This window comes from Micropterus salmoides, unplaced genomic scaffold, assembly GCF_014851395.1.
Source record: "Micropterus salmoides isolate LMB-PRFRI ecotype aquatic unplaced genomic scaffold, ASM1485139v1 Ms_hic_scaffold_15, whole genome shotgun sequence".
Classification (NCBI taxonomy): Eukaryota; Metazoa; Chordata; class Actinopteri; order Centrarchiformes; family Centrarchidae; genus Micropterus; species Micropterus salmoides.
In genome coordinates, this window is record NW_024040596.1 from 31,326,331 (window position 1) to 31,470,509 (window position 144,179).

Sequence of the window (144,179 nt, forward strand, 5' to 3'; positions counted from 1 at the left end):
TAAATAGACAGATATTTTTCTCGGGCGTTAGTGGACACCAAAAATGTTTAAATGCAGTGAAAATTAGACTTCCATTAATCACATTGCCAGACACTCTGTGTCTGAAAGCTATAAACCATGGATGTATAAAGAGAACTGGATACAGTGTTGGAGGTGGGCCCCTTTATTCCTAGGAATATTGCTCAGTAGCGTATGAAGCCAAAAAAGTTTGATTTCCAGGTATAAAATTATTATTGTTAGTTATCAGTGGCTATTTTACAACTTTTAGGACTTAATGTTAAATAAAAGCAATTGGAAAGTTGAAAAAAAAATTATCCACAGATTCAGAGATGTGGCTGATCACAATGTCTCTCATAAAAAGTAGATTTCAACCTTAAAAGCAGGTATCTCCAACAGTTCAAATCTCACACGGTCTTCGTTGCCAGGAAAAAGGTTGTATGAAGGTTGATTCCTTTACTTTTTCACATGCTCTGTACTGTATGTCTGTGCCCTGTTGGTATGAAGCTGTGTGCTTCAGAGAGCACCATCTCTCCTCATCTGTGTGCTTTGTCTAATCATCCATATCTGCCTCACTAACCTCTTGTTCTCCTCTCTGGTGAGCCTCCTTACCCTGGGGCTGTTTTTCTCCCATCCTCTCTCTAAGAGAATAAGGAATTCCAGTGGCAAAAGCAATCAGTGGGCCCCACTTCTAACCAGTCCCCAGCTGAATTTGCTGTCAAAAAATGATTTGTTCTCTTTCTTTTAGCACTCTGCATCTTTCCTTATACCCATATCCCATTGCCTTGTAGTCGTCACCCTGCTTCCCACCTCTCACTAGCTCTTTTCAACTCCATAGCTCTCTCTTTCTCTCCTGATTTTTCCTCTCCTCCTTGTACTTGCACCACCTTTTCTCTCTCTTCTTTCCTGTTTTGTGTTGCTCTCAGACCCACTTCTTCAGGGCTGGCCTGCCACGGTTAATTTTGGACAACATGCCATCTAACTTTAGAAACTGCTCTGTATGCGTTTTGTGTGTATGGAGTATCCTTTCTCACCTGGGTTTTCAGACTGGAGTTATTTTTTTTACTTCTTCTTTTGCTCTAGTGTGCATAGTGAGGAATCATGGATAAAAAGCCCAACTATGGAAAGTAACACATTATCTTTTCATTATGAGCACCAAGAAGGATCCACAGATGAATGCAGAGGAAAGACATCAAAACAAAACGTTGCTCCTCTGTTATTGAAGCAGTTATTATAGATCAATCTAAAGTAACCTGACAAGACAAGAGAAAGGAGTGTGCAAAAAATAATGTGGTTAATTTGACATCTCTTCAGTTATGGTGTTATATCGATGTTAAAGCAAAGGTGGGTTTTTTCCGACTTAACACTGAGCTATGAAATTTGAAACAAGACATGAACTGGTATTTACAACAGACTTTGAGGAATCATTTTTCAACCTTTCTTTCATTTATTCTCCACTAAAGTGGTTTGAATAAAAAGGTTAAAAGGGGGGGTTTGTTTTGCAACCTGTCTTATTGTCCCACCTCTGTTCAAGATGCCTATATATAGGCATATACATGTTTGAGCACCTTCCAATAAAAGCTGAAATAAACAAAAATACGAGCAAGAAAATAAGATTCTTAATTTTAGTGACAGTAACAGCAAAATCTTAGAAAGAAATCGAAAAGTAGAAAAACATGTAGTATAGATACATTGGTGGTATTTTAAACAAAAAGGAAATGGATGAGTGACACTGCACCTGTGATGCTGTAGTTGATCAGATAGTGATACAAAAGAGAGCATTGAAAACCAGCCACAGAATTGTTCCAAGGACTTGTCATCATAATGTAAATAATACAATTTAAACCTCTGTTTATAATTACTTATACCACGGCAGCTGCTGCACATGGTTTGACAGTCATTATACACCTTTATAAGCTACAGTATATACATATTGGAAAATGTGCTTAATTGCTTTCTTGCAGAGACTAAAAGGACAAGATCAATACCACTCTCAGACCTGTCTGTTAAATGTGAAGCTAAAATGGAAGTGTAAAATTGACAAGTTGTGATTTTACTGGGGGTTATATGCTGGGCTAGATCTTGGCAGCAGACTCCATGATGTGACTGCGCCTTGCCAAGAAATCCAGCACATTTCCCCCTGTAAAACCACAACTTGTTTGAACTCTTAATCAGTGAGCTTTAAAGGAACTGGTAAGGCACATTTTTTTATATCTTTGAACAGAGCCTGGGTTGATGTTTCCCTGTTTCCTGTTGTTTCCAGCTAAGCTAATGGTCTCCTGGCTGTAGCTTCATATTTATTGTACAGACATAAGTGTGGTATCTATTTCCTCATCTAACTCTCCCCCAGCCAACAAATAAACCCATTTCCCGAGTGACAGTGTGAAAGGCAACGCTTGTTGTGATGAACCTACAGAGAATTATCACCTGAATGTGCAGCTCCCCTTAGCATTACAGAACTTTACTGAGTTTCAGCTTATTGCTTAGCTGTCTGGACTGCACCTTTAATGTTTTGGTTTACTCCTATTTTCGGCTGCAGCAGGCAGCTGTTTTAACCAAAGAAAACCAAAATAAACCCACTGAACACTACCAGTGGCCTGTACTACAAGCGGTGTAACTGGCTTATCCGGGTAACTTCAGGAGTAACTTTGTGATGCCGGGTGTAACTTCCCGGTTAACCCGTACTAGGAAAGGTGGATAGGTGTTACCCACATCTGTACTCAGGATATTAATACACACCACTTCATAAAATATGTTTAGATTTCATCCTGATTTGTTCCACTGTGGTTGCAATGAAGTTCTGAACACAACAGCATTACGTTCAGAGAGCGAGCCCTGCAGCCTCAGATTTTAGAGAGGAATCTTAATTAATTAACGGGATAGTTAGTAGATGGAGCCCATCTGTGGTCTATAACTGACTTCTCCTAAGTGTTTTCACATATTTAGATAGATTATTTTAGGCCCCTACATGTCCAAAAATAGGAGCCAGGGTTTTTTATTTTCTCGTGTTAATAACCGAGAAAATAAAAAACCTCCTAGAACAAGAAGAAAAATCGGAATTCCCTGAAATTAATGTCATAGAAATCGAAAATCTCTCTGTTTTCTTCTGTATAGGCCCAATCCAAGTCTCTAATGATAGTGATTGTGGGCTAAACTCAGGAGTAATTCCTTACTACTAAATCCGATTGCAAAATTTAATATAACTTGTGCATGCATAATACACGGCAGACGTGTGTGTGTGTGTGTGTGTGTGTGATGTTGCAGCCTTGCAAAGTTTCTCTCATAAATGTGTGACTATATCAGAGAATATTAAAGTTTTTTACTTGTAGATTAATCTTGGAAAGTAAATTCTGTCACGGATTAATTAATAATTAATCATTACACTTAAAAGTAGAGCCCATAAAATAGCCTACATAATAGAGATTTGAACTACAACAAGAACACTGTGAAGATAATTTGGCTACAAATTTACTCAATGCGATGCCAACAAGCCTCCCTGGCTTTGTCGGCCGCCACGATATTAGATTTAGCCGTTAACGTGTCTTTACATTCATAATTTCCTGACAGTACCAACATGCATTCCTCTGGAATACGGAGCATGCGCCGTTGCGAAAAAACTCTGCCTGCATGGCTGAACACACCCCTTTTATGCGAACGCACACCAACTCCAAAAGGTTCACACGGGGTTAACAGGGACTCAACTAACCAGCATCTTATCCACCTTCGTAGTACCGTTTAACTCCAGTGTAGGCGGTCAGAGTTTGTCAAACCTGAGTTAACTCTGAGTAGGTTGAACTCCCTTCCTATGACAGGGCACTGCTGAGCACCAACAGCAGACAGACGCAGTTTGCAACCAGCTTGTGAACATATAGGATCATTTTCCAGCAGGAGTTGGTAGAGACAACAAAACGGAGAGAGAATATTGGAGCTCCATAACTCCTGGACATGTAAATAAGCAGCAGCTTGTTTTCAAGTTTGCCTTATCAACTTATAAGACTATGATAAGTCAATGCTGTGTTTACAACTTATTTCTGCTGCCCCAAAGTAGCCCAAAAAATCAGTTATTGCAGTTTGCAATATTTGCAGATAAAGAGGTTAACTGCAACTAATACCTGTTTTCATACAGACAGTAATGATTTGACACTAATGTTGGTCCTCCACAGAGCATGAAAAATAGTTATGCTTGATGCTTATTATATATGGTTTGGTCTGTTCATTTTAAAAGTTATTTTTGCCTATTGTGTAAAAATATGTGCAGTGTTAAGCACTATTCAAATCCAGGCTGTTTATATTAATTCCTGGTGCTCAGAATCCTCTTTTTGTGTGTGCACCACTCATACATATGGCTGCTAGAGTTGCAGTGAGTACACTGTTGATTGCCTTCAGAGCAGTACTCTACAGCAGTCTGAGAACATGCCAAATGTGATTTAACTTCTAGCATACTAGCCCTACTTTCATGTGGCCTCCAGGGACCACAGACCATGTTATATCAAAGAAGACACAACACAGGGATTTAAACAGAAAAAAAGGAGATAGTTTATTTGAAATGTACAAAAGCTATATACACACACTCACACAAACCCACACACACTGAGCATAGAAAAAGTGAATGGTAGCATACACACAAACATTTTAAAGGCTACTTAGAAATTCAGCAAACATGATAAAACTGAGAAATTTGCAGGGCTAGTTCAGCAATCCTATTCAAAACAGGATTTCATTATCAAAGTCTGTGTCCCTTCCTGGACTCTCCGCAGTTCATCCAGAACCCAGGGGAAGCATGGGGTGCAGCAAAGGGGGGTGGTATGAATGTGGTAATTAGGATTGGATCTCTGCTGAGAACACACAGAGGTACTTGTATATTCTTTTAGAGAATGCTCCTCATCAAATACAGGGGTTCATGTGCCCTGATAGACTAACACAGAGGCATATCCTTGTCCTTTTCAATCATTTACCCTTGTGAGATGGGACCATGGAGAGTTAATGCCTCTGATCCTGAGGGCAGAGAAGGAAACCTTATTTTACAATGCCATCCCCAATAGTTCAGATCATGATCAAAAAGCACTTAATATCTATGGATCATAATGTTGTACCACCACATGTTTAAACTAGGGCTGTCAAATTCTTAATTTTATAAATGGCAATTAGTTACAAACTTCTGGTTGAACAATATTATTTGCACATTTAATTACATGAAATTTAAGAAAAAAACATACAGTTTCAGTACATTTAGTGTAAGCAAAATTTTCTCAGAATCAAAATTAACCTTTATTCTGATATCTAGGTGTCACTGAAACCCAGCAATACAATGACAGGTTGCTACAATAGCATTTCTCTCCTTATTCCTTATGCTTCAAGATAGCTGAATTAAGTGCATATATTATATAAACTGCAATAGCAGTGAATAGGCATGTATCAATTTCTACATGCATGGTTTGTTGTTGGGCTCGGACTATGTTCATTAATATCAGTGCTTTAAGCACATGCATGTTTGGTGGTGAAGCGAAAAGGTAAAGAGAATGTAGTTGTTATAATTTGCCTGAAAAAAATACATACATTACTATGTCTGTCCTTCTGAGTCTTGTTTTTTTACAGTGTGTGTTCCAGGTTAGCAACACTAGTCTTTTCACTTATTTTGCCTATTGTATATACCACATAAAAAAGTGCAGCAATATGTAGCTTAGTCTTGTGAGAATATTTTTCGAAATCCACATGGTTAGCACAGAGAAACCCCCCCCCCCTAAAAACTTAACCAATCATTAAAAAATATTCACCCATTGTTCTTTCTGAATGAAACCTTTGACAGCCCTAGTTAAACATCATAAGTGTATAGCATAACTTAAAGCAAGTACCATACAGTATAATATATACACATTAAGGTCTTCATGAGAAAATATTATCTGTTATCTACATACCATGTCCATTTCCTGGAAACAGCGTTTCCAGACGCTCAACCTTGATGTCCTCAGCAAGCTACTATGTGAACTGTTTTTAGTGCACCACTTTGTAAAGGGCTAATATACCAGCAAATACTGAATGGCAATTGTTTGAAGATACATTTATATACCCTGGGCTATCATATATTTGTAAGTAAAATGTATGGCTTTTTAACAAATAATGTCAGAAAATTGTTCTTAACCCTAGCTATACTTACTATTACATTTTAATGTAACATATATTCTGAAGCAAATATTACAAGATACGCATATTACTATGGACAATGAGGGAGGAAGTTATGAAATAGCCAGTTTTGCATTGTTAAATCAGTGCTTTCTTGTGTAGTTCATATTTTCCTGATGTAGAAATGGTTAAAACTGTATGGATGATGAGGTGTTTGATTGCTCTCAGCTTATCATGTTGAGGAACTTGCTTTCTTCAGCCAAGGCTGTGAGCATAGAGTTCATGTCACCGATGGCCATGTTGCCAATCCCTGCCGGTACAGATGCAAGGGTGACAGAGTTGCGGGGGGTGGTGAGACGTGAGGAATTCTGTGAGAGGCTCTGCAGAAGGCCAGGACTCAGAGTGCCTGACATTAGACTGGAGTGGTCCCCATCATCTAGCATGGTGTCAAAGTCGATCTGGGCATGCTCTGTGCCACCAGATCCACCAGTGGAAGAATCCACCGTACTGCTGGAGACCTGGTTGACTCCTGGTGATGCCATGTTGGCTGCAGCAGTGGTGTTGCTGGCAGAAGCCTGGCTGGCACAGGGGGACATGGGAGAATCAAAGCTGACAGAAGTTGGTTCAAACATATGAATCTGACCTGTGTAGAAAACAGCAGAGTTTGGATTTTCAGTGTTACTGATGTGGGCTGCTGACCCACTGGGCCTCTTTGGGCTTGCCTCTGAGGTGTCAGTACCACGACTGGGGCTCAAATCAGATGACTTGAGTATTCGGCTCAGTTGAATCATGCTAGACCCTGTGTGTTGTCTGGCAACAGACTTGGGTTCAGTGGGAGGCCTGGGTTGTAACATTCCTCTGCCTTCATTATGGATATTGTGCTGGTGCTGAGACAGAACACTGTAATTTTGCTGCTGATCCACTTGATTCACATGAGAATACCCATCAGCTTGTGTCCTTGCTCCGTAACTTTGCAGTTCTGGATCTGCCATACTGTTCCGGGTAGGTCTCATGCTAGTGCTCCCAGATACGGAATTTAAGACTGCCTCTTGGCCGAATCCTTGCTGAGGACTCAAGTTCACATTGTTGCATTGCCTTTGTTGCTGATGCTGCTGGTGGGAGATGTTCATCAGCCTCTGGCTGTTGTGGTTCACATACCCCTGCATAGACATATTCTGACTCATAGGCACTACCTGCTGATTGCTGCCCAGGCCCTGTCCTTGTCCTGGGAAAGAACCAAAATTGTGCCTCTGTTGAACAACAGCTAGGTTCCCCCTGAGAGGATGCTGCTGTTGTTTGGAGAGCTTGGTTGTGGTGTCCACAGTCCCTGAGCTCACCTCATTCCATTGCACCGGCATGTTATTCTTGTTCATGTTGTCCGAAGGTGCGGAGAAGGGCTGCTGGGAGCCACCAGGAGCCATGTGGCAGGATTGCATGTCCTGACCAGACTGAGTATTGGTGGCATCCACCATGGCCATCCTCCTCTGTGAATAAAATGATGCTGGTGGGGCCATGCCTGTCTGGTAGCCCTGAGTCTGATTGTTTGAATGGTAATCCACTCGCCCCAAGTTGTGACCTGAGGGGCCCGAATTCTGGGTCCTGAGGTACTGCACCACATCATCTGGAAGCACCATATCATCCTCCCCACTCTGTCCCCCCCCAGTCATCATCCCATCTACTGCCATGTTCTCCATGACTACATTCTCAGAAATGCTCGGTGGTCGGGGGGCGAATGGGTAACGTTGCAGGCTGCCATCAGAACGAGTGTAGCCCTGCATAGCCAGTGCCTGGTGGCGTTCAGCTGATTGGCCATTCATGGGGTTCATGCTGTTCGTGCTGTTATAGCGCTGGACCCTAGGAAAGGAGAGAGGGTCCAATGCGGGACGACGCACTGGGTCACTGGCACGGCGTGGAAGGTTGGTGGGTACCTCATGGGGCATCATGCTCTGTGTGCCATATCCAATATCACTGCATCGCCGAGGCACAGTTCCAGAGGGTGGCTGATGGAATGGGTGTGACGAGCCTTCCTGGGAGTCACTGTAGAATGCCATGCGGGTCCTCAGGCTCATTCGGTCCATATTGGGGAGAGGAGTAGGTGGAGCTCCACCAATGGCAGCAGCGTACTTTGCCTTGAGCCGATAATGCTGAGCTGGTGTCAAACTAAGGAGGCTTGAGACACCTCCTCCTCCGCTGACACCACCACCACCTCCACAATGGCTGGCCTCGCTGGAGCGGCGAGACAGATCAGTGGATATTGGGTCATAGGAGTCAGCTGAACTGATATTGTTATGGCGGTTAGCACCAAAGTGGGACGCCTCACTGGAGCGGCGGCTGGAATAGCAAGGTGAAATACCGGAGGAGCGCCGACTCAAGGTGTAAGCTGAGCTGATGGTGCTGGTGGTGCTGTCACGTCGCTCATTCAGCTGGTTCAGCAATGTCACTTCACATGAAGATAGGTCACCCATGCGCTGGCCAGGATACGAACCGCTTAAGTTAGTCATCATGTTGGAGCTCTCCAGCAGGGAACCTGGCAGATACAAGGGACATTATTACATTTACATTTTTTTTATTTACACACTGTACTGTACATAGTTTTGTACAATGATTTGGCTATTGGACTCACTCTACTAAGACATAATGCCATTCAGCCATCTCTCATAAGATGGATCCCTCTTACACCCTCGTCACACAGTTAAGACATCAAACAGATCCTCAACCTTCAACACTTACCGACTGCAGGAATGGGAGGCAGCTTCATGCTGTTGCGTTGGCCCTGCAGTGGCTGTGGTGCAGAGTTGACCCAGGGGCAGGAGTCCCTCATTGTCTTCAGCCTTTCCTTCTTGATATTCTCCAGCTTGATGGTGACCGCACCACCATGACCCACAGCTTTCCTCAACTGAAGCCCCATCCCAGCCTGCTGTCCCCCAGCGGGAACAGTGGAGTCAACCATGGGGCACTCATCCTGTGCACTTAGGTCCCCGAAGCTGCCCCCGCTGTGCATGGCCATCTCCACCCCACTGTCGTTGTTGTTGGCGCTGCTTAGAGGTGACGGCTCACTGCTACATGACGAGTGGCCGCCAGGACTGGAGTGATACGTCTGGAGGAGAACAGCAGGGAGGAACTTGATGTAAGTCTAATTAATCAAACTATAGAAGCTTTATCATAAATGATAGTAGTACATTGTTCAATGTTCCACTAGTGAATAAATATTCTGCCAGATAACAATTAGCTATTTACATGGTAAAAAACCCCTGAAAATAATAAAATAAAATAATAAAACATGTAGTCACATGCCAAGTTCAGAGAACTCCTTTATATATTCTTCAATATTAAATAATTTCCACAGTTAAAAAATTCTGATTGTAATGGTTTTGTAATAACTAATGTAGGCCTATAGTTCCATAATCTCATTAATTATACATGAGTTTGATTTATTTACAACAAGAAAACAAGTGGATAATAGATGAGTTCTGTGAGCAACAAACCAGCACAGCAGCGACAGTAATTCAAACTGGCCTAAAATGGACTAAAGTCTCGATCGCAGCTAGATGCTGGCACAATTTGTTCAGCATACATGCTAAAACAGTCCAACCCTTTGAATATTAATGAGACAATGACTTTTATCATCTGCCGACAGCAGGGGCTACTGCCAGTGATCTTGTGGACAGAAAAACTGTTGTAGATTTGTCTCCAAACATGCATATTGTATCCCATATACAAAAGAGCATGTTTTAAATTTGTGAAAATGGATGATCATGCAAAAAGGACATAATACATCATGCAAGAATGCCACAATGTAGAATGAAACATGAGGCCACACTCGCGCATCTCCCATGCTGAGTTGGAACAAGACACAGAGACAGTTTGAGCGCTCACCTCAGTGAAGTCTGTCCATTAAGAAGGTGAACTTGAGAGAAGCAAGTTCAAGCAACAACCAGAGAGGTGAGTTAGGAAGGATGCAGGCAGTACTGGCAGTAAATATTTAACCTCACAGCAATGTTAGTAAAGTGAAAAACAGTAAGGAAATAAGTGTGCTGTTCTCTTTGTTGTTTTCACCCAAAGGCATGCAATGTCATCCTTTTATTAACAGGTAAAACTGATCAAATGGAGCGCAGAAAGTCCTTCAAGATGCAGTCAATCAAAACTCCATAATTTCAATTTATTTTTATGAACCATAAAAAAGGTTTGTATAGGATAACTTTTTTTAATTTATGTCATCAGGACCCACCATAGAGTTCTCGGTCTTGATAGATTTGACTTGTAGGCAGTCTTCCACTCCTCTAGAGGTGTTGTTGACCTCAATCCTGCCGTCCACGCCTCTTGCACCAAGCTTGGAATTTGTCTCATTCTCTCCGTTGCCTTTGGGTGGCTGCAGTCTGGGAGGTGCGTCGCTTCGTTGTTTCTTAGTGACGTGGGCTTCGGGTCCGTGGACTGTCTTAACATGTTTCCGGAGAGAGCTGGGGTCTGTGTAGCGCTTTGTACAGCCTGTGATCTTACACACATATGGTTTCTGCAAAGAGGAAAGAAGTCCATTTGAAATGAAATTGCTTTTTTGGTCAATTGTAAGATACATATCTGCTCTGTAAATCACGTGTTCTGTGTTCTCCTTTGAGAAAAAATAATACCTTGGTGGTTCAGAGCATGAACATACCTCATTAGAGTGTGTGCGGTTCTGGTGCTTGGCCCGGTCTGAGGCATTGGAGAAGGCCTTGTTGCAGCCTTCATGTTCACACACATACGGCTTCTCCCCTGTGTGGGACCTGAGGTGGGTCTTGAGGTTCTCCAAGCGAGAGTAAGCTTTTGAGCAGCCCTCAAACTGCAGAGAGACAGATAGACAGTGAGACACACTGTCTGAGTGCTGTGTTATTTTGTCTGCAGCTGGGTAGAGAAAAGAGCCAGGCAACAACAACATAAAAAAGCTCTGTGTTTCAGTTTTTATATGTAATCTACTCTTGGACTCGTGCCCACCTACTGTGGCGTGCCACACAAAAGCAAAGCAGTGCTACACTAAGTAAAAATGGCTATTACGCGAAATATCCAATCTAAGTGTGAGGTGTGGCAGAGTGCTTTGTCTAGTGTGCTTTGTTGAGACAAGGAGAAGTCTGTGTTTAGCCTTTGTATTCACTTGTACTGTACAAGCTATAATTTGGTATTCCTTCTGAGCAGTCACTATGAATATTATTGGCTCTGAAATTAAAAGAGAATCAAATTAGACTACCTCAAAAATTGGATATAAAAGTCAAAAGATTCTCCCTTTAAAGACGAGACTAAAGGAGAGTTAGAGTTTTATGAGAAGATGCACGTGGGATTTGTGCAGAGAATATACAGCGTGGTCTTAATAAGTACCCATGGCCCCCTGCTTGTCTGCAGACTTTAATTATGCGCCTACGCTGTCAATCAGCTTTCTTCACTCTCTCCTTCACAAGTCATCTGTTTTAATGCATTCATAAGAGCCTGTGAGCAAGCTTTGAAGCCAAGCAAACAGGCCCTCAATTTGATCTTTACACAGCAAATGAAGGCTTCAATAAAACCCTCATGATTTATCAACGTGGACAATATCACTGCTGCTAAGCACAAAGAAAATCACTGAACATTTTTTTTTGATCATCCTCAGGCAAAGGGTTGGGAGTTGTAGTGTAACCGTACGGCTGCTAATGTGAGCAACAGCCAAGTTCTAGTTCCAGGAGTTAACCCGGTTAACCCTTAAATGCATGGGTGTTTTTTTCAAACATTCCTACATAACTCAGGTCTTTAGCAACCCAGCACTTATGCAACACAAATTAAGCCATATATTCAAATAATATTGCTTGTAAATAGCCACGCAAATTCTGAAAGTTTTACAATCATTTATACAGATATCAGAACGAAATGCCCCAAAATATTTCTGCATAATGTGTTATATTTCATGTATTACACATAGGCTTCTGTAACTTCTCAAAGACTGGCACCTACCAAACCTAAATTAGTCAGCACAGTAATCACAAATCACAGTAACTTGCTTGTAGAGACTACAGCATGTCTCTGCCAACTGCCACTCCACAGACTTTACACATGAAGATCAATTTACCATTCTACTGCCAGAGTGCTACTCAGTCCATAAAAGCAGTTGTCGGCTCAGTAATATCTACTTTGTATCTGGAGGAGCTTTGTCAAGTCTGAGAAAATAACCCTAATGATGTAATTGTGATGTCATCAGGGTTACTCAGCTTAGGCTCTGAGATTTTCAACAAAAATCGTTACAAACTGGGGAGTGGGGTTTGAAAGACGTGGACATTTAGGTAGGGAAGCTCTGAAAAAAAGATGACATTGGTTGCATTATGGGAAATGTAGGATCAAGTGTTTTTGCCAAAAAGTCTGGTTATTTTGGCCTCTGCTTTTTGATTTGACACTAATTGCTGGAGTATGCCTGTGTACACTAGCCAGTCAGTCAGACAGACAGTAAGTGAGCGAGTCCGATGATCTCATGCTTAGTCAGTAAGTTAACCAGCTAGTTACAAACAGTCCCCTACAGTGTTTTACAGTGATACAAGGTTCTTACTGTGCATTTATGCGGCTTCTCCCCTGTGTGACGCCTCATGTGGACCACCAGCATGTACTGAGCCTTGAAGGGTTTCTGCTCCCGTGAACACTCCTCCCAGCGACACACAAACTCCTTTTTCTCACCGTGGATGTGGTCGTTGTTGATGTGCTGAGGAGACAATTTAATTCAAGTCAATCATCAAAATGTATCAGAACATGCGTCTGTGATACAGACGACGGGCTAATGTTCAAATGGTGACTAGACACCAAATGTATGTGTGCTTGTGTGCGCGCATGTGTGTGTGTATTACTAAAAACGAGTCAGCAAATTCTTGTCTTTTTCCCACCAGAAGATTCTCCCTCTTTCATGGGTCCGTGCGTACTTGCACACACATGCACACACACACACACACACACACACACACGCATTGTGAGTGACGGTGCCATCCATTATGGCTGACAGTTACTATGCATCTGTCAACAGGAGACAAAAACTATAAAAGCGCTGTGTCTGTTTTTTCAGGCTGTGTGTATGGGTGTCTCTCTATCTGTGTGTTAGTTTCTCAAGGAAGAGGAACTTCCTCAGATCCCAGTAAAAGTCATCAGGAAGAGGATTTTGTGTCGGACTTGCATTTATCTTCCATCCTTACTTTTGAAGGATCAAGAAGTCAGTGTGGTACATGCAAAGTTTCCTGTGTGATGCTTAAGCTTAAATCTTTGTTAGCTAGTCTAGTAGTTTCAGATAAATTATACTGCAAACCTGAATGTGATATCTCAGACAATTCTCATTTAAATCATCCGTCTACACTGCAAAACTATACATCTCGTGTTATTCCAGCATATATTCCATGTTTAATGATTTTTTGATTTTTTAATTTGCACTGCTGGATAAGGAGGCAGTCAGTTACTCCTACTACTATGGTGTGTCAAAGTTTTCTTTAATTATACCCTCAGACACAAAAGGTTTATATCAAACTCTAATGACTTACATTGCAGACAAACACACACATACTGTACACACACACACACACACACACACACAATGTTTCAGAACAGTTACACTTAAAACCTCTCATCCCGTGCACCACACGCAAATATCCACACACCCAGAGGAACCACTTCATTTCCTGAGGACATCCAGGCCCACTATGCTCCACTTATGTGGCCACTTCTCCACCAGCGAAAAAGCTCAGTGGTTGACGATTCTGCTGAGATCTATTTTGGGTCAAGGAGGAGGAATGGAAACAAGCAGAGGGGTCTATTTTCAGTTTGCACACTGCTGTGAATCCATAATTTGGGGGCTCTTGTAACAGGGCAGAAGCTAGAAAAACCCACAGGTGTGTGTGTTTTTTGCTGATATTGTGAGAACCTTGTGTGAAACCCTGACTGTGCTTAGGGAGATGCTGTCAGGAGTTTTGGAAGAAAAAATGATTATTGCACCCCTGGATTTCTGGTTGTTTTTTCTAAAGTTGACAGAAAGCAGAGACATTTAAAAACCCCATGGTCCTGTGAGGATTAAAGAATGTGTTGGCCTCACATTGTCCAACCACATCTAAGAACAAACCACAGACCCTCTGCTAGTCCACTCACTAATCCTGGCAAGCTCTCACAGAGTTTGTGGCTAGGGAGCTGGAGTTGGGGCAAAGGTTCTTAAAGGTAACTCTGGTCCTGACTTGACCGTTCACCACCACCTCCCATCAGTCTCTGGGTCTGTGGAACCGACATATGCCCCTTCTAGCACTGCTATGTGATGACTGACAGCCAGTTGGAAAGTGGAAAGCAAGAAGAGAAGTTGGCCTGGAAAAGGGGGGTGCATGAGGTTCCAGAGCTTCTGGCATGACGATGGATTTATGGCCGGCCCTCTGGGCTTCAGAGGTTGGGGGGTGTTGCTGGGAGTGAGAGGTTAGGGGTTAGGGGTCACGGGGCTGTAGGGTGGGGGGGGGGCACAGCTGCAAGGCTTGGGCTTGAATACGATGAGAACCCGCAGGCTCATTAACGTGTACGCGTGTCAACCCAACAGGAAAGGATCAGTTACTGGACAGCTTTCTGACTGGACTCACTCAGCGTGGATTTAATGAGCAGCAGAAGAGTTGCTTGAACTTTTCACTTTCTAAACAACAAAATGCAGTGGTTCTGATGGCACTGTTTGGAATTTACTGTCAATACAGCAAATTAAACTAATAATGTTAATGACAGCATCCAGCATAGCGAGATGAAACATGTCTGCTGAAAGACTTGACATTGGACAGTTTGTGTTTTCACTGTGGTTTGTCATTCAGTAAGTCTCAATAATAGTCATAAGGACACCAAGCCTATGACTCACATGAACAAGCTGGTCCTGGGTGTCATACTCTTTGGTACAGCTCTCCCAGTGGCAGTTGGTCTCATATATGGCCTCGGGTTCCTGTTTGCACTCGTCCTTATCCAGATCCTCACTCAAGTCCAAGATCCCTCCACCATGGTCCTGGAGAAGGGGGACAGTACTTTGTCAGAAGGGGACTAACAAACAGTAAAGATGTGTTTCTATTAAAGTGTATAAATCACCAAAATAAAAACATGCAAACACAGACTATCTGTGGTCAATATGTTAAAGAAGCATTCTGAACTGTTTTGCATCTCTCTTATCTTATCTGTTCCTTAATCCTAATGAGTTGTTGCTTGATCTCAATGCACGACGACAACGCTTGTCACTGATTAAAGCTGCAGTTTTATTCATTCCCTATAATCAATTGGAGCCAAATTAGCAACTGCAGTTAAAGAGGGGACTGTTTTCCTACTGCAAGCAGCTGAAGCTGTGATGGAAATAGGTTACAAAACTATATCTATGTGGTTGATTAGGACATATTTAAGGTTACTGCAGATCCAAAAAGTTTTTTCCAGAAAAGGAATAATTGTTTGGTATGGGAGGTGCAACCTTAAACTATTTTTTTTTTTTTAAACTTTTATTTATTCAGGGGAACTTCAGGAAGCCTCTCTTTTGCAGGACGGCCCTGATCACATACCCACAGTACAACCACAGTCTGATCTGCTGACCACTGAGCTGCTCTGCTGGAGTGGTTGGGGTTAAGTGCCTTGCTCAAGGGCACCTCAGTGGTGGTAGTGGTAAGTGCTGCTTGTTCACTTTTCCAGAGCCAGATTTATCTGGCTGGTTCGGGGCTTGAAGTTAGCATCTCGATATATAATGTTGCATTTCCTTTCTGTTTTTGCCAGATTTCAGATTCTCTACTTATGTCCACTATTTTTTGATTCTCTTACCTGAGAGGACGGTGAGATGGGCAGTGGACCCTCTGCTTCCGTCTTAACCTTTGACCTCTTGGTGGTCAGTGGGTTGACTGTGCTACTCACTGCTGGGTCTCCACTGGCATTCTGAAGGACAGAAACACATGTAGCTGAAATGATTTTCTGAATGACTTTTTGAAGCAGAAAAGCAGGCAGAATAATATCCTCCTTTTGTAATTCATGCATATAAATGCATTTATCCAAACACCCATTCGTTAACCCGACAACCCACTCATTCATAAACTATCGGTGAATCATTCCATTAATCCTAACACATACCAACCTACCCCTCCATCCATTAGCCCTCCAACTCGTTCTATGAATCTAACCATCCATTTAATTTATTAAACCACCAGATTCCACTCAGTTACCACTACTGCTCACAGTCACCACAGGGAGAGGCGGAGGGGAATCAGATAACAGAGTCACAGAGATACTGCACAATTGGTTTTGGCTCGATAGTCTGTTGCAAAGAGACGTGTGGAGTCCTAGTTGTGCCAGGCACCGGGGCCCATAAGTCAGGCTAGGACCCGCTGCCAAGACTAAACAGTTTAGACTGCTTTAGAATCACCAAAGCCACAAGGAAATATGAAATAAGAGAAGTTATTACTCTCGGTAGAGAGGGGGAAGGCGGCAGGGCTGGGGTTCTGGAGGTAGGGCTTTGATCTGACAACAGATTCTGAAGACGACAGGAAGACAAAGAGAAGGTTGTTACAGCTCTAATGGAGACGAAAAGAAAGGAAAGATTTAAAATGTAAAGCAGCTGATAAATTATTGTGTATGTGTGTGTATATTGAGGTTCATTGGAGGGGGTCCAATAATGAAGGGGGGTCTCCTAATCCCACCCAGACTCTACAGTGCAGTTCAGCATTTCTGGAGGCCTGGATGATTCATTTAGTTGGCTGAAATCCAATAGGGAAATATGGTTCTGATCACTGTTGAAATGAAGCTGAATGTGTATAAATGTGAAAAGCAAAAAGGTACAAAATATACTCTGGGATACTTGGATAGTCTTGGCGTGTGTCAGAAGACACCGTGCTGAAACAGAGCTGGAGGCAGATGACAGGAGAGGCGAGTGATTCAGAGTGGGAAGTTTACATTACGAGTGGCTGTGGTGTAAACAGTGGGCTGATAAAGAGAGACAGAGGAGACAGTAGGAAGTAAGACAGATGCACCTGGGAGGGAGACTCCTGCATATTTCCGACCTGAGACAATTTACAAAAAATACTTAATTCATGAGAACTTGTAAATTTATGCTACATTTAAAGTCCAATAAATGTGCCGACACAATTATTCGACTAGTTGAATGACTTAATTGCCTGTCAACAATTTTGATTTTCAATTGATTATTTATTTTTATTGTGTATGAAGCAAAACATGCCTAACTTGCTGGTTCCATTTTAAATGTGAGTATTTGTCAGTTATACATTAATTTTAATATATTGTTCAGGACTATTTGTTGGACAAAGTACACATTTAAACACCTTTTGGCTCTGTGAGCTTGTGCTGGGCAATTGTTTGACTACATGCTTTACCAATGAACTGAAAAACTGAATACATTAGTATTCAAGTAATGTAAATCATCATTAGTTTTAGCTCTACTCTGAATGGTTGCTCAACGTACATGACTTTTTTGGGGGAATGACACTTAATATAATGCTAACTTTAAGATCTTGTTATATTATCATTATAACACTGGGGAAATTTCCTCTTTACACATTACATGGCTGCTTCCTGCATCAGGATCAAGTTTTGCATATTTTTGTATGAAAAATCATCCATTTGGTAGGAGAAATTGTTAGAGAAAACCTCAATGTACCCCACACATTACATATCCATATAAATGGTTTTATTGTAAGAAAGACTGAGAGAATGTGTGTATATTAATCTGTGTACATTTTATTAGTAGTGTACACTTGAAATTGTAACATTCAAGGGTAAAAAGGCTCCCTTCCCTTCCTACCTGGATTGCCTCAGAGCTGGAACCGTTGTGGGAGGTGGACATAGGTGAAGCGGTGAGGGGGTGTTGGCGAGTAGAGAAAGAGGACGCCGATGGTTGAATGAGAGGCGGAGTGTGGCCGAAGGCGTTGATCGTCCTATGCTGGGACAACAGCTGCTGGTACGCCACTGGGTTGATGGGATGAGGGAAGCTGAACGAGGGGCTGAGTGAGAGGAAAAAGGAAAGAAGTTAACTCATGCAAAATATGAATGGTCTAGTGGCTAATACTCAAAGAAGAAACCCACACTTAGACCAAGTGTTAGCATGCCAGGCTACTAGCCATGCTAGTCGGACACTAGTAGCAATTTATTATCACCTAGCAGTGTAAGCTACTATCATGGTATTTCTTGTGCTATTATTGGCTTTCTACAATAGTTTCCGCATTGTCAGCAAATCCCAAGAAAAGACCCAAACCAAGATTGCGTCAGTCTGTCTCTCAGCACTTTCCGACTCCTACCTCAGCCCCAAGTCCATTTGTTTAAACTTAAGAGGTAAGTCTGAACAATTTCCTAAAACAGCAGTGCACTGTAGTTTTTAAGAAACGTTACTCAAACAGGAGTAAATAGTGCATCTGAAGCAGCAGGACCGTGTTTGTGAGGGTAACAAAAAAAATGAAAAAGGTCACTGATGTGTTTGCAGCTGTACAGAGAAGTAAGAAAACATTTGCATAGCACGTGTCATCTATTCTAGTCTTATTACTGGCTTACTACTGAGAACCAGGCTGCTCAGATAGCATTTCTGCTGGCTAGGCGCTGGTCAGCTTTATACAAATATTTCTGAAGATTGACTTGCATTTGTTGCTGAAAACAAACTAAATTCACGGTTTTTAATAGCTGTGACTGGGAAATAAAGTCAATATTCACAAACCAGTGCAAATGTGACCATTCCCTAAAGTGTTTTGGCCTCATTGGATACGGTTGGATACAACTTTTTCAAATACTACTAATTATGGTTAGTGGTAAATTTGCTTCAGAAGATTACAGTAAAAGACAGTTACTGAAACTAGATATCTAGGAATTTTGCTTAATTGAGTACTTTTACACAATCGCTCAGACTGTTCCTTTTTTATTTACTGTTTCACCAAAAAGAGTGGTCCCAGATATAATCTCAACTATGTATGCATGTATCAAGTGTGTATATGCATGTAAATGCGTGTATGCATGTTTGTAATTGCTAGATATGTATGCATGTGCACTGTCTGACTACCTGATCCCTCCGACTGAAAGGTGCCCATAGGAGCTGCTGGCGGCTGAGCTGGAACGGGAGTTGTTGATGTAGGCCACCAGGGAGTTGGGTGAGGTGCGGATCATGGTCTGCAGGTCAATGCTGGCATCTGACAGTGGGGAGATAGACAGCGCCCGCTTCCTGCTCAGTCGGGGTGTCAGCCGTGGGCTCGAGAAACGTGATACTGGATACAGACACACAAAGACACAATAGAGACAATGTCAGCCAAATCAGCATTAATAGCGGAATGAACGATTTCAAAAGAGATCAACTACTTACTTACAAATGTACTGTATGATGTCTTGTGTTTATTATTGTCAACATTTAAGATACTGCTGTCATGGCTCACAGTTATCCAGAATGGAGAACTAATGTGTGAATGCATCATACTCGCTGCCTGGCCTCAATAAAAACCAGCATTTACGCTGGAGCATGTTGTTGATGTAGCATTCAGTCCTGAGCATTCTAGTGGAGGTCACAGCCATGCTAAGCCACACTATCTCCGGCATCTCTCTCTCACACACACACACACACACACACACACACACACACAGCTCCCCTATTTAACATTCGCATCCTCTTATGCATAATGAATCGCCCCAATCATTCTCAGTAATTACCGTGATAGAGATCTCTTTCAGACCGTTGTACTTGGGCAAGTAAATGGAGGCAATTTAAACAAATTGATCTCAGAATACCATTAAAAACGAACAAGGCTGACTCAAAGAAGGTAGGGTTCATGGCCGCCCGCTAGACCAGTTTGCTACACTGTTTTCTAATTCTCGTTGAAAAGAGCACAAGAACATGACGGGGGTGATACTTTCCCATGAACTTGAAGAGAAGGCTATTTATTTTTCCATACATACTAATAGTCAATCATTCATGTGTGTATTTCTTAATTTCTGAGGCATGTAGCCCCCACTCCCAATCCCACAGAGACAGAGCACTTGCTTGGGACCAACAGGTGCTGCTTCGAAGTGTGAGGGGACAGAGAGCTGCACGGGCATGTGAGTCTTTGTGCACACGTGTAATTAATGAAATCTTACAGCATACATCATCGGAGGCGCGGGAGGCAGGAAACTCATAATAGGCCCATCACAACTCACCTAAGCACACATTTGCTGCATGTCAACTCCACTGCTTTCAATATGAAGCCAATCCTTGACTCTTTGCTGGTGGAACTCACAAGCCCTCAAGACAAATGAGTCCAGGCACCGCCATAATCACCGAGCCAGACCTACAGCCATAAACCAGGATCTTACTTTCAAAACTATTATGTTTGGAGGTGGCGAGTCGTAAAGCGGAGGCATATGCACTTAGTTAAAAGGCCCCCGGGAACTTCAGACTGCAGACGACAGGGGCCTAAAAAAAAAAAAGACTGGTGGAGATGATAGAGATGTGTATGAAAGAGTTGGCAAAAACAACAAACGCTCCTTGGGAATGTGCCTCTTTAAGACTAATAAATAAATGTGTCATCTTTGGTTAACTACATAGAGGAGTAGGGACAGAGTAAAGGAGCAGAAAAAACACATTGTGTGGAGAGAGGCAGGCGATCCTCCACTTGGGAACATGAATGAGGAGTTTTGATAAGCTATGCATTGCGCCATACAGGTCGTGCAGCTGCGAGGATTTGCTGTTTTTGCAGCGAGGCGAGCTCGCTGCCTTGCCAACAGATTTAATGGGAGATAAGTGTATTAATATTCCCCTCTATAAAGCAGAAAACAGGCCTCACAGCCTGGTGGCCGGGTAGCCTGGCGCCTGCCTCACCCTTCTGGGCACTGTGCCTAGAACACCGCCCTCCATCTTCAAACCACCCCCTCAATCTATACATCAACCTCAGCTCAGAAGAATTCTTCACGCCTCCGGCAACAAAGCTAAATGTATGTAATGTTTAGTCTTCTAAAACTGAGGTGCGGACAAGCTAGCTTTGTTTAGCTCGGTGTTGTTCCAATGGATGTCATTGGTCTAACCTAATTTTGCCTGGAACAAATTTCACACAAACTTGCACACACACCTCTCACCACTTGGTAAAGGGGTGTTTTATAGGTAGTGGTTATAATTGAAAGGGTGAGCAGGTTCCGGCAGGGAGTGAGAAAACAGATGTTGCACAGACCATGGCGGTGCGGTAGTATGTGGTAAAATGGTGTGTGTGTGTGTGTGTGTGTGTGCGTGTGTGTGCCATTTCTATGTGGGACTGTATCCTGGGCTGGTTGTAATTGTGGGATCTGGATTTATATAGCGAGTCATAATTACAGGCGCTCCAGTGCACATTGATACAGTAAAGAAAAAAATATATATTGAAAAGGATGGGAGGGAAGAGTGTGTACGTGTTTGAGTGTGTGTGTGATTATTTTAAGCATTTGCCTCCTGTTTGAACTGAAATGGCTTTGTGGAAAATGAAAACACTTTAATTGGAGGGTTGTGCTAATCCCCAGAAGCAGCTAGCTCTCAGTGTCATCCTAGCCCCAAGCACATGGAAGGTCACCGTAAGGCTCTGCAAAGAAGTGGTACGTAGCATTTTCTCCAATAATATCCCAAAACTGGGACTGTGACCATCATCTTTATCTAAAAGAAAAAAGCACTTGCAACTTCAGATTGGTTTTCACCGCCTATTCTTGAGTGAGGGCAGTTGGCCTCTTGTTGAGTTCATGGAGACAGTGGAGCTAAAAGAGACAGTTGAATTCTTCCAGCAACTGAATGATGAGCAGTCTGAGCTGGATTGCAGCTGAGTTGGATACAGAAACAGCGCCAACAGCTTAGCTTAGTGCCAATATATCCTCAAACACGTATTGAGAAATGCAAACCTCAAAACATCCTTGAACGTGTGAACATGCAGTCTCTGCTAACAGAAATATGTGCTTGAGTTTACATAAAAAAATTATAGCATCTGCTCTGACTGAATTCAGATCATAGAGTCAAGCCAAGAGTATGATCTTACTGTGTTTTATGGGTTTTTGGTATTTTATTCTGTGGGTTGGAGAGGTTTACTGTACAGTAAGTTTCTCCTCCTTTGACCATCTTGTAAATGGGTTAAGCTTGAATATTTTAGTTTTGCATTTATGCAAGTATGCTGAGTATACACAACTGGCCTGGGGGTTTTACCTAAAAAGAGCCAGAGATGTGTTATCAGTGTCCATGTTGTAGAACAAGGCTGCAGCCACTTATGTCACAATCTTTCATGTAATCAGTAGTGCACATAAGAGTTTTGTTCTCAGACTTTAACCTTTAAGGTCATACCTCCTTAATATGACACAGAGGACAAACATAGGGAAGCAAAGCCCTTTACTTTTCTGTCATTCCATAACTCATGATCTTCTTGGAAGGGTGTGGAATGGAGTTAAAAACTAGTATCCTGCTACAAACATGAAGTAGACACACCAAAGCGCATTATTAAACTAAAAAGACAAAATTGCTGATGACAGTCTAAAGCTAGGCTTGTCCACTTTGACCTTGTCTAGGGTGAAGCAGGCCTTTGCAAAGTCCCTCTCCATGATGAACGGGAGCTGCTCTTCAGCTCGCCCCCCCCATTATTCCCCAGCTTGAGTTCGTGCCAGCAGGGCCCCAGGCCTCCACATTTTCAGCCTGCCTAGCCACCCCCCTGGCCAGCCGGAGTGGGAAAATGTTTATTTTCCCTACTAAATCTCACTAATACCAACACTGTGAATTTTATTAGTGAGGGGGCTCGTGCTGAATTCTCTATGAGCCCCCAGTGTCCAGCCCAAAGCCGCCGTTGTTTTTGCCAGTGTGTTTATGCACACACTTCCACCCATGTGCTCATGAACCAACATATAGTTAAGTGTTTGTGTATGCAGTCTAAAGGGACTGGTCCCTCCCTCACTCCCTCACTCCTCACCACCACATCAGTACACAAACCTATCTCCCTCACTCCCTCCACTGCATCAACACTGAAATCTTTTTCCTCGGGATGGCAGACGTTTACTTTGGCTGCTGCTTTTGTCGTGGGAGCTTCAGCAGTTTCCCGCAAACCGCTCTGATATTTCTCTGCCCACCCAGCCCTTACATACCTGCTCACTCATATACAAACATTTTCAATGCCTCCCAATATGAAATACCATAATGTGACTTTATACTTACAGCAATGGTGGTGTACCAGTGCTAGTGCTAACCATGCTTAAATGTCTTTTCACTAATGTTTGAATTGGTGTGTCTCTGTCTTACTTCCATCAGGGTTCAGAGACCAGCTTACTGTAGAACATGAGCCAAGTTTTGAACCAGAGAACCAAAGTTTTCCTTTGGTTCTCTGGTGAACTGAGCCTGGCCTGGTTTATCCTCTGCAGAACTGAAGTGACCCTAAACCACTGGGCAGTTTTAAAAAAGTAAATAGACAATAATAGATTTAATGACTTGTTGAAATCGATATTTGTTTAACAGTGTGTCTTTGGAGCAAAATGTATTTTTGTTGTTTTAGCCCTGTCTGCTCCTCTCAGTCTCCATGTCACTAGTCAGATAAGGACAGTGATTAATGTGTGAAAAACACACCTTAGACACCAGCACTGACTTACAGAAGCAGCTAAGCGTTTCAGTGGGGCCTTTACTGCTGCCTGTAACACCATGTTTGTCTAGAAGTCCTGTCCATCACACTGTCATGTGGCAATTCAGTGGGAGGAAAGCCCAAAAAATTATGGATCTTTACACAGTAAAACCGGAGCAATCCAACACCCATTGTTGCTGGGTAGGTGTTTTAACTGGGGACATGGGAAGAAGTCCCCCTAAAGTCTGTGACTTCAAACAACTTCATGGCATCATTTTGAAATGTTGTCTTCCTCATATTCAGTAGAGAAATTCCTGTGGTTTACTGATTTACTGCCCAACAGTAAATCCTAAATCTCATACGTGGAACGGTAAGACGTGCAGGCGTGTCCAAAAACCTTCACCTATGCTCGTTTACACAACTTTTCCATCAGCACACTTCTTCACAGCAGCACCCAGTGTTTCATGGTCCAACCATAAGCCTTGCAATTCACATATCCTGAGGGAAAATGAGGGTGGGGTGTGGTGTGTGTGTGTGTGTGTGTGTGTGTGTGGTGGGGGGGGGCATTCTATGGGTTCACTGAGGGCTCCCAGTTTTTGCGGCGGGTCTGCTGAATATTAGTGCATACATTGATTTTTAATATGGGTTTTATCTGCACTGCCTTCCAAAACCAACGGCAAGGGATGAAGCACATATTTGCCACCTCTGCCACTAGTTCTCCTTCCACGTTCTGGCAATAAATGAAGCCTTTGATTCAGGCCGAGGCTGCCCGCGATGACCATTAGCTGGCTGCTTGGTCAATATGGACCCTGTGTCTGGAGGCCGCAATGGAAGAGCCTCTAGACTGGCAGAGTGGCCCGAGCCTGACCACATCACTGCTAGCATGGTAGAACACTAAATAAAAGCTGCTGGGTTGGTGGCAGCAAGTGTGGACACTGCGTTGAAGCAGGCGGTGGGGGTGATGGAGGTGGGGTTTGTGGCTATTTGAGCAAACAGCCTCGCCAAACAAGTGTGGGCAAGGCAGCACAGCGGCGGTCACTGAGGTGGTTGGAGGTAGGTTACAGAAAAAAGCTGGGGAGAAGGAGGGAGGAGAAAGAGGGGGTCTACAGTGTCTGCAAGGCCCCTAACCCTGCCAGAGCCTTCCTTTCAGCACTGCTGTGTTTAACTAAGTGATTGAGGCAATTTAAAAGATTAATTGCCAAGCCATCCCATATCTGATTCTGTTTTTTTTTCTCTGTTGTGTTTTCCTACTTGTGCGTGGGGATGCCTGCATTAGTGTCATGCAGTGACTTCGGAGAGCATGACACTGTGGTGGTGATAGCAGCGGGGCAGGGGTTTTTTTCTGGGTGGGTGGTTGGACGGGATGAAAGAAAGAGCGAGGACTCCTGGAGCACAGCGATCGTCGTGCCAAGGGGAGTGTTTGATTATCGGACATCGAAAAGGCTGACTTTCACGGACGTTTTCCACTCTGTGCGCTTTCTATTCCCCATTCATAAAGGGCTGAAGGTTTCTTGGATGCATTTTGCTGCTGAAATCAAACGTCTGTTCTGGTGCCTGACCGTCATCTTGATCGAGGGCCGAGGTTCTCACTAGCATGAAAGAACAGGCTGGTCTCTGTGAGTTTGTATGCAAACACGTGTACAAGTTTGTGAGCATTTGCTTGCCTATTTGCCTGGCTGTTAAATATTTTGTGTGCCGCTGTGTGGGTGTGTGTGTGTCAGTGTTAAGCTGCCTCATCCCTGCCTTTAAGCGGACAGCTCATGTTGCCCATGAGGTTAATCCCTGCCTTAACTGCCTGGAACACTGAGAGCAGACACAAAGGTCTCACAGCTCTCTCCATGCTGACCTTTTATGGTTGCTCTGGATTTGTTTTGTAGGATGTTACTCATAATAACAGTAAAAACACACCTGAAACACAGTCAGAATGAGAGACTCCAAGGTAACATGTCTTTACGAGCTCCTGGCCTTGGGGTTTTAGTGTATATGCACCCTCAACCCTCAACTGGCCGCGGCCCCAATGCTGCGTATAAGTCTAAAAAGCTCCACTAGCTTTGATGTGGGGAACTCTTCCATGAAAAGAGGAAGTGTAAGAGGGTGGCATCAACATACCTGGTACTGAGAACAAAGGCAAGATGGCTGTTAACTCATTTACCAGAGATGAAAAACATGCATGTGCTTTAGTGTTACTGCAATGGGAGTCCGAGAGTATTTTTGACATGAAAATATTACTCTAATATATCCTGCTGTTAATACAGTAAGCTTCAATTACAGGCATGGATCTGGTTCCAGGTTTATAAATAGGCTCCAAGACTAACAAATCTTCTCCCTCTTTTTTATTTGCAAAGACTGATATGCAAATCATTCAGTTTTTCACTTTTAGCGGGCCATCACTTCTGCCACTGGCAGATCATATCAGCTATAACTAATTAAAGTTAATGCCACAAGTAATAAAAGTAAAGAAATAAAACTTGGCTTATATGCAAGCCAGTGCCTGTTATCCAAAGATCATTTATTAGAAAAAGAAGCACCACTCACAAACACCAATGTACACTTGTGAGTGGGTTGGGGTTTTTACAATCCAACAGTGTTAAGTCTTGTAGTGAAATGATTATGCTAACTGTAAACCTAAGTGGATTTCTAGGTTTTACAGAGAATGGTCTGATTGGCTAGCAGATGGGCTACAGCAGCAGAAGACCACACCGGGTGCCTCTCCTGTCAGCTAAGAACAGGAAACTGATGCTACAATTCACACAGGCTCACCAAAATTAGGCAATAGTTTACTGCAGTCCAACGGCCTCCACAGTCACCAGATCTTAATCCAACAGAGCACCTTTGGTGGTGATGTGGTGGAACGGGAGACTTGCATCATGGATGTGCAGCTGACAAATCTGCAGCAACTGCGTGATGCTATCATGTCAATATGGACCAAGGTCTCTGAGGAATGTTTCCCACTCCTTGTTGAAGTTATGCACAAATAATTAAGGCAACTCTGAAGGAAAAAGGGGGTCCAACCCGTTACTAGCAAGGTGTACCTAAGAAAGTGGCCAGTGAGTGTATAGCGGAATTCTCATATAACAAATAGCAACCTTTACCAGCACATGTGCAGTTACACCAAAGGGTAAATTCATTAGTTGGTACATTTAAACATCAAGTTGTATTTGTGTCAAAAGGCAACACAGCAAGATGTTTTATCCTCACCATCCACGGGGCTGATGTAATCTGGTAGATGAGCTGCAGCCGCTGCTGCTGCGGCCGCCGCTGCACTGCTCTGCATCAGCAGGTCAGTGTAGGGGCTTCGCTGGCTGGCACTGGTCATCAGGTGGTAGTATTCTGTCGGGTTTGCCCCTGGTGGTGGAGGGGGGAGACTGAACAGGGCACGATCCTTCAGGTGTTCGTGGGTCACTGCAGCAGAAATGGGAGGAACAAAAAATCCTTTTTGTGCTTGAACAATATCACTATAATACAACAATATACAACACTAATATAATACAACACTGCAGAATTAAGCAACCAGGAGGTAAGTTCTGTCAAGACTGCTGCAATTCCTGCTGGTGCTTCAGCACAGAGGTCATAACCTGTGCAGTGATGCTAAACATGAATTGACAAGTCAGAGGAGCTGAACAAAATCCATTTTTGATTTTGTATTTCTCTAATAAGGTAATATTTTCATGACATCAACATCATTTGGCATATCCCTTGACACAATGAAAAAAACAAGAACAGAAAGGTGGCAAGAAGCACTCAACAGAGGAGACGAGTGCCCTGCTTTACAGGTTTGAAGATCTGTGTGTATGTGCATGCCCCGGGGCATGAGGGTTTTGATAAAAGATGTGTGATGTCTTTGAGGCCTGCTTTGTTATGGGAAAATATCTCAAGGGAATAAAGGAAGCAGAGGGAGAGATGGATAGGGGGGATACCACATTCCTGCACTTCTGTGGTGTTGTGTATGCATTAAGTTTGACAGGCTGAAATCATACACAGAGTGCAGGTGCACACACACACACACACTCACACTCACGCTCATAATGCTGAGGAAGCCTTAACTACTGCATGTGCAAAGGTAATATTGATGTGAAATGTGCACCTGCACCAAGTAAAGCCACATTTAAAAGTGTCAGGAACTATAAGAGTGACAGATGGATTGGTTTTCCTCTTTCCTACATTTCCTGCTCTCTGTCTTCCTCCCTCCCCCAGTGGGTAGAGTGTGCAGAGGGACAGGGGTGTGGGCCGGTGGTGGATTAATATGCATGCTGGTAGAAACACGGGGGAAGTGGGGGGATGGGATCACTGGGTAGGGGCCAAGTGGGATATTGGGGGAGCAAGACCACAGCCTCTTCCACCATCTATGCACGCAGACACATAAGCACACACATAAACCATAAAATCTGGATCCATCAGAACCTATTAGGCCATGGCTGTAGTAACAGTACACAGGCAGTGTGTTTGTGCTCCAGCAGCAGCGACCCGGGCATATTCCTTTGGTTTCTCCATGGCTGCCAGATCATGTTACCGCCTCAGCAGAGTAGCATTTTGTGTTTGAGTGTGTGACCTCACTGTTGAACACAGAGGGATGAAAGACTCCACTGGTTCCGGTAAAACCTGACAAAAACTAGTTGTGTAGATTGTAATTAAACAATACTAACTCTGTCTGATTTCACTCATTCGTCCCAATAAACACTCCACAAAAGTTTACTCTATTAGAAGAAGTAAATTGAGATTTTGGACACTAATGAATGCGACAGGTATGATGTAGAGGGTGGCACAGGAGTGGATTTTTACTTTATTGTTTATTTAGGTCTCATACCAATCGCAGAAGAATGACCCCCTGTCCCATCCTGTTCCCCATAAAAAAAAATAAAACAGTGTTTATTATGTTATTATTAGAAATGCATATTTCTATATAAAAAGTAGATGTATGATTCCCTTCCCGCCCACTCCCATTGACTTAAATTCCTTTGCCGTGTCAGTCCCATGATGACAAGTGAAATAGACTCCCATAATGCAGGAATCCCACAGAAATCCAATGACACAGAGGATTCCCGAAACAATATCAGCCAGTACAGTTTCGTAATGTAATTTTCTACAAAATGTGATGCATTGAATTGTGTGAATTTTGTTTGCAGAAAGTATTGTAGCCTACACGGTATGGACACTACTTACTTCTTTTGATTGTGTTTTTTTTAAGGGCACTATATAGGACATACATTTCTCAAAATGGCAGAGGGTAAATGTAGTGCACCATGTCGTAAATAGGGGGTGATTTCTGAGACAGCTTAAGAGTCTACAGCTGTGCTTATAGGTGCAGTGATGTTTTGAGCCATATGCCCATGTCAATGACAATGATAACATGTTGAACTTTAGCAGGTTAATGTTCATCATGTTCACCGCCTTAGCACAACACTAGCACAGCTAAAAAGTAGGTGTTACTGCTGTATAGCAAATAGTCAGATATTCAGTGTACTACAAAGGCATTACAACATGCTCCTTCCCTTTACAACAATATCATGACATTCTAGTTTGGACTCCAGAGATGCTGTAGGTAAAGGTGTGCTACATGTGCACAGCTACATGCCAGATGTCGCAATTCTGATTAAATTAAATTAATTTAATGAGTATGGCATCATGGTAATTTATATAGTATATCTTAATCAGTTCACAAATAAATCTCCATGTCTGGTATGAAGGTATCTCTATCAGAGGTTTACACATGCTCCACTGAGCTCTGTGTTTCCACAGACTTCATTTATGTGGAATGGAGCTGCACAGTGCACTCCATTTGGTGCCATACTTCCCTGCCACTTTATCAGTGACAGCATCTCTTCCGCATTGCTTCTCTTGAAAGGCGGGGAGGCATTTCTTGCCAGCAGCGTGTGCTTGGTGATTTATTGGTGCCGGTGCAGGCCTGTGGCTCCTCACTTCTTCAACCTGTTGTTTGAACAGTGGCAGCGAGGACAGACTGTCATCATGTGAACTCAGTAGTTCAGGGGCACTGCGTGTTTCTGTCTGTGCTGATTTCAATGGTTCCTCCAGCCCAAACATACGTACAAACGAGCAGGAAAGTTGCCCGTACCGCAAAGCATACACCTGATACATCCACAAATCACCTACATGCACACACATGCAAAAACACCTTAACAAGCATGATGAAAGGTGTACTTCAGTACCTTATGTAGAGGAATGTATACGGTGCAAGACTAATTATCACCATTGGGTAAATAATCAACTGTGTAAACTCAAGTGTGTATGCAAAGAGCTGCAGCCAAGTAGACGGAGTTGGTTTATAGCGAACATGCTGTATAATTTCTAAACCCCGCTCAACCCAAAACTTACCTCTGTAATATTAACTGGTCAAAGTAGCTGAATAGCCACCTTTGAAACATTTCTTACATCGTGTTATTCTTTAGATTGTGTACATTGCATGCATCATAATAAGACTAAGACTGAGGGCTTCCGTCTTGCATATGTAAAATGTGTGTGAGTGTTTATGGATGACCATGTGTGCCTGGGCATTTAACGTTACTGACACACTGAGCATCTATACGAGCACAAGTAAAAGACAGAATGTGATAAGTATCTACATGTATTTCACACACTTCGTTCCAGTGCGTACCATAGTTATGTACTGTTAATATACTTGCCTAAGTGTTTGTATATACTTGTATGTGTTCAACCTACAGCGAAAATGTGCTTGTAGACTAGTGTTGTTAACAAAACCAAAACCAACTGCCCTCTACTTTGACAGGCTGAATTAGATATTCAGCCAAATCCCAGTGTTATCACCAGAGGCGAATATACTATACTGCATGTGCTAAAGCTGTGTACTGAATTGGTACTGGAGTGAGAAAAATTTGTTAAGATTGTCACACATGGAGTCAGTGATGGGTGCGCAACACTTTTAGTTTTCGGAGCAGGCAGATTGCTTGGCCACTGGAAGTGCTACATTATCGAGAACCATCATCCGATCGACTTCACAGTGCACTCCGTTGGGTCCTCAGCTATAGATTCGTTGATGGGAGGTACGTTTTTTGAGATATGCGAAGGACAGATTAGTTCCTTTATTGTTAGGTTATGATCCTACAGTGCCACCTGTTGGCCAAATGGCACTGAATTTGTCCTGGGTTTTCAGACATCATATCTGCATGTCCATTAATAGCGTAATGCCTTCAGGACATATGACATTTTTTGTAATACAAGCCCTGCCCACAGCATTTTATCACACTATGAGAGCCAGCTACAGCATAACTGTATGGAATATCAAATTTGGTGAAAATTGCTCAAGATGTGCAGGAGGACTAACAGAAAAAAATAATTTGGACAAAATTCTAAAACAATCTAGACGAAAATCAGCTTGGCTTAGGAGCAAAACTTTTTCCTGGATTCTGTGGATTCCAGACTAATCTCCATATGAGACTTACAGTTCAAAATTCACAGGCCAAATGTAACGTTTGTAGCTGTAGCATGACCACCTGGCCAAATTGTACCAAAGCCAACACTGCACTCCCTTAGGTCCTCAGCAATATACCCGCCAAGTGTGAAGTCGACTAATAGTCGAGAAAATCAGATACAGGCACACATGCAGAAAAAAGAAGGACAGAGATTCCTTCCTTTAATGAATGCATAAAATAATAAATGCTCCACTTCACAACATGTTTTTTATGTGTATTTTGGGGCTCCTTAATATAAGTTCAAATGACCACTGTGGGATGGGGTCTACTGGGCTGTCTTTGTTTTGCTTCTCCTCTGCGTGAATAGTCTCCTACATCTTGTTTGTTTTTTCTGTTGGTACTAACAGCACCAATTTGTAGATAAATAGATGTTATAGTTCATGGTGGTGCTACAATGCCAGTATGTGGGGTAAATCTTACCTTCTGCAGGGCTCAGTCCTCGGGCCGCTGAGATCATGGAGAGGGTGGGGCTGCCGTGTACCGAGCGTAGGTAGTGCTCCATGTGGGGGCTGACGTAAGGATGTGGAGGGCTGAACGGTGACTCACCCGTCCCAGGCGCCGTGTGGGGTGATAGACGGATCAGGGAAATATCTGAGATGACTGGACTGCCCGTCAGTCCTGGAGGTCTGTGATGGAGGAGTAAAAATGAGAAAAATGTAAATAAATGACACAAAGAGGAAGGCAGAGCAACAGGGGACAGTGAAAGAAGGAAAAAGAAAGGGTGTGGGGAGGATGAGGTTCAGAGATAAATAGAAAGACTAAAAAAAGATAGTGGGAGATGGAGGGAGTGGAGACAGCGTGTATAATTTGATTACTTGTACTGTGCTCAGTAATCATTGTGAGTGATCTTCGTTGGTATGTTCATAGACAAGCCTTAACTTCTGTTATTCCACAAAAGTGTCAGTCTCAATCCATTTACGCCCTTTCCCCTCCCCAGTCCCACAGCTAATACATAATAATCCCCTTTTGTTCACCTTCTTCTATTACTGTAAGCCTAGAGCTACAGACAAGTCAAGACCAAGGGCTTTCGACTGCAAGGCTACCAGGAAACGTATTTTTGGTCTTTTTGGGTGGGCAAAGCTACAGGGTCTCTCACATCATGTATTGCATGGTGCAATCGGATGCTCAAAACCTTCAGTAGCTGCCTACAGCCACCATGTCCGACAGCCTGCCGGTCACATCCAGCTATACAGTAAATACGTCATCTCTGGCAGGTAATGCTTGCAGAAACACAGACAAGCGGGCGTTGTAATTCCTGATAGCCCTGAGGAGCTGAACTCTAGATAAAAATGTCTGCTGGCCGCTGGCAGTGGCACAATCCTTTGAAGGGGCCCTACTACTTATGTTAACCCAGTGTGCTTCAGTTTTCCTCAGTGTGTGGTGAGAACACCTGGTAGAAATTCAGCCCACACAAAGACACTCAAGCAAGATGAATGATGACTAATAGAGAAAAGCTCAATGACAAAGTGTGGTTATATTGCTGTTTTAACAGTAACTAATAAATTGTCAATCAACACTGTAGGGGGCAGGGATTCAAATTTAAGTTGACTTTTAGTTGAAACTGTGGTCTGGTTTGACAGAGAGGTATGTTACAGTACTGTACTGGCTTAAAAGTAAATTTCGTCCAAGACAAAAAAAAAACATACCTGGAAGACAACACAAGTAAGGAATGGTTCAGAAACTTTATATATATATAGATAAGCTGGCTGGGTTTAATATTTATGGAAATATTAGCTAACTGGCTACAAATTACATTTCAAAATAACATAAAACAATGGATTTCAATTAAGTTAAATGCACATTAGAAGACTAGGACCCCATAACCCATTGTCTTGATGAAAGTAGATTTCTCTATGTGGCAATGAGACATAAAACAAGTATTTCATTCTCATGGAAGTAACTATAAATCATCATTCAATCTCTCTAAAGAAGACAAGAAAAAGAACATGTGGGCTGAGGGTAATGACCCTAAAGGGAACCTATGAAGGAAAAAGGGTCCTCCCTTTAGCAGAAATGACCAGACTAATGACTCACTGTAATACTGTCAGTGGATTAGAGGAGGGCCTTACACAATGAGCCTGGTTAACAAAAATGTTTTGGAGCCTCCTTTCAAAATGGAATTTAGGTCTGAGGTCACTTCACGGTCAGTTCAACTTTTTATTTTCAAAATATTCGATTCTTTGTCTATTTTTCAGCCTTACTTTACATTTTAAATTGCAAACATTAAGTGACTTTATGCTAGCCCTGTTGGAATCTCCCAAAGAGCACACATTACTTGCTTCACTTCAATCTGTCTCAGAATCTGGGGCGATTCTTTTGTTAGAAAATATGACCACAGTGACACTTTTATACAACAATACAATGTCATAAAAATAATAGAATAGCTGTCTTTATGAGAGCCTCAGAACAAATGCTGTTGAAGCTGACACTTTAGCAGCTCGATGGCTGCTGTGAACACACGAGTGTTTATATGTGTGGTTTTGATTCTTGGCAGTATCAACTGCATGCTGGGTACACAGCGTGTGTGTATGTGTAAGAAAAGGGGGTAGGGAATGGTTCATGTAGAAGGATGCCCGGCTCACACGAACTGGTAACATGATTCATCAATGTTCTTCAATTAAATGTGGAGATTAGTCTATGACCTACTGAGGGACTACGTTGCATCCAAAGTTTTGTATCTGGACTGAGTGCAAAACCATCTAATGCTGATAATAGATTCCTTAAGGTCAGTAAATAGTAAAGATTATCATCATTCCGAAGAAGCTTAAAGATTTAAATGAAGATAAAGTTTCGGTGTACATCTCAAACAGGGCTGTCAAATCATGCAACTCAGATGAAATGAGTTTGACTGGTCCAGGTTTTAGTTAAAGGCTGTGGCTATGAAAGGTGGGCCTGGGACCTAGCAAGCATGCTTGGCAGAACCCCCAATCCTCCCTTCAGTTACCCTGATCAGTCTCTCATTCACTGTCTCTGTGCCGACGCCAACCTGCACCCGGCCCAGCCCTGCCCAGCTCAGGCCGAGCCAACCAACCCAGAGCCTCAGCCCTCGCTCCATTTCCAGTAAGCGCTTGCAGACTACTGGCCTTGTCCGAGGGCCAAATTTCTGCTGTCAGGCCCACTCTTACCCTACAAACAACCATAAAGAGCCCTCTGTTCTGAGCGGGAGGGGAGAAGGGAGAAGAAACAGACGCTCCATACACAAAAACACGCTTCCCTCGGTCCGCCTCGAAGCAGCATACAGAGAGGTTGGCAGTGCCTTTTCAGATTAGTGCAGGACTACCTGGGTAAGCTGGCACTGGTGCTGGCTCTCTCTCTTATCAGAGTGGGTGACTCAAATTAATCGCAGACTTGGATTTCTAGAATTTAGCTAAAGCATAAAGGTATAATGCAATATACTGATATGTTTCTTGAATGGACAGAATATTAGAAACACCTGTCTAATGTAATACAGGAACCTTTGTAGCATGTTTCATCTTTACCTCCATCATGGACTGATGATGATTTAATAATGGATCACAATGAGTACCAGATATCTTTTAAGTTTCATGAAAATAGAGAATGGTTCTAATAAAAATAAAAATGCTGCATTTTTAAGGGATAAGACTTGCATTATTGTATAATTTTCTCATTTTCATTTTCTCTCTTAAAGATCCAGACCACATGTGTTTGTCCATTACTCCACATCATATGTGCTCCAAGTCCTTTGGTCCCTACTGAAAGTATAATTCTTTAACAACTGGTCGCATATATTTCAAAATTAACAGTGTGTGTTTGATAATGAAGGAACATGTAACCCAGTGCAACAGTGTTGCTCATTGATGTGTTAGTTTTTTGGACAGCAATTCAAACTCTGTGGCACAGAGGAATCAGGCCTTGGCTACATAGGCAACACCTGTTAGAATAGTCTCATGGTATTTGTTGAAAATAAGAAAAACATTGAACATCACCAGCCTCATCCTTTGAGGCAAATGAAAAAAACAGCTTCCAAATTGGGTGGTGATGGGGCAGTGGATAAGACACATGGCCCTGGTGTGGTGTTTAATTCCCACTGTAACACATCCACAAATTTGTCCCTGAGCAAAACACTTAACCCATAGCTGCTCCAGAGGCGTGTGGCCTCTGACATAATTAGTAAGTTGCTTTGGATAAAAGTGTCAGCTAAATAATTAATTATTATTATAAATTAGTGTCATTATTTTTGTTCATAAGACAATATGAGCTGCCTTACATTGCATTATAAACATCCTCAGCGTGCTTTATAGATGTTCGTTGAGGGTAAAAAAATCAATTTAATTTCTATTATAATCAATATCCCCCTTCCCCGTGCTCCACCAACCATTTTACTTTAAACTTATATCCATCAACAATAGTTAGTTGTTTCTTGGCAGATAGCAAACCACATCACTCTAGCTGCAGTAAATCACTCAAACGAGTATATATGGGGCCTTGATAATAAGGTCAAATTTACTGCTGTTGCCTGTCAGGAGGCTGAAAATAATACTCTTGTCTGGCAGGTACCATTATTGAAGCCTTGTCGATCCACCCTTTTTCTGACAAGATGTTACACGAAGTCTGCGTGTTTTCCAGAGGCTTCAGTCGCAGAGACTGAACAGGAAGCTCTTGGAGGGCCTCAGAGCCCTGGGAGAGCCCCGTCTCTTAATCAGTGGCTGCCATTTAAAGAAACTTCCATCATACTGGAACACTATGGGTGGTTGCCTGGCTGGAAACAATCTAAGAAATGGTAACAGTCCTTGCATGCAGTTGAAAGTCAGAATTATTCATTACTTCCAAATACAAGTGCCAGGACTTTGTCCATGTACGGATGATACTTATGGAGAAATATGGATAGATAGAGGGATAGGAAGCCAATGTGAGTCAGAAGATGACATGGTTTCAAAGAGGTAATTGCTATTTGTCTCTGTGTTCTGTACTGTGTGATTACATGCTCTCCGTTGTTCCATTGTTAAAACTCTGTTGTGAGAAAAAGTGATTTGGACATGGTACAGCTTGTTGAGCATATGAGTAACCCTATGAGTAAGTGCATACCAGCGCAAGTACATTAGATTATTGGTGGAGCAGACTGGAGCAGGATTAGTAGTGAGTTAAAGAAAAAGGTTTCTTGTTAGGTTCTAGCCAACGCTGTACCGATCTAAAATCAAACAGAACCAAATGGTAAGAATAATAATAGTTTTAGAGGAAGGTGACCTTGCTAAGTGTCAGAGCATTTCTATAAGCTAGTTTCAGCTTACAGTGTTGCTCTGGTGATTTCGCAGTTTCAGCGTTTAAACAGTGTGTTTAACAGAGTGTTTGTCGGATCATCACGCAGCATCTGACTTTCCTTGCCCTCACATTGCATATGTAAACTCAACCAATCTAGTTTAACTGTGGTGTGAATTCAAAAAGTTTGAATAGGTCTTTCTGCAAGTATCAATGTCCTCTGCCAGAAGATGCTGCCCATGTAACCTGTTTTCAAGGTGAGGTGTTAAAGCCACACTCCAACTTGAAGTCCCCTTTCTGTCTGTCTGCCTGCCTCCCTGCCCTCCTGGCTGACCAACAAGTTAGAATTTGCCTCTCTGGCATTTTCCCTACTGGCTCAGGGTGGGATGAATTATGATGTGACACCCTCCCTTCTGTACTTCTGGGCAGGCAAGGCGATCAAGATAAATCACCACACTGCCCCACATGGGACATGCTAAGATCCTGCTTTAGTTGTTTTTGGGGCCCTGATCAGGATGTAGTGGATTTGGACACAACATGATACTGTACTCCCTGAGAAGCTAGGGCTGTGTACAAAGGAGGGGCCCAGCAGAACTCTGTCAGATGATGGGATAATATACTTAAATGAGATGGGATTATACAGAGGGTAATTATCCATTATTCATCTCCGTTGCTGTCACATACCATTTAGTCTTTTTTGAGTGCAAGACAATTACGGTGAGACCGTGCTATAAACTGTGAAAATTTCAGGCTATTGATTTGCAACTCCGCAGTCTTTTGATTGATAGGTCCCTTGTCTTTTCAGCAGAACATTCCTGGCTGTAACTCAGGGGAGCATCCAAATTCAAACATTAGATGTGACAATGAGCTGGGGCTGGAGCCAGCAGGCACCAACATAAGATAACAACACGTCTGTCAAAACCACTGACAACCAATCGTCAGACTCAACCCCCCTCCGCACCACCACTTACTCCCACCCTCCCCTCTCCATGTTAACAAAAACAAAACAACGAAGGGAAAAAACAACATCAACCCAAATGGCTGATCAGTAAACTGTATTTAATCAACACATTCCGTGCTGTGGGGCTGCGGGCCTTGAACATGCTGATTGCCTGGTGAGTGGGACCACATCTGTTTGTGTACAGCGGCGGTGTAGGCCACAGCTCTGCCACACAAAAACCTTGGGCATATTTCAACTTTTCAGTGCTGTAATTTGGCCTATGACTGCTTCCCAAAAAGCATAAATACGTGCCGTGGAATGAGCGGGGGATCTGTTTTTCTCATCCGTTGCGTTGTCGTTGAGGTTCTGGGAGCGGAAGGCTGGATTTCGGAAGCTAATTACCCGGTCAAACATGCTGGCATGGTGGCTGGCTTTCCTGGCTTGTGGGTTTGCACAGAAAATGCTCGACTCCACAATATGTAGCAAACAGCACATAAGAGCTGTATCTCCACTGTCATCCCACGACAGGCTCTTCCTAATGTGTTCCAGAGACAGTTCTGTTATGCCATGTTTCTTCTCTCTGGAATGCTAAGTTCGTGAAAGGCAGGGAGACCGCAACGGAAGGGTGACTAATTTTAACATTTAGAAATGTGCTTTGTGTCCTGGCACTGCTATCTTGGGTAAGGTGTGTAAATTTTATCCAGACACCCGCGTGTGTCACAGTTTCTGAGTAGAGGCAATTCAAAAAACCTTCAAATATATCTTTCAGTTTGAGTATTTGGAAATGCTATAAGCACTTTTGGTTTAGGGGTGGTGATGCACAGTGGATAAGACACATGCCTTTGAGAGAGATCCAGGTTCAACTCCCCACTGTGACAAATCCACCAATGTGTCCCTGAGCAAGACACTTAACCCCTAGTTGCTACAGAGGCGTGCGACCTCTGACATACAGCAACTGCGAGTTGCTTTTGATAAAAAGTGTCAGCTAAATGAATAAATACAAATGTAATAAATGTAAATGTCAAATGCATAACTTCATTGTAAGCATGCATCATGAGCCTGGAAATGCTACAAATCATTGGCTAACAGTTGCTAATATATGCAAAGAAATAAACCACTGATGCCAAACAAATAAAACTGTTTCTATTGTAGCTTTACTAAACAGCATATATCGATAAGAAACATAAAAGATATTCAGAAAATTACTCAAAGCTATGCACTCTTTCTCCTGTATGACTGGTATTTGCACTGGCCTACTGAGTCACAGAATACCCCAGTCTATTCCTTTGCATTGTCAGCCAGGGAGCAAGGCGGTTCACAAAGCAGTGAGTACCGCGGGCTCTGCTTTTTGACAGCTGTGACAGAGTCACCTGCAGCCCTAATTATATTACACACAAACAGCAATGAAGGGTGCTCCATATGGAGTTAGTACAATCTTTCAGGCAGGAAGTACAATCCTGACACACAGCAACCCTCCACTGACGAAGTGCTGCCACCAAGCGCCCTGCGCAGACACCCTGCTCCATTTCGCCAGGACGACACGCGGTAATTAGGTGAATTTGGCGCATGCTGGAGAAAAGACAACTATATCAAGGTCTTGATGAATTAGTGGGAGCACTCTGTCAGAGTCACATCACATTAATCAAAACAAACCGGGCTCGCAGCCACACTTTTTCCCCCTCCTTTCCCTCGCTTTGCAGGTGATGAATAGCTCTGTCTACACTGTGTATCACCTGATCTTGCTGAATTTAAATGTAACAGCACAGTTCTCACAAAACCTCTATTGATCTTACTCCTGGGTTCCCTTCCTGGATTCGAATATATTAGATAAGGCCTGGCAATGTTAGGAAGGCCACACTTTTATGGTAATGCCACATTAATAAAGTCAGAAAATAAACTAGTGTTTCTTTGTAGGTCGGGTTAGAATATGAGTTTCATCACTAAGCACACTGCTGGAATGCCAACCTATTTATCCTAACTAAAATACTGTGAGTTTATGTTTTTAAAATGGAATGTTTTTTAGATATTAAATAAATAGATGTGTGAAATACATTTGACACATTTCTGCTTTAATAGCCAATAATAACATTTCATAAGGATTCTATCAGACTTAGTGCTGCCAATTTTACTTAAATGTATCTATGTACCTCTCCTAATTGTCTCTCTAAGTTTGTCTTAGTTTGTTTCTACTCTGCATTGAAGCTGTTTGATTTTGTAGTATTCAAACCAAGGATTCTATTCCATCAAATATTCTCTTGTGCATCAATTTGTGCACATTTCCCCAAAAGTCAGCTGACATATTTGATATCTTTGGAGACTTTGTTTTCTAGAAAAAAAAAAACAGTTTTGTTGCACAGCAGGATTCGGTAATGACTGGCCCAGCGGCCCGATGGGCCACTGTTTGTTAGGGAAGAAGAACTGTGAATGCCACTATGATTTTTTATGATACTTACCCATGCATGCCGTGGAGTGGGTGTGGCTCATAATGGTATCGCCCCTCGTGGTGTCGCATGTCAATTGGGATAGGGGTGTGAAACGTGGGGAAGAGGTGGTGGGCACCTGTGAGTGCAAAGAAGAGAGAAAAGGTCCTAAATAAAAAACAACACAATGCAGTGAAACAAAAAAAATGAATGGTGACACATTTCAGCTGGCCAAATAAGAAGAATACTAAAATAACAAGACAAACAATTATTAAGAATGAATTACTGTTCCTGCAACACAGCATGAGACGCAACTGTACCATTTTACAGTTCCAGTAATCCACCAGTAATTGAAACCTTCTACACTGTCTGTGGCTTTTGCCCCAGGAACTGTTCATTAATGGCTCTCTCTATCCAATGAGACCAAAGCAGGGTTTACGCAACAATGGATGTGTTTTTATGTGTCAGACGAAGAATGCACGTATCCACCATTTCCTGCCATAAATGGTCTGATGGCTTGAGGGAAGTCTCATTAGGACAACACAGCCGATCTTCATTAATTACTGCCATTACAACCGCTGAGTAGGAGACATTATTGTCTTGATTGAAGGAGAAGAGCTCTCATTATGGACAAAAACCTACTAATTCTCTCCAGTTTGATTTGGTAAAATCTTGCATGTTTGATGCAGCAAAATAAACCGAAAACAGACACCAAGAATGACTTTGCAAGAATCCTGAGAGCACATTCAGTTGTGTTTGTGTATGTGTGGTTTGTATGTGTGCGCACTGTGGAGGGACACAAAAAGAGAGCACAGAGCTACGCAGCTCCCTTGGGTTAATCCCTGGTTGCTATAAGGATTCTTTGGCTGTACGGTCCAGTAAACCTGGGATGACCTCAGAGCAAAGACCACCAAGGTTAAAGGTCACAGCTCAGTGAGAGCAGATCATTATCTCTGTCACTCAGTCCCAGTGGTCCTCTCCGATTAAAGGGGCAATTGGTGTCTATTCATACCAATGTGCTGCCAATATGCCATAAGCAAACATACTGAGGACTCCCAGTTTTTTAAGACCAGGCAGCTACTGCACGTGCAGGCCTTTTCACTCAAGATGAACGAGTTTGAAGGTTTGTTCCATTTTGTTTTCTCACTTTGTTTAGTTCAAAGTTCAAACAGACATCCATAAAACATAACATTAGGCCATTAAAATACAACTTATTCTCAACAGTCCTTTTCTCACACATAATAATACATAATAGATACTGCAATCCAAACATTTTTAACATATCGGATAATTTGTATAGCACAATGGTTCTAACCTTTCTTAACTCTGAAAGGTTTGTCAAGGTGATTAACTGCTCAAGAACATGGGTTTAAAGAGATATGAGATTCTTATTCACCTGAGTTAATACAAAGCATTATTGCTCTAAAGACACGAGTTCTCCTGATATTCTTCTGCCAGCTCGGATGACATCTCAACAAAGAACATGACTACCACGAATACTGAAAAAAGTAAATAACTGAAATTAAGAAGTAAAGCAATGAAAGTCTCGAGGATTTTAAAATGCTGGCCAGTTCGTTTTGAAATGCTTCAAAGACAGGAGATCTTAAAAATCTACATATGAGTAAATATTTTGCTACCAGAATCAAACTGTTTAGGGGATGTTTAAGCTTTGTTTCATGTTGTTCTAAATACTTGACTTCTTTCTTTCAGGGATTGTACACAGATTAACAGAGATAAAGTATGAGTTTACAATTTATTACAATTCTTTTTTGGCATTAAGGAGCTGCATAACAGAGCATGCAGTCAAGTTTAGTCTATGGCGTTCTTCTGGTAACGCTGACATCTTGCTTCTACACAGAATGTGTTGTTTGAAATACTGCAACAGATAGTGTGTTGAACGCTTCTGTGAGAGACCTGTGCCACTGTGTCACCGGCAAACAAAAAAAATTGCTGGCTCTCTGGCATTTTTTTCTACTTTTTGCCTGTGTGTGTGTGTGTGAAAGAAACAATAATTGATTTTATAGCATTATTTGATATTATCCTTAGTAGCAATAGTATATGTTGTTCCTTTAAAATAAAACATATTGTCTTCAATGGGGGAAAAAATTAATTTTTAACCAGGCATTTAATAATAATACATTTTAGAGCTGTGATATAAACCGTGAAACCATGAAACCGTGACATTTTTGGTTATTATACCGCCAAAATCCCCTAGTGGCCCATGCCTAGTTTCAATAGATAGAATTTGCCAAAATCTAAAAAGTGTTTGTTATTGTAATCACAGCAATGATAAAATCCTATGGATTCATGGATTCAAAGTTTGCATTTTTTAAACGCCTTCCCGTTTGAGATGTACCCTAGGGGTCCTAACGCTCTAGCCAGAGCTGTGAAAACAAGGTGTAACAGGACTCTGTGCCTGTAGGCTATGACAGAACGCAGAGTGTTGTTTTTAGGTGATGCCAATTACAAAGACAGACATTACTGCTACTTAACCCTGATTGAGCCTTTTGTTATTCTGAATGAAGTAATCATCATGACGTTGTGCCATCTTGTTCTTACTTACCCATTACCCATGACTGGGAGGGGAGAGTTTCCCTGAGGGCAGCTCTGAGCTGTGAAACATTTGACTGGTGTGGAATTTGTTTGAGAACAAGTATTACCCAGCAATGATGGTTTTCCCTTTGAAAACTCAGTCTACATGGGTAACTGATGCAATGTCAAAATAACATTGGCTGAAATCGGTCATGCTACAGATACAGTTGATACATTAAAGAAAATAAATAAGACTGTCTAGAAAAGTGAAATGACACACTAGCCATAAAAATACCTAATTTTTAAAGCTTTTCTTCAAAACATGCTTGTCATTACAAAATATATGGCAAATTTTCATGGCAGTTAAATGAACGAACACCCGGAGATTATTTACAAATCTCTGGATGCTGGACAGCTTAATTAAGTCTCAAAATCAAAATGTTCCACTCAAGCGGGAAGCTTCCGGTCTGAGACGTGAATCCAATGCGGAAGTCCTATAAACCTGCATTCTATTGAACGGCCAGCAGGAGGCGACTCTTCCGGTTGCAAAAATAAGTCCAGTTCCATTAGAAATAATGGTAAAATGACCCTACTTCTCAGCTGATTTATTACCTCAGTAAACCCTTTCCTGATGAGTTTATGGTCACAATCGCTAGTTTCAAGTCTTCTTCAATACAACATGATGTTCATTTAGTAAATTTAAGGGCTGCTCACTTTCTCTGGTGAATACATTTAATTTTAAGCCTGTTGTTTGCTAGACAAAGTTGTCTGCCCTGTTAACATGAATTACAGATTCACCTAGCTAAGCAAGCTAGCTAGCTCCACACACGGCCATTTGCTCCACCGTCTCGTCCAAATATGGTCACGTCTGGTGCCGCTGGTTGCAGAAACTCAACATGGCGGCGCCCTATCAGCCAAACTCGAGGCTTTAAAACGGCAGTCCACAAACCAACGGGTGACGTCATGATGACTACGTCCACTTCTTATATACAGTCTGCACACAGCAAAAAGTAAAAGTTGTCTGTGAAGCCAAAGTGAGTTGTAAAAATCTGTCTGTTGCCCCCCGCTCCTTGTCTTTTCTGGTCTTTGAGCTCAGAAGGCCAAGGGCTCTGTGTTTCTATCAAGATCCATGCCGCTGGATCTCAGCCAGTGACCCTCCCTTGCTTTTGTGTGTGAGACAGACGGCCAATTCCAAGTCAACTTGTGTGTTACAAAGCCAAAAGAGGCACCCAGTAAATGAGTGAGAGGGAGTGAGAGCTGGGAAAAGGAGTTTGAGCTTTGTTTCACAAGTGGAGCCAGAAGTTTGGGCTTTGTGTGAGAGGTGCCCCCTGCTTGTGCTGCCTGGCACATCTTTGGTGGAGAGGGTGGGGAAGGCACGGGACAAGGAGACTAGAATATGACAAAGACACCAAGGTTGTGCTTGAAGTCAGGCTAGCACAGTGGCTTCTTTTAGATGTGTTGAATCAATTAATTTCTTTTTCACATAAGTGCTCATTCATTTGCATAGCACTCGTGTTGGGATGTATTTTGCTAGATTTGATAAAGCTTCAGTTCAGCGCTGGGGTAGCTCATGATCACGTGTGCCTTTCCTGAGAGACATTTACAATGGCAGATGTAAAAGTCATTCTATTCTATGAAAAAGTTACAGATTACGAATCTAATATATGTTATAGTAAAGTTCAGTCCATGGTAACACAAAAAAAAAACAGTACACAGTACCAAGCAGACACATCGGGCTGCTGGATTTGGGGCCAAGAGGGGCTGAACAGGTCCTTCCATCACCCAGACAGCTGCATTGTTTCCTGGGCTGCAGGGACAACTACCAACAGGTATGGCTGGGACCACTCACACGCCTCACTTTCTTGATTTACTGCCCGTCCGTCCCTTTGGGTGCGTTGGCATGCAGGGTTACTCCACCCTCAGCTCCATTCTGTACATTCAAAACAGTGCGGAGGATTTAGGTTGGCATTAGTCCAACTTATCTCGACTTTTATCATAACACGAAGTGACACTGAGACGGTCACGTTGGTAACTTTCCAGAGTTGTATAATTCTTCAAAATCATGCCTCTATTCTCATCAGACACAACACGCCCTTTGCAAATTTTCTGAACAACTGCTTAGACAAGCTTGATATGATAACCATGAAGCCTCACTTCCGAGTCTGTCATAGTTTTGTGTATAAATTAAATGTCACCTACTAAACAGGCAGTATACTAAAGTTGGGATGACTAGAGTCAGAATTTATTTTCTAGAAAAGATCATTAACTCAGATAATCATGTAAACTATTACTGAAGGTCTACTGAAAGGTGCTAATTTTGTAAATCATGAGAAGGGCTCAAAATGCAGTTGTGCACTGTGCACAGTTCACTGGGGGCTGCTGTGTGGATGTAATCTTATATCATAAATCAGTCATGAGCCCACAGAATCCGTCAACTGGTGGTCATTAGCTCTCATAACGTGTTTGTTTTAAGACTGAACATATCTTTGCCCCGTAGCCCCCATAATGAGGCTCCAGACGTGCCAAACATCCTGCCAAGCAGCAGGGTTAGGGCCCCACATCTTCTCCTCCTTTTTAGTTTGCATCCTAAAGCTCCAGTTTGATCTCTCACTAAAGACAATGCCAGGTGTTCGATGTTAACAAAGGCCCCTCCGAGTCTCATGACTCAGAGAAAGAAGAAGGAAATGCACTCTCTCATTATGTCCAAATGAAGTCCCAGATCAGGACCATGCTGAAGAGGAGAGTGGAGTGGGCTCATGTCTTTGAGGAAGTACTCAACGATAATAATAATGCCCTGAGAGGCCAGGCCAGGAATAAATTCGGGAAAGAAGTCTTTGTCGTGCTTTGAGAGAAAGGGCCAGTGAGAGAGAGACAGAGACAGAGACAGAGAGAAAGAGAGAGAGAGAGAGAGGAATGAAGAGCAGAGCAGAGCAGAGGAGCAGGCGAGGTGGGGGTGCTCGATTCAGACAGGAAATTCCAGCAGAAAAAGTTGGCCTGGGTCCTAACTACACAGCGCCGTGCCAACGACTATACACAAATGCTCATGTGCATGCATACACACACTCACACACAATTGTACACACAGACAGTGATTTGTTCTGCAGTTCACTCTCAGTAAGCAACCATCAAGAGTGAGTGAGACAAACTCAAACGTGCTACTTTGAGGTTGAACAGACATGTCTTTCTCAAACACGCACAAAACACACTACAGCAAGTGTTATGCCCAAAGTTAATAAAAAGTGTGTGTTTAGCCTAATCCGGGAATCCTGCACTACACACACAACATGAAACCTACAGGTTTAGTTTGCAAGACGTTGCTTCCTCTAGGCCAGTACATGGGCGAGTGATGGCGACAGAGGGATTAGAGGCTTACAGGAGAGCACGGAACCAGTGCCATCTATGAAAGGAAGTCTTAACAGAGTGGCTCTTTACTTTTAACAGCCCTCGGGGAGGGTAAAATGATACCTTCTTTATTGATAGGGGGATTTTGGACAGAAGGTAAGTGGATTAAGCCAATGGTCTCTCTAATGACACAAGATGGTTTGAGCGGAAATTCATTGGTCCCTGTGAACTTACAAAGTCTGTATATGTTATGATGTATACATCAAACGCTCACTCCCTGGGAAGACTAGCACAGTTGTTTTCCAGAGGTTTTGACTCAGCACTGTAAAGAAGGCATGGTGCTTGAAGCTTGTAACTTTTTTACAGCACATTATGGAATCAGATGTTTATATTTCAAATATAACAATGTCCATTAGTCTATTAGTTGTGGCAGGGTACTGAACCTCAGCACTTTTATTTCTTTACACGCAGTATTTAAAACTCTCAAATACCTAAAACAGACATTGAATGCATGCTCAGATTAGCAGTTGCGACTATTTTGTTTAGGCTGCCTGGGGTTAGATTACATGTAACATATGAGGAGATTATCAAGGAAAGGTTTCCAATAACAGCATGTTGGTATTCCTCATAGTAAGGTACCAAAACTCAGGTACTGTAACAGCACTAGTATTAAAGCAGTACTTATCAGTTTTTTGGCCACTTGGTGGCAGCCCGACAATAAGCTGAACCGCAAACACACATCTTATGGCTTTAATGTGTTAGTAAACAGTTGCCTACATATATTTACAACAGACACAGATCAACATACCGTTAAGCTGTAAGCTGTAAGGTCTGTTTCGGTCTCCATCAACTTCTGAGAAATATAACCCTCTTTAAGTTGCTATTCACTCCACTATCTTCGCCAACTTTGTCTGTCTGCTGTTTGGGGCTGCACAGGTAGTGTACAGTGGGCTTATCTGAGTTTTTTTCTGTAAACAGCTGCTAGAAACAAGGTTGATGAGAACGGAGAAACTGAACCAAAACAGTAGTCATGGGCCATTAAACCAAAACATCAACTTCAGTTTGGTCATAATTCTCCGTCAGAAAACACCTTCCACATTACTTCCACAGTCATTTGATTTGTTGTTTATATTAAAAAATGTATTACTGCATCTTGAAAAAAATGTCTATAATACTTACCCCAGGCCTTTTTGTGGTGAGCTGTGCATTTAGTGTTTTCTAATGTGCATAAGAGCAAGTAGGTTACTATGAGAGCGCTGTGCCTGTGTTTATATCTCATCCCCCAGATGTGTTGTATCATCTCGCAGGGGCTGCTGTGTAGCTGCCCGGGCCTCTGCTGCCCCTGGTTCCTGTCCCGGCATGTTTACAGATCCAGATCCACTCAGACCCAGCTGGACTCTCTCCTCTGCGATTAGTCTCTGTCCAATCTGCACGCCTGCCTCAGTCAATCACTTCTTAGCCTCAGCATCAACCCTGCTAACCCACCTCCAGTATGATCCATCACCTGGGCTACAAGGTGCTGCACCACCTCTTCTAATTGTTCTAAAGACTGAGTGCTACCAACACCTTATCTCACCAGGGTTGCCATTAGCGGTGGTACTAACGTTCATTCAGTGTAAAATAGGTACCAAGGGAAGTAGCAAGGCAAGCAGACGCTTGCATCTCCAAATTCACTTTCCTTTAAAAGTATTTCTGAAATTGATCTATTTTCCAAAAGCTCCCCAGCAAAATGTTATGATCTCACTGAGACCAACAGTCTCCTAAAATCACAAAAATCAGTCAAAAGATTTTTATCTTGGAAATGATGGTATAATCACTGGTGTCCAGCAGCAGCAGCACCCTGGGGATCACTGCCTAACAACCACCATGCATCACCCGGCCCGAGTGGCATTTAGCGGGGCTGGGTGTCTCCTGTATGTGTGAGTGTGTGATGTTAGCGTACAGGTAGCTTCTAGCAGGCAGTGGGCCTCTCTGTGAAGACTGATGAGGTGTCAGGATAATCAGCTTTCTGTGCAGACTTCTGATTTATCACCTGGCCCCTTTAGAGCACAGGTGTAGGCCTGATCAAGTAATTAATGCACTGGGTTTGTTATTGTTGCGGCAAAGGGAAGAATAAACTGGTGGCCAGTTCAGGAGGATGCAAGGAAAAATGAGATGAAACCTTGAGAGTTATGCTTGGAATATTGAGTTATCGTGTTTTCTGAAATTCCCACTTATCAAAACAACACATTACAAAAATTTCAGTTTATGTGTGACTACATCAATCTGTTCCACGGCATTTGTGTGTTGAGTGTTCAAGGCAATTCACTTCAAACGGCGGGAACTCAGAGCTTTCCTCTGTCTTCCGTGAGCCCTTTAACCTCTCAGACACAGCTGATGGAGAAGCTGCCAGTTCACACAAAGAGCATCCTCAGCGCTCTATGACGGCATCTTCAGCGCAAGCTCAGCACTCCCCCTCCCCGACTTGTAAACAGGGCTTTATTCTTTAAAGGAAAGAAGGGAAAGGCAGAGGAAATACCCAAAACAACACACAATGTGTGGGAGAAGGAGGCAGGGCACATAAATCTAAAGCTGTCTTAGCTGGGGGTCACCCTGAGGTGAGGCGCCCCCGGGGGAGACTGCTCTCCAGGCCCAAAGCAGGAGGTTTGGAGTATCTCCTGGACGGACCTGGCCTGGTCTCCATCAAACTGCCACGCTGAGTCTGTTAGATGTGTCTGTGGTCTTACAGAATGATACGCAACATGTTTCCCTTTGAACAGCGAAGACACCAATGATATTTAAGACACAGGCCGACTTAGGCTTAAAAAGGCCAGAGGTAAATTCTCCTTGAGGGACCATTAAAATAATTCATGTCCCTAAAAATGTTTATACCCATTGGCATGTAGCTTTTATTAAATAAACGACAGATATCCATCAGTTTCTAGTGACATTAATAGCACCAAAGTTTACACCAGTTCTAAAAACATGAGGCCCATTTCAGACACGGCAAACGTCCCTCTACTTTCCCTTCAAGTCTGCTGACAGGTGAGAATAAACTGTCAAAAACATTTGGTCTGCCATATCGTTGCATTAAGACATGACGCTATGAGCAAGTATTGTATTTCACTTACTATACCATCAAAAATAAGGCTTCACCACATTTGTTTATTTCCATCAGTGGTTGAATCAAAGGTCGACTCTCACTAAATAACTGTAAACATCCTCTGAGTGTTTTTGAACTTCAGTTGAGGGTTGATACTTTCAAAGCTGGAAATAGATTTTGAAGAAATCAAGACCAACTCAGCTGACTGTTGGTGGCGTTCATAACACAGGGCAGAGCATTTTAAGTGCAGCACACTGCGCTTTCGGGTCATCTATCCTGATAAGATAAAATGTTAAGACTGAGCTGTGTATACACACACAAGACACATGTGCGCGCGCACACACACACACACACACAGACACACACACCCACACACACCCACACACACAGAAGAGGGCTCTTCTTGTCTGGCTTCTTTCTTCAGGGCAGGATTCAGCATGGAAACCATCTCACTCTGGGAATTTGTTTTAAAGCACTAACAAGAAACAGCTGTGAAGAAGGTCAGAGGGCCTCCAACCAACTGGTCCCCCAGTCTGATAATTCTACCCTGCTCTTTCTCTTTTTGTGAAGTGACCCTCATTTTAGGGTCCATGTTTTACAAGGAAAAGATGCAGTTGATAGCGGTCGTTATATGTAATATGTAATATTTACGAACCTTCTTAGTTAGAATGAACATCCCACAGCTTAAAGCTTCTGTCCCTATAACAGCAGTGTGTCTTGGCTGGCTCTCATATACACTGTAAATTGCTCTGGATAGGATCATCTGTTAAACAATATCTTGTTTCAAAAACGGTTAATGGTTTCTTGATACAATAGAGTGATCTGTCTTTAAATACACTCAGGATTCATCCTTTAATTTAAGGAAACCAAAGTGTCTCAGACTGTATTATCTTTTAATAGAAGCGTTAACTGATACGTATCAGAAAACCCGTACAATACCCAAACAGTACATTAATTACACCACAGCTAGAAATATACCATAAACCTGCAATCCCCTTCCTGAATAAAATGATTTTACTGGAAGAAATGTAAGACTCTACTGTGTCCCCTGCTGCTAATGGTCAGGTAACAAACTCTGTAGCTCGTTAGCTTAGCTTGGTTGCTAAAATAACAAGATAAATATTAAATAATCTCTATCAAGAAAAGAATCAACATAAATTTTCTTTTGAATCTTTGAATTGATTTTCTTGTTATCCCTGCTTTCACGAGCAGTAAACTATGGAATCTGTTGTTGTTTCAGCTAGGTGGAATCAAAACTGATGTCAGAGAACTCCTAACCTTTCCCAGTGACAGCCACAAGCCCTACACCTACACACACACACCCACGGATAGAGGACCGATTTACGATCTAATTTAATTTAACAGCACTTTGAGAGCGCAGTCTTGTGTGGCTAGTTTCAAACCCTACAAGGGCTAACAGTTTAATAACTATCAACATTTCCCATTCAGTACCAACTTCTCCCTGTACACGTTTGTAGAAGGTTGGAATGACTGGAGTGTAGGTTGTATGCCTTTGTTGGACTGAGGGACAGTGACATGTTGAAAAGCGCACAGGCAGTGCTACTGGTCATTGTTAAATTTAAACAGCATCAGTTTTCCTACCTGCCTCTTGTGGTTCAGATGGAAAAACAATAAAGAAGACTGCCTGGATGAAGCAAATAGGAAAGGAAATAGGAAGAAGAGGGAATGGAGTCACCAATTATTAGGGCCACAACCTCTGGGATCTGCCAGGTCACAAAACAATTTAACTTTTTCTGCTACTTTTTGTACAAAAAACTTCTTTACTTGATATCAAGTAAACATACTTGATATCTTGTGACATTACATTAAATGTCTTCTAACTTTTTTCCCCATACATACAAAATCCTTTACGCTCGACTAGTTACCCTCCACTCCCTGCAGCTACCTTTGGCAGTAAGGGTGGCGCTGTGAAAGCAACCTGGAGGGCAGTTGATATGTTTACTTGGCCGTAATGCAAGTATGGAAGTCAAATAAACATAGGGGCCCTATGAGCAACACATGTCGCTTTCATCAGTCCGTCCCTGGCAATAGGGTCGAATCGTTTATAAAGGAGAAGGGTTTGTGACATTGAAAGAGAAAAGGAGCTTGTTCAGTGTTAGTCTACATGTCTGTCTTCATTTTGTGCAGAAAAACGAAGAGAGAGGAAATGGCAAAAACAGAACACAGCTTACAAGGTAAATGACACCTGTGTTTGTGTACAATTCAAAGAAAGTTTATTTTTCTGCTGCGCTGTACTTAAAATCCTTGCCTCTTCCGTTGTGTATGCTCAGGTGTGTACACATGCCCACATGACTGTAATGTGAATGTGCTTCCTGACAGTTGACAGTAGGGCAGCTGAAGGCCCTGAAGGCTCCAGAGACGAGAACAAGTGGCTAGGACATTACTCAGCAACAACAAACAACAGCCCTCAAGATAAGGAATCATTTGTCTCTGGAGCTGCACTGACAAACAGCTTGCATTGTGTGATAAAATTAGCCAACACACCGCTTCCCTTGTGTGAAGCTGAGAGAGTTGAGTCACCTCTGGGTAAGTCTGTGGGGGAATCTCCTTTATCTGACAAACACTGTTATGGATATGGTCAGGAAGGGCGCTCAATCATAAGGAAGTTGCTCTGCAGTTTTGTAATGTAACTTTTATTCATAAGGGTTTTGCTTTGAACTGGATAGTAGTTATTCTGTTTCAAAATGAATTGTTATTATGAAATAAGCTGAATGACACAATGTACACACTAGAAGAGTAATTAAACAAAAAATATATTATTATTATTAATTTAATTAGGCAGTTTTAAGCAATTTACCTATGAATGTCAGTTTAATGTTATATTCCATTAGCTGTCTATTAAAACATTCTAGGATTATTGTGGTATCACTTTCGTCCCTTGTCCAGCCTGTGTTGTAAACTTCCCTCAGTTCTCTGTTTAAATGCTCCGTATTTGTATAGCACCTTTCTAGTCTTTTCAACCACTCAAAGCACTTTTACACTACATCTGCATTCACCAGTCACACACATTCATTCACATTCATACACATTCTCAAACAGTTACAGTTACACACATTTACACAGTAACCACTGCCCTCACTTCAAAGGTCATCAAGGGAAGTCACTCACCCTGTGGATTCAACCAAGCAACCTTCAAAACACCCTTTAATAATTCTGGAAAGAGTAGGTAGAAATGATGGCAGCATTTTCAGCTTCAATTTCCCATTCATTTGCACCTCCATCATTACCATGTGAGGGAAGTAAAAACAAACATGATAATTGGTATTTCGACAAAAACAACATTTGAACAAAAAGCCACCTGTGTTGCACACGATCAGATACATCTGATGTTTTAAGCGGGCAGCAGCATCTAAAGCCGAGCTGTAATTGCTAATAGGATTGCACACTTCGGGCCATGCTTACCATGTTTGGAATAAAGCCCAGGAGTCAATTGAGACTCTTTCGCTAAGTTTTGTTCAACCAATCCTCGGAGCAATCTCAACAGCATAGTAAACACTGTCCGAGGACGGATGGAGTGTGTGCGCACCTCCATGTCCCTCTTCCCACTGCCATGGTGGCAATATTGGTTTAAGACAGGCTGGCCGATCTGTCCTGGACAAAAACCTTACAGTTTCAAGTTTAAGCCCATAAATACTTTTGCACACTTGTGAATACATACATATATATATATATATATATATATATGCCCCTAGTTGCTCCAGAAGCATGCGACCTCTGACATATTTAGCAATTGTAAGTCGCTTTGGATAAAAGCATCAGCTAAATGAATAAATGTAAATGGTGATGACAGCGATACAGTGAAGTATCTGGGAACTTGCTAAAACATGTAGATTCTGATTAAGGTCTGAACTCCTTATCTCCCTGGTCCCCATGCCTGAAACTAAACGAGCAGTAAGCGACTGAGCTGTGATTGCAGAGTAAAGGGCCTCATTCGTAGAAGAAACAATTGTTGTGCATGTATGGTCTGAGTGTCAGAGTCAGAGTGATGTCTTATTTTTCAGTATAATGCACTACAAAAGGGGCACTCCAACGATGTTAAACACAATGGTCAGTTTCCAACAGAGATGCTCACAAGTCTTTGACCTAGATTCCAAGTCAAGTCTCAAGTCACTGAGCTAGAGTCCAAGTCAAGTCTCAAGTCTCTGAGCTAGAGTCCAAGTCAAGTCTCAAGTCACTGAGCTAGAGTCCAAGTCAAGTCTCAAATCTCTGAGCAAGAGTCCAAGTCAAGTCTCAAGTCACTGAGCTAGAGTCCAAGTCAAGTCTCAAGTCTTTGAGCTAGAGTCCAAGTCAAGTCTCAAGTCTTTGAGCTAGAGTCCAAGTCAAGTCTCAAGTCTTTGAGCTAGAGTCCAAGTCACGTCTCAAGTCTCTGAGCTAGAGTGCAAGTCAAGTCTCAAGTCTCTGAGCTAGAGTCCAAGTCAAGTCTCAAGTCTTTGAGCTAGAGTCCAAGTCAAGTCTCAAGTCTCTGAGCTAGAGTCCAAGTCAAGTCTCAAGTCTCTGAGCTAGAGTCCAAGTCACGTCTCAAGTCTCTGAGCTAGAGTCCAAGTCAAGTCTCAAGTCTCTGAGCTAGAGTCCAAGTCAAGTCTCAAGTCTCTGAGCTAGAGTCCAAGTCACGTCTCAAGTCTTTGAGCTAGAGTCCAAGTCAAGTCTCAAGTCTCTGAGCTAGAGTCCAAGTCAAGTCTCAAGTCACTGAGCTAGAGTCCAAGTCAAGTCTCAAGTCTCTGAGCTAGAGTCCAAGTCAAGTCTCAAGTCTCTGAGCTAGAGTCCAAGTCAAGTCTCAAGTCTTTGAGCTAGAGTCCAAGTCAAGTCTCAAGTCTCTGAGCTAGAGTCCAAGTCACGTCTCAAGTCTCTGAGCTAGAGTCCAAGTCAAGTCTCAAGTCTCTGAGCTAGAGTCCAAGTCACGTCTGAAGTCACTTGTGGTTATAATGAATTTTGTATTATGTGCTGCGTTTTCACTTACAGAGCACAACCATGTAATGTGCACTGCAATTAATGACAGCTTATTAACTATGTAAGTCAACACATCCCCCAGACTCTCAAACCCAGTGTAATGTTAACTAAATAAAACTGAAACGTTACACGATCAACAATAAAACCTGTAACCTGTTTGCAGCCAACATAAACATAAATGATTACGTTAATCGACCACCGCAAGTTTGGCATGCAAACAAACACTCATCATCTTTTCATAACAAACAACAGTGGGAGTTAACCTCCCGTAGGTCGTAGCTAAAGCATGAAGCAAGCTAACGTTAGATGGCCAATGCTGAGCTAAACATGTTTACTAACCTCAGGTTACTAACCTATTTTGCATTCAGCACTTCTTTGTTTGGCTTTAAAACTTCATACTACAAGGCCCAAAGTTCCATCAACATGCAAAATTAAACATTTGGGGAGCAAATTGAAGACAGTGTCAGTTAAGTGTTTCTCACTCAAACTACAGTACAGTACAGTAATGATAACAGTGGGATTTCATCAAACCTTGACATTCTGGAAAATACGACGCCCAAAAAAATGGGGGTTCCATATGCTATCTCAGTCTTAGCGACGGTGCAATTGAGTGGTGACATGGTGAAACAATTACAACAAGGACTCATGCCAAACTCTAGGCTCCAGAGCAAATCCAGGGTAAAGTCTTGTATGCTTATCTTGACTCAATTCAAAAAGAAAAAGAAAAACTTTGGTTAATTCTCTTTACAGGCTGTTTCCAGCACGGAATCCAATTTTTTAACCTAGAAAATGTTGTTTTATACTTCTTTGAATGTATGACATCTAAGAATCCTCAAAGGGAATTGTTGCTCAGCTTTTATGTACTAAAGAAACAACTGACTACAGACAGACATATAATTATTTCAATATTTAGTTTGGTTTGGCCTTCAATAGAAACAAACAAGCCATCTGTCTCCTTAGGTTGGTGATTGTCTTCTTAGAGTTTAGGCATTGTGGCTTTTGTTTTTGCAAGGTCTTGATTAGAAAGCATTTTCCCTTTGGCCTGCTTCAAAGCCCTAATCTAAGAGCACATTGAAGTTTTAACAGGTCCTGCCTGGCTGTTGATAATGATCCACATGTGGCAGAGTTGTGATGTTCATCAACCAACTCTTGTTCTTTCCGTGGGGAAAGGGTGCCACATGCTGCCACTGTATTATTCTTAATCTTCTCTTTAAATGCACCACATTAAGCGCTCACATGTGAAGTGTGGCACTGTATGCTGTGGTTTAGGAGAGGGGGAATGAATCATGACTCCAGCAAAGCCAACAAAAATTGGTTTGATTTTGGCAGCTCCAGCTATCTCCAGTACAGATTTTCATAGAGAGAATGTATTACCAGTATGCACCCACTAGTTTCCTCCCATCTCTCTAAACCTACTGACACTGTTGTCTGCCCTGGTTTTGATGGTTTAGTTGCTGCTTTGTTGTACAGTATGTGGGTGTTCAAGTTTGCTGTCTGCTGTTGTGTAAAACGTTCTCAAATTGTTATTAGTAACTATTAGATATAAGTTATGAATATCGTGCAGCATTTAGTATGACGTCATCTTCTCTCAATACCCCCAACTGTGACTGCTAGCATCCCTGAGTGTGTGTTAATCATACAATTGTCAATGGTGCAATCTTGCCTCATCATAATAATGCGACAACAAGCCTAACCACACCCCATTTTAAGACCAACACTACCATGGGTACACAGATGGGCGCAAGTACCTTTGCTACTTACACAATGTGGGTGCTGGGTGTTAAAATGACAACTGCATTGGTCAGAAACAAGCAATTTGCGCTGCGTGGTGTGCCGCTTCGCCCCAGGTGTAAGATAAGGCCCTTTTTTATTCCACGCATTTGTTTTCCTTTTCAAAACCTGATGCTTACGCTACCCACAATGCATGTTTTACGCGAGTAGCGGTGAATGTAGCCTGGAGCTGCTAGCTTCAAGCAAAGATGAGCAGCGGGCTACAGAGCTCTGGTAAGCTCACTTCTCCTCACTCCACGCCTCCTGATCTTTTTCATTTTCACACTTGTAGTCTTTAGCTAACCGACGCTGACTCAAGTGACATCACTCTAAGGCAATTTATCAGATTTTACTCCTCTCGCTCTGGAGCCATAAAATAGGGTGAGCATACATCCTCTTTTTCCCGGACATGTCCTCTTTTTGAGAACCAAAATATGGTCACCCTACATAAAAGGCTTTATAAAACTCTTTTGACATATGCAGAAGTACTCCCCAAGACCTATAAACAGACTTTCATGTATAAAATTGAGAGGGGAATTGAGAATTCCCCTTAAAGGAGAGCCAAATACTGCATTGTTTTGCTGAAACTGTAAAAACAAACAAAAGTTATGTTTACATTCAGTGTTACTCACCACAATGCATTGTGTGTATTTTTGTGGTCTAACAGACTCAGGGGTTTCACAGACCTTTCCTTCCTCATGAAACATTTTTTCTGCATTTTGTTGGTGCACTGCAGCATATCTTGGCATGTTACCCTCTCCTGTAGATCAGTGGTATAGTGTGAAACCATTGGCTGGACTGGGTACGCGTCACCTGTGTGCACATGCATACTGTACATGTGCATACATGTGCGAGATAAACAAACGGAGGCCCGCTCATAAAAACACAGTTCCATAGCATTACTTCACAGGACCCTTAATTAAAAGGATTATTTAAAGGACCATATGAAATCCAGCATGTGCGTCTACCAGGCCAGTGTAGGTCTAGAAGGATGGGGAGACCAACAAGAAAGGGGGCCATGAGTGAGTGTTTCTCCTGTACAAAAAGTCTTTTGAAAGCAAACCACTCTGCCGTAGGACCTATAGAAACAGAGCTCTGTTTCTATAGCGATAAGCCAGCCCGAGCCATCTGATCTCCCCGTCAGACCGCCACTTGTCAGCTCCTATTAGGGCCAGCGGTTGCCTCTGCTTACATGTGGTACCCATCACCCCAGACCATGAGGTAGTAATGCTGTTTGGCTGCCACAGCGCCTTGCCCCCAGGGACGCTTGGTTCACTCAGTCCTGGGATCACCTCAGGTTATATGTGCCGTGTTATGACAGCCTAATGGTGCTAGTAACTGTGTGGCAGTACAGTGTGGGAAGTCAGGAGGAAGGAGAGAGAACGTTTAGAGAGTGGAACAGAAAGACAGAGGCTAATAAGTGTAAAGATGCTAGTCTTTCACAAAGATCAGAGTTGTGGTCATGTCTATATTAAGCACGGGTGGAGGACAGAGCAAAGGAGGGATAGTGCTGCACTGGCAGCTTTTAAAGAAACAATAAATTATTAGCATTAAATTCTTTGTAGAAACCGGCTTCTAGACCTAAATGTGTCTGAAATCAGTCTCCTCTCCAAAGTTAAATTCAGTTAGGTCTGAGGTGTTTCTTTGAGCAATAATTTTATGAAGGAAAATATTTGTCAGGAGCATTCTCCAACCAAAGCCTACAGAACCCCCGCCCCCTTCCTTCTCCTAATGCAGACTCAAGAGTGGCAAGGACAACGTAAATTGTCAGTGCTTGCCAGTGTGTAAGCTGAAACACAAATAATAATAATAATAATAATAATCTCTATTTACCACCACAAAAAAAACCAGCAAGAAATTATTGATAAATATTCATAACTAGTTCTGTAAGCTTTTCCTATTAATCGTCCCGCTGTGTGGAGGTGAGGTGAGTCACCCAAAATGAAAACCTTGTATTATTGTTACTCCATCTGAATGGAACCAACCAACTAACTTAAGGACTGCACAGAGCCCTCACACACACACACGCACACACACACACACACGCACAAAGCTCATTTCATAAAATCACAGGCTGTCTAGTATTGACTTAACTTAACACCTGTAAAAACAGCTCTATTGAAGCTTCCCCTGCATGTGTTCGTCAGTATATATAAACGCAATAAGATGCCTTTCAGGATACTAAACAAAGCTTTGGTTACGGCTCAACCTTTGGTGGCTACATGGGGCGAACAACACTCCAACACTGACCCAAACTTTACACCTTTAAAACAACCAAATCAAGGGAATTTATTAACATAACACAACAAATCAAGAATACCAAAACCACAAAGACAGAACACAAAAATCCCCGGCTGAGAGGCAGCAAGACCAGCAGTCCCAAATCAAAAAGCCTCCCTTTTGATGCTTGCACAGGAGCTTTCAAAGACCACCTTCCAAGGCCAGGTGGACCTCGTTCAGCAATTAGCGGGACTCCCGGAGCAGAACTAGAGGACAGAAAAGAACATGGACACAGCACAGGGAAACACACACAGCCGTAACGAGCAACAACAAATGTCCTTGATTGACCTGATTCAATAAAAATAAATAATCTGCACATTACTTTCTTGAATAATTCTGTGGTCCACAAAATGTCAGAAAATAATAAAGAGTTCCCATCACAATTCCAATGAGGCCAAAGTAACATGTTCAAATTGCTTGTTATGTACAACCAACAGTCCAGAACCCGGACAGATGTAGTTTATGACCAGACAGCACATCACAGCCGCAAATGCTCACAATTAAGCTTGGTAGAGGAGAAGGGTCATCCTCTAACCAGACGGTCAGTGGTTCAATACCCGGCTTCCCCAAACTGCATGTTGAAGTGTCCTTGGGCAAGATACTGAACCTCATTTGTGTGTAAATGCGTATGAACGTTATTTCCTTTCTGATGTGCAGTTGGCTGAGCCTCTCCACATTAGTGTATGAATGGGTGAATGCGATGTAGTGTATAAGCACTTTGAGTGGTGGCAAAGACTACAAAGGCGCTAAACAAACACAGAGCATTTACATTTTGCATTTTTTGATAAAAAATGTCTTAAATTATGAAAATAGTTGCTAATTAATTTCCTTTAAATTGACAAATTGATAAATCTAACAATTGTTTCAGCTTTAATTTGTTTGAGATAATATCACCTGCCTTAAAACCCAACTTGTTTCCAGAATACACTTAAATTAGTGAACATTTCAAGAAATATGAACATCTTTTCAGGTTTTTGGCATTTGCTACTTCAACTTGAAGTGCATTTCTGAATACACAACTTAAAAACTTATTGTTTGACACTTTTGCAGCATCTATATATTTAACCCTATGTACTTCTTGGAGCATTTATAACTTCAATATTAGGCTAATATTTTCTAATGTCTGTCATTGCTTACTGTGCAAGTATCCAGTCTCCATGTTAATTACCAAAGTTGTTATGAGATTTCTTTTGCATTAAATATTCTAAAAGTTGGATGCTTTTATCAAGTCATTTCCAGTCTGTAAGAGCAACGGTCCCCAGGGTTTTGGCAGCTTGTGCCAACCCCCCTCACCCCTCATCTTTGAGCCTCAGACGCCTAGAAGTCTCCACCAGTACAGCTGGACTGGTCTCATGGAAGGAAATATTATTTGGAGCGGAGCACTAATTGGCAAGCACCCAGACACCCCACAAGTGCTAATGAACAGGCAAAATGGCCACAGCAAAGAGGGAGTGAGAAATTCAGATCGAGGCTGGAGAAGAGGGGGTCCAAAACTCACTGAGGCTCTCTGTGAGCCCTCGCCCTCTGTCCGGGGCTTAGGGCTACTTCCTCCTCTATAATTAAGGGGTTATCCCCCTGCACAATGGAGAAATTAAACAGTAAAACCTTGCCAGGTAAATTACTGCTTTTCCTGGGAGTAAGAGGAAGTGTCTTGATATGTAAACAATACCCCTTCTTCAGCTGAATACCCTCTCTCTCTCTGTCACCCCTTCCTCCCTCCCCCCACCTTCCTCTTTGTTCCGTGGGAATTTCAGATGGGCCAGATTCTCTCTAAGACTACAACTCTGCTGAATAAAGAGGATTTACAGTACCTCTATCACTTAAGGATCTCAAACCTGTTTTGCCAAAGCTAACACTCAGAGAATGTGTACTACACTCATGCAAAAAGCACACACACACACACACACACACACAAACACTTGCCAGTACACATGTTTAGAAAATGTGTCTTTCATTAGTTTTAGCTGAGCTGCACATGCTACTACACTTTTTGCATTTCTTATAAAGTCAACATGGCGACAAGTAGATATGATTGCAAAATGTACAAATGACCAAGATATCTCCCAAGTGTTTAAGCTTTTTAAAAAGTACCCTTGGGAGGTATGCTGTGCATTTAGGATTGAAATAACGTGAATGTGTTTACTGAAGAAGCACCATGCCACAACATGCCATGACAGTTGATGCCAACCTTATAATCTCTGATAAGACAACAATCTGGAGACAGGCTGCGTTAAGCCACAGGGATCAAGAGGTGATTTTCTGACTATACATCCACACTAAGCTGGCTATATTTGAAAATTCCATCCACACTCGGACTTTCAGGATTGCTCATCAAGCTCGCTGTCCACACTGACAGGCCTCAACAATAGGAAGATAATTATGTATTTTTCTTCCTCTTCTTTCGGTCAGCGAACAACAAAACGTTGCATCACAGCCAACATCTGGTAAAGAATGGGACAGACCGAGTCTCAGCTGGTTGAAAAAAACATCATCTTACTGTGGATGGAAGGGCAACATCTAAAGGAAAAGATGAGTTTTCAAATGTCACCTGATTAAGCTGGAGATATGGTTGTGCATTGGGGTTAGGGTGTAGCTGCATAGTGAATGATAGAACTTAATTGGGGGCTGCACATTAACAGTAACAGTCTCGTTTTAAGGGCCTTCACACAGTCAATTGTATCACAAAGTAAATGAAAGAATGTAAAGACAGTTACAGTGTGGAATATAATTAAAGCACAATATGGCTGGATGGCATACAGTACCTCCATTTAGTCCTGCGGTAGAGCTATCAGGTAAAATTTAACACTGAATTATAAATCTAAACCCACTGTACACCATAGGTTTCTGAGGCCAAGGTTAACCCTTTGCGTCAAATATAAATACAGCTTTAGTGTGGATGCACTAGAGGGTATTACTGGATCCATGGTGAATGTAATTATATGGCTGAAACTAATGTTAGTTTAGTTAAGTAATCAGTTCTAAAATATGCCCATCTGAAACTCTAATCTGAAAATTACCAAGTCATTTTCCAAAAGCCAGAGTGTCCTCATTTTGTCTGTTCTGTTCTGTTTTCAACTAACAGTCGAAACACCAAAAGTATTCAATATACATTGATAAAAAAACAAGGGGGACAAGTATGGAATAGTGGAATAATATATGGTTTTCTTTTCAAGTGAAGTATTACTGTGCTGAGACAATAATTTTGTCTCCTTCTGAAAGAACTTTTACAAATGAATGGAAAAACTCAATGTATGTAATGTATACAAAATGTATGATGATGGTGGTCAGGCTGACAAACGGCCTGATTGCAGTCCTGTGCACGTCAGATCCATGTCTTTCCGTGAACATGTCTGTATACGCTGCTGCCAGGGGACGACCCCGCTGCTCTTTGAAGCCAGAGCCAAAATTTCTCAGGCTTAGCTAACACCGTTGGGGAAATCACCTGGCAAACAAAACACAACAGGCTTACACGCTATGCCAACACACACAGGTTTTCATTCAACAAACCCTGTTCATTCGTAGACTGTTTATTAGACAGCCGCCTCCTTCCACTTACGTAATGGAAACCAAAGCAAAGCGATGAACCTTGTTGCAGTAATCGCAAAATGAGGAGTGTAATTATATCTTCGTAGAGCTAAACTTTATTTCAGCAGTTGGGGATGTTTATTTGACAGAAAAGGGATTTAGGGTATTTGCATCGCTGGTTTCTTTGAATGAATGACTTTGAACATTATAGGCATGAAAGTCAAACAAATTCATTGTTCATCTGCAACTGGACCAAAACATCATCCTTCCTGGTTTAAAGGGTCATCACAAAAACAAAAAAAATCATAATGACACATTATTCACCTAACTGTGTTTTTTATTTTGCAAGAACTCCTTTATATATGTATATTTACCACCACCTTCATGGATTTGACTTGTACTGAGGCCATCTGAGCTGATGGGGGCAAATGTTAGATGTTACATGTTTGGGTAAAGTTGAAATGAGGATAATTTAAGATTCAAATCTCCTTTTTCTAGAAACGTAGTAGCTTCTTTCATACCAAAAAAACCTTCCCTGCCAACCCCAGCCAGGGATAGCACTCAATCATCTGTCGCTACCCAGCTGTTACCGAACGACTGTCTTTATTCCAGTTTCTCCCGACATATTTCCTGCAGCTGTAAGATGAACGACATTACAAATCAGTTTTCCATATGGTAGCATTTTGTTTGCTTTTTTTTCGAGGGACCATGACAACCATGCAATCGCCTTATGACAGGCTTTGCTGTGATTACAGAGCAGTGTAATAGTACCACAGTCCCAAAGCACTTTCTCACAAAGAATATGACACTGCAGCAAATGGATGCTTATGGCAGAAAATCCTTTTTTATCTGAGAGTAGAAGAGGAACAGTGCAGGAAAATCAGACTCTAAACGGAATTCCTTCTCTATTCTATTCTATTCTGTCTGACTGAATAAATTCCACTCAAAGTCAACTTACTAGCTTAACAGAGCTTGCAACTACAGTCTTACAATCACACGTCTTCATTAGGTGACATAGATGTGATACGTTGATCACGTGATAACAAGTGCACCTGACAACTGAGCTAGCTCCATTCACTGAAGACCGTGGGATGTGGTTGAAAGGTCCTGGAAAGCTAGTAAGTGGACCTTTGAGTTGAGACTTTTTTGTCTCTCAAAAAAATGTCAGTTAAATAGGCTCCTAAGTGTGGACGAGTGCTATACGAGTGGGAAGAACTTACGGGAATAACTGGGCATTTTAGAATTTTTTTTGCTTACTTTCCAAGAGTGAGAGAATTCTATATCTTAGGCACAGAAATGGAGAGCAGACTGGAGGCAGGCTGGAACAGCTAGCTCGGCTCTCTCCAATTTTAAAAACTACACCTACAGTCACCTCGAAAGCTCACTAATAATAAAAAATGTTTCTCATGAACATAAACCCTAGCAATCTCTCAGTGATAACAAAGACTCCCATACCTCAATGTGATGTTATTTGTCAAGAAATGCTTTTAATCTTTAAAATGTAGTATTATTTGTCCCTAAATATTGTAATAGAAAAAATGTAATAACAAACTGCAAAAAGGAAGCAGAAATGACAACAAGCTGGAAACTTTTCAGGTTTTCCTTTCGGATCCTGTATTTAGGACATGCTAGCAAATTGCCAGTGAAATGTGGGCAGGGACAGATTTCGTTTGCTATACCTGTGTCCACTCTATTTACTTAGGCAACCTCATCTGCTTATTTTGCTGGTTTACTGCGACTCCTCTGCGTCCTGGCCTTGAAATGAGGGAAGGCCGGTGTCACAGACGCACACTCCCGTCTGGAGAAAGATTCACCCTCCTGGGGATGTGACCATAAAAATATACTGTCAAAGTTTATTTTTTCATAAATGTTTATGGAATTCCTCCGCCTCCGCTATAAACTTAGCTGCTGACTAGGCAGGATGGTTTAGTATTGTTTCTGGCCACAAGCATTTTCTTTAAACGTTTGAACTCAGTTCATTTCACTTACACTGGCTGGCTGGTGATATGTATGAACAAGCCAGGCTCTATGGGCCTCAGAGCTCTCAGTGATTAGGCTAATTGCTAAATGCTAGCAGAGGCTGGAGAGCAGCGGCGGTGAAACCTTAGATCTGTAATTACAAGAAGCAGCGTTTCCCTCAGGAGGAATTTCACTGATGGCAAAAATCTATGTCCTCGTCTTGTTTCCTGGGGCAGCTACACACAGTTACACCAGGCATTAATTGTAATGACACCTACTATCCATTTGCATACCCGGCCTGGGACACAACTGACCTGCGGTTGGTCAACTTAAAAGTAGAAGTCTGGATAATTTAAAACACACTAACGTCCTCCCTTGAGAAATACATGTTGATTTAAACTTTGTGAGGTCGTTTATCGTTTTATATATTCTCGACTGATGCCTGAGTAACTGCAGACATGCACTTCTCATCATGGGTGAGTGGGCTTTTTTGCTCCATGCAGGACTGGGATTGATTCTTTTCCTCCAGCAGCGCTTCTATGGGGGCTGACCACAGCTGTGTCTGCAGGCGATGGGAGGGGGGTGGTGGTGGTGTGGGAGGGGTTGAGGGGATACGAACCGGAAGAGCGTGACCACAGACTGTCCGCCTCTAGACCAACTCAGCCATAGGAACTGGGCCTGTTTACATAAGCGCCTCCCGCCCGTGTTTACAGCTAGCACACATTTTTGTTTTACCACGTCTAAACTCCTTGGATGTTTATTTTGCTTCACTTGAACTGTGAGTGTTAGGGCTACATTAGCGGATGAAAGTAGTCAAGGCTGGTAGACTGGTGGCTCAAGCCTTATGGATTTCGAGGGTTACACTGGGTCAGGGAGATTGAGAGTTCACAGCATAGAAATGCATGGACACGGACTTTCAACAAGTTCTTTAATAACACGGGGCGTCTTCCTGTCAAAAGAAAGTGGTTGCCTGAGGCGACACCTTAGAGAGGAGGAGAGAGCTAGGCACCTCATTGGGCTGATTCCCATCAGTCCAACAAACAAAACAGGCAGGAAGTGTATTGGAGTCAGGGGCATGGATTACACTCTGCATGCTGGGAAAGAGCTTTCTGTTTAAGAGAGGACGTAGCACAAAAAGAAAAAAGGAAGTACAAGCAAGGGAGAAGGGAGCAACGCAAGGAATAGGGAGAGAAAGCTGGCTGACGGGGTGTTGGTTAATCCCCTAAAGCATCCATATATTGCCTCCACCTCCTCTCCTACTGCTTGTAAACGGCGAGGAATGTAACATGTTGTCTTTGGGCCCTGGGTGTGTAGACGCCTCTGGTACAGAGAGATTTATATTCGCAGACATTGCCCAAAGCATACCACGTTGCTTTTTTAACTCTGGAGGCTTTGAAGCAAAGGCAGAGCGTTCCAGTGAAACAACCAATATCAGAAATGTCCTCTCATTTGAGCCTGATTTATGTTTCATAACCACATTAGAGACCTTCCGAAGGCTGTCAGTACTCCATTCAGTTAACATACTAGGCATTGTCTTGGAAAATACAATTTGAAGACTAGGCTGCTTAATATTTGCCTTTATGACTGCCTTCTAAGCATTCACTAAAATAAACATTTGTCTTGAGATATTCTCTTTCAAAACTAGGAAGACATGTCTCTATAGTGCTTTCAACTTGTTAAGAATTCCTCTGAACTCTATGGTTGGATTCAGTGTGGGATTTCTTTTCTCACTTATTTCAAGTAAACATAAAAACGAATCCAGGGAGCTTATGTATAATTTAGTTTTAAATAAAAGTAATGATAATACATGTATATACTGTATATTAGTCTCTAAAAGCCTAGTGAACAATTGCTACCAATCACTGGTGGAGAACCACACTGGCCCCTACTGCAGTTCCCTTCTGTCACTATGTAGGCCAGCACTTCTGATGAGAACGCCACGACATGAGTGATGATGAAGGCAGCAGCTTCAGCGAATACTCAAGTCTCATAAACCTGTGTTTTTTCCTTGTACACAGCAATCAGTAAGGCCAACAAACACAATGGAAAAATAAGATTTCACTTAGCATCTAATCTTTAAATCTAGTTTTTGGCCAGCCAGTCAACAAAATGAAGCTCTAGATAAGAAAGAGATAAGATAGACAGAAAGGGATGTGAGGATGGAAGCTGGGAGGGGAGTTGAGGGGTGACTTGAAAAGCAATCAAGTTAACTGTTTATAAAAGCTTTATGAATTAGTTAGGTATTCAAGCATTTTCTTCAAGCAGGCTGTGATTAAAAAAAATGGATGTAATGTTGCAATAGATGTGTGGATAAGTCCCAAGTTCCACATACTGGACATATCGGGCACAAAATTTAGGTGTAAAATGACTCTGCAGATGATAAAGCTATGAGTTGGTAAATAGAAAGCCATAAATTGAAAGTCATTCCGGGACAGAAACAATATCGGTCTCTCTTGAAGTCATTCTTGGAGGACAGCAGCGAGTTCCTGATAGTGTATGGCTATAGACCCTGACAGGAAAATAAACAACTTTGGGACTTGGTCAATAGGCCTTCCTGTAAGCTTGTTGCTTGCAGGTCTTCTCAAGTGTCAGGAAAGGCATTATTGATATACTGTTTCAAAATGTTACTGTAGATGACACCTGATAGAGCTGATTCTTTCTCAACACTGGTGATACGAATATGTACTTTGGGCTGTTAAAAATGAAATCCATGACATGTTTGGAGGCTTTAGGAGCCAGGGGAGGTGTTTCTTGTATGTACAGCCTTGTAACTTAATCTACAGCATTTCTTTAAATAGAAAAGATAAGAAAGAAAAGTTGCATTGTGCTGCACACTTAACACACAAGTTTGTGTGCCTTGGTCAAACAATTATTTACTCATTACGGAATGGTCATTGTAAAGAACTGCATTTTTCTTTTTTAGATAAGTTTTTGATTTTTTTGATGAATTGTCTGACCAAGGAGTTAAACCAAAAGGGGGCACAGGGGTCTGGCATGAATGAGGTCATCCCTGCATAACCCTGGCCACTGATCCCCCACCCCTCCACCTCTCAGCCTGTGGAACCACAGCAGCGTAAGAGCCTCATTTAGGAGCACAGAAAGAAAGGCAGAAATATCTTTCTCAGGGAGATTAGTGGCTGTCCCTTTGGAGTAGGCCTGTAGACAGGGTAGGAGCTGGGAGAGGCGGGGGTCTATTTTTCTCTGGGACCAGAGCGGGGAGGGGGCTATGACCAGTGCGGAGACCCCAGTGGAGACCCCTCAGACTCTAGCACCATCTAAGACTTACCCATGATAGCCATGATTAATACACAGCTCTTTATCACAAAGCCACGCTCTGCTCCCTGCAAGAGGAATTATACCAGACTCCTCCTTTTCTTCCATCGGCGCTACAGTGACCACTCCGAGTCAGACTTGCAGCTGATCCATTTTGTGGTGGAAAAACTGATTTAATGCTATATTTTTCTTTGAGTACATGTGAGAGTGTTGATATAGGTAAGGACGTTTTTTTTGGCCGTGCCTCTCATTGGCATCCCCCTTAGATACATCAAAGCTGTGAATAATTATATGTGGACAATGTGTTTTTTATGCTGAAGAACATCAATCTCTGTCAGGAGGAGCTAAACTCTAAGAAGGATGAATATAACACACTGGTTAGGCAGAAATAATCAGAGTGTTACTGAGCTTGTCTGCTCCACTGGCCTCGTACAGTCAACACAAAAGTGAGGGATGATGGAAAAATTCTCTTTGGCAAACTTTCTCTGAATATAATAAGAGCCGTAAAACAACAAGTTGGCAGATCTGTGTTTGAAACTGTCGCTCTTCCTCAATCGAGGCCAGAGGAAGGCAGCAAAATACAGCCCATCTGAGCGCCCATATGCTAGTCTTTGGAGTGGAGTAGGGAGGAGGGGATGCATCAATCACAGGTATTCCTTTGAAACCATGAGATGTTTTACAGTCCTGGTAACGGGCACCTAATCTGAACACATGTTACTCTGTCATGGTAAGGCATAAGCCAACACAGACTCGTAAATCCTTGGGGCTGGGAGTCAGGTTCCAAGGGCCGAGCCTGTGGAAGCACGCCCTGTAGCCGCGAGACAGATGCAGGTTGTCACACAAAATGTGGGTGCCCATTTAAAACCATTAACAAGGCTCAGAGAAATAAGTCTGATTCCTATCATATGGACTAAACCTGACATGACCAGCATCCTTGGCCTCTACCCCCTTCCCTGTACTTCCCCTTGGACCCTGACACACACCCTGCATTAATGACCAGACACACTTCCATTATGTCTTCACGCTCAGGCATGTCTTGAAACACAAGCGAAGTGAGCTCTCATGAAACAAGTTATGAGAATCGTGGCCAGCTGACACAAGGCATTACGGTGAACAAGATGTTCTCAGGATGTTTCTGCTTAAATTACACTATTGTAGTGAGCGGTTTCATTTTCAAGTTTAAAAAACTATAATGTAGTCTGTATGGTTTGGAGTCCTCTGCAAATCTATTTCAAATGCAAGAACGCTGAATAAAAGAGGAGGACCTTTAAGTAAGCCAGTTGACATCTTGCAAAGAATATTTCCAAGCTACTTTATTTATTCTCATTTGCCCCATATTTTTGTTTCCACTTGCACACTAAATTAAGAACAGGTTCAAAGAAAATGAAGGAAAAATGAAATTGAAAATAAAGGCAAAGCTTAACTATCTAATGACATCCTAATGTCCTACTTTTACTCTTCCCCTGTGTGACAAAGTGAGCTTTGTGATGGCAGGCCACCAGGCCCGTCATTAAACAGTACAACTACTTGAATGATATGTTCCTGCAGTGGCCCCTCAGATGATGCCAGCAGATGATGCCAGTGTGTGTTCCTGAGGGGTTTCAGTGTCCATCAGCTGCCTCGACCAGCAGGCGTTAGTAATTTATAACCCTGGATACCCCAGAGGCCCAAACAACGTCCTCAAACCTCATTGTGAGGAGTTATCTTCACACAGGCACTAATGAAAACATGAGCTCTCATCTTTTAATCATGGCCCCTTTATAGTGGGGATTTTGCTCACCCTGCACCCTCGGTGTTAGCCTCATGAGCACAAATAATCCGTGATGGGTGAAGACTACTTCTTTCAGTGGTGCAAGGTTATGAGCATGCTACATGACACACAATGGTCATAAGTGTGTAAATAACTGAATAATTCATATCATGGCAAGCACAATATTTTCTTCTTTGCTGGTTTGAAAAACATGTGCCCTCTTTGTGGAGGTGCCAGCGAGGGCGCACTGAAACGTCCTAGTTTCTCACCCTGCATCCCTAAACAATTAATGCTCATGGCTCCTCTCGTGGCAGGCCACCAAGCCCATCATTAAGCAGAAATACGGCTAATGCCACAATATCATACGACATCTTCTTAGCATTTCAAAGGTGCTTCCCTCCTCCCAGCCTTTATCCAAGGCCTCTGATACACCATGTTGTCCACTGCTATGCCAGCCGTTTTTAGTAATTCATGAAATTTACACTCGGGAGGTGAGAACAAGGTCTTTCGACCTCATTATAACATTTTTTCATCACCCATTCTCTGACATCTCTGAAACCCCATCTCTTGGTCTAACTCTTTTCATGTGCCACCCAGTTACTTATGTGAGTAGTCATAATGTTTCAGTATAGTACAGAGTAGATGATCCTACAGAAAAACAAAAGGATACAGGAATGCTATATTATCCTAGCGTTTGAAATGAACAGAGCTGAAGTGCTGCTGGTTTCTCTCCAAATTTCTAAATTAACTTACAAACTTTTTTATACCTAATGCATGTCCACCCTATGTCAAGTATCTAGTATAAAGAGTAAATGAAAAAAGAGCAATGGAAAATAGCTTTACCTCTGGTCAGAGTGGTGGGCGAGGGCTTCTTTGGGATTTCTGAGAAGCTGCTTCCATCCAGACCTGAACCCTTACACTCCTTCTTCTCAGTGGCAGTTGGAACTGAAGTCTCCATGCTGCTTTTCAATTTCCGTCACAACCTGGAGAGGCATGAGAGACACTAATCTTAGGTACAGTATTTAATATTGGCTGTGGCCGTGCAAAAAAGAAAAAAAATCCTGTGGTGTAAATGGAGTAATACATTTTAAATTTCAAGCAGCAAAAATAGAGGATAATTTGAAGCAATTTGAGTGAGAAATGAATAGTTATCAGTAGCAGTGATTGCCAACATGGCTGAACAAAGAGCAACGCTTTAGAGAGCCAAAGTGGTTCTGTTCCAGAGGTACAAAAACAACTCATTTAAAATCACACTTGATAGATTTAATATTGCATTAGTTACATTTGTAAAAATGCATATTTAAAATAAAAAGATAAACCAGCCTTGGAACATAAGCTTTTTCATTCAGTCTAAAAAAGGAGTTTTAGACTTTTAAATAAGAATCTAATACTGTGTTATTTAAAGATTTTTGTGATAAAGAGTTTGGCTAACAATAAAAACTTTCTTAGAATCAGAATTTTTATTAAAAGTCTTGCTTTTTAGCCACAAAACTGCTCATACTCCTGACACAGGCTTGCCTTCAGAAAGGCATCCTGAAAAACACTGTGGTAATATGCAAAATGAATTGTACGCCATTTTGCAACATCACACATTTCTCTCCTTCTCATTTAATATAAATATCCATCCATCCATCTTCATCCGCTTATCTGGGGTCGGGTCACGGGGTAATATAAATATACCATTTTAAAAATATTTTACAGACCATCTAGGAAGCCAGAGAATGAAATGATCCCTTTTTTAAATGTAGTTACCAAAAGTGTGTTACAATGTTTACGATGTGATTTCTCCATCGGTGTGTATGTATTTGTTGTCAGTGTAACTAATGTTAGGTCAGGCTCTAAACACACACACACAAGTTTCTCAGTTGGATGACATGAGTTGACAGTGCTCTTCTGTTCCAATTGTAAATGTGAGTGGCCCTTTGCGCTGAGGTTTTAGCCGGACTCACTGTGTCAATACCTCCTCATGTCTGTGTGAATGGCTCGATGACTTGGCAACGTGCCACTTGTTTGACTTGGTGGGACCTACAAGATCATCCTCTGGCCAGAACAAACAAGACCCAGTCCCAGCCTGGGAGGGAGAAGTCATTCCACACTCTCTAGCACACATGTGGTTATCGCTTTTCCACCTGTTTTCAGACACTGGCGAGAAAATGTCTGTGTGCTTTGACAGAATGCTGAGATGACATTACGGCAAGACCGAGCAACTGGATGTAATCAGAGGGCATGATGTCATATTTCACAGGTGCAGGGACAGGAAATCTTTCCATTTTTGGAAAAGTGAAAAACGCACATTGTACTATGCATCTGAAAGCTTTGGAGCACCCCAATGAAGCACAGTTCACTCCTCACACCTGTTGGCAGCTGTGGGAAGTCAGTCGATTAAAACTTTACACGAACATACCGAAGAAACAATTTTGCAGTCTCAAGTTTTATAAAACAAAAGTGTTTATGACTTGACCTGTGCCCAAAGGACACAAACAACAACCTGAAACAGCGATCCGGAAATTCATTTTCACCAAACAAATGTGATTTTTGGCTGTACGAGAGACCACAAATGTAAAGGATCAGAGGAACATATGAAAACAATCTTTGCGTTACTACAGCGTGAGAGAATGTGTGAACGCAAATACATAATTATGAGTGCTGAGAATGATACTGTCATTCAAAGGAAAGAGTAATTGTTCAGTGATCTGGTTACCACTAGACAAATGTGTGAAGTGCTGTTTGGTTTCATGTGGATATCCAACATGTCATCCTTTATTGTGAGGTGTGTGTATTAGCAGCCATGTCTGTGACCCTTCAGAGGTGCCAGTCGCCTGTCACCGAGCCAATGTAAGCCGATTAGAGGTGGGTGACTAACAGGTTTAGGCTGCATCTGTTTCTTTTTTTCCTGGTGCCAAAACGTCCTCGAGTCTTGTCTTGGAGAACTCCGTCACTCTGACATAACCTTTGTGATAGAATTTAATGTGCTCTTTAATGGGCTTTTATCTTATTCAAAAAAGAGCCAGGAAACAGGCTCTTTTTTGGAAGCGAACCCTCTCGGCCCAGATAAGAGGTGCCCATGAACACGCCAGTGCTCACAGCAACACAATTTGCCTTTCAAGAAGCCTACCCCTTAAAAATAACTGAGGATCCTCCCCTTAACATTACCGTCTGATGAACATCTGGCACCACATTAATAGCTGTTTCCATGCTTTTACAGCATGCCAACTATTTGCTTTCCAATAGCCTCTGAACCTCGAGCCAATACCTTGATGAAGAGAGGTTTGGGGTACAAGCACCTGTAAAGGTCATTTGCCTAAAAATCAGCAGGTGCAGCTTAGGGTTGACTGTTAGATATAAAAACTGTCCAAGTCAAACTGATAGATTTGAGTTCATTTCTCAAAAGGTGGCCCCAAATTCACCCTAAGCACACACACACACACACAACCACACACCCACACCTTAATTCTGTGAGCTGCTACATTACCCCCCCTACCCGGTGTCTCCCTACAGGCCAGACCCGCATTGCCCCCGATGACAGTGAAACCCAGCTCTGACAGGCTGGTACAGGTGTCAGGAACCAAGAGGACAGATGGCAGGGGCCAAAGGCGAACAAACAACAAGGGTGCACTTCTTTTCTCATCTTCTGGTTGGCTGGGCAGCCCGTTGCGGCACGAACAGGGTAAGCCCCTCTCCCCCACCCTCTCCTTACCCCACCCTCTAGTGCCATGTGACCACAGGCTGGGGACTTCAGATAGCAGGGTAGAATTACCCCCACTTACAGCACACACAGTCACCAAACTCCCAAGAAATCAGATGATGATTTCTCCTTTTGCAAAAAAAATGCTGCATAAATAAATCTTCCATTTTACATTATGCCTGACAAATCACCTCTTTAACCTCTACCTACGTCATAAAAACTTGTTTTTTTGAAGACTGGTCACAGACCTCAAAACGTACAACTTTTGAAATTGAGGGAAACAACGCCCCAGGGCAGGGCTGGCTTTATTGTTTGATTTCCAAATTATTTCTGAGAGGTGCAGAGCAAAGACACCATAGCAATGTCTGTCTAGCAGCAACATCCAATAATAATCTTACAGATTACTGCTTTAAATGATTTATTTAGTTCATTTCAATGCAAAGCTGTTTTTGTAAGGCTAGACTAACCATATCCGAAACCTTAACCCTACGTTTTACAGTGAGGCTGCTTTGTTCTTGTTCCTTCCTGCCACAGAGCCACAAAACTAGTAACTTTCCATTGACAAAAGTCTTATTGTCTTACAAACAGTCAAAGTGAGGTTTGGTGAAGAATCTGTGTCTGCGTGTTTGTTTTTTGCCTAGTCCAAAACCATCTTCTATTTAATAAATTCAACAAATTCTTCAGTGCTGCTTTCAAACTCATTCTTCCCACACTGGGAAGACTATGAATATGTTCTGGCTCAATTTCACATTGTTATATTTAATGATTCATAGCTAAAATATGTAGCAGAAAAGCTTACTGTTTTATTTAGCTGGGTTAGTGTAGAATAGGATGGCAAATATTAACAGAGCAGAGTACAGTTTATAGCAGAGATTGTACATCTTGATTTTACACCAGCAGCCATCGCTCTGACGGACCATCCACACCTGCCCCTTGAGGCACAGGAAAAAGACTGAGGGTAAAAGTCACTGTTTTATTCTCTCTTTATTCAGTCTTAAAATCATAAGGGATTCAGATAAACACAGGATCACTAGTTTGTGAGGGTTTTTTTCTTAGAAAATGCAAATATCTTGAAACAAGAAAGTCAGAATAATCACTTCACTGAATTTATAGTTCAGGTCAGTACTCATCTTGCTCAATTAGCAGATTTTCTCTGCTTTGAAGAGAACAGTCTCTCTGCCTGGTCTTTTCTTCTTTCTTCCTGTCTTTAAGTTAGCTTCAACACCCTCCATCTCAGACTCGCAGCACTTTTGTTATGAGACCTGATGTGTGTTTTTCTTAGCGCCTCGGTCAGTTTCAAGTGTTCCTCTCCTCCACTACCGTTCAACAGCTCCCCTTTCACCAACACTGAAAGGAATGCAAACACACATCAAAGCAGGCCCTCTCATTTTGAAGATTTCCAGGCTTTGCTCTTCTTAACTTTCTTCCTTCCTATCTTTCAGTCAATGTGATCCGTATGCTGGTAGGCTGTCTTTCCTGGCAGCACGCACACACACGCACACGGGTACATACAATGAATTCGCACACACACAATGACAGACTCACCAACTGCTGTCCCACACTCTGCTCACTTGGCAAACACAGGAAAGATAGATAGGTGAGGTCGCCTGCCCCTATGCCACCTGCAGACCTCTCCACTCAGGTTTCTAATGCTGACACTCATGCAGGTCAACATAACAACCACCAAACATCAAAATATGGCTTGTTTTTCATATTTTTGTGTCTTCATCACAGAGGTAATGTTGACATGTTATTTTTAAGAAGTTGTTGAGATTTTATCGTGCCGATTATAGTGCTGTGATCTGGTTTTGCACCAGTCTGCTTCAGGGCAAAAGTAACTCACCTACTGCATTTATCATTTTTAAATACTTGTACCTTGCTTTAGTATTTAAAGTAAATTATAAATCTACTCCGCTTGATGTCAGAGAATATTTTTATAGTCTTCTTTAATTACTGGTTACTTTATGGATTACAACTTTTGAATTATGTTATAATAATTGATAGATTGTTATATATATATATATAACTACCAAGCATGTATGTATGTATGTATGTATGTATGTATCTATCTATCTATCTATCTATCGATATAAACCTGTCCTTCAATCTGTGATCCATACGAAAAACAATGCAGTCTATGCACTGCTGCAGCTCTTAACCCTTCAGTCCTCCAGTTGTACTAAGTGGGCAAAAGGCTAAACATGATGATACACGGAGGAGGAACGCTGAACTGTTAGATCTAAGATACAGGTGGATAGGTGTAGGATTGGGGGAGGAGGTGGTGAAAGAGTCCATACAGACTTCTTTAACTGTGCTTCAGATGTACCATCACTACATCCGGATCCGGAGAGCTCCTTGCATAATTCAGAGAAAATACAGCTGTTTTGCCCCTCACATGGCCAGACCTAACCACCGTGGCGATACTCTCTCCGGTACTCTGTGACAGTTTCATTAGAAACCTTTAATTTAACTTACCAAATGTTCGCTCCACAAGAGATCTTAAAAATGACCAGATACTTCCTTTCTTAGACATCATAGCTCATTTTTAGTCTTGCCTGCTAAAGTGATAAAGTGATGCTCGGATGGAAAGCAAGCAGTCCCATCTATGTTCGACGTGTAGTTACATTTTTGAGGAGGAGCACGTCAGGCTACGGCGTAGGGTAGGGGGCTACGCAGAGGCTACGCCGTCGATTTGACGCAGAAGTACAAGTACACTAGCAATAAGCTAGCTGGTGCCCCCCTTTTTTGTATTGATTTTTTTTTTGGTAGAAACCTATTCAAACTTTTCAAGAGGGAAGCAGAAAAAAGGGACCTGTCTAACTTTCTCTATTTCCCTGGATTTTTGACACCATGAACACGTGACAATGCGTTCAGCTGAGTCGCCTATCCCTCATGATGTTAAAAAATAAAATTTAGACAATAACAATTACGGTCTTTGAGTAATAAGCCAGACTTTGAGATGTGCCTCTCAGCTTACAGTAATCTCTCTATTGAATGAACTGTCTGAGGCTGTGTTCACACCAAATCAGGCATTGCAGCAAAAATGGCACTCTTCCCATTTCTTTGAATGTGGGTAGTGCATTTAGGCTAAGTGCAGCGACCCTGCGGCGAAAAGTTGAAAACGAAGCCAGCGATCAGGCCGGAAGACAGCCGCAGGCAGAAGAACTTTGTTTACCATGTAGCATTCCACTGTTCACCGAGCAACTGCGAAGATGGAAGAGAGACTAATCGCCGCCGTGATTACCTTTCCAGAGCTGTGCAACCGTCAAAGACGTTAATCACTGCACAGTAGCTTGCCGTTGTATTACTCGTCAAGTTTGGATTTCTGGTTAGTATTTCTACCACTGTGACTACAGCCTCACTTGTCACTCAGCAGTTACTATCACCATGACAACCTATAATTGCACAATTATACAGGTACAATTGAGAGACAGCTTCTCCCATCGCTGTGGCCTTTACCAACCACTTGATTGACATTTCTGTGAAACGCCTGCTACCAACTGTTTCTCACAGCAGCTTCAAAGTAGCACAACACAATGCAGACAATTTAACATTTTTAACTGTAACTAATATTTCAGTAATGACCTGGATTTGAGTCCTGCCTCTCATGTTAATCTCTATCATATGACCAGTCTGAGCCAGGGGTAACCTGGATTTTCAATGGTAAAGCCCCCATACAAAAACAATAGCTTAGGAGGAGTTCAAGTTCAATAGTACTTACTTGAAACTGTATTCCTGCCAACTTCCATTGTTCAAACATTTTAACTTTTTGATTTCTGCATTTTTGAAGAAATATTAACAGGCTTGGTAAAACCTTTGGCTTTACATGATAAAGAATAGGTATAAATAAACCTTTAAAGCAGCTATGATTAATGTTTTCATTCTAACAATAGATCAAATGACTGTATCATGTGAAAGGTGTCTCCCAGAGCAATTCATATCAGACTGAGAGTTTTTTCTCAGATGATACACGGTATGGACGGCAGGCTTCAGAGACCTCTGGGAGAAGACAAGTTTAGACTAGGACAGGGCACATTCTCTGTGGGTGAATCACTGGTCTTTAGAGAAACGTCTCCCTGTGAGAATTTGAAGCTCAGGTCTAAAAGGTCATGAAGTAGATTGTGAGGTCTGACAGCAACACCTTAGCCATTAGTCTGATTCAGAGGTTGAAACAACATCACTACAGGCTGTCACACATGTATACATTCAGGTCACTCAAGTGGGAAGGAAAGTAGTGCCAAAACATGTTTTCTCAAACCAGGGTGCGGTTTATCTTTAGACAGGCCTTTTAAGTGCTTCACTTGGCTCAGTAACAAAGGGATATTTGACCTGTGGGTGATTCTAATTCTAGTTTAAAATTATTTATCATATTGACCTAGAGCTGGATTGTTCTGTATGTAAGTACTATTTTTAGTCATGTAAATTAGGACTTTAAAAAAAAGGATTTTCTCCGCCACATTCCAGTTTTTTATTAATTCCAAACGTTTACAATCTGCAGATTACACAAGAGGAGTCTAATCACTTACCAAAACCAGTGGATTGCAGAAGATACAGAGTAATGAGCAGCTAACAACTGATGTAATATAAAAGGCATCTAGAACAGCAGAGAAAAGCCATGTGGATGAGTTCTTACCCCATCCCTGAACTTGACCTTTCCTGCTTGTAAAGGCAATATCCTGTGGTAGATATCTTCTTCTGCCTCAACCAACAGAAAACAGATGTGGAGCACATAGCCTACATACAGTCCCAGGCAGGGAGGAATCTACATGGATGCAATTTGTTTTTTTTGTCTTCAGAGAATCAAATAACTACAGTAAATGAGCAGACAACGATGCAAGGGTATAGAATGAGTTTTCAAATGAACAGATGTTCAGTCAGGTAAGTATGGTTATAGGAGGATAAGTAACGTGCTGGGACAGTTAGTCGATTAATCAATTAGTCAATCAATACAAAATGTTACTGATAACAACTTTGATAATCAGTGAATATTTTAAGTCAATAATCATCTCTACGAAGCTGTTCTTATGCATTATACCTTCCCAGGTTTAGCAGGTATAGTGTTAGCACTAAAGGTAGTGCTAGCACTTGGTAGTTAGCACTAAACACTAAATCAATTTGAAACAGGGGGAATGTTTTGCAGGTCATAACCCAAAGCACTGGATAAAGTGAAATATTGATATAGAGAGATGAAAGGTCAGGGGATCACAAGTTTTTAAATTTCATCCTGTGAGGAACATGAATGTGTGTACCAAATTTTACAGTAAACCAATTCAAAAAATTCAAAAAAAACCAAAAAACTCAATTGTCAACCTCATGGGAAATTGAAAAAATCTGGGAATCACCAAAATGAATGTGTCAGCTTGGGCTCTGGAAAATTGTGATGTGGATTTTTCTCTACATTTTATATTCTGAATTGTTAATCAAAATATTAGCTGTCAGATTCATTGATATTAAAATAACATTGAGTTGAAAACTGTAATGTTTTTATTGCTGAATGAACTGAATTATCGCAGCTGAATGAACACTGAACTGACCCTGTAACCATGTAATGGGGGTGTGTGTGTGTCTGTGTGTAAAAGTCACAGCTGTCACTGGTGCCACATTGCACACTGCTGAGTTGAGCCGGCTTCCTCTCTGTAGCATTTGGACTGGGTCATTCATTCTAAATGTGTTGTTAGCACTCACTTCAGCTGTCATTAACCTCAGCAACTACTTAAGCAAAACTGGCTTTGTGTGTGTGTGTGTTCCTGTGCAGAACCACAGCGGATATGCCTACAAGTTAGTGTAAAGATTTTGCCAAATCAATGTTGGCATTTTCTGCACTCAGGTTTCACTGTGGTGCAACGTCCACATTGTTGCGGTAAATTCTCCACTCCAGTAGAAGTGCTTGTGATAGTTGACAGTCTGCGTCTGTGGTTGCGTATTGCTGGCCCTTACAAGCCAGCTGCTGCTACGTCCAAGCCAGATCCCAGGCTTCCCCCAGGAGGGGGACTTCCCTTGAAGTTTGGGGGGGATGTCAGTGGATGTGTGTGTTTGTGTTGGCCCCGGGACCTGGCAGTAACAGCTGTCAGAGCTCGTCACCAGGTGAGATCTTGCAGTAATTATATCTAACTACGTTCGGCTAAATTTAAAAATATATGTTTTTCTCATCATTTCAGGCTTTCTGTCCCGCTATATGTGCATATGAAGCTAAGTCAATCTAACTCATCTTAGATGTCAGTATCACCAAACAGACTTTGCTTGGTGTTATGATTAACCTGCATTTCCGTTTATTTTGTCAGACAACATTGCAATCACAAAATAGAGATTTGATCAACGCCTGAATGCAGCAGCGTGGGATAGAGACAGAATGTGTCTGCCGCAAACAAATTACTATTTTTATGCTCCATAATCTGTATTTTTCATTACACCCTCACCGGCTGGTAAATGCCAAACATCTTTGAAACTCCACAACCCCAGGTTGTACGGCAGGCTTTCTGTAAAAACAAACGTATTGCTTCCAAGGCCAAGCTGTGATGGAGGTTATTTTCTCACACATCAGAAAGCTCCTAGAGAGGCACAGAAGACATCACACAAATGTTTTCACAAGCTGAGTAGTACTCCCCATGACAAGTAAACTGACCTTTATGTGTAAAATCAGTAAAGTGCCCCTTAATTGTGTGTTCTGATTTATCTGGTTAAGTGCGGACTGTAAAGTAATAAACATGTGGCTCAAGGTGACATTAATGATATCAATCAAGAGCCGCAGTACAACCACGTCTAAACACAAGGACCAGATATGGTTTAATGTAACCATTTTAATGTTGTTGCATTCTTTAACATGCAACTTTTAAATTTCACTAACAGTAATGTGTGCTCTGAGAGCGGCCTAACATCACGGAGTATTGCATGTGAAACAAATAAGTGCAAAGAAGGCCCTGCACATAACCAGCGTGGTTTTCATCCCACTTTCTATCTAATGAGCTGATTACAAAACATGAGCAAACCTTGTTTTGGCCCAGAGCCATTGCCGGAGACTGAGAGAAAAGAGAGAGGGGATGATGGCAGCAACAGACATGTTGTGAGGGAGGACGGGAAGGTTTGCGGAGCTTGTTACTAAAGACAACCACATGTCTCTGTATGCAAGCTCAACTCTGACTCTGTCTCTCTCTCCGTCTCTGGCTTCTATCTGAGAGGAGACTGTGGTCTGGCACTGAGTCAGCGAGATTTGGAATCTAATATCTCCCATCATATGGAAACGTAAGAAAAGGAGCCCAACCGCCCTGCCTTTGAAGCTGGGTCGACTTTGTAGCTATGGGAGGGCCTATAGTGCAAATCATAACTTACAAACTCTGTGCCCTTTCCCCTCCCAACAAAAAAATCCAACAGATCCCACTTCCCTCTCCTCTTTCTTGCTGCGTATGGTGGCTGCATTTTGTTGTCTGAGGCTTCTGCACAGACCCCAATATCTGCATGTGCACCAGATTAGGGCCTGCGGCAAACATAGCAGACAATACGGCATTGTGTGCGAGCCTGTGTCCGTCTATCTCTGTAGCTCACAGTCACACAGAAAATCCTGTTGGGTGTTTGATGAGGAAGTGATAATGATACAGAGAATGGAAATCCATAGGGGCAGCTGTGGCTCAGGCATCTGTGGTTCAGGAGGTAGAGCGGGTTTCCCACTAAAAAGAAGGCTGGCGGTTCAAACCCCGGTTCCTCCAGTCTGCATGTCTGCATGTGTGTATGTAGAAGTTTCTGTTTCTGATGAGTATTTGGCACCTTTCATGGTAGCCACCTCAGTGGTTGAATATAAAGCACTTTGAGTGGTCGGAAGACTAGAAAGGTGCTGTACAGCCCATTTACCATTGATCTTACTTCTTCTTACAGTCATATGCATGATGGCACTAATAGCTGATCATCTTTTTACATTGGCCATCCATAATTTACCAGAGGATGGAGCAAGGAAAGTATATATGAGCCATATTCCACCATACTATGACATACATGCCAGTTCTATAAAATAATGAAAAATGGCCATGGCTATTTGCTAGAGACAAAATTATGTCTTAAATTGCCAATTTTGTCAACTAAAAGATCGTCTTGATTCATGACCATCACAGGCCTGAAAACTAAGGAAACCAGCAAACACACATTTGAGAATCTGGGACTAGAGAATTGGGATTAAGAAGTGAGATTCTTAAAAGATTACTCAAAATGATTAATGGTTATCAAAATAGTTGCTGATGAATTTAAAATCTGTTGACTAATCAACTAATCATTGCAAGTCTAAATTCAGTTCAATTCAATATCAAGAGGAAAATGGAAGATACACGCTGCATCGAATGTCTCTCTGTTTGCTGGACACTTTTAATGGCATTTTATGCACAAGTCTTTCAGCATTCAAAAAACACAACAACAAGTTATAAGCTGGCACTATAAGCTCAAGACTAAATGTGTTGTGAGAAGTAAAAGGGAAACAAAGTGTTGAGATAAAAAAAACTACCTGTCACTTTCCATTGTCCAGAGAGTTTATCTTGTGTGGAGATAATGAAATTAGCTTGACCATCCCCCCCTACAAATTAACTGACCTCCTGTGACCTGGGCAGGGTTTCCCCAGAAGACCCCAGAGCTACAACCACCATTGTTCCTTTGTAAGCCCATAGACAATGATGATGTTACTGCTAAAATGCTTTTAGGAAACTGGGTTTCCAATGAGTCAGTATGCAAGTTAAGGAGCGTGTGAAGAGTTCGGCCAGGATGTGATGGGAACATCTTTGTACCGTGCTGGTGATGACACATCATGCATCACGCTGAGTACACTGTATACAAGACCGAATCTGTTTAAGCTTTCCTCCCTGTTCTAGATATTGGAGCTGGCTAAGGTCTTGTGAATCTTCTTCCTCTGCAGTTTAAGAATGAGAGAAGCACAGGCATAGGAAGAGAGTTGTTCAACCTTGTTGCATGACTTGTAAATACAGTTTTCCTGAGAACTTATTTCCACTTCAACTGTGCGTTCCTGTTTCAGATGAAGGGTAGCGCCTCCGGTGATTGATGAGGTCAATCAGCCTGTAATAAGCTTGTCAGGTATTTTACCGTACAGCCCTTAAAATGGCTTGTTAAATGCACATCAGGCTGTGCACCATTTCTCAATGACTATAGTGTGAACGTGTTCTATTGACGGCAGCGGTACAACCCAGCATGACCTCTAATTCTGTTTTGGGATTCAAGTGCTGCACTTATAGCTGCTCTAGTGTAAAGAGGAGGAAGCAGGCGGGGATGAAATGTGCGCCCCCCAAACTCAGATATGATGTGAGCCTATTTAACCCTACACACTTGAGGGAGAATGATCAGGACGCCTTAAGGGGAGCGAAACAACAGGCGTTAAAACAAGCAGGGATTGTCCTGTGCTGTCCCCACGCCAAAGCAAAAGAAGCCGGATTCGGTGAAGGGCTCTACAAATGTAAGCAGCCATCTCTCTCTCGCCCTCCCACTTTTCCCTCCATCTGAAGTGCAGGCTGAATGTGAAAGATTCCGGTGGCATCATTCAACACATAGCTGCCTTTTACAGCCCCCTAAATGGCCATTAAAGTCTCACCAATTCATAAGTTTGATTCCGCAACACAGCCCTCCTCTGTGGGCTCCAGGCCTCACAGCTGCAGATAAGACACCATGACGGACCCACCAAGTCCCACTCTATCACTGATGCTAGAATAACATTTATTGCCATTAATTATTATTTGTTAAAGTAAATTATTGAGTAAGAGTACCAAACATTTACTGCTTATACATTTTAAATTGTGACTATTGCTATATGCTGCTTATTTCAGTTTCATAATATAATATAGTATTTTATAATATTGTAATTTGAATACAATTGGACACATAATTGTCAGTCAGGCAAAATGATAATTATTAACTATATTAACTGTCTTAAATTTCTGTGTTTGATATAATTTACAATTGAATACTTTTTTGGACTGTTAATTGGGAAAAATTATCATATTTGACGACATGAGCCTGGGTACAGGTAATCTGTGATTACATCTAATAGGCTAATACAATCTGGGAACTTGTGACTGTATAGACAAAATCAATCAAAACAAACAAACAAACAAAAAAATATATATATATATAAACTTAATTTATAAAGAAAATCTAAATGAGTTGACCAATTATTGACTAAATTATCAATAAGACCAGTAGGAAAACCTTCTAACTTACTGACACATGAAATTGCCTGGCTGATCAATTATATCAACTATACCTAAAAATTAAAATGACATAATGGGGAAATTGTCCTTAAGGGGAAATCCACTGTGTTATCTATCTATCTTAGATCCCTCAAAATTCACCATTTTGCACCTGCAAATTTTCATCTAGTAGAAGCCTTTACAGAACAAGCACAGATACCAATGTCAGCATCCTCAGGAGACCAGAATGCACTGAAGCCACAAGACACTGGCAGTGGCGGTTTTTTGTTTGTTCCTTGTTTGTTTCCGGTTGTAAATATGCTACTCTGCCACCTACAGCCATCCAAACATCCATTCTCTGGGCTTTGTGTGCAGTTACTCCATTATGGGAAATTTAGGACATCAACTAATTGAAGTGAAGGAGGGAAATTAAGATAAAGGTTGGTACACCAAAAAAACAGTTATTCACAAAATAGCTAAATAAATAAATGAAAGAGCACATAATAACATTAAGACATAATCCATTTTATATATTGCAGACTCTTAATACAGTATGTTTAGCAGCAGAGGTTTACGCAGTGCTTAAGTGAAAAAGGAGAAGCTACCCTTCATCTCCTGCCACTAAATTCCAGTGCAAACATTTTTCAGTCAAACCACAGAGTCCTCTAAAGTACCCCAACACCCCACTATCCCCACGCAGTCTGCATTTTCTTACGGCTGCCGTCGTGATGTGACAGCCCGCTGAATGGCTTTATTGGTACAGTACAGTGTCTTAGCTCAGTGAAATGAGGGTTGGAGGCATTCCCCCCACTCAACTTTTGAGTTTACGCAACATGAGTGGGTGGTTGTGGGTAAGGAGGGTGGTGGTTGGTGGGGGTGCTCCTCCTCCCCCTCCTCAAAGTCACTCAGACTTCACCCTCTTCACCCTCTCCTCCAACCCTCCTCTCTGTCCCTGTATGCTAGACTTCATCGGTATTTGCTTTCAAAAAAGCTGTACTGCCCACCTTCTCCTCCTCCTTGGTCTATAGCCCCCCAACACACACACACACACACACACACACAACCTAGTCACTCCTTTTCCAGTATTTGGTTCATCAAATTTTCTGCAGACTTCCAGAAAAGAGGCAAAAAGGAACCAGATCAATAAAGTGGGGCCTGTGCACAGAGGCCATGTGTGAAAACGGGGGCTACAGCAGCATACATACAACAGCATACAGGGGCTGGGCTGCGGAGATGAAAGTGACATGGCCACTATGGGTCTCTGAACGCTGCAGAGCGGAGCCCCAGAACTGAGGCTGAATGAGCTGAATAGGCTCATCCATTCTTTATTCCTTTCACTCTCCATAGGCCCTAACTGTTGGAACTCTTCATTCCTCACAATGGGCAAATGCACTAAAACTTTCTCTTTTTTTCTCATGCAAATCACCTCGGCTCTGACTGGGGTTGTCATCATGTGAAGCGGAAAACACACATGCACATACTCTTAGTCGATTAAAGGAAAAGATCACCAATTTAAAACTTCTACGCATTCATTGTTTTTTTATTTACTTGAATTATTCCTTTTTTAAATCCTGCTTGTCTTGGTGTTAAACCTCAACAATTTTCTAACTTTTCTAGGTCTGTTTCTCATCAGCATGCAAAAAAATCTCATCCAAGGAGGGAGCCCATTTGATTTTCAAATGTGAATTAAATGAAAAAAGTCTTAAGAGAAGCAAATAGCCTCTTTTTCTGTTATATGTAGGCCAAAACAACTAAAGAAAAAGTAGGACTCGTAAGTCCACACATGAGTTTGGAGATCATTAGCAGTGCATGTTAGATAGGGGTAAAAGCCAACAGTAAATATAGCTGCTTAAGAGCCCCACAAAGGCGTCAAGTGTTTGTTGACTACTCAGGCTGGAGAGCAAACAGTAAACTTTGAATCTTTCAACAATAAGTACACATCTCCCACAGTCCTGTCACAGGCAGTAATGTGTCCATGTGGCTACTGCACTCCTACTTTCTGCCTGATGTTTGTTTCTTTGCTTTGTGGCATTAAGAGATTAAAAAAGTAAAGTGCCCCAAAAGTGAGAAAGTGTGTGGGTGACTGCATTAGTGCAATGTGTGATATTGGAATTGTTTTTATAGTTTTTCATTCAAGCCTTACAATAAAAAAAACAATGAAAAGTGGTGTTGTTGATGTTGGAAATTGTACATTTAAAAGTTAAATTAGTAGGCTGGTTCGATTAATCTTTATCCAAGATTTAACCGTAAAAACAGCCTCACTGCTCGTGGACTTCAGTGGAAAACGCTACAATAGTTTGTGTTGAACTATTAAAAGCTATGCAGAGGGGTTGGCGCCGAGTTTTCTGATCACATCTCTTCCCATATGGATCAAGTTGCAAGACAGAAATGTTTTGGATTCCTATGTCAGATAAGTTCAAAGTGCAAATGAGATGTGAAGCTGCCCTCAGCCTCATCTGCCGTTGACACGCAAGGTAACAGAACACTTCTAACAACAATGAAGTGTGAGTGTAAGAGCCGAAAAGACGAATATCCAGAACAAACATGCAACATTAAAGTAACTTTTCTCCCAACCCGCTGCTGTCAGCATCACCACAAAGTTTCCTTACCTTCGCTGCCGTCTCTTTTCACTTCGAAACCGAAGATCTTCCACTCACTCTTTTTGTCCGAGGAAAACTTTGCCTGGAGTCTGATTCCCGTAAACTAGGACTGAGCTGGCACCATGCACAACGCGCAAACAAGCCTCTCCGGACTTGACGCGAAACTCCATGAACCGAGTTATTAAAAGTTTATTGACACTTCAAGCTTGCACTCCTACTATACCGGAGAGTGATTCAGTGCTGAACAAAAGTCGAGTCTAACTTTTTCTTACAATCCATCTTCTCCAGGGGTGCGCTCTTGTGTGCGTGCTTTGCGCGCTTTTCAGCAAACTAACATGATGCGTGACGCTTTGTATTTTCTTGAGCGTTAAAGTTTCGGACTAAAGGCGGTTTGGCTTCACTCGATAGTTATAGCAGAGACATGCGGTGGTGTTGAGATCTTCAGGCTGCTGATCTGTTTTCAATCCGACCCCCTTCTTTCTCCTTCCCCCCTTTACCATCTCCTCCTCTCTCACTCCCCTTGCTCCCTGGTGAGTTGGGCCATTTGCTGCACCAGATGGGCCGGGCTAACGCTATCCAGCAGTTTCAGACTGGCGGAAGAAGTTGGATAAAGTTTCATTTATTTTTCACGGGCTTTACAGATAAGAATTTCTGTTTGTGCGATTTTGGCCCTGGGTGTAAAGTCACGGGAGTTATCGCACTTAAAATACACAAATTTCTGCACCCGCATTGTCCTCCAGAAATCAGTGCTTTTGTTGACAGCGTAGCATCAAGTTTCTTGCAGCTGGATAAAAAGCTCTTCAAGCTTTAGTTCTCTAGTATTTTAGAGCAGTGATTTTTTGAGTGGGTGGACCGATAATGAAGGCACTCTCAGATCTTAGAACAAACCAAACTCACATTCACTACCGACCCTTTAGTTAAAACTTGTTGATTTAATGAGTAGACAGCAAAACAGTCTTCATAATTCGTGCAGTGTATTACCATCCAGGCCTTTTCATCTTAGCTGAACCTTTTATTCAGCTGGGGCAGTGATATGTTGCAGACATTCAGCATTTATATGTCTACTCAAGTAGATTTCACCTAAAGTAACCCTGTCCTGCCAGTGCTTTTAAATGCTCCTTTGTTGTTGTTTTTTAAAAATAAATTGTTGCTGTTTTTTCAGGGAGAATAAAGATGTAGAGGAACGAGAAAAAACAATATAACCCCCCCCTTTTCCCAATCAGTGCAATTTTTTTTTCTATGCTAGAATACCACTTGCTGTGTGATTTTATAGCAAATTTAGGAATATGCAACATATAAGCCCCAAAGTGAAATGATGAAGGTATAAAGATAATAAAGCAGGACTGAAGGCAGGCCTTCATCATGTTATTTATTGTGCTTTGTCAAATAGAACAGTTCAATCACAGTAAGACCAAAGCTTTTGGGGCACTTGGTGTTTTAGGGCCCCAGGGCACTTCATTTTGCCTGGGTTAGTAACCAATCCTTGTAAAAATGCTCCATCACAGGTGAAAATCTGCATTTTACTTCACGAAAAAGTATAGGAAATGTATGAATGATCCCACATGGGATTACATGACAAACAGTTATACCAAATATAAATGAAGACATTTAATGTTCATGTTCCAATTAAAGACAAATCATTGCCCTAAACCAACGCAAAGAAATCACAACATGGTTTACACAGAAACACAACAAACAGTTTGTCTTACAGACCAGTCAAGATATTCTGACAATACAAAGTGTCTGTTTCATAGTGTCTCCCAACACAAAGTCATCTTGTTCGTTGTACTGAATCACACAAAGGATCATGTGAAATATTTCATTTTTCTTTTTCTTTCAGCTCACATAACAGACAAAGCCTACCTTTAAAACATGTTACTTAAAGTATCAAAAGTAAAAGTACTAGTTTCACAGAATGGCCTCTTTCAGGTGTATTACATTAATATGTTATTGGATTATTATCATGGGTTAATATGCATTCATGGGCAGGCAACATTTTAATATTGTAGCTGGTGCAGGTGGAGCTAATTTTAACCCCTCTACATACAGCAGCTCCTAACAATGCATCATATTTTATAAACTGATTGTTTGTTTTGTTTGATAAATGCAGTGGAGCAAAAAGTACAACAGTCCTTATGAAATCTAGTGGAGTAGGAGAAAAGTAGACTAAAATGGAAATAAATGTAACTAAAGTAAAAGTACTCTATAATTGTACAGTGCTTCAGTAAATGTATACTTTTTACCACTGGTGAAAAGGGATGAAATGAAATTATACCATAGAAGTCCTCAGTATGACTCAATTTATTACTTCATCCCTATATTGAGGCTCTCGTGCTTATTTTTTTTTTTTTTTTTTTACACACATGCCTTGTGAGACAGCAGTTCTGTTCAGCTCAGAGCAGAGACAAAAAGGTGCATAGATGGAGAGGATGAAAAGAGGCTGACTCGCAGAAGGATCGTCAGGCCTGGTTGCTTTCAGGGCTCGAGGTGCTGCCACCTATTGTCCCTCTCTGTGCTTGCATCATGCCTGAGTGCCCACTCTCAAAACAAGCCTGTGCACATGAGCGACCTCTGTAGCTCCCTGTGCCTCTGTGCCTGTGCACGTCCTCAAAAGAGGGTGAATGCCAGGCTCGCTGGCCTTCCCTCCTGTGCTAGTACGGCCTTACAGGCAGGAATTTTAATGAGCTTGTTGGTCTTTTCTGATTGGAATAGAGGAATGTAACTACAGACAGTAAGGCTGTTGGCTAGCATATCACAGAGGGAGAAGGAGAAAAAGGTGATGAGAAGAGATGCCAATGGTTTGAGAAGGAACATAAGATTATGGTATGATCATATTATAACCTCATGCATTCTTTTGTGATAAAATCTGCAGCCTGTGATGGTGCAGCTCATTGTTTATGGGGTACATATTGTTTAAATTAACTCATCGCCCTTGTTAGTGGATAATCAAAAACAAATTTAAATATGACATTGTGGTCAAGGTCTCAGTGTGTTGTTCTGACTGATATATTGGCAGGTTAGTGATCATTATATTGTTGAGTCTTGTTTGCATGATGAATGCAACCGCACATTTCAAAATTAGTCTTTACTCATAGAATTGTGTGCTTTTTAGTCTACTTATTCAATCATATGATTTTCTTCCTCATTGTAAGTGCCATTATTGCAATTTGTGTTTTTTTTATGTTCACAGAGATATTAATGACAGTTTCTGCCTAAATGATCCATATTTGTAGACCTTGGTGTATTCTCCTCCACCATCACTGCAATACAGTGTCAGCTAAAGTACAATACATGAAATCTGTGACGTGTGGTGATTATTTTCTTATGATGTCCATTTGACACACATGTAGACCAAATAGTTAGAAAGCATTGTTATGAAAGACAGGCTTTTCTGCCATGTCCTAAACTAGTGTTTCAAAGTCAAGTAAGTTTTATTCATATAGCTACAAATCACAAATTTTGGAGGTAAAAGCAACAACACACTCTATCTTTAGACTCTGTAAAGCAAGCTTGACTTCACTCACATCCATGTAGAGTGGATGAGGTAAGTGAAGTAAGCAAGGTAAGTGAAGTCCACTGCTGGAGTACAGTGGTGACTTTGTCCTCTTATCTCCCCATCGCTGGGCTCCTGACAGTCTATTCAACCAGCCTGTCTGTGGCCTTCTCAGCACTGCAGTGTGTTCTCAGTGTAGCCAACTGGTCAACCTTTCCCTGGGTCTTCCAGGTACAGTAAGAAGGTTGTTGATACCTACTGATGAGTAATTAAAAATTTAACACATTTGCACTTTGAACTTATTTGACAAGTTGTGAGCTTATCTTTTTATGTCAAGGACCTTTAGAGGCCGAAGGGGTGATAGTGTTCTGTAAAAAAAGTAGTTAAAATTCGAGAAAAACTTGAAAAACTAATTATTATCCAGTATTTTTGTGTCACATTGTTTTCTGTGTCACAAAAAGGTGACACAGAAAACAAGGTTAGAAAACAGAGTATTAGATTTTTAAAAGTACTTTGTATGAATAACTTCTTCAATTGAAAAGGAACGCAGTTCAGTCAGTCACCGCATGTTAGAGGAAGCAGTGACATGCATTTCTTAGAAAATGCTGCCCTCTAATGATTTTTTTAAATATTGCTGCTTGTTTTTCACAGAAGGCTCAATCATTAAATCTTTCACCATATAAATAACAACTGTACTCACAGTTTAAATATTTAAAGTGTTTTACTACTACAAAAAATATCATATTTCTAAACTTATCCTGATTAAAAAATGCCTCAATACCGCTGTGTTTACTGTAACAGCATTACATAGGGCGTGTAAACATGGTATTTGACTAACATCTCTCTGACCTATGACCCATTAGTGTTGTTGTTTATGATATTAGGTCATCCTTATTGGTTTGTGAAGTTTGGTGACCTCATGTAAAGAACCCAAGCAGAGGTCTAAATAACTAGATCCACTGAAAAATCCTTTGTGCAGGACCTTTAATGCTGATAGTATGTAAATGCTCCGTATTTGTATAGCGCCTTTCTAGTCTTTTCGACCACTCAAAGCGCTTTTACACTACATCTGCATTCACTGAGCCTAAGTGCTCAAACAGCAACTAACATTCACACACATTGGGAACAGCCACCAGAGGCAATTCCGGGTTCAGTATCTTACCCAAGGATACTTCGACATGCAGCCTGGTAGAGCCAGATTGAACAGCCGACCTTCCGATTAACAGGCAACCCGCTCTACCTCCTGAGCCACAGCCGCCGTAAAGACCAGTAAGTCAGTTTGGGAGTAACAGCAGGTTTATATCCAGTTTGAGCGAAGGTGACCCTTTGCTTTACATTTTGGATTGGATATCAGAAAACGATTCCAGTGCAAAACCCTGTAACACCAATTCATCTTACTGGACATACATATCATTTATACTACATTTTATTTCAAAGCAGCCTTTTTTACCATACACATACATCTATTCATCACAGACACATACTGGTACTGTATATTCTTAATCTATACTGATAATATTCCACATTACCAATTGGACTACAACCCCTGTTTGTAGAAGTGTAATCTGTATATACTGTAGATATTGTGTTTGGTAGTTAGTGTCACTTTATTAGGAACACCTGTAAAATATAATGCAATTCAACCCAACAGCTTAGCCATAAATTCGACCTTTACAAGATACTAATATGTTTACTTTGACACTGTCAGAGAGGTATTGTTTAACTATATGTTTCTTATGCTGCATAATATTGAAATGTATTTTTATTATTCCCAAAATATGCAAAATATGATATGAGATATAAATATATATAAAATATGATTTAACTGATACATTAGTTTCAACCCAACTGTTGTCTTCAGTGTCCAAGCCATCCATCCATCGTCGACCACTTATCCTGCATACAGGGTTGCAGGGGGGCTGGAGCCAATCCCAGCAGACATCGGGCGCAAGGCGGGGTACACCCTGGACAGGTCGCCAGTCCATCGCAGGGCCACACATAGACGAACAACCATTCACGCTCACACCTAAGGACAATTTAGGGTCACCAATCAACCTAGCCTGCATGTCTTTGGATGGGAGGAAGCCGGAGAACCCGGAGAGAACCCACACAGACACGGGGAGAACATGCAAACTCCACACACGCCCGTGTCCAAGCCAATATAATATTATTATTATTATTATTGTTATTATTATTATTATAATACCATATGTATGTATACATATACAAGTAAAATATAATGCAATAAGGCAAAAGTAGTAATGAAAGTACTCTATAACAAGTAAAAGTCCTGCATTCAAAATCTTACTTAAGTAAAAGTAAGTACTATATTCAAAATATATAAGTCAAAATTATATTAAAATAACGTGAGTAACATATAAGCATAATGTTTATGTTTAAGCTGGTCCTCAGGGAGTTGATTTTATGTTGTTACATACTGTTGGGTTGTTAATTTTTACCAATGCATAATATTTTAAAATTGATCATATGTTTTGTATGTAAAACCTACATAGTAGTAACTAAAGCTGCCAAATAGATGTAAAAAGTACAATATTTCTTTCATTGTTGTACATGTACTTCCAAATTGTACTAAAGTATAGTACTTGAGTAAATGTTTGTAGTTACATTGTATCAATGGGAAATATTCTTACTTGTACTAAAATATATATATATATATATATATATATATATATATATATATATATATATATATATATATATATATATATATATATATATATATATATATATATAGGATTTCAGTGTTCAAGTTGGATCACAAGCGATGTGTGAATCCTGAAATGGAAAGCATATAACCTCTGAATTCAGTGACTGAATTTGGCCTTTGGAGCTCTTAACCACAGCAGTGACAGTCTGAGTTTTGATGTGATAAAATTATCCCGAGCTTGTAAGCCTCAGTTAGGTGCCTGGCCAGGCATTTGTTCTGGCTCCACTTTGGGAATTCTCATTTCCAGCATTCTCAAAGTGGCCATCACAAAAGAGCGTCCGTCCGGAGGTACGAAAGCTACAAAACAGCCCTATAAACTGAATAGAACTGTCTTAGTGGCCATTTCCTTGCCTTGGGTGGTAAATCACAGCGTTTGTCGCAGGGAGGTTTATGTTGTTTGTGCACAATCTGCCACCACTTCAAAGCTGTGGGAGGGGACCAAAAGACGGGGGAGGCAGGGTGTTGTCCCCTTTCAGTGACTCATGGTCAACCTCAAAGGACCCGGTCTATAACATCCGGTCGAGGCATTTTGTTGGCTTAACAGGGAGAAGTGGTCGAGATGTTGTCATTGTATGAGGCTTTAAGAATTCAGCAGGTGGGAACAAGTTTTAAGACTTTGGATGCCAGCTGAGCTGCCTAGATGCCTAATTTTACTTTCTTCTACAGGAAGAATTACAAGGCTGTTTCTCTCGGATATGACATTGTCTGGGACTTTCCTTCATCTCCCCTCTGAAGCCCATGAGAACGTAGCTCTGGTCATTTGAGGTTCAGACTCCTGACCGCAGATTGCTGCAGATACAGTAGCTGTCAGGCTATCCACAGCCAAAGCCTCACCACAGTGTCACAGCTGGGTGAGTGAGCTGGCAGTAAAGCAGGCCACAAGTGCCCTGTCTTCTCTGACTCATGGCCCATTCTGGCTTTCCGAGTCACGTTAGCGTGCGGCGCAGAGCCTATGGAAGACCATCAGACATCAACACACACCGAGGCCACTAATCACATGTTAACAGTCTTTCTCAGGGGAGAAATCAGTGAGGGGGTTCTGTGATGTCTCCAAATGATCCAGTAAAAACTTCCCCTGCTGTTACAGTAAAGAGGAATAACAAAGGTTTACAGCTGGAGCCAGTGTTTTTTTTTATTTAGAAATAGTAATTGTGTGCTGAGTTTAGAAGTTCACTAGAAGAGTTCACTCAGCTGTGCAAGTGTCAGGTGCATTATCTTCAGTGAACACTAGGAGGAACCAGTGATCCGTTTTTGCAGTGGTCCTGTTTAACAGCTTTTTTTAACCACAAATTTAAATTCTTATCTGCTTATTACATTGATATTCTCCTGATTTTACAGGCCAACATTTATTTGTTATCAACAAGCAAGACTCGAATTCGTTATTTTTTCCCCCCAGTGGTACTGGGCATATTCCTTCCTAATAACTGACAACAGAAAACATTCCATTGGATTCCCAAATACCAAGAATATCAATAAAAACATGTAGATCTGATAACAATAAAATAAATATTAGATAAATATAATAATTATAAAGATGTTCTTGATTTTAGAATATTTAAATCAATCATCGGATGGATGATGGGTACTGGACTGCTAAATGAAGATCATTACTGAAGAAATGAGTCCACTAATGAAGATTATTGGTGAGGATCATTCAGTTTCACTAGGTAAAAGTGAATCCTCTTGTTGAATTTTAAAACAGTTCTGTTGTTGTTATTTCAAAATAAAGTTTCAAATAGAGGAGATGTCAGCATTTGATACTAAATGGTAAACATCATTTAAGTGCTACAATATGTTTTTGACAACAACAATACTAGAAGTCTGATCACAAGACCAGATGCCTAATTTACAGTAATAAACACCAATCCCTCTATCTTATAACAGTAACTATCACCTCACACTGCCTTATGTCAAAAATCCTAACTCACCCTAATATAAAGTGCTGAAAATGAGTTGCCCAATTAAGGGTTGGTTTAGAGAGAACCAGATAAGGGATATGTGGTAAGATATATGTATACAGCAGAGAGCAGGAAATGTGGCTGAAGAGAGAGCGTGAATGATATGCCTTTTTATTGCTTTAGTCATTGATTACTGACTAAACTACTACTAACCAAGGCGTTTCACTGAAAGAAACAAAAAATGACCAAAAATAGATGTAAAATGAACAACTCTGGGGCAATTTCTCACATTGCCCCATTGGTAATACAGACACGTTAATTACATCCTCAGGTATACAAACATACTGTGTATGCGTCTACATTCATTTGGTAACATGTGCACACAGACACCAAACCATGTTCTCAAGACTCCACCACACTGCCCTTAATAGCCTCTGTGACATCATCCACTGCAGAATAAAAACTAATCTAACCTTTGAATCTGTACTATATCTGTATTTACCTCTTTGGTCACATTCAATTAGACAGAATCTCCAGATAGAGCAAAATTGATTAAAGGTTGTATTTTTGACCTTCTTTAACATGATTACTGAAATATATAGAGAGATAAATTGCCTTGTTACTATACTTGAACTGCAGGTGAGCACATCAGACAAACAGTCATTGTTCAACTGCACCAAGTAGAGCAATGACCTGCCTTGTATGTGAAGGACCTCCCAGCAATCTTCAGTGATCTGTGGTTCTGATATGAACGAGGAAGAGATACACGCACTTTTTCACTCAAGGCAATTATAGTGACATCCGCTCAGTTCTTAGATTTAGATTTTTTCTGTGGTTTATTTGCCAGGGGCCCAGTGTCTCATCTTGGTTGCTCTGAATTAAACAACATATATCCTGTTGTTCTCAGACTACAGCAATCTGTTTAAAATTATACCAACCACCTTGGCACATTAACATAATTAACTTATCAGCTGACTGGTCCTCAAGGCTTTCTCCAACAGTTAGCGATTTATAGTAAGTCTTTTTATCCATCCGTGGCTTAGGGGAGATACAGCTGATGAAATATTAAGACCTCCAGTGCATCTCTTCAAGTGACACCAGAGCGCACCATGCAGTGTATTGTTATTGTGTGGTACTTCACTGTCTCATGAATCACGTAGCCATTGACCTATGAAGCACCTTTCATGGCCCATTTTGCATGTGGGACTGCTGCTACAGAAACGTGAGACGATGGGCATGTATTGAAGCTGCGCTCCCAGCTGCCGATGTGGAGATAAAACTCAGCGACTGTGTGCGTCACTCTCTTGTCATGGTACTTTGAATACTATCAGCTCTCTTTCAAGCTTGCCCAAACACAGAGGGGCAGTTTGAGGAACCCCAGGGACGGATCTGTCCAAAATATGCAGGCTAGATCTAGATTGCTGGTAGGAGCCTTGGAGCATAAAAGGACAACAGATGAGGGGAAAGAAATAAACTCTCCCTCATCTCTCAATCTCTCCCCTATGTTGCTTGCATTCAGCACTCCTTAAGTAACTCGTTCAGTTTTCTGTTTACCCTGTGACTTTTCTGTCTCTTTAACTGTCCATCTTGATGCTTCATCCTTTTATGCGGTGGCAGTTCGATCCCTAGCTTCCCCTGTCTATATGTTGAAGTGTCTTTGGGCAAGACGCTGAACCACAAATTGATACCAATGGTCAGGTCAGCACCTTGCATGGTGCCACTAGTGTGTGAGTGTGCATGGGTGAATGAAAGGCAATCGTTGTAAAGCATTTTGGATAAAAGCACCATATAAACGGCAGTCTTTTACCATTTACCGTTTTATAGGCCCAAATGTGTGCACTACATTAATTTTAGGCTTGAAACTAATAACCATTGTAACTACTGAACAATGCATCAGCTTTTATTTAATCAATGTATTGTTTCATCTGTGTAGTGTGCAAAAATAGTGAGCAGAATTAGGAGTAGGAGTTTAGGATGCTGACCATTTGGTTTAGGTCCAACTGGGGACCTCCTTTCCCAACAGGTGTCCACTTTCTATCTAATCAATAACTGCAAAACTGCCCCCCAAAATGGTAAAAAGTTGCCATGTTGAGTTTCCAGAGCCCAAGATGATGTTTTCAAATTACTTGTTTGGTTCAACCAGCAATTCAAAACCAAAAGTGTCTCAATTTATGATGATATAAAACACAGAAAAGTAGCAAGTAATAACATCTGAGACTGGATTCCTCATGTATTTAGTATTTTTGCTTCAAAACTGTTGTAAAAATACTTTGTTAAAAGTATTAAAAGCCTTAAAAGCCTTGCATTAATAGAAGGAGTTTGTAACTGGTTATTATACAATCTCAAAGCAATACTGATGCCTCAATACGACCTACATTTTTCTTTACAGAATTCAACAGATGGAGAAAATTGCAGGATTTGAAAGAATTCAAAACAGATCCTGAGCTGGCCCCCTTCCTCCTAGACAGGTATGCAATATGTCAATTTTATTTGTGAAATAAATTGCAAGACATGGAATGGAGGTGTAGGTCACGATGGACATTATTGTAATACAACTGGCTGACAACGTAACATTTTATATTGGCCTTGCTACTGAGTTGTAACTTGCTCTTGGCTTATTATTATGAAGACATGACATTACAGAAAGGTCTGCACATTGTCAGGCTCCAAATAAATAGTTTTTTAAACGTATGTTTTAAATATATTTACAGTATGTATATACCAGTGGCTCACAAACAATTCATGTCAAGCCCGCCTTCAGAAGCCAAAAAAAGTTCATGCTTCCCCACCTCAGCAACAGTGGATTTAATTTTTATCAAACGTTAACAGTACAGGCAACTTAAATAAGATAATAAACAAGATTCAGGTTAGCAATATAGCCTTGTTAGCATCAGAGCACTTTCACGTTTGTTTATGTCACCGCATCATGTGGTGACATAAACAAACGTGAAAGAAACTTTAGGTCCGCTCAACATCCACGACCCCCCTGAAGTGGCTCTTCACCGCCCCAGTTTGAGAACCACTGGTACATACCGTGTATATCATGTGTTTATGATATAAAATCTTAATCTGTATGCTATAGTTGTCATTTAAATGTTGTGGGTCAAACAGCACGATATTTACCTCTGAAAATAAATGAAAAAACCAAAGTACAAGTATCTCTAAATTGTACTTAAGTACTTAAGTAAATGTATCAAGCTACTTTACACCACGTTTTTATGATTTGAAGTCTCACATACAGCAGACACTTTGACACTGAAGTGTATACGTGTAGCACTGCATGCCCTTAATTGTCCACCTTAACTGAACTTCATCTGAGAGCTTTCAGACACCTGTCCAAATGGTGTTCCCTAAACGCTATGCAGATGTATGAGATCAAGGCCATTCTTTTTTGACATGCCTTCCTCCCTCTGTTTTTATTATGATTGGTCTGTGATATATTACACAGTAACCTAGATGATTGGCCAGCTTGATACTTCCTCTCAGCTGAAAGACCTGGCTGATTTTCCCATATGACCAAACCGTCTGGAACCTCAAGCGTTGAGACAGATAAGGAAATTGGACTTAGAGTCTCTGCCTCCCATTTCTCTCTGAAACCTGCACATTGTAGTCTCCAGAGGATCCATTTGCTTTCTCTCAGATATGATCCAGTTGCCATAACTGACCCCACCTCAGTCCCACCGCTCACAGGGGTGGCTACAGTTAAATACAACCAAAGCTCATGGGGCTGGGAACTGAAATAAGGGGTTCATATGGGCCACATCTTAGTGCTTTGATTCCTCATGGAAAGTCTCATAAGGGAAAAGGTCAGAGGTTGGGGAATTTCCCCACAGTTTCTTGCTTTTGTTGTGGTCTCTCGTTGCAGCTTTGGTGATTAAGTTAAGGTGCTTTGATGTACCATTAGACGAGCTTGCAAGTGACAGGGCAAAGGGGTGGGGTTATCTTTCCCAGACAGGTGAGTGATGATGAAAGACAACAGCCATTGTGTTGTCAACAGTCTCAGACCTACTGTAAAAACACCTTTTAGTACCTGAGCAAGATATAAAAGGGATTTGCTTCAAGAGCTCATCTAAAACCAGTCAAAGTCAAAGTCGCAAATGACAACGCTTTATGTCACTCGGTGTCTTATGTATGAAGTCTTTATGCCTGTATAGACAGGTTACTTAACTAATGATGCTTGGGGGACTTTTACATTTAAAGGGAAAAACATCTTGAGGGTGTGCTGTAATGAGTGACGTCTGAGAGCGATCAGTCTGCAGTGACTGAATCAATCCCTACTGGTGTCTGATACATAGCCACAAAGAAAACACAAGCCTCCTATCACATTACCTAAGGCCACAGATGTGTTGTGTGTAACTAAGTATTTTAAATACAAAAACTGAGAACAAAAAATCTTTCATAGTCCTGAAACAGTTGCTTTGGAAAACAAAAACATATTATTCCCCATAAAGCATGACGTCATAGTACAGAGGTAGCTATTGAAACGGAGTAAACAGGTCTCACACCATAAACAAGTCATGTAGGTCATAGACATCTCTATGGTGAATAAGCCAGACTGGGGCACTGTCTGGGTCTTCATGTTACTCCCCAAGTGACCGTCTGGACTGTCTTAACCCCATTTACCTTGTCTCTGCACTGGTAGACAGGTAGTTCAGTAAGCACACAGGAGGGACCTTAGAAGCAGGATGCCCTAATTAAAGAATCTTAAGACCTTTGCTTGGCAGGATTCACTCCAAGTCTCTCACCTGAGTGTCATGTGCGTCTGTTTAAGTGGCTGCCTTTGTGTTAATGTTGTGTTTTCTTTAGCGTTAACACTAAATTACAAAAATACATACCACATTTTCTTACTTACCTTGAGTGATATCTGGCCATGATAGGGTTTTGAGATATCTGCCTAAACCTAACCAAACTGCGACCGCTTCACAACGGTAACCACATGTTTGATTTTGAAAGTCTAACTGAACATTGCATATTTATTATTGCTAACTTGACTGGACATTGTATGTTTATCATTCCAAAGTGACTGCAGAGCCATGCACATGCAAAAATGTGAGGTACAGTATTTGCTTTTTGTTTTAATTTAAATCCATAAATAATTGAATTGAGCAAGAGTGCGTGTTTATACATAGAAATCCAACTCCAAATCCAACTTAATGCTGTGTGCACAACTTCAGAGATTGAGAAGATCAACATTTCCATTCAGCTCCATGGCAATGGCAAGGTAAACAAAATCTCAGAAACAAAAATGTCAAAATCTCAACAAAGGAAATTAAAACTGTCTGCATGGCCCGATACCACCAGAGGTAAGTCAGAAAGTCTGTGTTTCTCTGTGTGTTATAAGTTGGTTGAACTCCCCCTTGAATAGAATTAAAGAAGTAAAGTGAGAGGAGCTATTTAGGGCATCCCTGGTTCTGGAAGTAAAAGTCCTAATTGTTTTTCCCATAGACAATTTTAGGTGACTCACAGGTGGTGCCCTTCCACAGCTTGGATCGGCACGAAACTCTGGTTAAGTAATCAGTAAAAATTAACATCTGTGTTAGAAAATGTCTGGTTCTTTGATAAAAAGTCAAAGGTTCAAAGGCTGTGCACATAAAAACATCCAATTGTCATGGTTTGGTTTGTGTCGATATTTTTTTGCTGTGTTTTCGCCCGTCCCTGTTTCACTCCCCGCCTCTGTGGTCTGGTTCTGGGTTTTTGTCCTTATGTTTTTGTCAGTTGATCATTGGTTCTCTTCGTCCTTGTGTGTTGTTGAGAAAAGTGAAAACACAATCTGAAGCTTAAATCACTTTTGAATTCTGGTTTAATTTGTGGATGAATTCAGCAACTATGGCGCACTGTTTAGTACACAATTGCACTGGCTAAGTGTTCTGAATTCCCTGCCTCTCTGATTCGCTTCTTCTTCATAGCAACTGCAGCTCATGGGTGGAATATTTTGAGCATGTAAAACATGATTTCTCAGAAACAAAGTTTAACCACTTAACGCCTGAATTTTTTTACGATCAAAAACTAAAAAAAATTATTTGTGTTTTCATTTGCTTTCAAGTTGATGTTAAATTAAGTGAAGATTGTTAATTTGTCTTTAGAATATAGAAAAGATAAATAAATTCAGGTATGTGTAGGTATGATGCAAATTAGCGACAACAAGCATAAATGAGAAACCAGGGCTTGCGAAAAGTTCCTAGGTTCGTATCAAATATGCACCAACAGGCATTGGGGGAATCCATGTGCTATTTTGGCATGCAATCTGCAAGGAAGAGGTATGATGCGAATTCGCGACAATCAGCGTCAAGGGGTTAAATAATGGTGGTCACAACATAAACTGGTTAATTATATGCTATTATCTTGCCAGTTCTATAGGTTTAAGATAAGTAGCATCATAGGGAAGCCCAGAAATTAATTAACCTTTCCTTCATAACCGTAAAAGCACTTTGCACATTGCACAACCTCCAGTTCTGGCTTTATGATCTCATATGACCACTTCTCTGGAACATGGGCCGGTATATATGAAGTTTTTGGGCATAAACATTAAAGATCTCAGATGTTACATAACATTCTTTTGCATGTGAGAGAAGGAAGGAAGAAAGGAAGAAACAATGGAGATTTAGGCTTACATGTACATGTCAGTTCCATGTACTTAACTCTCTTATTCAACTATGCAAAGGTAAATACAGTTTTCCATTCTTCGGCACCTTTAAGTATTATTTATTTACTTTACACACCCAATCTTTCAGAAAAGTGATGATTTAAATCAGTTATCTTTCAGTAACATAACAGCACTTCTGGGATGGAGTTGTCCTTTTTCAACATATCCTAACACCCAAACAACAAAATAGGTTGTTTATTAGTGCCTCCCAAAATGACATATATAACGGTTGCAAACATAGACTGTATAAAAGAAGTGGGCATCGGGACATCACCCATTCGCGTGTGGACTGCGGTCTTGGAGACTCAAATTTGCCATTTTGGCTACAGCCGTGTGGATTTTTTGCACCCAGGCAAAAAATGACCATATTTGGATCAGACTGTGGCGCAATCTTGGTTAGCTAGGTGTATCTGTAATTCATGTTAACTGTGATATTAACTGGGATGCTAATTTTGCCTAGCTAAAACAGACGACTAATAAGCTTGTTGAACCGTTAAATTTACACAGTGAAGTGGATACGAGTCACTCTTGCTTGATTGTGTGGTAGTGATTGCCAATCACAAAGTAGTCCCGCCCTAAAGCATAGCCTGCTTTATTGTCTATTTAGGGATCTAAACAGCAAAGCTCCTGGAGCCCTATTGGTTTTGTTCTCATTCTTCTTCTTTCTTCTTTTTCTCTGGTAAAAGTGTTTGGGCAGCAAAAACTGCAGGACGAAAACTCACCAAAATTGGCATGTAGGTTGCAAATTCCACCCACTACTCAGGCAAAAAAAAATGGCCCACATACACCTCATGATGGCCGTCAGCACACAACCCTCGTGTAGGAAGTTCACCAAGGCTAACTACCTGGTTGAAATATAAACTTAATGAAGATAACTAAACAGAGATTCTTGGAGTGGAAAGAGAGGTTACACAACAGCCACGGAGCTGCCGACCTGGTCCAAACCAGTGTGTGCACAGAGTATTGCGGTGAGTTAGCTACTAGCTGAGCAACAAATTAGCACTTTGGCTGGAAATTGCTGTTAACCTGTTTGCTATGTAAACCAGCTGGATATACGTTAAAGATACATAAGTCATCAGTGGTATGTTTTTTATTACTGTTGAATGCATGAGTGATAGGAAGTGTTCAATTGGTAATAATTTAACGTCAGCAATGAACAAGTAACAGTCTGTTGTATGTAATTGTAGTCCTCTAAGTTTTTTGGGTAAAATAGTTCATTAAGTTGACCTAAAGTTAAAGCGGTATGTATAAAATGTATGGTTAATGACATATGGATGTGTAATATGTAATTGTGTGAAATGGTTCCTGAGAAGAAAGTATAAGTGCATTGTTCAAGGACAACCGAGTGATGCTCTGGGTATTTTTGTGAGAGTATACTATAGACTGAACTGAGCGGACTGAGCCTCCATCATCCCATTGCTCCTGGGACTCCACCATGACCATCATCTGCTCATCTGCTTAATCTGGATTTTTGCCACGCCACCATCTTCACCTCCATTGCATCTTCTTATCGTCGCCCCTCTCCTAGGAGCCTGGATGGACTGGATTCTTAACTAAGGGTGGTAGGACTTAAGTGCACTTAAAACTTATGGAACTCTGCTGGACAAAGGTGTAAAGACTCTTTATATATTTCTTGTGTATTTTTTGGGGTTCCGTGAAGAAATTTTGACTGTTCATTTTGAGATCTCATATTGATTTTGTTCTCCTGGTGTGTTTGGACCCTCAACCATTGGAAATATGTGGTAGTAATTCCTGGGCTCGAACCTGACTGTTCTAATACTTTTTCCCCCCGTCATTCTGAAATGGACTACACAGTAGGCAATTAATATTGTTTTATAGCTAGTGATTGTTTCCTACTGTGGTTGTAGTCGTTGATGAACTAAAAGCGTACAATCCAAATGTTACTGTGATAGTTGTAAGGTACCTAGGCAGTTTGCTTTATTACGGAGAACATCAGGCAGGAGAACAGAAGCCACAATATAACCCTTTTGACAGAAATCTAAATTAAGTCTAACTCAACAGGGAGTCAAACAGTATCATTGTGTACTATACTGCTTCCTTGTGCATGTAGCCTCCTCATAGAACCTAGATACCTTCTGATATACCTGCAAGCTTAGGGGATACTAGCATCCCGCAGGTTACACAACTTTTTATCATCGTTCTCAAAAACCTATTTTTGTGAACTTGTCCCAGACGGTTTCACCAACCAACCGGAAATTTTGGCAGGATCATCCACGGATGTCGCTGATCAAAAGTTATCAAAAGAATTTTGATGCGTCAATCTTTTGCTTCGATGAGCAGTCCTGGGATATTCTTCCACTAGGGGACTACACTTGCAAAAGAATGTATACCTCGTAATTCGCTGCATGGATTCGTACAAAAGTTTGTACAATCTAGGGTCACTACTCAGTTGATGCAGTTATTCTAACAAATGTAAATTTCTATACATTTCTCATTTCAAACTTCAAAAAAATCTAAGAAAATCACCCGTATGTCCTGGAGTGCTGAAATTTATTCAGCACATCCACTGATATGTGAGTGAGTGTATGTTTGCCTCACTGCAACCTTTGGTCAATTCAGAAGTCAGTCACTATATTTTTCAGAATAATTCAATTAACATCTATATCTCCACAAGTCTTTCTTCATACGCTACCAAAATCCACACAATCATCCTCTAGATGGCAGATATCAAGAGTTTTAAAGGATTTTCAGCTCGGTCTAAAGGTGAGTCTGCAATGATATTCAGTATCTTGCTATAACTTGTACAGTAAGCAACATTTTCTTTTTTGCTCAGTGTTGGATACAATGCCACCAAAATAATTGACAACACACCCAAAACCAAAAGAATTGTGTGATTTCTTTCAGAATTTTCTCACCAACACCTTTCAATCTTCACACCGTACATTTTTCATTTCATTTACTAAATGAACATCATGCTGTACTGAAGAAGACTTGAAATTAGCCACTGAGGCCATAAGCTCATTAAGAAAGTGTTTAGTGAGGGAATAAATCAGGTGAGAAATAGCCTATTTTTTTCATTATTTCCATTATTGTTTATGAAAGAAATGCAGGATTAAGTTACTTACTCATGGCATCACTCGTGAGAGCCAGAGTTTGCTGCTTGGTTGGAAAGTACCAGTCCAGCAACTAGCGTACAGGACATTAAGTACGGTACCTGGAGTTACATGAGTTAAGTCACGTAAATCACGAAAATCATGTGATTTAAGTATGCAACATACAACAAACGCCTGCCTCCATTAAACGCCTGTTTTTTATAGAAGTTCTTTGGATGTATAAAACCTCTTAAACCCCGCAGGGTCGCCCACTTTAGCTGCTTCTAAGCTGCTTAGATCGTGAACACAAATATTAATGTTTAAATGTTTAGATTCTCCACAATTCAATAGTTCAGTGCATATTAAGTCTAATTCCTATAGATTTACCGTTGTAACCTGCATGGTACAAGAGAGGAAAGGGGAAAAAAGTGCTGACTGGTGTTACCCTTCAAGCACTCAACAAGTCTGCTCGTTAAGTCCGAATGTGCCTTATATTTCTTAAGTCTGTAAGTTTCCATCGATCAAAAGAATCAAGACAGCTTTTAATAAAATGAATCCAAGTTGTGAATCTGTTACGTACTGTAACTCCAGATTCTATGAGTATAGGCGCAGCCCTCTAAGGTACCACCAAGCACAAACCCTACCTGACCAGAGCCATAAATAGGCCACCTTGTCACCCAGTGTCCGCAGCATTGGTGTCGCACAAGCACCGATGGCGCAACATGGGAGGCAGGGGAACGACCCATGTGTAATAGTCGGGGAACTGGATGGGGGGCCCAGCAGCTGTACAGAAGCAGGCAGGGTCACGACAGTGTCCGCATCAGCTGTGCACAGAGCAGGGCCAGCGCGAGCAGTGGCTGCTCCCATGGGAGAGGGTGCACCGCACACTCACAAGGGAATATCACTCAGCCAAAACACTGAGTACTGAGTGAGTCAGTGAGAAACGGGAGACATCCCACAGGTAGAAATGGACGAAAGAGCACAGGGACAACCAGGAAGCCGCCGTGCAGATGTCGTCCACCGTCATCCCTCCGTGCAACGCCACAGAGGAGACCGGCTGACATATAGGCCTGTGAAAGAAGCCTCGCACAGCCATTGAGACAGGCGCTGAGCTGACAGGGGAACTCCCTTGGACTTCTCCCTGTAGTGCATCAACAGGCACTGCAAATGGCGCAAGACGGCCGTGCACACCAACTAACAGGAAAGTGCATGCACTGGGCAGAGGAGTTGGGACGTAGCATCTACCTCAGACCCATGGGGGGGAGGAAAGTAAGAGAGAGTAATCAACCCCGACCAAAAGGAGCTGGTGATTCTCTTAGTCATGAATGCAGGACAGCCGAGCTGCCATCACCCTGAATCCTGAGAAATGACGGAGCGACAGAGAGGGCAGCCAGATCGCTGACCCTCTTGGCCGATGTCAGAGCCACAAGTAAGGCGACCTTGGCCGAAAGAAACTTCAGGTCCGCCGTCTCTAAAGGCTCAAAAGGGTCTTGGGTTTGTGCGTGTAAAACCAGCGCCAAATCCCACCGTGGAACAACAGGCCATGTCACTGGCCTGTGCCTCCGCACCCCTTTTAGGAAATGCTTCACCAGGGGGTGAGCGAACACCGTCCTGTCACTAAAGCCCTCCTGACAGGACGAGATGGTGGCAACGTAGGTTTTAACCGTGCTGAACGCCAGACCCCTGTCCACGAGTCTGCAGCCGGGCTCTGCCAGGGAGGGACATGCGTAATGTGTGGAGCGCCGATAAGATTAACACTACACACAGGGTGTGTGTAGTGCTATCCTGTCCACATAAAGCATAATGAACGGTTAGAGGGCTCATATGACTATGCTTGTCTTCTGGGAACCAAGGGGGAACCCCTGGACGCACAGAAGGACCGTGCCAGTGATGCCATGATTATGCACAAGCTCACAGCCGGGCACTACCGGGGGAATCTGCATAACAGCATCACACACTGCCCGGCAGATTTCTTCTTCAGAAAAATATCTGTACATGTTGTGTATGTGTTCTGTCCACACAAAGCGAAATGTCCGCTGTATTAGGCTCATACACAGCTTTTGAACTTACTCTAAGTCAACATTGACTTAGTTTCACATGGGACTTGAACGCCGGTCACTTACGTACTTGTGGGGTGGCAATGGAGCAATGGATTCCTTACGTGGAATCTTTGGTGTGAGAGACCCGGGTTCAATCCACCACTGTGACCCATCCACTGTTGTGAGCAGGTCACTTAACCCCTAGTTACTCCCGAGCCGTGCAACCTCTGAAATGTATAGCAATTGTAAGTCCCTTTGGATGAAAGCGTGAGCTAAATGAATAAACGTAAAATTCCTGAGTCTGACTCACTCACCTCCTTATGTGGTCTTTCTTGCCCAATCACCTACTTTGTTACTGAGGCCAACAGAGGTTGTGGCCTCATAAACGTAAATATGGGCTGTAGTAAGAACATCATAACGACTAACTTGCATTATCATTCAGTGCCATGACATATAGTTGTATCAACATAGATTTTTACTCAACAACGGACCGTCAAATCAAATAATATTTCAGTCAGTTTTCACATCAAACTGGAGGGATAATAAATAGTAAACTACTTTAATAGTGATGAAATAAAAAGTGTAGCTTGAAGTGATGAAGTGCAGTCTTAACCAATTTTATAATAACCACTCAACATATCATAACAAATGAACAGCTGTAATGCCTCTTCTTCTCTTTCATTCCCTCTTGCAGAGCTACCACTTTCCTACTTTCTCTTGTTCAGTGAGAAATGTGAGCTCTAGTTTGTCCTGCCAGCTAGGATTGGAGACATTGGTATTGTGGTATTGAGATATTCTGGTTTTGAACTGCCCGTGGGTGTAATGTACATGTACAAATCTGTACATTCTTCATCAAAAGCCATGTGAAATATCTTTTCCCTTTCGTCTCCTCAATTCTTGTTTCCAAAATGTCTCTGGTGAATCTCGCGGAATCGACTTGCAAGCATCGGAATGCACAGATTTGATTGGCTGAGCAGCGTCACTTGAGAGGATTGGAGTACCTGCGAATGGTCCGTGAGTTTCCTGGTCCGCTGAACCAGTACAGTTAATGCTAGAAAAACTGCGCAGGTTCAAATAGAAACGCTCCGTCACGAGGTAGTAAGTCTCATTAATAAATCGGCTGTAGGCTGGGTCCCAATCCGGACCGCGGTCCACCTATTAGTGTCCTCTGACCTATAGGGTAATTTTTTTGGTGAGGACAGACTGTCTTTTTTTTAGGGGGTAGAAAAGGCAAAATGATCCCTGTATGTAGTAGCCATTGAAGAATTCAACCTTGCACATCAGTGAATGAAACTGAAGCCTTCTGGCTACCCAGAAAGCTGGCCCGTATTACAACTACAAGTGTAATCACAATAATCTGGCTGAATCCCATTATAGCACTACCAGAGTCTAGACAGCATGATCTCTGCAGTGCTCCAAACTCTCTACTCATAAATGACATCAGTGAATTTTATACAGTTATATTTCTCCCACACATACAAAGGTTGCCTCCACAACACACACACACACCCCGCCAACCCCCATTCAATAATCCACCTAAATCAAACAGCAGCATAACCCTGCATGATACCAGACAGAGGGGAGAGAGGATTTGCGGTCTTTCTAAAAATATAGCATAAGAGTTGAATGAGTGGAATCTGTTGCACTAAGCTGCATTATACATCTGTGTATGCACATGCTTTGCATTCATTTATTTACTGTTTTGTTTTTCAACTTTCACCTCTCCATCTCCTGTCAGTATACTCCCTGCTTTCCCAGCAAAGTAGATTGATTGTAATTGGGACATGTTCCAGACAAACACATGGATTAGAGAGCACAGGGACACATTGTAACCCGAGCACAGGCAGATGAAGATGTTCTGGATTTCATCTGCTAAACTGAAGTTAAAACTGTCCTCATGAACACGAGTTCACATGTCCTTTTGTGTTTTTCCTGATGATGCTGCTGTCCTTAAATGGAGGGCATCAGCACCCTGACAATGAAAAATGTAGGACAAGTGAAAATAATCTCTCTGTAGTAACAAGTCTACAATAGCCACGGGACAGCAACGCCAACTCAAGCAGGCCAAACCAAATTATCAATAAGCAAAAAGATATATTGAATACTGGAAAGAAACGACTAAAACACAAAGTAAATTACAATGTTACCTAAAAACCCTAAAAAGACAATACACACTGGCAAATTACCTGAAAACAATAAATTGTCCTAAACTAAGAAAAATGTTGACAACATAGACAGACAGAGTGAGCACAGCCTGGCCATCAACTGAGCTCGCCATTGAATGAGACACCTGGCTACCACGCAAGTGTGATGAAAACTCATAACATGAAGGAATCTTATGGGAAATTTGAGGTAAGTCAAGCTTTTTGGAGCAACAACAGCTATTTGTTTGCTTGATTCAATTAACATTAGCTACCGCTTTTCTATGTGATATCATTTACAATAATATTGTATTGTCGTCATACCTATTACGTTATTATAATTACGTTAAGCTATGCTAAAAGTGGTACAGCCAGACCCGGAGATTGGCAGAATGGTCTCCAAAATGGTAAATAAACAATTGTTTTACTCGAGGGAGGTGGAAAATGAGCTTAATTCCCCAAATGGTGGAATATACCTGTAATGTTAGCTAGGCTTATCGTTAGCCAGGTGCTCTGCCCTGAGTTGCAAGATATACGGCTACTACACGAATTCTGAGCTACCCTGAATATTAGGTTGTCGTGCGCGCTCACGCGTTAGGCAGTCATTCGTGATGTGGGTAATTTAAATGTGAGTGTTAACACAACAACTGATGCGAGAGTAAGTGTAACATAAAGCAATTAGCAATTTGGCAACCGTGTTAATCTCTTATTGCATGGGCTGCGCGGCATACCTGGTAAACAGTAATTTCTAACAACATAGGGCTATTTAGATAAACAATCTAAATAGCCCCCCGCTACACTGTCACCTTTTTTACTCTGTGGAGTTTGCAGGTCTGAATATTGAATATTATGTGTCACGTTAGTTACAGTGACTGAGAGGTGGAGAAGTTAGGTACCTGAGTATCGGTAAAAATCACAATAAATCTAAATTGAATGTTACAAAGCAAATAGCGGCAGGTCCGAGCTAATGTAACATTAGTTGGCTGCCCTCCATCCATCATTATAGGCTAGTAAACAAATCGCTCCACATTTGCTTTTTACCATTACATAATTTCTTGTGGGCTAAATCAACAATTTGACATAATACCAGTGTTACACAGGATAGTTATATGGGTCAAGTTAGTGAAGTAATATGGAAAGCAATACAACTTTGCACCGGCTAACGTTAGCAACTGCTCAGCGATAGCAGTACCTTTGAAATAGCCATCGGGAAATGTGTGATTGGATTCCCCTGAATCTCTTCATAACAACAAATTAGTTGAAGAGAATGACACAAAGAAGAATAAAAAATCTTTGCAGAGAGCAGGGGTTGAACCTGCACCCCTTAGGTCCTGCACTCTACCAACTGAGCTAAGTACTGACTCAGCAAATTGGCATGAAAGAAACACACCAGCCGACACCTGTATTCAGCTATGGTTTGTTATGAAGAGATCACGAGAAAATTATCCCCGCGACCCGATCCCGGATAAGCGAATGAAGATGGATGGATGGAGCAAATTATCCCGTTATCACGAGAAACACCAGTCGTTTTCTTCAGATCATGAGATAATTATCCTGTTATCACGGGAAAACGGAGTAAAAAAACATTTTAATCGATGGCCGTTTAGGGCTTCCGTAACAAACCACCAGGTTGGCCTAACTTATTTAGAAGGGAAAACAAAGGAGTTGTAGTTATAAACAATGAGACAGACTTCCTGCTTCAACTTTGACAAACCATGCTTGCCAAGTTGGGCACAGTTTTGACAGAGAGGGATCATATTTTTTCTTACATTCCTGTGTGCTTTTGAGCAACAATTTCCAACAACTTGTGTTTAATAAACACAGTGCTTGACCTCTGTCTGGTTATTTTAACAAGGTAAATCATTGCCTGCCCAGGAGAGTAATTAAAAAGAAAAACATTGCATGGTTAATCATGTTTCTGTTGTCCAAGGTTATACTTTCTCTGTATGAATTGAAATGAAAAATAGGGCTCCCCCATATTTTTCGTTATTTATTCTAAGCCAGTCAGCTCATCTGTCATAAGATGATGCTCACTCTATAAAGTTGTAGTCATTTAAGACACTTTTCAGAGTTTGTATTTGAATTTTGAGCTTTTTAAATTATGTTCAGACATTTTTATACCTCTAATATGTAGTTCTGTTAAGTATTGAATGGTGCTTCTTGGCACCCTTTCTATCTTAAAAAATAACTTTTACAAACACCTACATTTTACAGTGCTTCATAAAACATTTTGGAGGATTGCACCATTGAAGCGAAATCTGCAAATAGACAGCCTGGGTGCTACAAACATGACATGCTGTCTTTTACATTTACATTTACTGATTTGGCAGACAATTTTATCCAAAGTAACTTACATTTGAGGAACAACATACAAGCATCAAATACAGATCTACAGCTGACAATACATACTAGTAAGAGCAGCAGTTAATACTAGTAAGAACTCATAGTTTATATCACATCAATGGGGTTAATACTTAGGGAAGGAAGTAAGAGTTAACAAAAAAAGTGCAATCAATACAAGATTTTTGTAGGGGATAGAAGAAGAAGAGCACAGGAAGTGCGTGTTAGAGGTTAGGAGTTAGAGGTGTTATAAGAGGAAGTGGAAGGGTTTCACCGCACAAGCTGGAAGACCTGCTAGGAGGGCATTGCAATAGTTGAGGCAAGAGAAGTACCAGAACCTGGGTGGCATACTGAGTGAGGTAGGGCCTGATTTTCCTTATGTTTCCTTATGCCTGCTGCTGCACAGCTCACTTAAATTTGCTGCTGCTGCTGTTCATATAATATGCAATAGACTCCACCCTTCCACCCCAACATCCACCTCTAATTCCAGACTGTAATTTTTAATCATCACTCCCCATTCTGTTAATACAAAATATGCCAAACATCTGCACTTATTCTGCATTCACATAATAATATATTGATGATGGGCTTGGAAATCTCTCGATGATCCCTCCCCACATGCACATGTTGGTAATGCAGAACACTAAAGTACCACTTGATTTGAAGAGCTAAGCAGGTCTGGAGGCCTGCCAAAGGAGAGCTCCGATTGCAGTGTTGACATTGGTGTTTCTCATCCTTCACCTGCTATCTATTAGCTCTCTGCTTGTGATACTGGGGCAACACTACATTGTTCTCCACCAGTCATTTTTGCCTGGGGCAAGTTTCACTCTTTTGGATCCTGAGAAGTTTGGTTGAAAATTAGCTTGGGGGTTTACAGTTCATTACAGTTCTGGTTATTTAAAGTGATTTTAAATTATATAGATTACCCATTATGGATACAATGATTTTCATCTTCCCAGAGCCAGTAAAATCTAGGATAAATTTAATGCCAACTGATGTGAAAATGAGGGTCTTTTTTAGTCTTTTTTAGAGTGCAATAATTTTACCCAGCAGTGGTACGTTCTTTGTCTTTGTTCCAATCATATGAGAGGCCAGAATGGTCTCTGTTGTGAAACAGTCCCCAGCTTACATCTCCTATGATGTTATTATTTGGCTTCGTGTCCCTTTGTGTCCCCCTGTTGTATCAATTACATGTGAATTATAAAGGCATTGTTCTGTGTTTTGGTCATGATGCCACACATATTTCAGATTTCAATATACAGCAACTCCTCAGAGAGAAGTGTCATGGTAGTGTATGTTACCTCCCTGAGGACAGGCAGGTATATGTTTACACACACACACACACACACACACACACACACACACACAGTCACTCACTACAATGTCCTCTTTCTCTCTCTTTGCATCTCAGAGGTTGGGATTATGGTCTGGTTTAAAATGTTTTTGTTTGACCTCTGTCCAAAACTACATGGCTGTGACAATACTTTGTAATGGGACATTAAGCACGGATGGGCAGGACGATCGATTTTCACGCAAAATGCAAAAGAGAAAGCCATGTCTGATGCTAGTATTTTGTCACCCTATGCATGCCACACACCTCCGTGAAGCTAGGAGGCTCAGAACGTCAAACCAACACTTTTTATCCAACACCAAGCATCTAAATGAACTTATATCACAACATAAATCGCTCTGTAATCACTGTCCACATATCAAACGCACCAATATACATGTACAGTTACAACCGCAGACTTGCTTCTGCTGTTTTTCCTGTTTTAAGTCCAAAAACAGCTGTTCTGTGTGTGAAAATAGTTCCGGGCCGCCATCTTGGTATTGCACAATCCCTGAGCTGTTGAAGGAGAGAAATGAAGGACAGAAGAAGTGTTGGACGGCATTTATTGTCGTCTATTGGACAACCTGTAGGAGAAACACAGACATCGAATATATCAAACGATTCGTCTGCTCAATACGAAGAGAAAGATCCCACAGCCCTGTAGGATGTAGGATGAAAGCATGGGAGTGCTTTTGGTCAGTATTTCAATGTTTTGGAAGCTTTACGATATTTGGAACGTGGTTTTATGGGCAGATACAACAGTGTTTTGAAGAAAGCTCCAAATAAAAGTGAACATACAATAAATATAGCCAAAACATGGACATTCACCTGGTATATTTTTGAAAACGTGTAACAACTGTTGAATTTTACTTTCTTTTCATCATTTCTTTTTCATTTACGGGTACAGTTGTATTCTAGGTGTATTAGAAGATATTCAGTTGCATTATAATCTACTGGGTGATGGTTTTGATGGTGATATTGCTATTAAAATATAGATTTTATACCAGGCAAGGACGAAAATATATTTTCCTAGATTGCATCTTACTATTTAAAAAAAAAAAAAGGTTCATTTGATCCATATCAAAGGAGACCAGAATTATGCATCTAGGCCTAATGGTTGAGGAGTTCTTTCTTATTAATTTTGGGTATGTTATTTTAGGTGTTTTTCTTGGAAATAGGTGTCTGTTTCCAAGAGGTTAAAACCTTCAACTGGGTACCTCAGGAAGAGCAACAGAGGAGGGACTTTAAGGATGGACAGACATGCAATAGACGTGTGTACAGAAGAGGCAAAAATAGCAAAATTACAACATGGACAATTAGGAAGACAATAAATAGTATGTATGAAGAATATGATCTGGGAGGATGTCGAGCAACACACAGAGGGCATTATTTTCACAAAGGACAGAGAGAGACAAGGTGAGGCTGGAGGACGAAGATCCAGATGCACAATGTTGGGAAAGGATGCACCACCAGCCAGGAGAGAGGGAGAGGTTACAGGATGTCCGGCGATCCGCCACCGCTGTTATTGTTTTTATGAGATCTTGTGATATTATGAGATGTTTAAGAAGCGTGTGTACAAAATCATTTCTTAGCACAATTCAGCTTGTGTAGCTTGCTGTTTCCATTCAAAAATCTGAGGTTAAATTAGCTGCAGCAGCAGTCAGTCTGCAGAAGGTGGGATTAGCTCATGTGCTGTGCAGGCTAAAGCAAGGAACCCTCCACTGTCCTGTCCTTAATGCTTATTAAGTAGTCTCTGCCACTAGTCAGCTCCTCCTCAACACACACACAAAGACATGCACTTGCACATGTATGATTGTGACAGAAAATTTTGTCATGTGTGCAATGCCACTTTGGAGTGATTGCATTAACATGGCTTTAGTTAATTAAATGTATGATTGGAGCTACATTATTGGTTAAAAGCACACAGTACATAGCAAATACTATGCATTACTTGGAAGAACTGGTATATGCACGTGTATATATTCACATACAACACAAATAAGTGAACAAAATTACAATTTAGTCTTATATTCATACATAGTACACAACAGACCAATTCACAAACTTATGAGCACACACATAATAATGTTTAGATCTTCAGCTGGCAAATTTGTAGGAAAATGTACTTCCTAAATTAATTTTATTCTGTGAGTGAACTGTTTCCAAACTTGCTAATCGCGCCTTTTTCCGAAGGTCCAGGTGGTTAAAGAATAATCCAGGCTTGTGAGGAGAGCGAGTGCGATCATTGTATGGTGTCTGGACAGCATCATTGGGACTGACGACTCTGCACGGCACGTCCAGACAGACCAAGAGAGGGGATTTGGCCACGCAGGAGTGGGAAACTGGGGCACACTGGGATCTGTGGTCCTCAGAGTAGAGTCCTTGGTTTTATTGAATGAGACTGGGCCGACCCAGCTACAGTTGCTGCCACGTCCCATTTGTCCAGCTGCAACTGGTGGCGTGCAGATCTTGGGTATCAGCTGTTGTGCTGGCAGCTGTCAGTCAGTCACCACCTGCCTTTGTGCTGGATTGGTTTCTAGACTGGCTGTGTGGCAGATCTTTGGATCTTTGGACTGTGTGTGTGTACGGGGGCAGGTTATATATGCATGATTGGGACACCAGATTTCACAAGGATGCTTTTTTATGTATTTTTCAACTTCCATGGATTAGGAGAATCAGTGGAGCACCAGCATGTCTCCGTCCAACACATACCTAGGGTGAGTGTAATTAATTTGCCAACAGCATGTCCAAACTGAGGAAAGTGTTTGTTTAATATAGACAAAAATAATACAGTCTGTCACCCATTAGGTTGAATGTGAAAGTATCCCAGAAGATTGTCTCATAGTCTTACCTGATACAACTTGCCAGATTTAGGATTAGCTTCTATTTGTTGTTACTACCGCTGTTCTGTGCACTTTTTTGATACTCAGGCTTTAGTTTTGTAGCAATGTGTTTGCAAAGGTAAGTGCTCATACAGCCACAATCTTGATACTGCAGACAATATATAGGAATGAGAGGCCAAATAATCACATTATAGAAGACATAAGCTGGTTACTGTCTCTGGCCTCTCATGTGACTGGAACACACACAGAATGTGATGCTGTGATTGAATAAAAACACTGAACTACTAATACTAAAAAAGAACCTTCTTTTATACTAATGGAAATACTTATTAATATATTATCTATATCCTCTTGGGTCTGGGATGATGTGTTTGTTTTCAGCCAGTGGCACGGCAGGTGCTGCATACCACTCTTGTTACCTAGCCTTAGTTGATTGCTTGTAATGCCTGAGTGCATATGGCTGAAGGCGCGAGCTGGTGTCAATGGGAATGCCCTCTTAATGGCAGCAGCAATCAGGCAGCCGTTGCCACTGAGCCAAAGGAAAACACACTAGAAACTTGTAGCATGTCAGAGGCTCATTAAGGAACGGAGCAGCGTTTATAACACTGCTGAGAGGAACAGTAAATCATTGTGCTCCCACGGAGCAGAGAGAGTGCCGCCCTGTTAAATGCACTGGTCATCATTCTATGCACACCACTGACTGTGTCTGTGTGTGTGAGTATCCTCAACAGTAGTCATAGCAGAGGCCCTTTTTTATTTATTTATTTATTTTATTTTTTTACTGTTTTTATGTTCAAGGTCTCCAAAAATCAAGGGTTACAACTATGAATGTGATCTATTTATGGATGCAAGTAGATCTGTGCTTATGAGTTTGACATGTGTTTGACTTTGCTTGAGGTACCAGTACACTTCCATTTAAGACATTTGAGGGGGTGATTTTTTTTACTTAAAAATATAAAATAATAACGACAAATAAGGAAGGAAAACGGTGACAAGCAGACTCATTTAATTTTTGATTAAAGCCCTCATACATTAAAAAGGGAATGGTTCAATACAATGATGTGTAAAACAAATTCTGTAATAAAATGTAAATCCATCTCAGACCAAATAAAGAGCAATACCAAAGATAAAAAAAAATAAAAAGTTCATCCTGGTTGTGAACAGGACCGGTCACCTCCTATTTTCTGTCCAGGTTCAGTCTGTGCATCTCATCCGTCTGCCTCTGCTCCATTGAATCTTTTATGTGAAGCACTATGAGAGGAAACACATTGTGTACAGTCTAATGTGAACAGATCAATTCTTCAGACATTAGCTCTTGATTAACTCTCCAATTAGATAGCCATCAGCAGGATACAAACCAAATGGAATAGCAGACACACAGCCAGAGTGAATTGTGTCATTGTAAGGCTGATAATGGCAGCCTTCTTGCACACATTAAATGCAAGTCAGGGGGCCGAGAGGCCCTTGGTGGCCTGTTTTTGCATGAAGTAAAATGCTTCCCATTCAATAGAGCATGGGCAGCAACGTTAAACATTTATGGAGGTTGTTTAAACAGCCGTTAACTGCAGATTAAGTGAGATCTGCGCTCCTGGTTTCGAAGAATCTGCCGTTCAGATCCTGCATGCACACATAGATACTTGAATGAAACCATGGCGTGTACATACATAATCACACACACGGATGTTTGAAAAACAAGCTGCTATGTGTTTGCATGGACACACAGATCATTCATGGCTGCACCCCTGCTTTCCTCTTGGGCATTGCCGCTGGAGTTTGAGCCTGTTATGTGTAACCACAGTTTTGGATTGTAATTGTTTCCTGATGGATTGTTATTTGTATCTGATAGGTGTCACCATATTTAGGATCAGGCTGATGATGAAGATTTACAGTTACTTAATTTTTTCCACTTCATAGACAAAAGTGTTAAATAGCATGTTTTCACAACAAAGTAAGAGAAAAAATCCATTCTAATTTCAAAGGAAGAAGAAAGGTATCTCTATTCTTGATCCTTTTTCAGAGGTGAAAGACTTTTGGTAGATGGACGACCATCAGTATTTTCCATACTTTCTCAAACTCCCTTTACACAAAGGACCCATGTCCAACCATATTGTTCTTCTGCAGTGGTTCTCAACCTTTTTTGGGCCAGCGCCCCTATATCCATTATCCAGATCCCTTAAAGCCCCCGATCAAAACATTTTGAGCAAATTCTGAGCATTAAAGACTTAATTTCCTGCATTTCCTTCTGTCGAGAAACACTATTCTACTGGAAGCTAATCTGAGCTTTTACACCAAATTTGATGAACCACTTAAATGGAGGTTTACAGTATTAAATCACACACACACACACACACACACACACACACACACACACACACACACACACACACACAGAACAGCAAGTTTCAGGTAATGGCATTTTACAAAATGACTGTTTTTGAGATGAGATTGACGCAACTGTGCAGGGTGTTATAGTCAACTTGCAGAAATAAATCTCTTAAATAAACACATTTATTTATCATGAAAAATAACTTCTTCTAGGGTCTCTCACACCAAAGGCATAGTCTTATCCAGTGGGCCATCACCACCCCTCATTATGCATCATGCATTAAGAAAGGTATTACAGGGAAAAAATGAAATATGTTGATGAACATTTTTCTCACTGTAACAATTAAAAAACATAGGTAGCGTTACGTTTTGTAAGAAAAACATTTCCAGTTTTCCGTAAATGAATTTCTGGAGGAGCAATTGGATTGGGATAGTATAAGAGGAAATTAGTTTCATTTTCTGATTGGGTTGTCCCTGCTATTGAGGGGTTTCTGGAGATGGGGAAACCCTTTTACATCCACGTGTGAGTTTGATGAAAACAGTTTTTCCCTCAATGTATATCGTAAAAAAGGTAAGTGAATAATTAGTTTTTCAACTGTCCTGATGCCCTGAAATTGGCAGCCAATGTATTACGGTATCCTGTTTTTCACTTGCCCTTTCCTGACTAATCTGGCCTTGACACCTCTGTCTGTGTGGCCGAGACGTGGCTCTCTGTGGCAAAGGATGCGGTTGTGACTGAGATTGTGACCAGACCAGATTATCATTGCCGGCCCTTTCCACTGTCTCGTTCTCAACCCAGACAGAAACGTGACATAAGGAAGTCGTGCCTGGAGCTGAGTGTTGCATGCTTGCCCTGTCTAATATGGAGTTAGCCTCCTTTCGCTGCTCTGTAATTAGCTGTAGTGTCTGTTTGGGAGATGGACTGTACGTGGAGAGGAAACACCATGAGGTCATGAGGCTGGTGGTGGGTCAATGTCAGGGTCAGGGAGTTGTTAATGAGGCGAGGATGTTTTGACTGCGCTGACGAGTGAGTTGGCCAGTGGAAAGAACTGGAAGTGGTGTGATTTGGACTCAGTGCAGAAAAAAATAATGTTTGGGGTCAGTGCTGTGCCAATCTGGAGCTAACTCAAATTCAATTAATGTCAAAAGTCCACAAACAAATCCTACTTATTTACAATAACTGGTTCAACAAAATTTCAAAGATTTTCATAATCTTTAAATAAATCATCTTATCAAATTTAAATGTATCAATGACAACAGATTTTGTGATTGAGGTGTTTGATTTACATCCTCGGAGGCAATGTTGGAGATATGGTAATAAGCCTGCTCACACAGTTGATTTGGCAGCGCACACAGTTGGCTCGTTGTTGTTTCTGTGTTTTGTGTGGGCTGGGGCCAGGGTGCCTGCCGAGGCGCTGGTGTGGACAGCTGGCCCGTCTGATCCCTCTAGTCTGCTCTTAAATTGGTTTTAGCGGCAGCACTAATAAAGCTGATTATCTGTGTGGCTCAAGGCCCCACTAACCCTGTGACTCTCCTGGCAGCTGGTGGGACCTGGAGCTCGGAAGCTATCTACACTGCAAAAAAAGAAGCATATTAATTAGATATTTTGTCATATAACATGAAGACATGAAGTTTTTCCTCAAAATAAGCAGAAAATGAATACAACATTGGCACACCCAGCAAGTATTTCACAATAGATAGATACATTGCGCTTTAACACATTCTTCTGTCATCCCAGTGAATTTGTTTTCATAAAAATACTTGATATGCGTTAAGCTAATTGACATTTTTTGCATTTTTAGGAGTGTAGTGCTGCCTCCTCCTCCTGCTACTCCTTCATCCTCTCTTCTCTATTGACAGCTATGTCTTGTCCCCTTTCTACCTCCTGTCTCCCCTTCGGTTTTCCCTCCCTCCATTCCTCCTTCCCTTGCTCTTTATTTCTCCGCCTCCCTCTCATACAGTCGTCACTATCTGAGCAGCTGCTGCTAAACCCGCTCGGCCGCTTTGCCCCCACCAAAACACCCACCCATCACCCTCGCTATGTCAGCTTGTCACCACTTCATCCACTCTACACATTACACACTACACCATCAGATGCAAGTTGTGCACTGTATGTCTTTCGGCATTTGATGTGCTAAATGACTGTGTGGTGTAGGGAACTGAGTTGGGCATTGGACTTTTCCCTCTGCACCCAGTGAAAGCACACACAGAGAGATTATGGTGCCTTAATATTCATATTGATTGTTCTGTTGTCAGGGCAGCAGGGGACAGGCGACGGGCGGTGGGGTTATTTTAGTCAAACATGAGTCATATAATACTTGAAAGTAATATTCACACAGATTATTGTGAAAAAAACAGATTATGGTAATAGTAAGATTAAGGCTTTTACATGATTTGCATGCCCCAACAATAGTTCAGTTAAAATCCGGAAGGACACATAGAGACAAGACATAGGATTGTAATAGGAAAATTGAGGGTGTTTACAGGGTGGGAGGTGTTTACAATATCTTCACCTTTTCTGCACAGGACTCATTTTGTGTATGACAAACACAAGGCATTCACAAGAACTAAATGTGACACAGAAGACAATATTGAATCATGAGTTAAGACAGCAACAAGGCAGGGAAAGAGACTGCTCAATAACAAACATTTTGAAAGCGACCTATTGCGCTTATATTCAGTTCTATATTTTTATCCTGGGACTCCACTAGAGTAGCTTTGCATTATTCATAGTTCAGAAAATCCTTATTTATCCCATAATGGCCTTTTATGCAGCCCCTCTGTTCATCCTCTGAAACAACCTGTCTCTTTAAGGCCTGTCTTCTGATTGGCTAACCTCCAGAAGCCTTCCATGGGGCTACACCCAGTGCTTGTGAGTTGAGCGCCTTATCCTCTCACCGGTATGCTCCACAGCATATGACAGTTACAGTAGCTTAGCTTGGAAAATAGCGTGTTTCTGGGGGCAAGGCCTGATTACTTTACAAAAGCACTTTGATACATTTATTCACTGATTTTGGTAAAAGTGGGTCATGTTTTGTGGAGACAATATTTCCTGTTTTCCCCTTGATGTCCTCCAGCTGCTCTGTCTCAACTCTGTGTGATTTACAGAGTTTCCTGATAGCCAGTTTAAAGTAACCACTAACTGCTGCTAACTTTAGTTGGTGTAGTGGTCAGTGCAGCTTCCAAGCTCCCAGTCTGGGCAGAGTCAGAAAGCTAACAGGACCACTAGCTGCACAGCTAACTAGCTAACAGCAGTTGCACTGTGCAACTCGTGTGATGTGAAGAGATCTATAGATGCTCAGTTGAATCTCTCCCCAGTACTTTCAGGTTCTCCATGTCCGGCCTAGGAGAGAGTGGATTGCCGGTTGGGATGGAATGCTCCACTTCCAAGCTCCAGAACCTCACTGTCGGTGATATCCAAGCCAAGTAAAGGGAACTCCCTTAATCTTTCTGCCACCAGCATTCCCCTTAGATGATGCGGTGATCTTTGTGGGCAAAAGAGAAAGAAATTTCATGTAGGACACAAAGGAGAAGGCTGGCCCATACAACTCAAAATGATTGATCTGTCTCCTGACTGATATAGTGGTATTCCATTATTGGCCATGCGCTTCCCCTAGTGAAATACCAAGCAAGGTTTGAAAGAGAACTTCAATAATTACGAATTTAATTAACTTGGTAGATGCCTTTGTCCATAGCAGCTTATTTTACTGTTGCTCTGAATGCTTTTTTGTATTTTCATCATAGCGTATTTTTTGCCCTAATGGCACACTATACAGAAAAGGTCTTACTACAATCACATTAGGCTCTACATAAATGTGTAACACATATGTAAATTGAAGGATAAGTTAACTGAGGTACTTCAATTCGGTTATAGTGTTTATTTGATAGTGGCAATAAACATACCCACAGGGAGTATGTTTTCCTCATAGCAGAGTATAAACCAGAGAGACTCTTTGCAAGTACATTTTCTCTTTTTGTTCACTGTTTGATGTGTCTTGGTGTGACCTTCCTGGTGTTACTTAATAACTGCTGACAAATACTTTCAAAATCTCTCAAAGTATCATTTTAAATGTTTGCTGTTGTTGATATTATATCAATTACAAACATTAAATGAATTAGATAACTACAGTACAAAGTGATGATTATATGATGAATATGCATGTGAGAGGTTAAAGACACTAACTCCACTAACTCATAAGGTTAGGGATTGTGTCAACAATTTACTAAGCATGCTAAAATCAGTAACAGATATGGATAAATAACTCTACTCCATTCAACTAACAACAGGGAATGTGTGATCCTTATATAGTCCTGCCTGTATGGCTCACACCCATGGGAAGAGTGTTTGGCTGGTGAATGGGTGTCTTTGAGTCACTATCCCTGCTCCCATGAGCATTGCCATTTCTCTGGTTTCACTCATTGAGAGCAGCTTGCTTGAGTTGGCTGGGGGCCCTAAGCTTCCTATAGGCCTTAAACTCAACAAAGCTTTTATGACACAGGCAGTTTCAGTTGCTTCACAGAGAAAGAAGAGGAATTATCACAGCAGAGAATATTTTTTGCAACAACCACATTTTCACTCAGTCTTGTCTCGGTCTTGGACATTGAGGACTCTGGATTTTATTTCAAGACCAGTCAAGACCATAAATTTGGGAGTATCAATAAATTTCTCTCTCTCTCTCTCTCTCCCCCTCTCTCTCTCCTTCACCCCCAACCGGTGGAGGCAGATGGCCGCCCACCCCAGCCATGGTTCTGCTCGAGGTTTCTGCCTCTTAAAGGAAGTTTTTCCTTGCCTCTGTCGCCTAGTGCTGCTCTTGGTGGGAACTGTTGGCTTCTGTAGATATCATCATAGAGTACGTTCTAGACCTGCTCTTTTATGAAAAGCGCTGTGAGATAACTGTTGTTGTGATTTGGTGCTATATAAATAAAATTGAATTGAATTGAATTTATTTATCTATTAACATCCTAACTTTGATTGGATATAAAACTTAGTGATTCAAATGCAACCAATAACCATACTTAAAAATGTGTTGTTGCCATTAACGGCTGTCACCCCTCCAAGAAAGTGAATGGGAGCAGAAGGATATGTCAGCGAAATCTTTGTAATAACATTTAGCCATAGGTTGCTCTGTATGGCCATAAGCACATGGCACTTTTCTTTGAGAGCTAATTTTGAGTTTGAATACACATACAGATCAAAAATAAATGATCAAACATGGAATATTGTTACAAGTCACCCAGAAAGCCTAATGCTTGCTCAAAAAATTGTGTTGTGTAATAAATCAATAATTATAATTATGGGGATATAATTTTCCTCAATAACAATAAAAAAAAAAGTTTAATAAATGTTTGATTTAATGAATTTGAATCACAAATGAATTAGCACTTAATTCTCGTTCCACATTTTATTGTGTATCATGTAATGTGGGGAACTGATCTTGGTTTTCGGTCCATGACTTTACTTTTTCAATTATTGTGCTGCTTTTCTGAGGGAAATCTTTCAAGGCCACTATATTCATTGTTTGCATCAAAATGAGATGGTTGGGGTGGTCAAGGCATCTGTTAAGGATACCTCCTGGATACCTACCTTTGGAGGTATTCCGAGCACATCCAACTGGGAGAAGACAATGGGGAAGGATTATATATCCCATCTGGCCTGAGCATGCAACAGGATCCCCTAGGAATTGCTAGTGGAGGTGGCTGGGGAATGGGACTTCTGGTTGCCTTACTTGACCTTCTGCCACCATTACCTGGATGCAGATAAGTTGGAGAAAATAGGTGTGGCTACTTTTTGCCAATTCTGTAGTTACGTACCTGGGATGGTGCTGAGATACTCTTTTAGAGGGGGTTTTCTGTCCCAAATGAGGATTACATGTATGTTGGTGTATTGTTCACAAGAATGGTCCGTATTGCGCCTTTTCGACCTCTCATTTACACTACATCACATTCACACACGGATGAACAGAGGCTAATGTGCCAACTACCCACCAGAAATTAACTCATTCATTCACACACCAATAGAACCAAAGGGAATTTAAAGTTTTGCTCAAGAACCCGACGTGCAGACTAGGAGAGTTGGGGATTGAACCACTGACCTTCTGATAAGAGAACGACCAATATACCCCCCTGCCACAGCCATCACCAAAAGAAGGCTTAAAGTCCTTGATGTACTTGAAAATTGCAGAATGGACAGCAAATGTATACGCAGTTCTGTACCACCTTGGCTGGTATACATGATTGTGTTCCACACGGCCAATTGGTGCGTTTGTAGGCATGAACAATCTGAAGTTATAAATTTTGGATGGTGTGCCAACAAATCTTTGCAGTCTTTAATACTTTGACCTCGCAAACTTTCAGGGCTACTTAGAAAGAATGATTTGGGTTTAAGGTGGAGCTTGAGATTGGACTGGTCCAATGTCAGTAGGACTGCTGTTGTGAAAAGGGAGCTCCAACTCTTATTTATCGTGATAAGCTTTGTGTAGTTTCAGAAAGAATAAGATCATGGATGCAAGCATCAGAAGTTAGAGTCACATGCGTTTCTGAGTTGACCCTCAGAAGAGAAAACTTAAGTTTAGAGGAGAAGCTGCTTCGCACTGAAAATAACCAGTTGATGTGCTCCAGGCATCTCATCAGGAGGAGGAACCATTTTCTGTGAACTGTGGTTGCCGTGACCTCTTACTACTTTTAGATAAGTGGGACATAACATCTGGGGGAAAGTAAATCTGAACATTTAAACAATTCTCATTTTGAAATTAAAATTTGTAAAAAAAATAAATAAAAACTACAACACACAGTTTAGCACACAGCTGGATCCGTGCACATTGCTCACATTTTGTACCCTCAGAGAGAGAGAGAGCAGTGACCTTAACACAAGGAAATGACTTCAAAAGACTCAGAGACTTATGAACATTTGGGAAGTAAACAAAAAAGTGACACAGATGGCTGCACTGTAATTGCCTGGTTCTTTTGACTTTTGCCTGGACTTTAAGCTGGAATGTGCACCAGGGAAGAACTATGTTGACATTAAGCTTGGCCTGGCTGGAGAGTCTGAACGGCACCCTAGTTCTATACAGATTTCTTTGTTGTTGTTTGATTAACTTAGATATGAAGTGAATGATAGATAGCTTGATTTTCTGGGTGGTTGATGATCTAAATGATATCATTTAAGTCCAGGACAGTTTAGCTCAGCATTACCTTAGCACAAAGACTTGAAGTAGGGTAACACAACCAGCCTTTGCCTAAAGAGAAAAAAATGCATTCAAACAACTCCACTCTTATTTGTTGATGTATTTTATTAGTTAGCAAGCCACAAGGACTCTGGAGAACCACCAGGGTTTTGTTAACATTCAGGTAAGCAAGTGAGGAACTTAATTTAAAGCCACAGGTAAAGTTATTTTGAAGACAAAATAAAGGTGAAATAATACATTTTATCTTTTTGAATAGTTCACTATACACATCCATCAAGGTTTACAGACTGACGTCCTGGTTCACCTTTGAAGATCACAGCAGTGGTAAGGGGAAATGTAAAGCTGCTGCAAGTGTGACTACAATTTAGCAGTAGACTTGGGGTCATTGTGTTTTATTGAAGTCAAATGATGATGAATGATGATCTAAAGGAATCCCAAAGAATTCAATGAGTCCTCAGACTCATTTTCAAGCTAAAAAAAAGCTCATAACAAAAAATAAATTGTGATAAGATTATTTTTCAGGATAATGCATTATCTCCTTCTAATGTGCTTCTTTTTGACTGCCTCCTTAATCAGTGTTTAAATTTATTGGCTGCTGAAGGCAATAAAACACATCGGTGAAGCTACATAATGTCACTGTAAAAGATTCAAGGAAAATAAGGCAACTGCACAAAGTCAAGTTTAGAGAACCTTGATAAGGTTAGAGAGGAAAATGTCCACACATATTCTAGTAGCACAGGTCTGACATTTCACTAAAGCCTGCATAACAGTCTGTTAAATATTTATACACTCTATATCGAAATGACATAATACTGGAAATGGAGGCTTAAAACATGAAGCATACCACAGGGATTTTTATTTGTCAAGCAGTAAATCATAAAAACCGTAGCTGCTACTTTTAGAAATGTGGCATGCAAACACAAACTCTTTCTGGTATTTAGGGGTTTAAAGGTAGCTATATTTCTTACACAGTTGGAGTAACCACTGTATAACTCTGCAGTATTTTGTTTTGTCTCTTGGAGCACATGCGTGTCTTGATAGAACTATCAGAATATATCTCTTCTCATAATATTACCTTTGAAACTGACCGTGTTGCCAAAGAATGTGTTTTGGTTTACAAGTTTCATCACTTAGAAATGATAGATCATGTAAACGAACGAACATTCTTTGGCAACGTGAGCACAGTGAGGTATGAGATGAAGAGAGATGCAGAACTTTTGTGTAATCCAAGAACAGATGAATGACATATGGCCTTCTACAGCCAAACATTTTTCTGCATTGAATTTCACTTAATCCTGTTTATAAAACATCTGTTAGAAGATGTCACTGGATATTAAGTCAGGGGATGCACAAACAGCCAATGACAATCCAGTGAAAAGCTCAGGATCCATTAGGGAAACAATATTGCTATAAAGGCAGGTATGAGAATAAGATGGAGACCATCTAAATACCATATTGTGGTTATGGTAATGCATTATGTTCATAGTTAAAATAAGCATGTACAAAACTCGTGTTTTAGTTATACCAACTTTAATGCATTCTACTTGAGTTTACAATGTATTTTAAAACACATGTCACTCTTGATCCTTAATGCAAGACATGCACTGGTAGCTCTTTATTATGTTTCTTGTTGTTTAGTCATTTACAGCCAACACACTTCCTGCACTTCAGTAGTCATTCAAAAAGTTGCATGTCTCTCTGGAAAAATATTTTTACAAGCTCTATTATGTTGAAGCTACCAACAGCTAGTCACAACACCATGGTAGCACCTCTGACATCACCGTAATGTAATATGTAGCATGGACACTGAAATATTAATGGTGCAGCCCCATATGAAACCCATATAAACATCTTAATTGGAGTAGAGCCTTACGCTGATTATTGGCTATACTTGGATTATTATGCGCATGTAAACATAGTAAAGGGGTTCAGGGTCATGTTATAAAAAGCAAGCTGTGTTTGCAGAAATACAGTAGTAACCATAAAACTTAAAGGTTTATTCAAGACCCCCTTCTAATCCACTTCGGGGGACAAGAGCTGGTCCAAAAAGAGAGAGAGAGGAAAAATAAAATCCTGTTCAAGACAAAGAACAAAAGGCAATTAACAGTGAGTGGGTAAAAAGTTTTGTGTAATAGCTATGCAATGGCAGCAAGTGACAACATAGCTTTCAGGTGAGCAATGTGGCAACAGGCGAGGCTGTTTAGCATTGCACTCATAACATGAGTTGGACTCATGAGGGACAGTTTAAATAAGCATCAGAATCGATGCAGTGGAAGTAAAGTTATTCTTATTTTAAGTATTCTTCCCACAGACGGTTCAGTCTAAGATTCTACAGAGGTCTGGTAAGCTCACTTCTAACTCCACACCTCCAGATTGTTTTCATTTTCAAACTTGTAGTTTTCAGCCCCAACTGACACTGACTCAAGTGACATCACTTAAGGCTCGTGCAGACAACACAACTTTCAGTGTTGGTTGATGGCCATGCTTTTCACACCAAACAACTTGCTGTCTTGTGACGGGAGTCTTGAAATTGTTCACACTAAGTGACTGATCGGTGACAGGGGGTCACACGCTACACGAGATGACAACGACAATGTCACCCGACCCTGGTCTCCAAAACACGTTTTTTCATGAAACACGTGAAATATGATGCGAACCTACAAACGAAACAGCTGTTGTTTGTTTTAATAAAGATAGCAATAGTCGGCCGATGGCTCCAGATATTTGGCGTGCTAGATATCTGGCTGGCGTCACCAATGTGTCAGTTATGCGTTTTGATGGGTTGTTGTGTAGTTCACATATAAAGACTGCCGACCGCCGATCGATCGCTGATTTACCCCCGATCACAGCTCGACAATCGCCAAGCTCGTGCTTAAAATAGTGTGAACTAGGCTTTAAGGACCTTTATTCACAGCTCCCTCTAGTTACACTAAAGGCTTTATAGAACTTTGTTTCACATATTCCCCCAAAACTTGTAAGTTTACTGCCCGAATAGCTAACTTTATCATTTTTTCCTGTTGAAAAACTGTCACGCTCTGCCAGTTGGCCATCCTTTGTGTTGCACTTTTGAGTTTAGTGTCTGCCTAAGTATGTTGAGTTTTGGGTTCTGTCCTGTCTAGTGTCCAGTATCTGCTATATAGTCTGTTTGTCATGTCAAGTCTCTGTTTTCCTCTGCTCTCTCTCTCTGCCTCGTTAGTCTCATGTCTTTCACCTGTGTTGCTCCCGCCCTGCTCGTTAGTCCCTGTGTATATATACCTGGTGTTTCTGTCTTGTCCTTGTCTGGTCATTGTTCATGTTACCCCCCCAGTCTGTCGTGCGTGTACTCTCTGCCTGCCTGTAACCAGCCTTGCTTGTCTTGTCTCGTTTCCCTGTACTTTTGGATTTTGGATTTCTGTTATTCAGCAACTCACCTGTAAGTGTGCTCGCTTTTGTTTGTTTATTAAAACCCTTCGTTGAACTATACCTGCTCCGCTCTGTGTCCTGCGTTTGTGTCCTCCAACCTGCCTCCACACCACGATCGTGACAGAATGACCGGACCAATTAAGAGCCCAGCAGACACACTAACTGAGGAACAGACTGACGTGCTGAGGGAGCTTCTGACGCTGAGGAATATGTGGTATGGGGCTAGTCATGTTAGCCATAAGGCAGCTATCGTGTCCCTTGCCTGGAAGAGCCTGGCTGCTCAGCCAGGAGCAGCAGACTCTCTCCCTGGGTGGGTTTGGGACTTCCTCCACACCTCAGCCAATCCCCCAGCCAAGTCCTCATCAGTTCCTCAGTCTGTTAGCCTGGAAATGGCTAACACCCGGACCGCTAGCCTCCGGCGGTCATCTCCCCGGCCTGCTAGCCCTCCGCCTGTCCTGCCTGTTATCTGTTCGGCTGGCGCTGCTAGCCCTCCGCTTGTTCAATTTCAATTCAATTCAATTTTATTTATATAGCGCCAAATCACAACAACAGTTATCTCACAGCGCTTTTCATAAAAGAGCAGGTCTAGACCGTACTCTGTGATGATATTTACAGAAGCCCAACAGTTCCCACCAAGAGCAAGCACTAGGCGACAGAGGCAAGGAAAAACTTCCTTTTAAGAGGCAGAAACCTCGAGCAGAACCATGGCTCAGGGTGGGCGGCCATCTGCCTCGACCGGTTGGGGTGAGAGAGAGAGAGAGAGAGAGAGAGAGAGAAGAGAGTGAAGAGAGAGAGAGAGAGAAGAGAGAGAGAGAGAGAGAGAGGGATGTAAGGAGAGAGAGAGGGGAGGGAGGCAGCCTACACAATATACACACAGAGGTACAGACAGCGAAGGTAATGTTGCTATAAACTAAATGAAAAATGGTACAGATATTTATAATAGTGTTAATGGTAACCATCGTAATGTTAATGATTATAATAACAATAAGACTAGCAACAATAGTCGTTGCAGTAGAGGGTGTCGAGCAGGAACACGGGGGCAGCAGGCGACCCGCAGCCACAGATCCAGACTCCACAGCTCCAGAGCCAGAAAACCTGCAGGAAGTGATAGGAGGAGAGAGGAGAGGGACGAGAAAGCACAAGACTACCAGAAAGGGGAGAAGTTGTGTTAGTAACATGCAATAATGGGATAAGGTTGCATACAGAGGGAGAGAAAGTAGAGGAGAGAGGAGCTCAGTGCATCATGGGAAATCCCCCGGCAGTCTAGGCCTATAGCAGCATAACTAAGGGATGGTTCAGGACTACCTGAGCCAGCCCTAACTATAAGCTTTATCAAAGAGGAAAGTCTTAAGCCTACTCTTAAATGTGGAGATGGTGTCTGCCTCCTGAACCCAAACTGGAACCTGGTTCCACAGGAGAGGAGCTTGATAGCTGAACGCTCTGGCTCCTAGTCTACTTTTGGAGACTCTAGGAACCACAAGTAACCCTGCATTCTGGGAGCGCAGTGCTCTGGTGGGGTAGTAAGGTACTATGAGCTCTTTAAGATAAGATGGTGCCTGACCATTAAGAGCTTTGTAGGTAAGAAGAATGATTTTAAATTCTATTCTGGATTTTACTGGAAGCCAATGCAAAAAGCTAAAACAGGAGAAATGTGATCTCTTTTCCTGGTTCCTGTCAGAACACGTGCTGCAGCATTCTGGATCAGCTGAAGAGTCTTAATGGACTTTTTCGAGCAGCCTGATAATAAGGAATTGCAGTAATCCAGCCTAGAAGTAACAAATGCATGGACTAGTTTTTCTGCATCATTTTTAGACAGGATGTTCCTGATTTTCGCAATATTACGTAGGTGAAAAAAGGCGGTCCTTGAAATTTGCTTAATGTGGGACTTAAACGACATGTCCTGATCAAAGATAACTCCAAGATTCCTCACAGTGGTGCTGGAGGCCAAGGCGATGCCATCCAGGGAAACTATATCTTTAGATAATGCGTCACGGAGGTGCTTAGGCCCCAGAACAATAACTTCAGTTTTATCTGAGTTTAACATAAGAAAATTACAGCTCATCCAGGTTTTAACATCCTGAAGGCACATTTGAAGTTTAGCTAACTGATGAGTTTCATCTGGCTTGATCGATAGATATAACTGAGTATCATCTGCATAACAATGAAAGCTTATGGAATGTTTCCTGATAATATTGCCTAAAGGAAGCATATATAAAGTGAAGAGGATTGGTCCAAGGACAGATCCTTGAGGAACTCCATGAGTAACTTTGGCGTGCATGGAGGACTCATCGTTAACATGTACAAACTGAAATCGATCTGATAAATAGGACTTAAACCAGCTTAGAGCGGTTCCTTTAATGCCAATGAAATATTCCAGTCTCTGCAATAGGATCTGATGGTCAATGGTATCAAATGCAGCACTAAGATCTAATAAAACCAGTACAGAGACAAGTCCTTTGTCTGATGCAATAAGGAGGTCATTAGTAATTTTCACCAGTGCTGTCTCTGTGCTATGATGAGCTCTAAATCCTGACTGAAAATCCTCAAATAAACTATTGCTCTGTAGAAAGTCACACAGCTGTTTAGCAACTGCTTTCTCCAGAACCTTAGAGAGAAATGGAAGGTTAGATATAGGTCTATAGTTTGATAAAACATCCGGATCAAGTTTGGGCTTTTTCAGAAGAGGTTTAATTACAGCTACTTTAAAGTACTGTGGTACATAGCCTGTTGATAAAGATAGATTGATCATATCTAGTATAGAGGTGCTGACTAAGGGTAAAACATCTTTAAGCAGCCTAGTCGGGATGGGGTCTAAGAGGCAGGTTGATGGTTTAGATGAAGAAATTATTGAAGTTAGTTGGTAAAGATTGAGGGAAGCAAAACAGTCTAAACATGTATCTGGTTCTACAGCTGTTTCTAAGGTTCCTGAGTTAGAGATAAGTCGGTGCCAGTTGAGGGCAGGTCTTGGTGAATTTTGTCTCTAATAGCTAGAATTTTATCATTAAAGAAGCTCATGAAGTCGTAACTACTGAGAGCTATGGGAATACTTGGCTCAATAGAGCTGTGACTCTCTGTCAGCCTGGCTACAGTGCTGAAAAGAAACCTGGGGTTGTTCCTATTTTCCTCTATTAATGACGAGTAGTACGCTGCTCTGGCATTACGGAGGGCCTTCCTATAAGTTTTAAGACTATCTTGCCAAATTAAACGAGAATTTTCCACTTTGGTGGAACGCCAATTCCTCTCAAGTTTCCGTGATATTTGCTTTAATTTGCGAGTTTCAGTATTATACCATGGAGCTAACCGTCTTTGTTTTAGTATTTTCTTTTTTAGAGGGGCTACAGAGTCGAGTGTCATTCGCAGCGAGCCAGCAGCACTATCAACAAGATGATCGATTTGGGAGGGACTGAAATTAGCATAGGAGTCCTCCGTTACTTTGTGACTAGATAATGTATTTAGAGCTGATGGAATCGCATCCTTAAATTTAGCTATAGCACTATCAGACAGACATCTTGTATAGAAATTTTTGCCCAATGGCGAGTAGTTCAGCAATACAAACTCAAAAGTTATCAAACAGTGGTCGGATAAAGAGGGATTCTGTGGGAACACCACTAAATGTTCAATTTCAATACCATACACCAAAACAAGGTCGAGGGTGTGGTTAAAACAGTGAGTCGGTTCATGAACACTCTGAGAGAAGCCGATGGAATCTAACAAAGAGATAAACGCAGTACTGAAGCTGTCATTCTCAACATCTACATGAATATTAAAATCCCCTACAATAATAACTTTGTCCGTTTTAAGGACTAAAGTTGACAAAAACTCTGCAAATTCAGATAAGAATTCAGAATACGGGCCAGGTGCTCGGTACACTATAACAAAAAGAATTGGTTGCAGTGATTTCCAACTTGGGTGCGAAAGACTAAGAACAAGACTTTCAAATGAGTTATAGTTTAGTTTAGGTTTAGAGCTGATTAATAGGCTAGAGTCGAAGATAGCTGCAACTCCACCTCCTCGGCCTGTGCCTCGAGGAATGTGAGTATTAATATGACTGGGAGGGGTGGATTCATTTAGGCTAACATATTCTCCATCACCCAGCCAGGTTTCAGTAAGACCAAATAAATCAATATCATAATCTGATATTAGTTCATTTACTAGCACACCTTTAGAAGAGAGAGATCTGATGTTTAAGAGTCCACATTTAACTCTCCTATTCGTTTGCACTATTGCTCTTGTGGTTTTAATTTTTATGAGGTTTTTATGCACAGCTCCTCTTCTGTTTACCTTTTTAAATAATTTCGATGGTCGGGGGACAGACACCGTCACTATAGGGTTTTCACTAAGTAACTCCTGAAATGGAGGAGCAGAGAAGTGTGTTAGACTGCGACTCTGCGTAGGGTTTTGGGTGGGTAACTGCTGAAAAAGAAGGGCAGAGAAGTGTGTTAAACTGCGACTCTGCCTCCTGGTCTCAACTCTGGGTTGTCATGGATTTGGTCCACTAATAAACTTGGCCAGATTTCTAGAAATGAGAGCTGCTCCTTCCCAAGTGGGATGGATGCCGTCTCTCCGGATCAGACCAGGTCTTCCCCAGAAAGTCTGCCAATGATCAACAAAGCCCACATCGTTTGCTGGACACCACCTCGACAACCAGCGGCGGAATGACGACATGCGGCTATACATGTCATCACTGGTCAGATTTGGCAGGGGTCCAGAGAAAACTACGGTGTCCGACATTGTTTTTGCATATGTACACACCGACTCAACTTTAATCTTAGTGACCTCCGATTGGCGTAACCGGGAGTCATTACCGCCGACGTGAATAACAATCTTACTGTATTTACGTTTATCCTTAGCCAGCAGTTTCAAATAAGACTCAATGTCACCCGCTCTGGCCCCAGGGATGCACTTAACTATGGCCGCTGGCTTCGCTAAATTCACGTTTCTCAAAATGGAGCTGCCAATGATCAGAGTTGGTTTCTCAGCGGGTGTGTCGCTGAGTGGGGAAAATCTGTTAGAAACGTGAACAGGTTGATGATGCCCCGTGGACTTTGAATGCTTACTATTCCTCCTTCGGACAGTCACCCAGCCCCCTTTCCTGGCTGCACAGGGGATGCCGGAGGACGGCTACCAGAGGCTAACTCAGGCCGTTCCGCACCGACTACCGGGGACTGGCTAGCTACAGTAGCTAAAGACTGATCTACCAGGGTGCGGAGCCGGACTTCTAACTCACTGAGCCTCGCCTCCATGTCTATAAATAAACTACACTTATTACATGTACCATTACCGCTAAAGGAGGCAGAGGAGTAACTAAACATCTGACACACCGAGCAGGAGAAAGTAGGAGAGAGAGAGGGAGAAGGAGAAGCCATCGCTAGCTGCTAAGCTAAAGTCGCTAACGGCTAAGCTAAAGTACTGTAGCGTCAGTTACCAAAACTTTAGAACAACTATGAGATTGAACAGCAGTCACTAAAAGGTGGAAAGAACTGTGAGTGCTTAGGCAAAATTACTGTAAAGAATAAGTGTTTAGCGAACAGTTGGCCGCTGTAATCAAACAAATGTAACTGTTATTTAGCGAGAGCAGCACAACACGGTACCAACACACAAGCACCGGAAACGGAAATGAGTCGACACGCTTACCGCAATACGTCAGCACGTCATGCAGTCCCACTCTGTAGAGCTACAGCTTGTCCTGCCTGTATCCCGCTTGGCTAGTGTGGCTAGTCCTCCGCCTAGCCTGTCCGTCCGCCTGCCTGCCCTACCTAGGACTCAGGACTCAGGGACTATGAATCTCCTGGCCTACCTGACCATGAAGGCCAGGGAGTCAGAGGCAGCATGGGCAGCTAGCCTATGGCCTGATAGCCTGGAGGCTAGGCTTCCCCCGGAGTCCTCCTTCGAGGGAAGTCGCCTGGCCATCTTTCGGGTTCCCGTGGTGGTCATCGGAGGCGACCAGGTCACCAGCAGCGACCCGTCTGCAACCAGCGTGATCCCCGGCCTGCTAGCGCTGCTAGCAGCCAGCCTGCCCACCTGCCTGATCCCTGGCCTACTCCTGCTCCCAGGTCTCACTCGGTGGTCCTACCGACACCTGTTACTGGTCCCTCATCGAAGGTCCGACTGACACCAGTTCCAAGGTCTCCGCCGGTGGTCCGATTGACTCCTGTTCCCTCGTCAGTGGTCCGACCAACACCAGCCCCGTTGGTGGCCCAGCTGATTCCTGTTCCTAGTGCTCCGTCGGTGGACCGACCGGTACCAGCTCCGCCGATGGCCCAGCTGACTCCTGTTCCCTTGTCGGTGGTCCGACCGGCACCTGCTTCGCCGGTGGCCCAGCTGATTCCTGTTCCTAGTGCTCCGTCGGTGGACCGACCGGCACCAGCTCCACCGGTGGTCCAATCGACTCCTGGTCCCTCGTTGGTGGTCCGACCGGCACCTGCTTCGCCGGTGGCCCAGCCGATTCCTGTTCCTAATGCTCGGTCGGTCGACCGACTCCAGCTCCTCGTGTCCGGTCCATGGTCCCCAGCCCTGCTGTCCAGTCGGTGGTCAGACCGACTCCAGATCCTTGCGTCCGGTCCATGGTCCCCAGCCCAGCTGTCCAGTCGGTGGTCAGACCGACTCCAGCTCCTCGCGTCCGGTCCATGGTCCCCAGCCCAGCTGTCCAGTCGGTCGCCTGGCCATCTTTCGGGTTCCCGTGGTGGTCATCGGAGGCGACCAGGTCACCAGCAGCGACCCGTCTGCAACCAGCGTGATCCCCGGCCTGCTAGCGCTGCTAGCAGCCAGCCTGCCCGCCTGCCTGATCCCTGGCCTACTCCTGCTCCCAGGTCTCACTCGGTGGTCCTACCGACACCTGTTACTGGTCCCTCATCGAAGGTCCGACTGACACCAGTTCCAAGGTCTCCGCCGGTGGTCCGATTGACTCCTGTTCCCTTGTCAGTGGTCCGACCAACACCAGCCCCGTTGGTGGCCCAGCTGATTCCTGTTCCTAGTGCTCCGTCAGTGGACCGACCGGTACCAGCTCCGCCGGTGGCCCAGCTGACTCCTGTTCCCTCGTCGGTGGTCCGACCGGCACCTGCTTCGCCGGTGGCCCAGCTGATTCCTGTTCCTAGTGCTCCGTCGGTGGACCGACCGGCACCAGCTCCACCGGTGGTCCAATCGACTCCTGGTCCCTCGTCGGTGGTCCGACCGACACCTGCTTCGCCAGTGGCCCAGCTGACTCCTGTTCCCTCGTCGGTGGTCCGACCGGCACCTGCTTCGCCGGTGGCCCAGCTGGTCCGGTCATTGTTCATGTTCATGTTTTTACAAGAGCAGCAACACTGCGAGCTTCAGTTTACACGCTGTTAGCAAGTCAGAGAGACAAACCAAAGCTAAAAGTTAACTCACCCTGCGTTCACTGTAAGGTCATTTTCTTCAGTCAAGTTTCCCTCAGCGCTCTCATAAAAACTAAAATATGACTGGACTTCAGAGTTATGAGAGAAAAATCTGTGCAGCGTTGTCTTCCGCCGTGACCCAAACAAACCCACGTTGCATTCTGCGCATGCGCGCCTGCTTCTGGGAGATGCTGGACCGTGTTTGCCGTGAGATTAAAACAGTGCGGTTAACCGTACCTGGTTATCATGGTAATTAAAATGTGAATTTTATCATGGTTAACTGTTAAACCGGTAATCGTTTCATCCCTAATGGGGAGGGTAGTATCCAGTGGTATTGGAGCTTGACCCATGCTGGGAAATCATAGTCAGGATATCTATCATCTGCTGCTATGATTTGTTTTTTTAACGAGCCCTCAATGCTATAGAAATTCAATATTTAATTTGCTGCCATACCCTTTTAGGGACTGATAGAAATGTTTTATGTCTACCTTTCATCATTAATGTTATTTGTCATTCACACAGAGGAGGTTTAATATTTATATGATAGTTTGTTGGCCTTTCCATAGACACCCCAAATTCACTGGCCACTCTAGTGTTAAAATGGGGCAAAGTATGTAAGTCCTGTTGTCTTTGACCTACATGACATTCTGAATGTGCATGTATTTGAGAACTTATTACTCCTTAAAAAAAGCATATTAACAGTAACTAGTTACGTTACTCATTAAATTACTATATTACTTTAACTACCCCCTGCCCCACCCCTTCCTAAAAACTGACGGACAACCTGTTCAGCAGCTCATTTTAGAATAGAATCCACTTTACTGGAACAAAAATTTACCTTAGGAGTCTACATCAGCCAATCTGATAACACTGCAGCCTCTCAGACCAGATGATGCTGTACACCAGCGGTTCCCAAACCCCGTCTCTCTCTAGGTATGTATGTATGTATGTATGTATGTATGTATGTATGTATGTATGTATGTATGTATGTATGTAACATGTCGCGAATAATAGCCTATCAACACTTGAGCAGCAGAGCTGTGTGTTGAAGAGACAGAAGCTGATATTGCTGAAGGTGCAATAAACATCACAATCTGATGATGTGTTTCTATGATGACGAGGAGCGCGGTAACGGTGTCCCTGTTATACCAGCGAACATGCCAGAAGTCACAGCTATGGGGTTTCACTCAATGACACTCTTATAAAGTGACGGCTTTTAAATCAGTCGCCCTCACATAACTCACTGCGCTTGAACACAGCATGCATCTGTCTTCTTTTCACTGCAACTCTGCATCACGATGTAACGTTAAATATATTTATTACTTTAAAAAGTAACAGTGGCAGTAAAACCTTTTCTCATACTGGGATGATTAAACTTTGCAATCAATCCACAGGGAGGTGGGGGTATTTTCATGACAAAAAAATACATTTCAAAACATCCCCCCTTCTGTATTTACACAAATCGCACCCTGTTATAGCCTCCTAAACTGATAACATGGACAAAAAGAGGATCCATATGAGGATTTGTAAGTACAGCACGGGTAGCTCAGCCTGAGAGAGAGAGGGAGAGGAGAGAGAGAGTGAAAGAGGTGTGTAAGTAGCCCTTCCCTTTGACCTAACTATAAATAATAACGTTTTTATTTCAAATTAAATTGACAAAGGAAAGTTTTTAATTCAGACATTTTCACACATTTTTCCTTCGCGCAACCCCTAGAGGCAGCTCACGCACCCCAACGGGTGAGCGCACCACACTTTGTCTCTCTGTCATTCTCCTTTCTTCCTTTAGTGTTTAGCCCAGCAGCCAAATTGAACAACATAAGGTCTAGGTTCTCAACTTGAACTGACCCTGACCTGCCGTGTGCATACATGTCAAGGACTACAAAACAAGTGGCATTATAGTAACGCAGTAACGTAGCGTTACTTGAATTAGGAACAGTAATATTACGGGTACTGAGGTCCCGCATGGCTCTCTTTTCTGAGGATGGCTGAAAAGGATAAGAGCTTCTGGTGAGCATGGCGGGCCTCTTCGGTGACACGGTGGACTCGGTGGTGGATCGGTTCCAGCACGTTCAGACGCAGGGTGAAGCGTTCCGCCAGTACCTTCCTCGCCGGTCTGGACCCAAGGCAGCTGAGGCTGCCAGGCGTAGGTCCCTTCCCTCTATGAGCTCCTACCGAGGGGAGAGGAAGCAGAGTGTCGCTTTTCGGGGGCCCCCCGAGGAGCTGGAGCAGCGAGACGGCGCTCTCAACCTCAGCCTTCTGAGAGACGCGATCTGAGGACCGTCATCCAGTCCCGACGGAGCTCAGGGAGGAGGTCCTGAAGACCGGGGCAGGGGAGTCTTTTCTCCCCTCCCGCACCCCCCCGGAGGCTGACCGAGGTCCCCTCCGCCGTGGCAATGGGTGATGTTATCCCGCCATTTACACGTTCGTGGAGATTCAGGTTCAAGATCCTCACCATCCCCGCCATCGTGACGCACATCCAATCCGAGGATTGGTTCGTCACGATAGATCTAAAGGACGCCTATTTCCACTTCTCCATCCGTCCTTCTCACAGGAAGTTCCTGAGGTTCGCCTTCGGGGGTGTGGCTTACCAGTATTGGGTTCTTCCATTCGGCCTGGCACTTTCCCCTCGCACATTCACCAAGTGTATGGATGCAGCACTGGCCCCGCTGAGGCTCCAGGGCATCCGGATTTTCAACTACAGCGACAACTGGCTCATCCTAGCCCAGTCTCAAGAGTTGGCGATTCGGCATCGAGATGTCGTTCTGGCTCATCTGCTGCGTTTAGGGCTGAGGCTCAACGCAATGAAGAGTGTGTTGGCGCCCACCCAACGGACTACGTTCCGTATGGGATTCGACAACGATGCGGGCACAATTGTCTCCAGCACGTGTCGACACCATATTGGCTGCCGTGAAAGGGGTGAAGTTAGGCCACGCCATCACTATAAAACACTTTCAACGAGTTTTGGGTCTCCTGGCGGCTGCGTCCAGCGTAATACCATCTGGACTGCTGCACATGAGACCCCTGCAGTGGTGGCTAAGGACCAAGGGTTTTTCCCCGAGGGGAACTCCTTTCCGTCTGATTTGGGTTACGCGCAAGTGTCTTCGTTCCCTATCAGTTTTGAAGGAAACTTGGTTCCTGTCCCAGGGGCCCGTGCTGGGAGGGTCTTGTTGCCGGCTGGTCATTTTCGACAGACGCCTCCCTCACGGGCTGGGGCGCGGTCATGGGCGGCCGCTTTGCAAGGGGATCCTGGCAGGTGCATCAGTCCGAGTGGCATATCAACTGTCTTGAGTTGTTGAGGTACTTTGCCCCCTGAGGGGGCTCAGTACCTAGAGGCAGGTCTAACAGCTGGAGCAGTCGAGACCCTCCTCAGCTCCAGGGCCCTGTCCACACGGAGGATGTACGGCCTGAAGTGAAGTGTTTTCCTATTACCTGCCCGGTGGTTCAGGTACTTGAGTTCCTCCAGGACCGGTTCTCTGCTGGTCTTTCCCCTTCCACCCTCAAGGTGTACGTGGCAGCTATTTCATCTTTCCACGCCCCTCTGAGGGAGTGGTCTTTGGGGAAACTTCCCTTGTTGTATGTTTCCTCCGTGGTGCCCGGAGGATGAGACCTGCGACTCGGTCCAAGGTTCCCACTTGGGATCTGGCAGTGGTTCTTGGGGCGTTGGCTGAGGCCCCCTTCGGACCCCTGGAGTCAGCTGAGGCTAAGCACTTGACCCTCAAGATGGCCTTTCTCCTTGCTATCACCTCTCTGAGGAGGGTGGGGGATCTCCAAGCGCTTTCGGTTTCCCCACAAAGCCTGGAGTTTGCCCCGGGGAATATTAGGGCTATCCTGCACCCTCGTCCAGGATACATCCCTAAAGTGCCTTCTTGTGCGGCAGGGTCCACAGTGCTGCAGGCATTTCATCCTCATTTGACGGCGGAGGGCGGGAGACTTCATCTGCTCTGACGATTGTTCAGACTATTTCCAGACAGGTTCAGACAGGTGCCCGGTTTGCCTTCACCTGTGGCTGTGAGGGCTCATTCTACCAGAGGCACAGCGGCCTCTCGAGCCCTCCTTTCCGGGGCCTTTTTGCAGGATGTTTGTGTAGCGGCTGGCTGGCCCACTCTGCACCCATTCATTCGGTTTGTATTCGGTCTTGACCTTCCTTTCGGCACCTGGCACTCTTGTGCTCTCCTCTTAGTCGTGCCACTTTATTGCACACTGGGGCAGGCGGGGTTTTCGGCACGGTTTCGTGGGTATCTCGTTCCCATAGTGTCGTAACCGATGCAGTTCGAGTTCCCTCGAAGGGGAACGTCTCGGGTTACGCATGTAACCCTGGTTCCCCGAGAAGGGGAACAAGACACTGCATCAGCCCGCCGCACCTCTCTCCCCGCCTGAAGCGCCTGCTTCATAGTTTAAGCTAATGATGAGTGTTTACAGGTGTGCTTTATACTCCTCCGGTTATTCCGTCACACCTTACTGTTCTAGCAACAAACCAATAGGATTGGAGTGATTTCATTCATGTTCAGACCTGCTGTTCCCATAGTGTCGTAACCGACGCAGTGTCTCGTTCCCCTTCTCGGGGAACCAGGGTTACATACATAACCTGAGACGTTTCATAGTAGCTGTAAATAGGACAGTGAAAACAGGACAACCATGTTACTGGACTTTGGTGACAGACAGCATCCAAGCTGTTTACACTGGGCTGAGTCTGACATAAACACACACACTCTCTCTCTCTCTCTCTCTCTCTCTCTCTCTCTCTCTCTTCTGGAGCCCACCATGGAGTCTTCTCCTGGCAGACCTCTCAGCGGTGGTACTTGGGTCAAAGGTTGAATATGTGACATAACTGTGTCAGGATCTGCTGCAGGTACATCACAACTAAAGATAAGACTCTGCCCCACTGCTGGGTCCTTCTAATTTTCTGTCAGACACTATGGACACTGTCTTGGCTGTGTGTGTACATATAGTCTGTCTGCTGACTATATGGTTCATAGCCTCATCTCTGTCTCTCTCTCTATTTCTGTGAGTGACCAGAAAACCTGAAAGGAAGTTCACCACAAATCAACCTTTTTGCTCATTGGCTATTACCAGCCAGTCAGATTCCCTTAATTCATTGTTTCCTGAAGCATGACAAAATACCTGCACACCCTTTTAGAGCTACAAGGACAAGTCGATTAATTGATTAGTCGATTGACAGAAAACTGATCTGAAACTGCAATTGATCTGGGGGTGTCAATGGCTACTCTCACACTGCAGGCCTTAATGCTCAATTCCGATTTTTTTCCCAGATCTGATGGTTTTTTTCAGTTCACATTATTAGTTCACATAGTTTAAATGTGGCCCATTTCAGACTTCAGTGTGTACTGTCCACGGCCCGAAAGTGACCCATATGCGCAGACGAATAAAACAACGTCACTTTCAGGATTTCGTGGGTGAGCGCAGAGGAGGTGAGAGCCCAAACGCAAGACACTGGAGCAGAGATGCAGTTCAGAAATTTTAATCCAAACAACAGCAATATACAAGGCCTACAGGTAGTAGATTAATCCATAATTCAAGACGGCAGAGAAATAGACAGGACGCTTCACACATGACACAACAGAGCGTATTCACACTACAAGAGAGACTTAACAGAAACACCAGCATATATACACAGGGACTAACGAGCAGGGCGGGAGCAACACAGGTGACGGGGATCAAGGTTAACGAGGCAGAGAGACAGCAGGGAAAACAGAGAGACAGGAAGGCAGGCAGAGACAACAGGGGGGAACAGAGACACACTTACAGATGCAAAACACAAGACCATACATTAAGTGGAACTCAAAGTATTTAGTGGACAAGCAGGCAGAGGAATTACTGGGGGAACAGACACAAACAAACAGATCACACCAACCAGGAACACAGACCAGGGGTAACACTAAGAGATGAAACCAAAACCCCCGAGAAACCAAAATCAAAACACAGAGTAAACCAGACACAAGACAACAGACAGGACTGAAACCCAAAACACTGACTAAATGACAGATACCTAACCGATAAAAGAATAAACTCACAGAGAACTAAACGGACTAATATGCAGATACAAAACCAAACCCTCAGAATAAAAACCCAAAAACATAGCACACAGGACAGGATCGTGACAGTCACACGCAGCATGCTGTCATACAGAAGTAAAGAAGGCGCCACAGAGCTTAGCTCCAGTTAGCTCCTCCTTGCTAACCCTCCCGATTTTCATGGGAGATTCCCGTATTCTCCCAGTTTACTCCCGGGGCCACATGTCTCCCAAATTATGACAAATGTTCAAAACCTTCTGTCCTTTCCATCACATTCATTACTGTTTATGGCGCTGTATAACGCATATGCCCCACAACTCTCTCTCTTTCGCTTACTCTCTCTCTTACTCTCTCTCTCGCTCTAAGCTGTGATTAGTCAGGATGATGCCAAGGAAGGCCAGCCACTGTCTGGCTTGACACCAATCAAATCACAGCATGCGATCAACGTCATTCAGATGAAATAACAGGAGCTGTTAGCAACTTTAACTGGTGCAGTTATGGAGGGTGGAGATTTAGAGTTTTTAGTTATAAATAGTTTTACTAAACTACCACTACAGCAGCAATTTAAGATTAAATCTGACGGAAGACTAACGCCAAAACTGGAGCTGCGTCTGGAGAGGAAAAAAGGGGTTTTGAAAGTCCAATGAGGAAACCTATACCCGAACAGAGTGGCTAACGTTAGCTGGTAGCGCCAAACTTCAGTTGACTCTCTTGTTGAGGAGAACCTAAAAGTCAGTGGGAAATTTTATAACTTGCTTATTGACCACATCGCCACCAAGCCAGGAGAATGCCCTTCCTTTTCATATAGGGTGAGTGAAATGTCACCTCCTTCTCTCTCTGAACTGCAGCTATGTGTGCAATTTTTGACGTGGTTATATTGTTTATTTTGCTTTGCTTGCCTGGATTTAGCTGCGAATGAATAGTCCGCTGAAATAACCTTATTGTTTTTACTGTGGTTGTGTACTCATAGATAATGAGCACCACAGACAGCACCTGCCACATGGCACTGGGCCAGGTTACCTGAATAATTGTTTGTACTCTGTTAGTCTGGTACTCGGTTGTTAGTCTTGAGTGATGTTGTGTCATGAACATTTGGCCAAGCATTAAATAAGAAGTATGTAGACATATGTGATATATACACCACTGCTACCTTGCAAATGTAACACATCAAATGTCTTCTGATTGAGCTTGTGAATGCTTCTTTTACTGTTAACGGTAGCCTATTTGTACTGTGCACTATAAGCAGCGGGCTATGTATGCTGTTTGGGGTGAGAGAGAGTAAGTGAGTGAGAGAGAAAGAGAGAGAGAGTGTACATGTCGGTAAATGCAACATTCAGTGCGTGTATTGATAATGGATAGTGTAGTTTGATTGAATCTGTGTAAAATTATACCCTGCACTGTAATAGCACAATACATTAGATAAATGTCTGTTTTGCCCTCCAAAAAAGGACATACCCTCTGGCTTAGAGAGGTTTAGTTCAAGGTTGTAAGCCTTCATCCATGCCGAGAGACAGTCTGAGATCCGCACCGAGACGCTGGGGTCGTTGGGCATGAAGGGTAGGTAGAGCTACGTATCGTCTGCGTAGCAGTGGTAAGAGAAGCCATGCGATCAAATGATCGGCCCCAGTGAGGTGGTGGTGAACTGAGAAGAGAAAGGCTAGCACTGAGCCTTGGGGCATCCCTGTGGAGAGGCAGTGGGAGGAAGATAATTGTCCTTGCCACAAAACATTGTAGGAACACCCTACAATGATTCAAACCACAGGAGTGCTTTACATGAGATGCCCTTTGCTGAGAGTGCAGATTGCAGGATCCTGTGGTCGACTGTGTCAAAGGCAGCTGATAGGTCAAGCAGGATAAGAACCGAGGATTGGGCTGCAGCTTTAGCTGACCTTAGGGCTTCTGCTACAGACAGAAGAGCTGTTTCAGTAGAGTGGCCAATCTTAAAACCAGACTGATATGGATCTAGGAGGTCATTCTGTGAGAGGAATTCTGAGACCGTTAAGAAGACTGCCTGTTCGATGGCTTTGGATAATAATGGTAGAAGTGAAACTGGCCGATAGTTCTCAACTTCAGTAGGGTCGAGGGAGGGCTTTTTGAGCAAGGGTTTAACCTGCACCCTTTTGTCTTGGAGGAGATTAGTAGAATTGGATCCAGTGGGCATGTAGGAAGACGGCTACAGGTCAGGAGTTCTGATACTTAGCTCTCTGTGAGAGGAGTAAACGAGGAGAATGAAGTGCCATTGACTGGGAGGACAGAGGAACAGATGTAGTAGGACTGCTACACAGGGCCAGCCCTGGCAATGTTGGTGCCCTAGACGAGATTTTAAATCGGCGCCCCAACTATGCCCAACCCTAAAAAGTGCACCTCACGGGTTGGAGCCATCGCTTCCCTATCCTAAAGAATTATTTTAAATGTTTTCTTGCAGTATTTCTAGAAATGCAAGAGCACTGGTTTAGTTTCAATGGTGGAGATGACTCAGATGAAGAGGAGGGTCCGGGGGTCCTCCCCAAGAATATTTTAAGCATTGAGGACTTAATTTCCTGCATTCTGGTGAAAATTTCTGCCTTTTCTGCCTCAAATTATGGTGGAAAATTCTTCATTTATGTAAAGGGGAATAACAAATTCGGGCAGCAGGTGACAATTCAAAATATAAAAAATGTATAGAGTATAATGCAGTAAGGCTTTCAGGCATTCTGTAGCTATTGCTTTTAAATAGCCTATATTTCTCCTGTAGATCAACTTTTCTAATTTAATAAAATCCAGCACACATGCAGGCATGATTCAGTCTTCCCGTTATAGTGTAGTAGTTATAAATTCCTGGACTTTAATAAATCCTGTGTTTTAGCAGGTTTTCTGCACATGTTCAGAACTTACTGCACATTCAGAATCTCTTCCACATCTGTCATCTCTGACATGTCGAACAAAAGAGCAGGCTAATATTAAGAGACGTCATTTGATGAGAATTCATAACATCTTTTAAGTCTACCTGCCCTATACTCTGCTGTGCATTAGGCTGCTTATTGCTCCGTTTGACCGATACAGTGCACAGACTGCATGTTGCATGTGAAACCAAGACCTGGGCTGGGCTGAGTTGATTTGTGGCAAGTCAAAAACCTTCTCTTGTGCCCCCCCTGACATTTTGCGCCCTAGGCAACCGCCTATGTTGCCTATGCCATGGGCCGGACCTGCTGCTACATGTTAGCCTTGGTGTTGAGCCTTTTGCGCCATTTGCCGAGGGAGATGAAGGGAGACATGTAGAAGGACTGCTACATGGTACATTTTCTTGTGCCGTGCTCACACAGTGGGAGCTGACCACAGTGGGAATAGACCAGGTGATTTTGAGTGATTTAGAGAATTGGCTAGTTATAGCCGCCACCTTGCCCTTGAAGAAGAAAACAAAAGGTATCAGCAGACAGGTTTGTGGGTAGAGGAGGTGGAGGAAAATAATTTCCTTGAGTCAGTGGCACTGCTAATTCTGTCTGTATAGAATGCAATTTTGGCAGCACTAGGCACTAATAGGTACAACAGATTGTGGAATCCGTGGAGTAGATGGCTTCAGCCAGCAGCCTTGAACTGGTTGCAGTGGCTGCAACATATTCCTACAGTGTAATTGTATCCGTCAAAATCACATTCACAAAAAGTGTTTCTCAGACTGTTAACCAACAAGTCCTCCAACCTAAACAATGAAATAAGTTGATTATCCATGCCTCCAAAACGACACATACAAGCGTTTCATGTCAGGCGACTGGACCTTAACCATGTTACGTAAGTCACATGAACTATGTTACATGACATTCAACACGTGGTTAATGTTGTGAAACAGTCACTGTTTGGTTAGGTTTAGAAAAACGTTAAGTAAGTAAAGTAAGTAAATAACTTAAGTCACATGACGGAAGTCAATAACGGAAGTTATGTTATGGAAGTCAGTAACGCTATTTACGTTAAAACTCACAATAATTAACACTTACTTGGTTTCAAATGGGACTTGAACGCCATTCTCCTGAGTAAAAACCCAGGGTTTGATCCACCCAAACACACCATCCTTCCTACTTTCTCGCTATTTATAATACGTCACCAGACTTCCTCCTTTGCTACCGTTGTACGGCCACTAGAGATTGCTTCCACAGTAAATGTAGTACTTTGCGGTGATACCCTTTGTTTTTAACAGGAAACTGAAGCCTCGCTCAAGGACAGTTCCCGCTCTGAAATCTTCAGGCGAGTTGTTGCAGGAAGACAACGGTGGAAATGTGAGTCAGAGTTTGAGAGAGGACTTTGTTGTGTTTGAGAAATGTTAGGAAATAAAGTGTTGCTAATAGTAATTCTATGTACACAACAAACTCCTCTTCCTTGTTTTAAAATACCAAAATTATCATTTAAGGCTGCTGTGACCTGTTATTAAAAAAACCTTTCTCTAACCTACATTCCTTAAGGACAACTAAAACTTTTCCTTCTTGTTTTGCAATAGCAATATTGAGTTACTTAGCCACTTGTCTCGCTACATCTCCATGTTGTTAGCAGTGCTAGCCTTGACCTTGACAACCAAGCAGCCTGCCATCGCACCTCATTAACATTAACAACAGCCTGCCTGGTGTGAACTGCTGGCTATGGGAACCTTCTGGACTTTTATGGCTCCAATTGGCTGTCACGTTCTAACATGTGGAAAGAGGAAGTTGTATTATCTTCACTGCTAGGCTAATGGTAGGCTGCATTCATGTTAGCCTCACTGTGTGCCGTGGTTAACACCCACACCACTCAGCAGTGCTGTATCAAATTCTGCAAGAACATT

At 42.2% G+C, this 144,179-nt stretch overlaps 1 protein-coding gene across 2 annotated transcripts; it reads right to left on the minus strand.

Moving 5' to 3' along the window:
* Positions 1–5,683: 5,683 nt before the first annotated feature.
* gli2a (GLI family zinc finger 2a) lies at positions 5,684–85,095 on the minus strand. Of its 2 annotated transcripts, none has more exons than XM_038719677.1 (14): positions 84,597–85,095; positions 68,977–69,116; positions 39,686–39,791; positions 31,496–31,701; positions 26,829–27,032; positions 19,121–19,322; positions 17,879–18,077; positions 15,892–16,002; positions 14,960–15,100; positions 12,656–12,805; positions 10,769–10,933; positions 10,346–10,627; positions 8,848–9,214; positions 5,684–8,644 (listed from the first exon to the last, which is right to left on the minus strand). In XM_038719677.1, the coding sequence occupies exons 2-14, from the start codon at positions 69,089–69,091 to the stop codon at positions 6,342–6,344; spliced, it is 4,551 nt and encodes a 1,516-aa protein (XP_038575605.1). In that variant the 5' UTR covers positions 69,092–69,116; positions 84,597–85,095; the 3' UTR covers positions 5,684–6,341. The 2 variants fall into 2 exon arrangements, with proteins under 2 accessions (XP_038575605.1, XP_038575606.1); XM_038719678.1 differs by lacking the exon at positions 84,597–85,095 and adding an exon at positions 43,904–44,114 and having other exon boundaries at positions 68,977–69,109.
* Between the last annotated feature and the right edge of the window lie 59,084 nt (positions 85,096–144,179).

Excerpts from the sequence above, each read along its gene's own strand:
- gli2a (XM_038719677.1), bottom strand. The coding sequence starts at position 69,091 with ATGGAGACTTCAGTTCCAACTGCCACTGAGAAGAAGGAGTGTAAGGGT. Across the intron at positions 15,101-15,891 it reads CCATCTCACCGTCCTCTCAG|GACCATGGTGGAGGGATCTT; the intron begins GTAAGAGAATCA and ends CCCCTTCTCCAG. Across the intron at positions 10,934-12,655 it reads AGAAGCCGCATAAATGCACA|TTTGAGGGCTGCTCAAAAGC; the intron begins GTAAGAACCTTG and ends GTCTCTCTGCAG.